The 125,611-nt window shown below is 43.8% G+C and overlaps 1 protein-coding gene across 1 annotated transcript; it reads left to right on the top strand.

Moving 5' to 3' along the window:
- The first annotated feature begins 42,434 nt into the window (after positions 1-42,434).
- On the top strand, positions 42,435-102,678 carry Vtcn1 (V-set domain containing T cell activation inhibitor 1). Its single transcript, XM_051199210.1, has 5 exons — positions 42,435-42,496; positions 84,946-85,010; positions 92,834-93,181; positions 97,757-98,035; positions 102,512-102,678. The coding sequence occupies exons 1-5, from the start codon at positions 42,465-42,467 to the stop codon at positions 102,634-102,636; spliced, it is 849 nt and encodes a 282-aa protein (XP_051055167.1). The 5' UTR covers positions 42,435-42,464; the 3' UTR covers positions 102,637-102,678.
- The last annotated feature ends 22,933 nt before the right edge of the window (positions 102,679-125,611 follow it).

Here is a 125,611-nt window from a genome sequence, read left to right on the forward strand (position 1 = left end):
GAAAATCAGATCCACACCTGCAAAGGATTGAAGCTTTTCCCTTATCTAGCAGCCTAAAAAAAAAAAAAAAAAAAAAAAAAAAAAAAAACCCATAAAGTGGAATAAGGCCTTAATGTGCTCTGAAACCACTGGAAGAAAATGTAGGGAAATCATTTCAAGACACTACTATCAACAATGGTTTTCCGGATTTGACTCCAAAAGCACAGGAAACAACAGTAAAAATTGACAAACTAAATTCTGTACCACAGAGGAAACTGAGTTAAGAGAAAGGCTACAGAAGAGAGAAAGTGTGTGCTATGTCAACTCGACACAGGCTAGAGTCATCTGAGGGGAAGGAACCCCAGTTGAGAAGATGCCTGGGGAACTGAAGGGTATTTCAGTTAGTGATTGATGTGGAAGTGACCAGTTCCTTGTGGGTGGGGCCTGGGATGTCAGTCCTGGGTTCTATAAGAAAACAAGCTGAGCAAGCCAGTAAGCAGCACCCCTCCATGACTTCTGCATCAGCTCCTGCTACATCTGATTTCCTGTCTTAAGTTCCTTCAAAATGGACCATGACATGGCAGTGTAATCCAAATAAACCCTTTCCTCCCAAGTTGCTTTTGGTTATGATGTTTCATTATAACAATAATAACCTTACCTAAGAAAATGTGCCAGAAGGTTAATATCTAGAATGTAAAAGCTTGAAAAAAAATAATCTGATTTAAAACTGGGATTTGAATAGACAGTTCTCAAAAAAAAAAAAAAAAAAAAAAAAAGACATGCAAAGGAAAGTAAATGCATGAGAATATATGGTATCATTAGCTACCATGGAATGGCTAGTATCAAAAATAAGAAACAAACAAAAGTAACAAATGCTGGCAAGGATGAAAGAAAAAGGCACCTTCCTACTGTTGGCAGAAAACGAGTTGGTTCATCAACTCTAGGAAATCCTATAAGGTTTTAAAAACCCAATATTAGAACTATTATGAGATCCAGTCATTCCATCTGTGGGAATAGACCCTGGAAATAGAGGAAATGAAGTCACTCTACAAATGAAAGTCTTCGAGGCCTGTGCTTATTGTGGCACTGTTCCCAGTAGCTAAAGCATGGAATCTGCCAAGTGTGATTACCAACGGATGAGCAGATAAAAAAAATATACAACATGTATATACACGATGGATTATTTTTCAGCCACAAAGATACAGGAATACATATGAAGATACACATCTTGCTACTCACAGAAAAAAAGAGTGGGACCAGAGGACACCATATTAAGTAAAGTAAGGCTGATAAAGAATGACAAATATGTATGCATGTCTCTCTCCCATATGGAAACGTAAAACAAAATAAGTCAGCCTGAAAACCGGATGATTATGGCTTTGGAAGGCTTCTGAAGTCAAGAAAGCTTGAGCAGAACAGTGGCTGTGTGAATGAATGGACATACCAAAATGAGGGCCACAAATATATACAATTCATATAGTATAATTAATTACTAAGTAACTAATAGAGTCCTTCTCAAAGTCTTTTTTGTTTTGTTTTTATTTTTTAATATTTTTTTCATTTTTTATTTATTTATTTTATATAACCAAGTCCATTTAAATGAAAACAAACATTTATAGACAACATTTGGGAATTTGGGCATCGTTCTTTCCAAACTACTTCCTGCTGGTAAGGGGCGCTGTCATGGGGGATTCAAAGAAGATGCAGAAATCCTGGCTGTAGTCTGTAAGGCTGCTTTGTCCAGCTGTTTTGAATGTAGGATCACCTGGTACTCTGTTTCAGGTGGTCTGGCGTGATCAAACCACATTAGTCTGGAAGGAATCCACATCTTTTCATTTTCTGTGGAAACAAAAATAGAAATCTTTTTCCCCAGTAACTTGTCCTTGAACTTAAATTTTGGAGTCAAAGCATTTTTTTTTTTAATTTATTATTTTACATGTCTATCCCAGTTCCCTCTCCTTCCCTTCCCCCTCCCTTCCTCCCTCCCTTCTTTCCTCCTTCCCACCCTTTTACCCTCTCTGCCCTCTTACATGTACTCTAAACACCCTCCCCTCCCATCCCCCCAACCCAATTCCATATGTAGGGGAATGCCATCCAGTTGGGGTCATGTAGATCTGACAGGTCATGTGAAGTAGGGACTAGGGCTTCTCGCCTGTCTCTAGATTAAGGCAGTTATTCCTCCATGGGGGATGTGTTCCCAAGGTCCTTTTGTGCACCAGGGATACATCCTGGCTCCACTGTCTGAGTTCCCTTAGACTGCTCAGTCCTTCTGGCTGAGACCCACATTCAGGGGGGCCTGAGTCAGTTCCATGCTGGCTTCCCAGCTGTCAGTCTGGTGGCCTGTTAGCTCCTCCTTGTTCAGGTAAGCTGTCTCTATGTGTTTCTGCCACCTGGTCTTGTCCTCTCCATCTGCATCTGGGTTCTACTTTGACTCAGTGTTTATGTATGGGTGTTTGCTCCTATTTTCAACAGGCATTAGTTGAAGGCTCCATGGAGAAGTTAGTTGTTTATCTCACTCTCCAGGAAGGGCATTTATGATAGCTTTTCCACGGAAGCTCAAATTGTTAGTTGGCAGCAGTCTTGTAGTTCTCTAGACCTTTCTTTGTGTTCAATTTTATCTTCAAACCAATATTGGCTCCCTCTTGTATGTTCTCTCTCTCTCTCTCTCTCTCTCTCTCTTTTTCCTGTCTTCTATTCCTAATCAGGTTCAATCTTCTTGGTCGCACATGTTTTCCTTTCCTCCCCATCATTTTCTCCTACTTCTCTCTCCATTTGCTGCCCCCCCCACTTCCCCTGAGCTCTGGGGGACTTGTCCCTTCCCAGTTCTGTGAGGGACTTTATATGAATCTCTTAGAATACATCTTGTATCCTAGTTCCTTTTATTAGAGTTGGACGTGGTGGTTGGTACATGACTGTAATCCCAGCACTCAGTAGGCAGGCAGCTGGATATCTGTGAGTTCCAGGCCAGTCCAGTCTATATAGAAAGTACCAATAGGGACTACATATAAAGACCCTGTCTCAACAAAACAAAACAAAAATCTATTCGTGGAAAACCATGAAAGTCTAAATAAACTCTCTAGCTCAGTTGGGAATATTGTAGGAATGTGCACTTCTTTATTCCTCTTACTATACCACAGGTATATGTGGTTTTAGCATTAAGGGAAATTGAATGGAAGCCATTTGAAATTATGTCACCATTCCTCTAGATTTACCATGTCAAAATATAGAAAAAGCCTTCTAGAAAACAAACATACTTATGTGTATTTTTATATGCCTAGGAAAGTAATATGAAAAGAGATTCATGAAATTATTAACATGATCACCTTTGGTTAGCTGAAGTAGAAGTGAGGCAGGTTTTCATATTTCCCCTATATAATTCTATATGTTTTATTTTTATGATTATGTTCCCTGTGTGTAGACTAGAGGAAGCGAATAGTAGTAGCAATAGCAATGTATCATCCTACTGTATGCTGGGCATCTCCTGTCAACCCTGCATGTGAATCTATAAAGACTGTTGTCTCCATTTCATACCTAAGGAAACAATCCAGAGCATTGTTTAAAGGGTTTTACAAGTTATCTTTCCTTGCAAGGTAATGGGTTGTTTACACACAGTGCCTTCCAAATGCTGAAGCGACACTGATTTTAACAGTTGTTGATGAGTGACTTGGAATAGCTGAACATTTTCATTTAAAGCAAGTGAAAGAATTAATTACCAGCAAATAAAAAAGAGTCATCTGCTGTTTCTCTGCCTCCTTCCTTGCCTGCCTTTCACCCAGAATAGTAACAAGGGTGTGGCGAGCTCAGCCACAGCCATCCACTTGTGCCTTTCCAAGCCACCTGGGTTAGCAGCTTGCGAAATGATTGCTGGGGATTGGAGATATGAGAAAGATGTCTGCAGGTCACAGCCAGCTCTGCCCCAAGGAATGAAGGAACTCCTTCTCAGAGCAAAGAGTCCTGAGATAGAATAACTAGATGCCATTCTGTTTCCTTGGCACAGGGTAGAGAGTGTTTGTCACATAGTAGGAGTTTTACATGAAACAGATTCTTTTTTTTTGTCACCTCCTCTTCCCATCCTCCACATCTCCTTTCTTTTCTTTCTTTCTTTCTTTCTTTCTTTCTTTTTTTTTTTTTTTTTTTTTTTTTTTTTTGTACTGGGAATTGAGCTCTGGGTGAGCACACCTTCTACCTGCTGAGTCACACCCCCTAGATGGTTTAGAGTGAGTCCTACAAAACATAAATACACTTTGATGATTAAAATGAGGCAGAGTCCGAGAAGTAAACACACCCATGTCAGCACTATGATTTTAGAATAAGGATTTTGCAAGTCTGAAGTGAAGGGAACATAACAGCTCTCTTTTCTCCCATTCTCTAATCATAAAAGTACAACTAAGGATTAGTTTTATGGGCAAGTGAAATTTGTCCATGTGCTTAAATCACATTTTTGTGGTTCGTGGGGAAATAGGTAGTGTAAACTGAATGTGGCTTCCTGGCAGTGGGGCTGGTTTCTCCACGCACAGTTGAGTTCGGAGCATATCCACATGTAAACATCTCTCCATGGGAGGTAAGAAGAAAATCCCTGCAGGAAAAATACACAGCAGCCTGTTTGATGAAACAGACAACACACTCGGAGGCTCAGGAAAGGAGAAGCATGTTTAATGACAGTGCCATCTGCCTGGTCCTTGATGGCGTTAACAGGGAAAGTATAGACCACCAAGCAATTCTGGAGTGGATCTATACCAGCACTAAAGTTCTCTAACCTCTCACAGAATGGAGACTTCATCATTCTCAGTTTGTATCTAGGCATAAGTATTAATGTACCCTTAAATATTCCTCATGGGTCTTTGAAACTTGGTAAAATAGCAATTAACAGTTTAAATCTGAAAGGTCTCCTCAGTGTAATGTTTTGAATACTTGTCCAACTGGCAGGTACCCTCCTAGGAAATGTGAAGCCTACAGGAAGTGGTAGAAGTAGGCCACTATGGTTGCAATAACACAAAGCACCCCACTCCTGGTATCAAGTCTCTGCATGATGCTTCCCGACTGTTGTAACTACAGTTTCTGACGGAAACAACTTAAGGGAGGAAAGGCTTCTTCTGTCTGCTGGTTTCAGTCAGGTGGGTGGGGGGAAGGGGTGGTGGGAAGGTGTCCTAGAGTCTGCTCCTATCATGGCAGACCAGGAAGCAAAGAGTAAGAAGTAGGAATCAAGGTCTGTGCATCACCTTCACAGACCTGTTCCTAATGACATGCTTCTACTAAGTAGGCTCCTAAAGGTTCCCTCCTCTTCCCAAATATGATCACAAGGAACAAATGGGCAAATGTGAACCTATGGGGGACATTTAGGCTCAGACCATAAAATCAGCATGTAATTTAGTCATAAGTAGGGCAGGTTTTGGTGTTACCCTGGAAAAGAAAATATTCTGTCAACAGTAATATATTCAGCTAATTAAGGCTAAGTAAGATTTTATATATATATATATATATATATATATATATATATATATATACACACATATATATGTATGTATGTGTGTATGTGTGTATATATACATAATGTGTATATATGCACCACTTTGCAACATAACATAAGTATTAATAACTTCTAGCTTTTAACATCAATGGCTATAAAAAGTAAATAATATGTGCAGAACATAGAGATAACTGGATAGGCTTAGAGAGAAAAAGAGGCCAAGTACATAGTGACTGGAAGCTAATGCAACCCTCACAGCTGTATTTATGTGACTACTCAAACACTAGAGACACAGGTCACCCAAACTAGTGTGGCACCAAGATTGCTATTAGGTATACTTTACTTCATTAAAATGGCATTACTGTACTGTATCTGACATATGAAATAAATATCTGGTAAACCCAATATAAGGCTAGAAAAAGGAAAATAAACCATGCTCTCTGAAAATCCTGGCCCATTTCTGGAATTCCCCACCTTCCCCTCCCTTTACTCAGAAATATGCACCCTCACCATTGAAGTTTCCCGTTCCAGGAGACTGCACTTTCTTTCCTTTGCTTAAGCCTCCTCTCTCTCTCTCTCTCTCTCTCTCTCTCTCTCTCTCTCTCTCTCTCTCTCTCTCTCTCTCTCTCTCACACACACACACACACACACACCACACAAACACACACACATGCACATTTAACTATTAGAGTGTATTCTCTTAATAAACACTAGTTTTGCTTCATATTGGCTTTTATTTTCAGTAAGTCAAGATGCTGGCTTGAACAGAGGGCAATGCAAAGAACTCAAGCTGAAGACATTGCAGCATGAGCTGAGTCCCCTGCTCCCCCTGCTGGGTGTCATTAACACAAAGTCTTTCCATGTCTGTGTTTGGGGGAGTATTGTGCTCAAGACTCAAGTCTGTGGGATCAAACTGGGCTGAGTTAAGATGCTGGCTCCTTCTCACCGGGCTTGTGACACGGGCTGATCAACTCTGAGGTCCCATTTCTTCCTCTGCAAAGTGAGGCCGCAGCCTTAAGTTGCCTAAGGAAGTGATGGAGATCAAATTAAATAATACAAACACTGCTTAAAATATGCTATGGAGCTAACAAATGCAGTAACTGTTTATCCTCCTGTGTGCCACCTAAGCTCTTCAGAGCTCTCTTCTGAGGAACCTAAGGCTCCGGAAGCATACTGGAGCAGGACAGAAGTCAAAGTCTGCTGCCTGAGGAGCACTTGGGGGAGACCATTTTCCAGTCATGGCATAAGGCAGGTAGGGACCTTAATATTTAAGATAACTAATGTATTTTATGATGAAAATTAATAGAATATTTATACGCTTTCCATGTTTTATGCTTTCTCCTTTGCTGTCTTTGTATTTAGTTCTTGCTTTCTCAAGCGTATAACTGTGAAGTATTTTCCACGTTTTTCTTTTCTGAAATGGGGTTTCTCTGAGTAGCTTTAGAGTCTGTCCCAGAACTAGCTCTTGTAGACCAGGCTGGTCTCAAACTCTCAGTGTCTACCATCACTGCCCAGCTTCATTGTCCATACATTTAAACTACAAAAGTGTTATATTTTGAGTCCTTCCTTCCTACACACAAAAAAGTACAGCACACCATGAATATTATCCACATCTTACTTCTTTTCACTTAATTACCTATCTTGGCAATGTTTCAATATCAATTCCAAGAGAAGTACTCTAATTCACTTTTTTTACAGTTGCATAGTATTCCACTGTATGGATGTTCCACAGCCTAATAATTCCCCACTGACTGGCATTTATGGTTGCCAATTTCCTGATACAGCAAAATGAATACAATGAGTAACCAAACTGATGGTCAAATTACCCACCTACAGACTACAATGGCACAAAATCACACCCACTAGCATCCATTCCCCTTTCTTGCTACATGTATACATTACACTTACAGATTTGCTAATCTAATCTAATCTAATAGTAAGGATGGGATCGTGTTGTAGTTTGAATTTGTGCTTATTTTCACTACAGGGAGACTGATTGTTCCTCATTAAGAGCTGCTTAGCTTTACTTCTGTGAATTTTTTACATTCCCTACCAGTTTGCTCCTTAAAAATGACGTCTTCCTTATTGATCTTATTGATCTGGATGTTAAAGATGTTAAAGACATTAGCTGTGATCTGTGAAATGAGTTACAGTCTGCACCCAATTTTCACTTGCTTTTGCTGGACTTGGTTCTGCCAAGCAGGGATTGTAGGAACTTAATCTTACAACTTCTTTCTTAGTGCTTATAGATGAGGTATCCCTTAGAGAAGCCCTTCCTACTCTTGATTCATGCAGGACCTATTGATAATTGATCCACTGGGAAAAGATCCTGTGTATGTGTGAGGAACGATTCAATTTTCTTTTCTTTTTTCCACCACAGGCCCACAGTTGCTCCTGCACTGTTTATTGAATGCTTGATCATTTTCCCTACTGTCTTGAGTCGGCATGTCTAGCCCATGCCAAGTCTAGGGCATGTCTAGCCCATGAGTCTACTTCTAAATTTTTTATTCTGTTTCATTGATCTGTTAAAAAAAAAAAAAAAAGGAAGTTGAAACTGTGTAAGTCACTGAGATAGTAGCCAAGAAAAGGTAGAGAAATTTGGAAGATGAAAGTAGTATTGAACGGATATTTTCTGCAAGAATATTTTTTCACCGTTTCAGTGTGAGCCTGAAAAGCAGAGCACAGGAGGTCAAAAGATGCTGGCTCACATCAGAGGAGTCTAACACATCTGAGCTCTGCCTCATCACTCATGTGGCCCTGCCTGTCCAGCCACAGACCTTGAGTTCCGGAGTAACTGATGAACATGGTGACAGTTTGAACCCTTCTTTGGAATGCCAGAACTTGACACACACACACACAAAAAGAGAATGAGGCAGTTGTTGATAAAGGTGGCCATTAATTGTGACACTCAGGACTTCCATCTGGGCAGGCTTCTTAGCCTAGCAGCAGAGGTAGAGTAAAGGGAACTCCAGAAAAAGCAGCCTGTGAAGCTCAGCAGTGAAAGGATGAATTGTAAAACTGTCAGTCTGAGCAAAAGATGGAAGAGTCCCATTCGGACAAAAGCCTTGAGGGTGAAGACTTATGTAACAGACATCAGATCAGTGGCTGCAGAAATAGCTGTAGCTGAGTGCTTGCTTAGTATGCTCAGGGCTCTGGGTTCCATATCTGCACTGGAGGAGGAGAAAAGAAAGAAAGAGAGGGGGAAAAGAAGAGGAAGAAGAGAAAGGAAAAAGGAAGGAGGGAGGGAGAAGCTGGAGAGATGCTTGTCTAAGAGCACTTGCTACTCATGCAGAGGTTCACAGAACCCACACTGGGCTTCTCACAACTCCAGCTCCAGGGGTCCCACCCATCTCTCAGCTTCTGTGGGCACCATACACATCTTAAAAAGAAAAACACTATCCATCACATATGATGGCACATGCTTGTAAATAATGGTATTTAGGATGCAGAAGTAAGGGGACAGTCAATTTGAAGACATCCTGGGGTAACACAGCAAGTCACAGGCTGATCTGGGTTGCATGGTAAGACCCTGTGTCCAAAAATAATAAACAATAAAACAAACAATAAGAACAATTAAAATCAAACCAGGTAGTCCCTTCCAAGAAAGACCCCTTCTTTCTTACATCTTACATTCAGTTTATCATCAGTGTCAGGTCCAAATGGCACTCCAAAAAGGCAGTCCAAATATCCAGAAATGAGCTCAAGCTGGACTAAAGGATTTCTGGTGGTTAGATAAAAGCCCGCATTCCTCAGGAACTTGTGACTCTGGTTCCCAACTGCCAAAAGAAGTCATTTCCCTTATATGGGGCAAAAGAGACTAATGGCTATCTGTGGCTTCATGTCAAAGCCTATGCTGGCCTCCAGCTCCCTGAGTATCACAAATACCTGTTACACACTTCAAAGTTCAGGCTAACACCCTCATCCTTCTCACTTTCCCAGGCTTCCCTCCTCCCAGATACCCCTTTGTTCTCTTTCTAAAGGCAGAGATTTCTCCCTTGCCCTCACTCTTCACACTAGGCTCTCTCTCTTACTCTCTATCCCTTGCCATCTTCTTGCTCTCCTAAGCTCTACTCTCTATATATTGCTATTTCAGTATCTCCACTATTCTCTCCTGCTGTGGTGTTTTGAATAGGAATGCCCCCATAGACTCGGGTGTTTGAATGCCTATAGGGAGTGGCGCTATTAGAGTGTGTGGCCTTGTTGGAGGAAGTGTGTCACTGTGGGAATGGGTTCTGAGGTCTCACATATGTTCAAGCTGTGACCAGTGTAGGACTGTTCACTTCCTGTTACCTGTGGACCAAGATGTAGAGCTTTCAGCTCCTTCTCAGCACCGTGTCTGCCTGGATGCTGCCTTGCTTCCGGCCATGATGATAATGGACTAAACTTCTGAACTGTAAGCCAGCCCCAATTAAATGTTTTCCTTTATAAGAGTTGCCATGGTCACGATGTCTCTTAACAGCAATAGAAACACTGACTAAGATACCCAGTCTCCTTCCCTAGCCCTGGCCATGTCCAGTCAACTTCTTTTTCTCTCTGCTTTCTCTCATATCAACATTTAACCATACCATGGAGAGTGTCCGCAGTTTCTTTACTGTGTGCGCTCAAGTACAATCAGACACAACCAACGTTACTTCCAGCATTTCTTCTATGTTTCTTTTCTTCCATTCAGACCTTCGGAGCCTAGACTCTTGTCATCATCACCTCATACTCCTTTTAAACCTTACAGCTGGGCTCTCCTCTTCTTTCTCTCCACGTTATCCCCACAGTTAGATATTTAAAGCTTAGAACTGATCCTTTTTTTCCTTTTACAAGAACTCTGTCATCCACAGTGATGACTTAACTTGGTGTTGACTCATTGCTGGCCTGGCTCCATCATCCCTCTCTGGGACACCAATAGCAGACTTGCCTGGAAACAAATTATCTAAAGAGACACCTTGTGTCTCTCCATCTGACACACTGTTGAAACAATGGACCCCAAAGAAATAGGAATTTCCCTTCAGGGAATTTTGTGTTGGGAGAAGGAAAAGGCTTCAGCAAAAAGGGGGGGGGCTTTAGCTCCTGAAAAAATGATTTTACACAGTTCTCATCTTACAAGATGAGTCTGAAGGATAGACAATGATGAATCAGTGCTGGGCGGGGCCATCCCTTGATGGGACTTCTTATTTGTGCATGTTCTGAGCCTTCTATTTAACTTTTAACCTCGAAGACAGACTCAGAGTCAGCTGGATTTCTGTGTCCCTCTTCCCAACTGAATTAATCTCCTTTTTCATCTCTTCAAATTGGCTGATTGAAGATGGGTGGCCAGACCTGACTTGAGGCACAGGTTGTGACCCTCCCCTCCAAGTTCTTAACACCATCACTTCAGCTAGCATTGTCACATGATGCCCTGCCAGTCATTTTTGTCCCTCATCCCTCCTACCCTATGCATCTGCCTGTTAAAGGTCCAAATGTTGCCTCCGGTTGTCTATGGGGCTCTTTCAGCTAAACAAATTGCCCCTGGTCTGGATCCTGTAGCTGAAGTTGTCTCTGCTGTGTGATTAAAGATAAAACAGGGGACAGAAAGTGTGACTCACTCTTCTCTCTATGCCTAGAGACCAGCATGGCTCACAAAATAGCAGGAGTCCAAGAGCATGCTCACATGGAACCAACCTAGTCATAAAACAGATTAAGCAAATTTGATGCTGGCTGTTTTGTCTTTTGAGTTCATACCATTTTCTTCCACCTGTTCCAGCGTCATGAGGGATTTACTTCTCTGTCACATCCTCTATCATCTCTACCCTTCCAATGATGACTATCCCCTTCTCTCAAAGTACCTGCTACCTCCTCTATTTTTACAAGCTATTCCTGTAAACAACATTCCTATGTGACCATGTACCTCTGTTCTCAGTTTTCCTGTGTTGTAAAAAAAAAAAATGGTATTTATGCAAAAAGAAGTTTTTGAACAATTATCTGTAACCACAGAGATGGACAGTCATCAAAAAGACGATTCTAGCAAAATTCTCCAAAAACGTTAGGTGCAAGACTCAGTCTGCTTCCAAGGTTCTGAGATAGCCTAGTGTCTGTCTCAGTGCTTCCCCGTGTTGTCCTCACATGGAGAGTCATTTAAAAGTGGGCGCTTTACTGTTTTTCCATCAGCTTAGTGACCGAACACGAATCTACTTATATTTTAATTATCGTCTGTGGCCCCACGCCCTGCAGTCAGCACCCTGCCAGTCATTCAGGCCATGGCCTGGCAGGGTTTTCAGTCCTGTGGCTACGGCAGAGCCTGGGCGGCCACGATATATATGTTTAAATTAAGTCTATCATTCTATTTATCAATAAGACTTGGGAGTCAAAGGCTGGGGTGAAAGCCTGCTAGTTCAGAGAAGTTGAGTAGCAACTAGCTGACCTTGCATTTTGGCCAGAGACACCTCTTCCCTCAGAGCCAAGAGGAAGCACCAAACTCAAGTCCCTGCCCTTTCCTTCCTGTGCACTTCTCTATCCAAATTGCTGGCCTCTCCACGGCCAGTTCTGGTCAGCTAACCACTGGCTCTGCCCCTGATTCAAGGATTAACTTCACTGGCAGTCTTGGGAGTGTCTGAGTGAGATCAAAATATCCCACAACAGGGCTTGGTCTGCGATTTCGAGGTCACCACACCATAGACATTGTTTTCTTCCTCACATTGTCCACAGGGGCTCCTATGTTAATTCCTCCTACAGTTTATAAACAGTGCTGGTTCAGTATGGAACTCAGCAGAATGCAGTTAGACCCTACACAGAACTTTCAGGATGCCCATAGCATGTAACATGTCTGACAAAGTAGAAGCTGAAGCAATTTCATTGTTTGTAGGTGAAACAGAACACTGGACCAGAAGATCTCCAAGGGCTTGTCTAACTCTGAAAGTATACGGTTTCTGGGCAGATATGGTTTCTGGGCAGATGAGAACAATTTCAGGTGGATTATGGGAGAAAAAAGTTGAGGGTGTTTTGTTGTTGTCCCACACACACATGCACAAATAATAGAGAAACATAGTAGCAAAGTTTAAATAGAAATCTCAAAGCCTATCCCTGAAGCTAGAACATTCATAGTCTCATTTTTCTTGAAAGGCCACAGAAAATGGACTCTTCCATCCCTTCAGGACAGAGGCCACAGCACTGACAGCTGTTCTGTACAGTCAGTAGGACCAAAGGAGGAAAGAAAAAAAAAATATTCCCCAGATGCCAAACTTGTCCAGCATGAAAGCTGTGCTGGTTAGTTTTTTGAGTTTTTTTTTTTTGTTGTTGTTGTTGTTTTGGTTTTTTTTTTGTTGTTGTTGTTGTTTTTTGGGGTTTTTTTTTGTATTTTGGTTTTTTGTTTGTTTTTTATTTTTTGTTTTGTTTTGTTTTGTTTTTTTGTCAGCCTGACACAAGTGAGAGCTATCTGGGAAGAATAAATGCCAACTGAGAAAAATGCCCCCATCATATTGGCCTGTAGGACATTTTCTTAATTAATGATCAATGTGGGACAGCCTAGCCCACTGTGGGCAGGTAGGTGGTCCTGGGTTGTATAAGAAAGCCTGATGAGAAGCCATGGAAAGATGCCAGAAAGCAGCATCCCTCAATGGCTTTTGCTTCAGTTCCTGCCTTGAGGTTCCTGCTATGAATTCTTGCCCTGACTTCCCTCAGTAACAGTGTGACCTGAGAGTTATAAGCTGAAATAAACTCTTTCCTCCACAAGCTGCTTTTGATCATGGTGTCTAGCACAGCAACAGAAAGGTAACTAGTTTCCTGGACTTAGCTATCTGTGAGCTGGAATTAAAAGATGTGTATGCTTAAACCATCAAGAGATGCAAGGTTAGATTATCAGGCTAGATTCCAAGAGCCTGCTTTACGGTGATTACCAAAGGGTCATTCAATATTAATTTACAATGTCTTGATAGAAATCTATTCCCCATTCCCTTGTAGATATGGATCTGTCTCCTGCAGACCAGCAGTAGAGGCTGACATGCATGTGGTGAAGTTTGTGGCTGGAGATCCAATCAAATGGCTGCAATCATAGGCTGTTCACCAAAGTTGGTATCTCCATAGAAAGACAAAATTGAATCAAACTGGAGAACAAGGAAGATTCTCTAGAAGATGGAGTTCTTCTTTTTTTTTTTTCCCCTTTGAAGATGGAGCTCTAAGAGCCAGCTCTCACCACCTGTTTCAAAAGTGCTATAAATTGATTATTCACAAGAAGCTACTTGTCTATGCATTTATTTAGAATGTTTTGAGACCCTGATTGAGGACTCAAAGGCTTTGTTTTGTTCTTTGTTATGATTAGTAGATGGTTTTATGTTCCTTGATTATGATAAATCTGTTTTTGAAACTCATTATAATATCTAAATTGATCATTATCACAAATGGGTGTCAGTGCTTAGCTGTCAGTATTTTTTTTGGGCAGGGATGAATACACTAAAATTTTAAAATTAATATCTTCTGGATTTCTGTTTTAACTACAGCAAGAGGAAAAGAAACAGAGAATGATAAAGTATATTTTGAACCAAATGTGAACTCAATCATTTATTCAATAAATTTTTGTTGAGTATCAGCCATTGGGTTAAGTGCTTTGAAGGTGTGATGGGAAATAAATCACATTCTCTGCCTTTGTGGAAGTCATAGATTTGAGGAAATAAGACAGATGAATAAATAACTATAATAAATGCAAAATGAACAAAATGCTGTAAGAGATGACAGAGTACTTCGGGCATGAAAGGGGATGGATACAAGTTCAGCTGAGAAAGAGAAGATTCCAGAGAAGCTGGCACATCACCTATGTCAAGAGGGGGGAGTCCAGATCTAGGAAGTGATGAAAGGTGCTCCGGAAGGGAAGGAAAGAGGCATGGCATGGGTGAACTATGATATGGGTTACCCATGTGATGGAGAAAGCATGATTCAGCTTGGTAGCTGCTGCAATGGCTCACATGAAGTCTTACAACTGACCCAGTTACAAGTCTACACAAGTATGCAGAGCCCCAGGTTCAGAAGTTGTTTGGGAGGCAGGATCAGCCAGCCTTGGGGATGGGTGGAAACAAGGTGTGAAGGCACAGATTTGTAAATCAGTAAACAAAATACTTGAGTTGGGCATTGGTGGCCCATGCCTTTAATCTCAGCACTCAGGAGGCAGAGGCAGGCAGATCTCTGTGAGTTCGAGGCCAGCCTGGTCTACAGAGCTAGTTCCAGGACAGGATCCAAAGAAATACAGAGAAACCCTGCCTCAAATCTGCCCTCCCCCCCAAAAGAAATACTTGAAACCAAAGAAGAGCCCAGGAACTTGGACTCACTGTGAGGAGAGTGCCAGTTAGACTCGGAACTGGGCACTGGAATCTGTACTTTTAAGTGTCACTCGAAGGTCTGGGCACAGATTTTATCCTGTGACCATAGACATTTGCTGTGCCTTGGGAACCCAGCAGTGGAAACAGAGGCTACCAAGACAGTAGAAATAAAATGCAAGGTGCCTGAGCTTGACCCTTTCTGAATCTTCTACAGCCAGGGATCAGGAAGGGAATCCCACTGTAAAGCTCCTACTTTGCGCTATGATGGTCTCTGCTCTCCCAGCAAAGACCTTGTCTTCTTGCCACCTACAAACTAGTGCAAAATTATACCTACAATAGACAAATAAACACAGGAATAAATGCTATGGGTTTTTTTTAAGCCATGGTGAAAATAAAACAGGATAAATCTAGACAGCAAATGGGACATGGGATGTTGTAGGTGAAAAGAACGATTAAATAAAAGCCTCTAAATTAAAATAGAGGAAAAGAAAATCTCCCAGGACAGGACATTTGATTAGACACTGGAAGGAGATAGTTCTAGAAATGCCCAGAGGAAGAAGGCAGCAGGCACCGGAAAGGTGTGTATAGATTCTGAGAGGAGAAACAGCTTGTGTTTGGGGAAAAGACAGGGCCAGGCCTGATGAGAGAGATAGAGAAGAGGTCAGAAAGCTGGCAGGCCTGGGTGCTGAAGAAAACTTCTTCACGGTGGTGTTGAAGGCCACAGTAAGGGTCTTGGTGCATTAGGAAACTCATCCTAAGATGTGTTAGGAAACTCACGGGGGACTTTAAGTAGGAGAGTGAAATGAAAGGATCCCTGGGCCTGCAAACCTAAGCAGAAGAGGAGGCCAGTTGGTAGCTACTGAACTAGCCCAGAGCGAGTAGCATGGGGGCATGTCTATAAAGAAGAAGTGACATTGACAACTAATGACAGTGCTTGTGGAGGGTGAGGGAGGTTCCTAGGCTATCGTCTGGAAGAAGGGACAGCTGGGCATGTAAGAGGTGAGCTGCACAGTGGGATCGAAGCTGGAGGAAAAGCAGAGGACTTCACTGTCTTGGCATTACTAACACCTCTCACAATGGTGCTTGGGAAGCCTGAGTATTCAGTTCATCTTTCCTTCTCTTTATTTGTTTTGTCTTGCTATTTCACCCTTGCTGGTCTCCAACATCTGGGCACAAATGACTTGTCCACCTCAGTCTCTGGAAGAGCTGGAAGAACCGTTGTGAACTACTGAATGAGGCAGGCACCTTAAGGCAAATTCTTGGATGAATGCACCTTCAAAGTATCTTTGCATTTATTTCCAGCTAAAACTTGATGGTGCAAGTATAGCATAGACTGTTTAACTGAGCATGCACAGGCATTCCTATGTCTCTATGAACAGACTCCTTAAAGGAAGTCTCCATGGTTTTGTTTGCAGAAGGCCTTGATTTGAAAACAGCTCCAGTGAACTTTTCCCCTACTGCAGGAAACAAATCTCTCTAGACTTTTATGTCTTAGCCTTGCTGGTTTTGACTTTGTGATCCTGAAAAGGCAAGGTTCTTGTATGCACCACTGTACTTAGCAACAAATACTTCTTGAATGAATTATCAGATGATTCATTACTTCAGCCAAGTCAAGGACATGTGGATTAGAAAGGGTCTCTAGTGGATGTGAGTAGGTTTGTTAGGAGATGGGTAGAGAGTTAACTAGATGGCACTAGAAGAAACTATGGTTTGGGAACAAAAAGATGGTATATAGTACATAGTACTTAGCATATAACATATAGAGGGTGTTGGAAAAGTCAGCAGTAGAGAACAGACTGTGGTAGGGGTTATTTAATATAGGTGAAGGAAGGGAGCAGGGCTCTGTGCCTAGGGCAATAACATAATCATGGCCAGGGGAAAATATCTGACAGCCTAGAGCAGTGGTTCTCAACCTGTGGTGGGTCTCTACTCTTTAGAGGGCCACATATCAGATATCCTGCATATCAGATATTTACAATTCATAACAGTAGCAGAATTACAGTTATGAAGTAGCAATGAAAATAACTTTATGATTGGGGGTCACTACAACTTCAGGGGTCACAGTATTAGGGAGGTTGATAACCTAGGGAAAGCATGATTCTTTTTACTTTTGTTGCACGTGCGTGCGTGTGCGTGCATGCGTGCATGTGTGTGTGTGTGTGTGTGTGTGTGTGTGTGTGTGTGTGTGTGAGTTCTCCATGAGAACAGTGTTTGTCAAGAGCAGAAAGTAGAGTATTATATTTATGGAGACACATTTCTGTCAACAAATTGCAAAATTGCAGGGGGTTTGAGTAATTTTGTCCCATCCATTTGCTTCTTCCTCTCACCCACCTTTCTTCCTGGCATCCTTCCCATGCAAATTCCTTCATTACTAATTTTTATATCAAGTGTGCATTGAAAAGATACTACTTTGAATACATTTGACTAGAAGCGCATCATTTGTTTCTTTTTACTTTGTTGTTGTTGAGGCAAACTCTCATTCTGCTGCTCCAGCTCCTCCCTCATTCTCCCAGCAGCTGTATCAGTGGCTTTTGCCAGCGGTGTCCAGCATGTGATTCTCTTTACTTATTTATATGGAGGGCCTCATACTCCATCTGTAGCAATGATCCTGTCTGATTTTAAAGACCATCAATAAATGAGTGAAAAGAATCCTACGGAGGGAGGTTCTAATTCAAATATCTCCTTAATCAAGGGGAATGTAGGAGTTCTGGCCAACGTCTGACTTTTAACACGGCCAAGGGTCCCATGAGATGTTGTTTTAGGCTGCATTGGCAATGTGAAGTGCTTCCCAAGAGCCCGAGGCTACTGTGTGATTGATTAACAGGGCACTGGAAGTATATTAAATGTAAGTGAATGCCTTTGAACCGTTTCTATCAGAAGAAATGCTTTCTAAAGATCATCCGTGTCAATCAACATCATCCGTCATTGTGGGGAGGCCAGGGTTCTGGAGAAGCAGTTCATTTACCTAACTGCTGGGTCACTAGCGGGTACCAGAACCTCAAGCAGAGAGAGGAGGGCCACCCTAAAAGTCAGCGGCTTGTGAGGTAGCCTGAAATTGCAGGAGCTACGTGTTGCATTCTTAGAGGACCAGCTAGCTCCCTGGTCCCTCTTCTACACTAGCACGGACATTGGAGCAAGAGGAGCTTCATTTCAGTCGGGACTTAGGGGAGTGGGGTTGCACTGTTCATCTCAAAGAAAGTTTCCACCACTTTCCAAAGGAAAGGTTTGAGACTACATAGGGGTTGGGTTAAGGTCCCCAGACTGTGCAGAGTTCTTTGTCCAACATGTGTTCTTTGACCTGCAGATCTGGAGGCCTGAGGCTTGCTCTGCGTTCTTCTTGAAAATCAGTTCCCTGTCCTTGTATTGAGACTAGACTATGGGGAGGAGGAGGGGACACAAAACCAAATCCAAAAAGTTGGGAGGTGGCTGGGCACATCTTTGATCCCAGCACTCAGGAGGCAGAGGTTGGTAGATCTCTGTGAGCTCCAGGCCAACCTGGTTAACAGAGTGAGTTCTAGGACAGCCAGGGCCACACAGAGAAACCCTGTTTCAAAAACAAAACAAAACAGAGGCCAGATTAGGCTCTGCTCTAAGTTACTTGACATTGTATAAATCAGTGTTCTTCAGGTTTACCCTGAGTGACTTTTTTACAAGCAAACTTTGGCCCATTTCAAGTGTAGACACAGAAGCAGGAGGACTCTCTGTACCTTGGCGGGCATGTAAATAGCTCTGACTATCCAGTAGGACCTAGAAGACACAAACTGATAGTTTACCCCTAGGAGTAAAATGGGTGCCATCCCATAAATGTATCAAAGAAATGGAGTCATATACCATGGATATATTAAAGTCATATGAGGAAACCCAGGCCTGAGAACTTATCACGTACCAGACCAAGGAAAGGGTGCAGCATCTTCACCAGGATCCATGAGGAGAAGGACTCCTAACACTGTGGTGATGGTGGTCCCACTGACCTGTCATCCGGCCATCTAGTGTGTGCTTCAAGGGACCAGCAGTCAGAAAATGCTCAACTTTTCCAGGGGCCCCAGCTCGGGTCTGTTGCTACTACAGATGTAGCCTAATCAGCTACTGCCTGTGTGTCTATGCATGCATCCATCTGGAGCTAGCTTTACCTGTTTGGCTTCCACATCTTACACTTTGCTCCTGCTGCCACACTTAGTGAAAGGCTCAGCTCAGCTCCCACCTTGTATCTTGATTGTGTAGCAGTACAACTGGCCTTTGCACCCCTATCAGATTCCTGCTTCTGCCTCTCAATTAAGCCTCTTGGGCTCTCTTCTGACTATGCTGTGCCCTGTTAACCCTTTGTAGCACTCTTTAACCTGCATTTTTCAAATTACTATGTGATGGGTAATGAACATGTGACCTTAGAGTTAAATTTAGTATCTCCTATTGGAATAAAAGAACCTGTGTTTTCCTTGGCCAGATATGAAGGGAACTGGGACTACTTGGCAAATTGCAGCCAATGAACCAAGATAGCTTGTTAACTTACTGCTAGTCAGTAAACTCTGATATGGAGAGAGAAAATGTGTCACATTTATCCATGCTCCTGAAGTAACTCACTCACAATACCTGGCAGCATGCTCATTTTTCAAGTGGAAACAATGATAGGTAAATGAAGGGGAAGTGTAACAGTTGCCTTTCCTTAGAGTTTGAAATAGCAGAGGAAGGAGGGAAGACTGCATCACCTTTGCCTCTCTTCATATGCTGAAATGCTACATCCTCTGACTCAGCATCTCTCTGCTGCCGATGGAGGTCATTACAGGAAATCACAGCTAGTCAAAGCGCAGAGAGTAAGTGAAGTTCCCATGCCCAAATGGGACATCTATATTACAGTCTCTAAACCCTCAGAGAACATCATGGGGTAGTGGTGTGGGGGATGGGGAGGCAGGATGACTGTAGGAACCAATGGACTGGCAGGACCACTGTGAAATAGTGTCTTCTGGGCATAACAGGTTGTTGTTCTCAACAATATGGCTGCCTACCCAAGACCTTCTATACTAGTTAGCATCAAAGCAGGGATTGGGGGGGAGGGAAGCTTACAAGGCCCCACCCCTAGGTGAAGAGCTATGAGCAGTCAGTGAGAGCAGAGACAGAAAGACAGTTTTGTTCAGGGATGAGCCCATACCCAAGTGGTCAGCCCTACATCTATGTACATATCCACAACACTAACTGAACTCAATAGCTCTGCGTGAAAGTATAGAAGAAGAGAACATGAATTTGAGATGGGTTGTGGGGTGATGCAGGAGGAGTTAGAGGAGGAATGAGTGGGTGTGACAAAAAAAAAAAAACTCTTGTACTCATGTATGATATTCTCAAAAAGTTTAAAAATCTCAGATTTAATGATAGCTATAGTTAAAACAAAAGGGAGGGTGGAGACCCATCAAGGGAAAGCTATTTTCTCCTGACAAAGCATGGCCATTTTTACAAATTCTAGTCTCTCTTTAATTCTTTTTCATCTGTTCTGTATATTATTTCTGATCAAAAGACTGAGTCTGTCGATCATCAGGACAATAAAAAACACCCCCTCCCCCCACCCCAGGGACGCTATCTATCTTTAGATTGAGAGACTTTAGAGATAGAGTCAGCCCAAGCCCCTCTTTACCTTGTAATGCCCTACCTAGCTTCTACACTGTACTCGGTGTCTTGTCTAAGTTGTTTCCACAGGATCACAGGGATCAGAGAACTGAGGAGAGACCAGATTGAGAGTCTGGAACATTGCATTTAATCTTTGCCTAGGTGGAGCGCTGAACTGGTTTTTTAAGTATCTTGTAAAATGAAGCCGCCTGCTGGGTTTGTGTTGCTGTAAATTTTAATAATACAGCAGTGTTGGAAGATTAAGATTAAGTTAATATGAAAAGGGAAGGCGGTCCCTCACTCTGGATCTAATTTGCCTTTTCTAATGACTGATAATTTAAAAAAAAAATCTTCATCACAATTAATAAAGCCAAAATAGCCTACAAAGATAATGTTTTCCTAAAGGCATCTCAATCAAGAATGTCAAAAATGACAAGCAAATTCTGATGATGGGAACCTTAGGGTCCCCTCTTGTGGTTCTTAGCCTCATTAATAAAGTAAGTTAAGAATGAACTCAATAGTTTAAAAGAACAGCTCCAGGGCAAGCCAATTGGAAGTCTCCGCAGCTGCCTTTAGGAGGGGTGGGGAGGGGAAGCAGGCAAAGGTGACACTGTTTGAGTTAGTAGGCCCTGGAGGCCTGTCATGTGGTAGTGGGCAGGGAAGTGGGGCTGGAGGGGGCAGGGAGAGGGGAAAGGGAGAGAGGGAGGGGGAGAGGGAGGGGGAGAGGGAGGGGGAGAGGGAGGGGGAGGGGAGAAGAGAAAGACCAAAGTATCAGGAAAAGGCCAGCATCCAAGAGGAAGAGACAAACACAAAAAGGAAGTTGCTGAATTCTGACTCAGGTGGGCAGACCCAGTGGAATATACTGGAAGATACTGTACCTGGGAGGGAGTGGATGCGGGCAAGGAGAAGGATAGTTTCTCATTAAAGGAATGATGATTCCACTTTTCTTTAACACGACCTAAGGTGATCCTTCTTTCCTAGGGCCAGCCCTTCCACCTGAGTGGTGGTCCCTTGGCCACGTGATTAGCTCACCCAGCTGGAATGTTAGGTCTTCACCAGGCCAGGACTTTCCCGTGACGGGCCTTCATTGCTGTGCTAACACTTGCGTAGGCCATATTTATACCCTCGAGTTAGATCACATTAGCCCTCTTCTCTCTTCCCGAAACCTAAACAGTACATCTCACACAACCCTTTAACAAGAAAATTCTTTAAGGTAAGTAGCCTGCAGTGGTGGCTCACACCTTCAATCCCAGCACTTGGGAAGCAGAGTGGTTTATGGATCTAGTTCCAGGATGGCCAAGACTACACAGGGAAACCCTGCCTCAAACAAAACAAACAAACAACAAACAAACCCAAACAAAAACAGAAAAACAATAAGTAAACCAGCCTATATGTTTTTATTATCTTTTAAACATTACTTAAATTTTAATCTTTCATTTACCTTTTATTTTATTTTAAGGGATAGAGACTGTAGTTTTTAGACTATAAACTATATTTGTCAAATCCATCAACCAAGAGATTGCAACTAATGTGGGGGAATAGACTCATATAACATCTCAGAATTTCATTGCTGAGCAAGCCTGAGCTGCCAGGTTTCTGGCTGCCACACTGATGTCTAGAAATGCTGCATTTTATAACGCATGGATCTGCCTAGAGAGACTAGAATTTTTGGCAATCTTGCAAAATCACAAGAGTTTTAATTAAATTGCTTTCAACATAGCTTGACTTAATGAGTCGTAGGACAAAATGTTGTATTAACGCGAAGAATTTCCTAATGGAGCGAAAACAAATAGGAGGTGGCTTCCGTGAGCTTTCTATAATTGGAATCACCAATCAGAAGTGTCAGCTGAAGGCTCCCTGAAGAAATCTTTTGTTTCTGAGTCAGCATGCAAAAATCAAATGCTGAAAAGAGAAAAGAGTTGACTTTTCAAGTGCAAAATCGTTCAGGGTCAGACAGAGATGGATTGGGCTTTCCTGGCTTGCTGAGACCTCATAATCTAGACGTGGAGGTGAGATGTGGACACATGTAAGATGGCTATAAATTTCAGTCGAATGTAAGCGACCTAAATATAAACACTCGGTGGCTTAAGCAGAGTGGAGGGTCAAGGGGGCGTTCACTGCAAGGTTTGGTGGGGACCAAAGTGCTTCCTGAGCGGGTCCAGGAAGTAAGGGTAATTCCTTTGGGGTGGGCAGACAGGTCAGGGTTCCAGGCGAAAAGCATGGTCCTTGTCAAGCTGACACAAGGATGAAAGACCAACAAGTATACCAGGCTCAGTGGAGCAGGACTGTCCGGCAAGGACACATGCCTTCAGGAAGGGGCAGGCAGGGCCGGAGAAGGCTCAGCCATTAAGAACACTTGCTGCTCTTGTAGAGGACCTGAGTTCAGTTCTCACAGGCACATAGACACCTGCATATGCATAATTAAAATACAATGAATCTTATTTTAAAAAGAATGGCATGGGTAAATTGAGGATTAGACTGAGAAGAGGGCAGAGAATAAAAATAAATTGGACTTTTATCCTGTAGGAAGGGAGAGTAATACTTTTGCAGTTATGTTCACAGAAAAAGACACCTGACAAAGTTCTCTAGACTGCCTTACAGGGAGAAAATAGTAATAAAAGAATAGGACAAGACTATTGAAATAGTTCGGCTAAGACCAGAAAGCTCAAGCTGGCACAGTAGCAATAAAGATATTAAGGAAAGTGTAAGTGAGATGTGGGTTCAATAATAAATTTGGAGACTGGGCATATAGCTCAGTAGTAGAGCACTTATCTAGTGAATGTGGGCCCTGGATCCCTTCCAGGGCCAATCAATCAATGAATCAATGCAGCTGTGTTTTCTGAAGTTTGGCATAGATATCTCAGATTTTTATTTGGTTTGTGTGTGTTTGTGTGAGTGTGGTATGCCAAATGTGTGCATGGAGCAGGGGATGCTTACTAGTGTAAGTGCAGGTGGGTGCTCAGAATTGAACCCAGGTCCTCTGGAAGAGTAGGCAGTGCTCTTAGCCATTGACCCATCTTTCCAGCTCTCTCTCTATCACTCCTTATTGTTTTGAGGCAGGGTCTCTCTTAGAACCTGGTGCTCTATGTGGGTGCTAGGGTCCTAGGGGTCTTAGCTTAAGTCTCCATCTTCTGCAAGAAGCACCTTATCCACCAAATCATCTCCTCAGTTGAGTTTGGAATCAATGTGTTCTCCAAACGCTGCCTCACCAGTGACCCCAAGCAGCTGACATATACAAACTCAGTGTATGTATGACCACCCTCATTGTGGCTGTAAGCTGCAGTCTGCACTAGTCCTGAACCCTGTTGGCCACTTGAGCACATTTCTCCATGAATTCACAGAAGGGGGATTTAACACTGGCCTATGCCGAGTGTTAATGATGTGTGGCAGACAGCATGTGCAGTGACTGAGGTGTTCTTGGGATCAGCAGCTACAAAGGGAGAAGCTGGGGTGGGATACAGTCTTACAGGCTACAGCCCATTTCCCAGGAACCCCTGAAGCTGAAGGGGCTTGCAGAAGTTGAAGGGACTTATCTGGATCTCTATCAGCCACCGAAGACCCTAGGTTGCCAAAGGAAGGGAACATGACTTTGGTCAAGGGATGCCCTTTAAGGAAATTGTGTAGTGGACTGACAGCCAGAGTCTCTCCCACGTGTGGTAGAAGCTGTTAAGTGGATTCCTTCTTTTCTGAGGAGGGATCCAGGCAGCTTGTCACAGTGCTAGAACAAATTTATTGAATCCCCCAAAAGAGCAGATGGGGTGAGTGTTCTTGAGACACAAGAGACATATACACCATCACAAAGTCCTCCATCTGCATATTCACCCAATGTCTGCAAGCAAATGCTGGGCTCACTGAGGTTGGAGGCTCAACTGCACATCCCTCAGATGCCACAGCACCCGGGTACTCTAGTCAAACCCTGGAAAATCAAAGTGTTGCCTTTCAGCCTGCTGATTCTTCAGCCTCACAGGGTGAGTCACACAACTCTATACGACTTCTACTCTTAAAGTTCTAATCAGCCAGTAAATCCAGCCATCCAAACTGTAATGCAGGCCATTGCTTTAGGAAGCAGAGTGCATGTTATACTGAAAAGTGCTGCTGGCTTAGTTTGGTTTAAGGAGTTTAGAAGCAGATATAGGGAGAATACTCAGTGGGTAAAGTACCTGCTGGCAAGGCTGAGGATCTGAGTTCAGATCCCCAGCACCACCCAGATGAGCACAGTGATGCAAACCTATAACACTATTCTGGGAAGAGGGGCAGAGACAGAGATCCTTAGGGCTTGCTGGCAAAGCAGGCTAGTTGCAAAATGTGAGCTCCAGGTTCAGTGAGAGAGTGTCTCAAAAAATATGACAAATGATAGGAACAGGCACTGGATGTCAAACTCCAGCAAACACACACACACACACACACACACACACACAGAGAGAGAGAGAGAGAGAGAGAGAGAGAGAGAGAGACGCATACAGGTACCTGTACACATATACACACACCAAACATTTTTTTAGAAACCTTTAGAATCAAATAAGTAAGTACAAAGCTCTTCACTAGTGCAACCTTGCAGATGAAGAAACCGAGGCAGATGATAGTGAAAGGGCATCTTCAAGGTCACACAACACACTGGTATTAAAGGTGAAGCCTAACAATAAACACACAGTCTCCATGTCCTTCCAATGACCTCCCAAATCTTTGGCTAGGGCTCCCTTGTCAAGCTTGCTAGCCTCTTTCTTTAATTACTAGCAACAGGCACCACCAGCCAATACTCTTGCTGGGTCAAATGGCAGCCCTCATCTAAGTATAGTCCCTGCACAGTGGAATGACAGTTGCAAAATTAGTTTTGCAATCTGTTTTCCTGAAGCTCATGAATGGCAAAGTGAGAAATAATCTGTGTACTTTATTGTTGGGGTAAGACAATGATTTACAAGGCTCTGGCAGAGGTCATTAGCCTTGGCTCTGATGGGAAATAAAAAATTGCTCAAAGCCTGTATTTCCAGAGAGTGACAAACAGTGTAGTCACCTGAAACCATGGTTTCAGCTTGAGGTTCCCACTGGGCTTTGTGTTCATTAATTTGTTTGTTTAACTTCATCAACTTGGGCACCTACTTCCTGGTATGTTCTAAAACAGTCTCCCCCATCTCCTACTACAAATGACTGGCATTTCTAAAGGACGTCGATCTCTTTGATTGTTCAATGGCGACCTCATTTTAACTCAGGGTGTGTGGATACCTTGTGACCAGAAAGGAGCAAGATGGGGGCCGGTGCCAACCACGGTGACTATGGTGTGTGACCAACCTGAAATGAAACAATAGAAAGTCTGTTCCCAGGACTCCAGAAACTTGAAAACAGGTTAATGTTTATTGCTTGTCCCAAATGTGATGACTTCTGACTAATGAAGAAAATAAACACTGGCTTTTCTCAAGAGCAGTCCAGGTGGTCACAGATCCCTGGGTAGGAAGGAGCTGCTTGAGTCTTCTTGCTTGTTTTGTTTTGAAACAGTGTTTTTGCTGTGCAGTCAAGGCAGGCCTCAAACTCTTCATCCCTCTGCCTCGGCCTTCTGAGTACTGAGGCTATAAAATGGGTGCTACCGCATGAATCATTTATTCATAACGGTGGGAGTTCAAATGTTTTAAGCTTGACTCATTGGTTCTAGCAGGAACCAAACACATGTAGAGGCTTTGTTGATGCCTGTCATTCTGTCTGCAGTGGTCCTCCACAGTGCCAGTTTTAAAATGAGACTTGGGTAGAATAAAACTTTATAGAATTGCATTCAGCTTCAACCATCATCTCGTATAGATTTATCCAACATGTGTTAGACGGGACAGAAACCCTTACACAAATGTTCTGTTGTGCAATAGTAAGTTGCAGTTTGCTGCAAGGTGATTGGATGTATTAGTTAGTTTTCCATCACTGGGACAAAATACCTGAGGTAAACAGCTTAAAGGAGGAAAGATGTAGTTGGACTCGTGGTTTCAGTGTGTGGTCATTGGCTCTTTCGTTCCTTGACTGAGGACAAGGCAAATGATCATGGCAGGGAGCATATGGTGGAACCAAACTGCTGACCTTGTAGAGGTTGGGAATAGGGTTGGGACATGTGTGGGGACAGGAGAGGAGGGATGGGGAGTCCAGGACCTCCTGCCTCCAACTAGGTCCCATCATCTGAAATTTACACTAACTGTCAACAACCCACGAGTTTATAAATCTACAAATGGATTAATCTATCCATGAGGTCAGACCCTGAATGCCTCGATCGCCTCCCCAAAGTTCCACTTCTGAATACTTTGGGAACCAAATCTTTAACACAAGAGTTTGGATGTAAATTTAAAATCCAGACTGGACTGGAGAGATGGTTCTGATCTTTTAGAGGAGCCAAGTTTAGTTCCCAGCTCCCACATCTGGCATCTCATTACCACCTTTAACTCAGCTCCAACGAATCTGGCACCCACACACACATGTGCATTTTCTTCATGGACACACACACACACACACACACACACGATGATGATGATTATGATAAAACTAAAACAATTCCAAGCTGTAACATTAGATAATTAGTTTTTTTAAATGTTGTTTTACTAAGAAGGGATGACAATTTGTAAAGCCAAGGTCTCCAGACGATCACAACAAATAGAATGAATATATATTTGGGCTTACACAATACAGAGTAGTCCAACAATGGCTGCCGCACACCAGAGAAGCTGAGTACCTGGTAGCTGCTCAGATGATGAAACCAAATGCCTCCCCAGTCCCACTCTGATGTTGCAAGCCTGGAGAATTCCTGGAGAGCTTCTAGCCTTCAGTCCACTTTAGAAGCCCAAAGACACTGGCTACAATAGCAGCAGAGGAAGCAGCAGGGACAACAGCAGGGTAGATGAACTTGCCAGGAAGAGTGAAGGCCAATCCAGAAGGAAGTTCATTTGCTAGTCTCTCACATTCCCATCTCCCTGTCCATTCATTTCTTTATGCCCAACTTGTGCTGAGTTGTGGGAATCAAAATTGAACCGGGCCAGGAACCTACCCATTTTCATGTGCTAGTTACCTGCTTGCTTCTTTTAATCTCCACTTGACTAAAACCATGCTCGACTTAAAAATTTCTTAAGATTCAGATTTAACCAAGATGGGTGTGGTAGGACATGCCTGTAATCTCAGCACCCAGGAACTGGTACAAGAGTTCAAAGCCAGCCTCAGAACATCATGGGTTTAAAAGCATGATGTGCTATGTGACTCCCTGTCTGTCCCCTGTCACACAAAATTAAGATTTAACAAAATTAAGATATGTTGGGCTGGAGGGTAGCTCAATGACAGGGGCTTGTGTCCCATGCATAAGGCCCCAGGTTTGATCCCCAGCACTGTAAGAGAAACAACAAAGATGCGCCCTGATGTGGGCCACATGATGACGTGTGAGTCTATGTGAGACACAGACTGGCTCACTTCATCCTGCAAGCATCCATGTTCACCTGGCTCGGGCATGAGATATATTTGCATGAATAGTATGTGGGAAGAGACAGGAGAGAAACAAATAGGGGTTAAAAATTAGCTATGACAGGCATCTGGGAAGAGCACAGAAGAGGGAACATCAGAGGGTCCAAGTGTACCCAAGACTCTTATAACGCCACCATCCTGGGAAGAATGAGAGAGTTTGTGGCTCTGCTCTATGTTTTTGATCTTATAAAAGGCTTCCAAGCTACCATTGTAGCCTCTTTTCCTCCCCTACATCCTTCCCTCACCCCTCTTTCCTTCCCTCTGTCTCCTGGTTGGATGGCTTCTAATCTCCAGTCTAGCAGACTTTAGGATACTTTTTTTTGGTCTGTGTTTAAGCTATCTCTGCATTTCACTGAAACCTCTGGCAGCAGCAGTGGGTGATTATAGAAAAAACCCGAGGTGCTTGGCACTTAACAACCCAGTGATCCACTGTTCACTGGCTAGTCTGCATTAAGATTTCCTGTCTTTAAGGATCTTTCCAATCCCAAGGCTTGTTGGGAAGGTTTAATGAAATAAGTATGTGGGAATCTATGACACACAGTAGGACTCATTAGTCAAGTTTGTGAATCTGAACTCACAGGGGTCTTTGCACAGCTGTTGAGTTACACCTGCCATTATCTATTTAGGCTGGGTAGATGTGTCTTTAGTCACCCATCTGTAAGACTGTACATTGGAAAGTGGATATATTGCTAGCCATGGGAGGCTATCATAGAGTGGGGGTACCCCGTTTTTCCATTAGGTCATAAGCTGTGAGATTGATTACATTAGGCTAATTATTCTGCATCTGAATCCATGTAATTGCCAGCCTCTTTGGATGAAAGTCAGTTTCCCTCCCTATTTTGTCCCATGGTCCTTCAGGGCACCCACATTTTCAATAAGCTAGCATTGTTGCCCAGGACTCTGCTTGATGAGACTGAGGAAGTCCTGAAGACACACCATGTGCTGAGAGTTTTCAGTGCACCAATTATGAGCTTGCCTGTTTACCTCACTTACAAAGATGAACAAAGCAATTCCTGTCCGTAAAGAACATAAGGAAACAAAGTATATAGACACCAAAAGATGGCAAATTATTCCAAGCATATGACAAGTGCAAGTCAGATAATAAGAGCAATGAGAATTCAGAAAAGGTTAATGCTAAGGGGTGTGGTCATGGATGTTTTCAAAGGTGAAGGTGGACTTATTTTGGACGCTAAAGGGTGGAAAATATTTGGACTATAAGAGAGAAGGAAAGTAGAACACGTACCAAGAGCATGGGCAAACATAAAGACAGAAAGGAATCTCATGTATGCCTAGAAGACAGTGAAAAACACACACAAGCAAATGCAAAAGTGAGTGTGCCTCTGCAACTGGCTTCATCCACTAACATCTTGACTAGCTTTTCATATCAGTACACATCAGCTTCCTTATCATTTTACATGTATGCATAGCATCCTACAGTTTGGATGACTTTGGCTCACACTTCTCTCTCCCCTTGATGAGTGCTTAAGTTGCTCCCAAATTCTTCCTACTGGGAACCACTGGTGAAAATCACATAGGGCCTTAGGTTTGTTGGTCCATTTGTGGAATAAACCTCTAGGATGACAATTACTAGAGTAAACTACCTATGCATTTGTAATTGTCACTGGTATTACCAACTTGTCCTGTTGGTTACACTCCCATCTTTATCCCATGAGAGTGCCTGTATTCCTATGGCAATGCCAGTACAGCCTGCTGCTCAGTCTGGAACATTAAGATGCCTGTAGCTTTACTTGGCATTAATCTTTTGGCTGAAATTATGTTTTCATACATTTTGAATGCTATTTGTGATTTTTTTTAAATAACAAACAGTAAACTCATGTCCTTCAGCCATTTTTCTTTGGGATTACAGGGTACTATTATATGGGAAACAGCCCATCGGGGAATGAGCTGTAAGAGTGTCCTCCATTTGCCATTTGTCTTTTGATTCTCATTTTGGTAATTGCATCAATGACATTTCTTTTCTTCTGTGCCACAAACCCAGAGAAAGTTCAAGCAATGGCCATTTGTTTGGTCAAGATGGACTCAGCCGAGGCAATACCTTCGTGTTCCACCAGCTGTCCTTGTCCTTTGCTGTCACTGGAGGGGCTGGAAGTAGCCAGACACCTAGTGGCCTGGAAGACTTCTCAGGGTGCTCACAAGGCAGTTTTAAAAAATTTAAAAACAAAGTACCAGCAAGTGAGCCAGTACCAGTGCTCGTGTGTTTGAAGTCCCTGCCTCGTGTCTGCTCTTGATCCAGTGGTCACAAGAAGTAGAGGTTTGAGTCTGGACAGGAGACAACACAGGACAGCAAAGTAAGAGAAAGGAGTCTGAGGTCATCCAGCTAGACACCAGCCTAATTTATTTGCCTTATTAATTCTCCCAGGCTGCTTTTTGGTTTTGTGCAGTTTATCACTCTCTGTGGTCTTGGGTTCTGGGTTTTGAGCTGTATTTAGGAAGTTCTTCCCCGTTCTAAGACTACAAAGTTGATTACCACTTTTGTCCAGTAAATTTTTGTCATAAGTTGGGCTTGAATTTTGAATCATGTGGGATTTACCCTTGTGTTTGCTACACAGCTATAGACTTATGTTCTTTTTCTTGCAGTGCTAGGAATCAAGCCCAGGGTTTCCTCAGCAAGGCTTTACTACTGAGGTATAGCTACAGAACTACATTTACTGTTAAAGAGTAGTTCTTTTCTGTTTGAAAACGTGATATTAGCCAGGATTGGCGAAGCAAAGCCAAGAAAAAACAACTGTCAAATCTCAGTGGCTTTGGTACAAAAGGTGTTTTCCAAGCTCATGCTTCACATGTATCATGGGTGAACATATAAACTCCAGGCTTCAGCTTTGAGATCCAGACTTCTGAGCCACACCCATCCCATCCATAGAACAATGAGTCTTTTTTTTTTTTTTTTTTTTTTTTGCTTTTCATCTTTTTTTTTAATTTTACATATCAATCCCAGTTCCCTCTCCTTCCCGCTCTCCTTCCCTTCCTTCCACGCCCCCCACCACCCTCCCATTCCATTCCCTCCTCCCTGCTCCACAGGGAGTGTGCTGCCTTCCAGGAGGGATCAACAAAATCTGTCAAGTCATTTGGAGTAGGGACTAGGTCCTCCCTCCTTCCTCTAGGTTAAGGGAGTATCCTTCCATGGAGAATGTGCTCCCAAAGTCCTTTCATGCACCAGGGATACATCCTGGTTCCACTGTCAGAGGTCCCTTAGACTGCCCAGGCCTTCTAACTGAGACCCATGTTCAGGGGGTCTGAGTCGGTCCAATGCTGGTTTCCCAGCTATCAATCTGGGGGTCCATGAGCTCCCCCTTGTTCAGGTCAGCTGTCTCTGTAGCCTGGTCTTGTCCCCATTTTCTTATCACTCCTCCCTCTCTGCATCTGGATTCCAGGAGTTCAGCTCAGTGTTTAGCTGTGGGTGTCTGCTTCTGTTTCCATCAGCTCCTAGAGGAGAGCTTTATGATGGTAGATAAGCTACTCATCAATCTCATTATTAGGGAAGGGCATTTAAGGTAGCCTTTCCACTGTTGCTCAGATTGTTAGCTGCAGTCACTCTTGTAGGTCTCTGGACATTTCTCTAGAGTCAGTTTTCTCTTCAAACCTATACTGGCTCCCTCTTTTATGGTGGTCCCTCTCTCTCTCTCCCCTCCCTCTTTGCCCTTGTCTATTCCTCCCCTGACTCAATTTTTCTAGTCCCACATGCTCTCCTCTCCTCCCCTTCTCTTTCTCCTAGCTCCCTCTCCACTCACTGCCCCCCTCTCAATATGCTCAGGAGATCTTATTCCTTTCCCCTTCTGTGAGGGACCTTGTATGAATCTCTTAGGTTTCTCCTTGTAGCCTAGTTTCTCTGTGTGGTGGTGTGAATTGTAGGTTGGTGATCGTTTGCTCTATGTCTAAAATCCATATATGAGTGAGTACGTACCATGTTCCTCTTTTTGTGACTGGGTTACCTCACTCAGGATGGTTTCTTCAAGTTCTATCCATTTGCCTGTGAATTTCAAGATTCCATCCCCCCCCCCCCCCGATGAGTAGTAGATGTGCCACATCTTTATCCATTCTTCAGTTGAGGGGCATCTAGGTTCCTTCCAGGTTCTTGCTATTACAAATAATGTTGCTATGAACATAGTTGAACACATGTCCTTGTTGCATGCATATGGATTATATGGGTATATGCCTTAAGAGCAGAATTGCCCTATGGTAGACTGATTTTCATTTTCCTGAGGAATCACCATACTGATCTCCAAAATGGCTGTAGAAATTTGCACTCCCACCAGATGTGGAGGAGTGTTCCCCTTTCTCCACATCCTCTCCAGCATAAGTTGTCATTGGTGTTTCTAATTTTAGCCATTCTGGCAGGAGTAAGATGGTATCTCAGAGTTGTTTTGATTTGCATTTCCCTGATAGCTCAGGATATTGAGCACTTTCTTAAGTGTCTTCAGCCTTTTTGATTTCCTCTATTGAGAATTTTCTCTTCAGTTCTGTACCCCATTTTTCAATAGGGTTATTTGGTGTTTTGGTGACTAGTTTCTTGAGTACTTTGTATATTTTGGAGATCAGCCCTCTGTCAGATGTAGGGTTGGTGAAAATTTTTTTCCCAGTCAGTGGGCTGCCATTTGGTCTTGTCAACTGTGCCTTACAGAAGTTTCTAAGTTTGAGGAGGTCCCATTTACTAATTGTGGATCTCAGTGTTTGTGTTGCTGAGTTATGTTCAGGAACCAGTCTACTCTACCAGTTTGTTCAAGGGTGCCTCCCACTTTCTCTTCTAAGAGGTTCAGTGTGGCTGGATTTATGTTGAGGTCTTTGATCCATTTGAACTTGATTTTTGTGCATGGTGATAGACATGGGTCTATCTGCAGTCTTCTACACACCCTCATCCAATTGTGCCAGCAACTGCTTACCTCCTTCCATTGTATACTTTTAGCTGTTTTGTCAAAAAACAGGTGTTTGTAGGTGTGTGGGTTAATATCAGGATTTTCAATTTGATTCCATTGGTCTACCTGTCTATTTTTTGGGCCAATACCAAGCTGTTTTCAGGACTATAGCTCTATAGTAGAGCTTGAAGTTGGGGATAGTGATGCTTTCTGAAATTCCTTTTTGTACAGGATTGTTTTGGCTATCCTGGGTCTTTTGTTTTTCCATATAAAGTTGATTATTATCCTTTCAAGGTCAGTGAAGAATTGTGCTGAGATTTTAATGGGGATTTCATTGAATCTGTAGATTGCTTTTGGCAAGATTGCCATTTTTACTATGTTTATCCTACCTATCCAAGAGCATGGGAGATCTTTCCATTTTCTGGTATCTTCTTTAATTTCTTTCTTTAAAGACACAAAGTTCTTATTACATAGGTCTTTCACTTGTTTGGTAAGCATTACCCCAAGATACTTTATGTTGTTTGTGGCTATTGTAAAGGGTGGTGTTTCTCTGATTTCTTTCTCAGCCCCTTTGTCATCTGAGTAAAGTAGGTCTACTGATTTTTTTTAGTTTATCTTGTATCCTGCTAGTTTGCTGAAGGTGTTTATCAGCTGTAGGAGTTCCCTGGTAGAGTTTTTCTGGTCGCTTATGTAAACTATCATATCATCTGCAAATAGTGACAGTTTGACTTCTTCCTTTCCAATTTGTATTCCCTTGATCTCCTTTTGTTATCTTATTGCTTTAGCTAGAACTTCAAGTACAATATTGAAAAGATAGAGAGAGAGAGGGCAGCCTTGTCTTCCTGATTTTAGAGGAATCGCCTTCAGTTTGATGTTGGCTGTTGGTTTACTGCATATTGCTTTTATTATGTTTAGGTATGTTCCTGTTATCCCTGATCTCTCCAAGACCTTTATCATGAAAGGGTGTTGAATTTTGTCAAAGGCTTTTTCAGCATCTAGTGAGATGATCATGTGGCTTTTCTTTTTTAGTTTGTTTATATGGTGGATCACATTGAGTCTTACAAGGAGCAAAAGCAGCAGTCAAACCCAGTCTCCAGCTTCCGGTTGGGAGCCCAAGTCCCACCTACACACATTCCGTTGGCTAAGAAGGCACAGAACAGATGCTGTCAATAGGTTGAGGAAGACCTCCTCCCTTGAGTGACAGCAACAGTTCATTGCTCTGGGCTGTCCTTTCTGTGGATGTGCAGCTTTGAGAAAGACACATGCTGACCCAAAGCAGACTGAGGACCTGGTCTCCCCGATGAAGCCCTGTGGTTATGAATGTCAGAGCTGTCTCAGCCCCTTATCCAGCCTCTGGCCCACATGTCTTAGATGCTGCTGAGAAAAGAGGGTGTCCAAATAGACCGAGGCATGGGCATGCAGGAAAAGAAGAGAGAGGGCCTCAGCCAGGGGCTGCAAATGGGTTGAGTTCTGTCCCATCATTTTGAGTTGTCACCTTGGGCTGCCATAACAAAATCCCATATTCCAGGCAGTTAAACTACATTCATTTCTCAGAGTTTGAGGGATAGAAGTCCAGGACGATGGGGAACTATTCTAGGATAGAGACTGCTGACCTTTTGTAGTTTCTTCACACGGTGGAGAGAGAAGGGGGCAAGAGTATTCTCTGGGGTTCCACCTAGCAGGGCATTGATCTGATCATAAATCATCTTCCCAGACACCACCATTATCCTGAGGGTTCAGATTTCAGCATGTGGGGAGGGTTCTGAGGGTGTAGACCGAAGACTTTTCTAGAACATAGGAGTTCTGGGTTCAACCTATAGCTCTTCAAAGGGCTAAAACAAAAAATATTTCGTTCCAACACAGGAGTTAAAGAGGAGCAAAAAGATTTCAGTACCCTCCAAAAGAATATATTGAAGTCTTGATAACACCTCCCTCTTCAGGAGCCCCAAATGTGACCTTTGGAAAGAGTCTCTTTACAGAAGTAACTAACTGTGTTACAGCCTGGTCATCTGGATGAGTTACAAACAAATGCGACAAGGGGAATACCCAGGCATACGAGCAAAGAAGAAAACACGGAAAGACCCCCTATATAGGGTAAGGAGAGAAGCAGGGAAGATTCCTGTCCCACAGCCCTCAGAAGGAACAGAGTTGCCAGTCCCTTCATGCTTCAGACTGTGCCCCTCTGGGTCAGCCTCTTCATTACAGTGCCTGTCTGACTACCCCCACGTACCACAACGGCCACCTCCGGCTACTTGGTAGGAGATGGCTGCCAGCTGCTGTTTTAACGGCACTGTTCCCACTCCGATAGGAAAAGAGAACTATGGCCAGTTAGCACTGTCTTCCCAAGACTTGGGGGGGGGTGGCACTGAACTTGGAGACAGCTGAGCAGAGATTTCCCCCAGCCTCCAATGTACTCTGCCTTAGTGAGTATTGCAAGGATTGCATAAAACGATGAACTACTAAGCCCATAGGTGGGCTCCTAGGAGTCTACATCTGGGGGCTTGGACAGAAAAGGTGTCTGCCTCAGACACTGCTCCCCTCAGATGAAGTGATAGCTCCCTGATTTTTCCAGGGCTGTGGCTTGAAGCCAGGGCCTTGTGCATGCTAGACAAGTGGTCTATCGCAGGACTATATTTCCAGGACAGCTCTTTCATATTGACTAAATAGCAGCAACCCTTTCTGAACTCTTTGAGGCTTGCAGCAATAAGATTGCAAGGTCTGTCCTTGCTAGTTCTGCTGGGCATTAAGATTGTTCCTCTAAATATGCTTGACAGTGATCACTGGTGTGTTTCAAAATAGCTGGTAGAGATAATCTTGAATCTTCCTCGACACAAAGCAAGGACATATGACTGAGATGACAGATATATTAGTGTCCCTGATCTGACCAGTTAAAACTGCACACAACTATATTTAATACTCCATCCTCCATAAAGATAGGTACAATAATTACTGTGCATCAGCGACAAATAAAAGTATATTTTAAAAAGCTGACCCGGTTGAAAGGGGTGCAAGTGAGATAGCCCTGAGGGTATGAGAGTGGGATCCATGGCCACACCCCTTGTCTACCATGTGGTGGTAAGGGCAAGGGAAAGACGCCCTCCCTCCCCTTTACCACCCACATCCCACCGCCACTTACCAGCAGCAGTCTTAGGAAAGTGGACCCTGTCTGTACCTTGCCTGGGCAGCACAGTAGAGCTGACCCTGTTCGCAGAGGTGTGGGTGAGCCATCCCTGATGTGAGCATGGTAGGGCTGTCCCCATTACTCATGTGTCAGCATAGGTGAGGGAGAGATTCCCCACCCCAACTCTCTTCGCCTCCCATGTCCCTCCATCCCCTCAACCCCCGTCCATCAATGCCTGAGGGAGGTAGGAGAGCTGACCCTGAGGTCATAAGAGCGGGAGAGCTGTCCGTGCCCCTCATCAGCTTCAGCACTTGAGTGGCCCCTACACCTTGCCGGAGCAACACAGTAGAGCTGTGTAGTGTGGGAGAGCCAACCCTAAGGATGTGAAAGCCAGAGAACTGGTCCTTGCTGTAAGGGGTGAACTAGCCAGGGCAATGCTGGAGAGCTCACCCTGGTGGTGAAGGCAGGAACTGACCGACCCTGCAACTACCAGGCCCAGAACCAGGGTTATGTGTTGGCCCATCCTAAAGTCACCCCATCTGTGATCTGCTGGAGCGTGGGTGTGGGGGTGGGGGTTGGTCCTGCGGGCGCAGAGCTGCGGATCTCAGTGACACTGGGCAGCCACAGGATGACCAGAAAGAGGTCCAGTGAGGGCCTAGTGTTAATGGGGTAGCAGAGACCCAGTGGTCTCAAACCAGACCAGTGATTCTTGCAATGAATACCTGCGTGTTAAACTGTATAGCTAAGGGTTTACAGCGTGACTCACTGTCGCACTGCAGCTTCCATGAGGAGATTTTCCCCCTTCATTTCTTCCCCCTGACCTTTATTTTCTCTTAGATTTTGTTTGGTTTTATTTTGGGGAAGGATAGGGAGATGGGCGGGACTGGGAGGCATGGTGTGAAAGACACAAAGAAGAAATACAAAGACAGTTTAAAAGGGGGGGGTACATTTTAAAAATCTCCTCTAGCAAACTTTTAAAATAACAGAACTTTGTGTACTACTCACTTTTCTGTGGCTGTGATAAAACATCATGACCAAGGCAATCTATAGAACGAAAGGTTTACTTGAGCTGCCAGTTCCAGAGGCTATAAGAGTCCAGTATGGTGGAGAGGCGTGGTCCAGGTGTAGTGGCAGAATCAGGAAGCTGAGAGCGCCCATCTCTAAACGCAGGCAACAAAGCAGAGAGAACACACTGGAAGTAGGGTGTGCCGGTGTAATCTCCCTGCCTGTCCCCAGCGATGTGCTTGCACCAGCAAGACTGCACTACCTAAGCCTCCCCAAACAAGCAAAGCACCTACTGTTCAAACACCCAAGCCTGTAGGGAACATTTCTCATTTAAACTACCACACCTTACTAACCACAAAGGTATTATTTTTAGAGCTGGTCTTGAATTACACTGGTATATAGAAGGCTGGAAAGTGTCTTAAGAGCTATGGCTCTTGCTTTGGACCATTGAGGGTCCTATTAGGGTTGGTGTATTGAGTCCTCCTGAAGGTTTGTGTGTTGGAAGCTTGCTGATGTCTCTACCTTCACTGAGGGCTGTAGGTGAGTTCAGAGAGTGAACTGTAGGGGGAATGGCCTGGCTGGAGGAAGTAGGTCACTAAGCATGTCTAGGAAGGGTCTGCCATGCCTTGGTATTCCTGTCTTACACTCTCTTCTCCTTCCTGGTTGCCACGAGGCTAGCCTCTCTGTGCCACCACATCTGAAAGCCATGATGTCCCCTTGCCTCAGGGTGAAAGCAGGGGAGATAGCCAATCTTGGACTGGAACCAAGAAGACATGAGCCAAGACAGAGCTTTCCTGTTTTACAGTTTTTCTCAGCTGTTTGTCACAAAAACAAAATCTAACTAAGTGCATTCAGACTTAATAACGTTTTGTAAGACCCTGTTGTAAATGGACATGTTTAAGTAACATTGTATGAAGATGGTTCCAGTTAGAAGCATTTCTTTTTTTTTATCTTTTTGTACAGATGTTGGAGTTGACTGTGTCCTGTGAAATGCCACAGGAACTAACTCCAGGAAACTTCAGAGAGAAATGTGGAGCAGAGTCAGGTGAGAGAACAGTGTGTCACCTCTTGCTTATGGAACAAACCACCCTCAGCAGGGTACCTTGAGACCACAGCCCTTTATTTGCTCACCTCTATGTGATTCAGGCCGAGCTTTGTGTTTATCTGTGTGGCTGAAATCAGCTGCTGGGGGTCTCAGCTGGAATGGCTGATGGCCAGAAAAGACATCCCAAAAGCTTATGTGTCCCCAACCTCCACCCCATGTCATGTCTGCTAATGTCACAGAGGCTGAGCGTCAGTGTAGGCCTGGATTACTCAATGGCACCTTTATAGGAAAGCATGTTCCTAGGGTCCTTGATAGGTGAATCCTTGACAGTCTTTCTGAGAAACTTTAGGCAAAGCCCTGACTCCATGAAAGGTAAAGTTCATAGATGAGCTGAGGTTTGGACTCAGGATGCAATTTCAGGGACTTTGAAATCTGTCACTTTTGTTAGAATGATCTCATTTATAGACATTAGCAATAAGACCTAGGGAAATTCAAATTGGTTGGCTTTAAACAGCTCTCTCATCTCTGAGGCTTAGTCTCCCCCAGTTGCAAAACTCCTCCCCAGGTTTATTTGTGGTAAGGGCCATGTGAACTCAGGGTCTTTCGCTGAGAAGTGTAGAAGCCTCAGACAGTTGTGAATGCTCTTCATGTCCTCTCCAGGATGCACTGTCTTGGGAGATGTTTAGCGTTGTGCACAGGAAGATGTATGATACTCAGTGAGAATTCTGAAGCCCAGCTGTGTAAATCACCTTAAAAATTCATGAAAGGACTTTTTTATTTCTTATGCATCAATTTTGTCTCTGTCACTTTCTTTCCCTATAATCAATAAAAAGGAAACTGATTTTATTTCGAAGAACAAATCACTTCTGGTTTCCCTTTTGTGCTCAAACCAAACTGGCTCCTTCTTTTCAGATGCAGCGTGTCCTCTCTTTTGCCTCTTACTGTGCCAATCCAACTCAGCAGTCAGCTCCAGGAAGTGCTTGACTGATCACAACCCAAGCCGCCCCCTGTTCCCCATCATCAAGTGTTACCCAGTCCTTTTTATGTCTGGGTTGGTGCTAGGACCCTGTGACAAAGAAAAAAATGGTTTCTATCCTCCAGGAGCTCACAGGCCAGCCATGAGACAGATGTAGAAACAGGAAACTGTGCCTTGGCTGTGTGCTTTGAAAGTAGCAGATGTGTTTATTCAACAGACACCTAATGATTGCTTGTTCTGTGCATGCCTCAAGTTAGTGTGGAATACAAAGACGGTTAAGATACCTTTCCTATTTTTATGGTGTGACTGCTAGAGGAGACAGACAAGTCAACAGTCACAATTCAGAACCTCAGAAGTTAGCACCAGTGTCCTGTGGGGGCAGGGAGGACAGAACCTGCCAGGGGGGAGTGGGTTGGGAAGGTTTCCCACAGATTTTCATAAAGCAAGAAAAAGGGAGGGATAGATTCCAGGGAGAGAGATGAACTTATAGCCAGGTTGAGCGGCCTGGAAAGTATGACCCTTGAGAGAAAGCAGTGGATCATGCCTGGCCCACAGAGTGAGAAGGGGGAAGGGGGAATCTGGAGAGCTAGGCAGAGGTCAAGCACAGGAGGAAAATAGCCTCGTTGACTGCATTTTAAGGTCATTGCAGAAGTGGGTCAGATGCTCCCTAGGGGCTGCCTCGGGGAACGATGGCACTTGTAAACTAAACTTTGATATTTATTTCATGTGTGTATGTGTACCAGAGTGTATGTATATGCACCGCATGTGAGCATGAATGCACAGACATCAGAAGAGGTCTTTGGATCTGAAGTCACAGATGGTTGTGAGCTGCCAGTGAAAGAGCTCTGCGGAGGAAGACTGGAAAGATGGGAAAGACCCCAAGCCAGCCGAGGCGATGGGTAGGCTTCAGGAGACATGGAGCCTGCCCAGCACATCACTCACAGACCTAAAACCCACCATGCTGCACTTTGTTCTGACCATCCTAGCAAGTAACCGAGGAGGAAGAGTCAGGCGATGGGTGGAGAGGGTAGGGACATTCGGACCAAGGAAGAGGGGGGATGGGAGCCGATGAAGTTCCTGACTTGTGGGACCTCATGTTGAGCCTTAGAGAAGGCTACCACCCAAATGTTTGGAGACATATGAAGCACTTGACCTAATGGGAAAGCTTGCTTCTGCCCACCTATGTCTGAGCAGAAGGAAACTCTGGAATTTCCCATCTCTGTTAATAGTGCACTGCCCTCCACCCTACCGTGAAGCCCCATCAAGGTCAGTAAGACTGAAAAGATGATGTCCCTCCCTTGTGCACATTGGAATTCCAAGGAAGCTTCTTGGAAACCTCATGGTCCACTAATAAGCACCTGTGAGCCTCTGAAATTGTCATTATGGCAAACAGGGTACCATGGTTTTAATAATGTGAAGTGAGTGACTATATCACTCCTGTGATTCCCGTGTGTGTGCCTTTCTCCTTTTGGATGCCAATCAATTGCATCCCTTTTCTTTTTTAATCTTGCTTGGTCAGCGTATTCCCTTGGCCTTTCAGAGGGCAGAGGGCACGTTTTACATTGCCTGTACAATAGCACACAGGGTGAGGCCACAGATACAGATGATGTTGCCTGCACACTGAGGGACTGTGCAGTGGAGACTAGCAGCTGGCTATATGGGGCCAGAGCTCAAGGGGCATGAGCCGAGGGCTGCTGAAGCAGAGCAATGGTTGAGGACACTCTAAGGACATCGTGCTGTGCGAAGAATGGGCAGAGAACTTACATACAGATAAGCCCAAAACCTACAAGAGAGTGAAGGAAGATGACATGGGCAGAGTAGGGACATCAGCAGAGTCATGGTGAACAGTGCCATGTTCCTCAGGTGCTGAAGAGGAATCAAAGCTTCTGTCTGTCTGTCTTTCTCTGTGTGTTTACATACACACACACACACACACACACACACACACACACACACACACCAATGCCCGTCTCCATTTCTTTATTGTGCTTACTGTTCCAGTTTCCCAGCCATAACTGGAGTGATGTCAGCTTGCTTCTCCAGAAATGGCAGAATGTTTTTCACCTTTCTGTCCCTGCTGTGGTAATGTTCACTGTGCGATCTATGTCCTCTTTCAAGAAGCTACTGCCCCCCCCCCAGTGACTTCATCTCTCAGAGGGCTATCTACTGGGTTGCATGCTTTCTTCCAGGGCCTTCCTTAGATCTTCCCTTGGCGATGGCATGTGGTGGCTGGAGGTGTGCGGGAGGCGGGGCCACTCTTTTTAGGGCTCTGTGTCTTTGGTCAGAATATACTGTAGGGAAACTATGGCCTCCTGTGATGTCAGCTTTCCAATCCCTAGAAGGACCCATCTTCATGGACACTTCGTAGGTTCCAGGTCATTGCTCTTAGCTTACTTTAGGGGGAGGGAAGGTACGTGAACTGTCTCTTAAACCTACCAAGCCTGTAAGAGATGCGCTAGAGAAGGTGAAGTGTTCATCTTTAAACTACGCAGGAAACTGACCTGCCCGTGCTTTACCATAGTCCACAGAGAAATGGTCTCTCTTGAGTCCTCTCCTCTTTGCACTCAGTTCTTCCTCCTCATACCTACTCTTTGGTGATTCCAAAAGCCCCTGGTCCAATCTGGCATGACCACGGAAGGCCTGGGGACCTCTCCTCTAAAGTCACTTTGCCATCAAAGGATAGAGGAGACAGTACGTAAGAAGCAAGCTCTGTTCCTTTGGAGGCATCCTAGGCTGTAATCCCCTTGTTCAGGGGCTGAAGCAGGAAGAGTGGTCGAAGTATGAGGCAGCCTGAGCTACATGGAGAGTTTAGTGAGTTTCAAGCCAGCCAGCTAGGGCTAGTGTGAGATCCATCTCAGATACAGGACACACACACACACACAGAGAGAGAGAGAGAGAGGGAGAGAGAGAGAGAGAGAGAGAGAGAGAGAGAGAGAGAGAGAGAGAGAGAGATCTGTCTTGCAGTGAAAAATCAAAATGCTAATCTACTCACCTTGAACAATTTTCCCCGCAGTGTATCTACAATATCTTTGGAATCTTAGAACAGCAACAAGAAATGGGGGGGGGGTTGAGGGGCTAGGGAGAGGTCCCCTCACCCTCTCACTAAAAGAAAACCAGGAGAGATTTGCTCACGGTAGCTGGGCCTTGTCAGAGATCTTCAGTAAGGTAATAAGGTCTTTCTCCCTTCACCTCACCTCTCTGAGGTGCCCCAGCATGCATCAGATGTGTGAGAATGGCTGTGGGGGGAGGGGCAGTCTACTGTCAGAGGTCAGCACCAGCCTCCACCAGAAGCATGAGAGAGAGACTCTGTGGCATGACCCAGCCTATATCTGAGGTCAGGACCAGCAGGAATAGGCACTGCCATCCCACCTGCAGCCTCCTGGAACTCCTCCAACCAACCATGAGCTTGGATCCCCTTATGCAGTTGGAAGCTAAAACATGTCTGAATTCAAGCCCTGAGGTCGGGGCTGGGAAGGCATCCCTGGGCCTGGGCTTCGTGGAGCTGTTTCCTCATACCTGAGCCATCCAGGGCTGCATACACCCCTGCCAGCCTGCACTATTTAAAGCCAGCACACAGGTACTCCTTGTGAGTCACAACACCCAGGAGGGCAGTGCAGGCAGCTCCGCTCACCAGCCCCACTGTGGGAAGGAACTCTTCCCACCATGGCTTCCTTGGGGCAGATCATCTTCTGGAGGTAATGCTCGCTCTCTCTCTCTCCCTCTCTCTCTCTCTTTCTCTCTCCAGATTAAGAACGGGCATGGGGTCTTTGGAAGGTGCTGAGATCTCCTGGGCTGGGCTCCAGGGCCACTTGTACCCTGATCTGATCCAGCATTGAGTCAAGAAGAGATTAATCAAATTCAACAGCACGCAGCCTCTCAGGCACCTGCTCAGACTCAGGGAAGGTTCTGGTTGGTGGTTTGTCATGGGAGGTTTTATCATCCCTACTAGGGAAGCTGTGGCTGAAAACTATGTGTACCCATGCTGGGTACCTCACAGAGACGTTCAGGCAAGTAAAACCCAGTGTCAGAGAGCTGCAAGAAAGGATGGAGAGTGGGGACTGGTCATGGGTTTAACACAGGACATCCTCTGCTGCTCCAGGAGGATGCAGGAAAGCGTGCTTTGACTCTTTTCTGTGGGTATAATTTCTCTGTACCATTCAGTAACTCACACCAACACCCCTACCCCAGACCTGGCTGGAAGATGGGGTCCCTTGCTTCCCCAGGAGAACCTCCAGGGGAGACCTGTGGTTATCAATGCTTAAAGCCCCAGAAATGAAAACAAAATATAGTAAAAAGAGGCAAGCTCACCCATCACTTTTTGCTCCTCAACTGTATTCCAGCTGCCTTTTCCTTCAAGACTTCACTTGCCTTTCTGAAAACTTTTGTTTTCCTTGAAATAGGTGGTGATTCAGTGTCAGTCCCAACTCACTACACTTTTCAGGAAGACGTGCATGCTGGCTCTAGGGTTGTTTGAAGGACCAGTCCTCCAATTTTTATGTATCTTTTCCAGATTAAAAAAAAAGGGGGGGGGGAGAAAGGAAAAGAAGGGTGGGGTAGAGAGGAAAGCGATTGACAATGAAAAATCTATAAAAAGACCAAAGAACATCACTTCCCACAGAGAGCCTAGAAAATTCTTTTCTGTGAAGCAGAACTCCCCCTCACTCGTGTTCAGCAATAAGTGGGGACAGGGGCATCACTAGGTCAGCAGAGGGTCTGGGTAGTGCCTCCTCACTGTGCTGGGCACTTCTCAGTGCCCTGGGGAGGCAACAGATGGCAGTCATCTCCATCCAGACATCCCAGCCTGTGGGAATGTCTTCAAGAAGAGCCTGAGCCAGGGGTGAGCATTTTGCAATCACAAGTACCCCTCCTCCCGACTTACACTCATGCTTTGTAGTGGCATCTGGAATCTCACTACCCCTTGTGAAGGTTCATTGTTACTTTGGAGAAATCTGTCATTTGTTCGAGGCCCTGGAGCTATGTGTATAAGGGGGCGGGGCAGCTCTAAACCCACTCTCACTCTGAAAAGCCTATGAGGTGCTGGGTTCTGCTCCCACCATCGCCCTCTGGCCCCCCAGGATGGGAAACATGAAACAAGTCTCCCTGTTGTTCCAAGGACCAGTGTGTGGGCTTTCTATAATACATTACAACCGGCCTGACTGGTTTTGCTGGTGGATCAGCCAGAGGTGGGTGTTCAAAATGTGGGTCCTCCACCCTCTAAGGTTTAGAGACCCATTAGGATAAACAGAGGCTCCTCTTGATTCACCATTTAAATGTTGCATGTGCAAAAACAGAGGCAAACCATGAGGGTGACAGCCTGGGAAGGTGACACTTGGTCATCCCAGTGGAAAGTGGGATCAGGTGCTTTCCTCTAGACACAAAAAGAAGCCACTTGGGAAAACTCAGTAACCCCCTCAGTCTCAACCAATTCCCTTCTTTTGCCATAATCCTCTTTATTCTTAATAGTTCCTCTCATTAATAATAGATCCACTACACGGAGGGCCTGCCATCTTCTGCAGACCTAAGAGATTGCTCCCTTATTAGAAAGTTTAATCCCTTCAAACCTCTGTCTCAGAATGTATGCTCCCAGGGGTAGAGTGCCCTGGTACATGAGGAGCTGTGTGATCCAGACTCTCCTACCATCGTGGCTGTCCATGACACCAGCATTCACTCATGAAACTTTTGTTAAGTGCTGCATGATGTTCAAGGATGGCAAAGCTAGATTACCTTTTGTTGCTGTTGTTGTTTGTTTTGTTTTGTTTTCAAGACAGGGTTTCTCTGTATTGCTTTGGAGCCTGTCTTGGAACTAGCTCTGTTGACCAGGCTGGCCTAGAACTCACAGAGATCTGCCTGCCTCTGCCTCCCAAGTGCCAGGACTAAAGGCGTGCGCCACCAATGCCCAGCTTAGATTCCCTTCTCTGAAGGTGTTCTGTTCTAGTGAACAACAAATCAGGGTATCTATTCCCTGTAGGGCACTGCATGAGACACTGAGAAAAAGAAGATCAAGATGCTAACAAATAATAGTAAGATTTCCAAAGATGGCATTACTGTGTTATGGGGTGATAGGCTCAGGATGCCAATGGGAGCCCTTTCTTGCCCAGTTTCTTGGGGGAAGGTTTCCTGGGCCAGATGTCTGGGTTCCTTCTTTAAAAAATGAGTTAGTAGGGGCCCAGTTACAAAGAGTGAGAAAGGCAGTCTACATGGAAGAAGATGGGAAATGAAAACTCATGCCAGCACAGAAAGCTGCTTGCTTCTCTGTCACACCATCTCATGGTGAATTCCAAGAAGTGCTGAGAAATGGGGCAGGGAGGTGACACCAGGTCACAGGTCACATGAGGCCTTATTTAGCAGACTGGGAGGTAGGGATTGGTCATTGGTGATGATGGGCCCTTGAAGAGTCTCAAGCAGAGAATTTTCAATTTTCAGTTCAGAGGAATCTGAATTTTTACCTTAGGTGGGCAGGATGTCTGGAGGCAATGAGGGCAGATGGAAGGCAGTTGCTATCAGAATAAGGACAAGGAAGAGAGAAAGATAGTAGAGACCCGGGAAAGGGAAATAGCATCAAGAAGCATGAAGAGATGGGTAGTGTTAAAGAACAGAGGATGAGATGAAGGGCAGATCCTGGAATGAGTCCCCCGGCCCTGGATGGAGCAGAGTGTGGTGAAGGAGAGGGATATGATACAGGAGTCCTTAAATTTGGTGCATATTGAGTTTGAGAATTCCCCTAGGACCATCAGATGAAGATATTAAGAAAAACAGAAAGCGTGGGGTAAGAAACTAGAAGGGGTCATGGACAGGGTTGAAATGTGGCACACACCTTTAGTCCCAGCACTCTGGAGGCAGAGGCAGGTGGATCTCTGTGAGTTCGAGGCCAGCCTGATCTACAGAGCTAGTTCCAGGACAGGCCCCAAAGCAATACAGAGAAACCCCCCCCCCTCAATAAATAAATAAATAAATGTCAACAGTTCTCAGACAGGGAAAGCACATGGGGGTGTCTCTTAAGGAAATCCCATAATAGGACAAAGGGGCCAGAGATAGAGAGGTGAAGAACACTGACAGATAGTGTAGGTGGAGAAGGGAAGTGGAGAAAGACTAGCTGTCCAGAGAGGTAGAGATAACAGAACTGAGACACCATCAATAGCAGCAGAGTAGATTTCCACTGTTCATCAACGCCTGGGGTTCCATGAAACTATCTGACAAGACCATAGGACTGATGAAGGCATCCAAAGAAGGAAACTACTTGACAGAAAAAGGACGGAAGGACGGGTATCTCTCTATCACATGAAGGTGGCTAAAATAGATGATGGAAGCTTCAGCAAAGATGAATCACAGAGCTTTGCTCAGAGTCCTGGTCCTTCATTTCCCCCACAGATTCAAGCTAGACAACTAGACAGAATGCTTGGCAGCACTGTGCGAGCTTGCTTGGTGAGAGAGCTCAGCGCTGATGAGGTTAACACTTCGAACCCCACAGAGACAATACGAGACGAGTCCAGCTTTTATCTCTGGGAGCCTGTTAGACTGAAGGCTCCGGGGTCTCAGGTTTTCATAAATACTTGTGTGTCATCTGAACACACACTTGTCCCCATCTCTACCCACTGCGGTGACTCACTTTTTCAGCAGCCAGATCCCATGTCTCTTCGGTTTTGAAGTCCCTTTGGCTTTTTTTAGGTACCTTAATTGCCTCTTCTATGTTCCCAGCCAGACTTGCTTATGAATATATGTTCCTGATGCTTCTACTTTCGCCACTAAGGATCTGACATGATCAGTTTTGTTGAGGAGAGGGGAACAGTTATTCCTGTAGATACATATCTGGGCTTTGGCTTCAGCCTGCCTGGGCTGATAGCGTGCACAGTTGTGAATGCTTACCCTTTGTAACTGTCAGTTTCCCTACCTGTAAAACAGGGCTGATGGCGGTAAACAACTACTCAGGTTGTGTGGATGGCATGTAATAATTATGTACCTGACACATCCTAATGTTCTAAAGATATCATCCATTACTATATTCATTTTATGCAAGTTCCTCTATAATGTCCATTATGTGGCTGGCTAGCTATAAAAACCTATCTTCAACTCTGTGGCTGTTGGTTTTTTTTTTTTTTTTTTTTTTGTCCTTGAACAGATCTTGTAATGATGACATTGAGGATTTTTAAAGAGCAGTGTGTTTGTGTGTGTGTGTGTGCATACATGCAAATGCACACACATGAGCATGCAGAGACCAAAGGACATTTTCCTCTATTACCTTTGTTCTTAGTTTTTACACTTGGTCTTAACCAAAAGGCTGAGAAATGGTATTGTTTGTTTGTCAACTTGACACACTAGAGTCATCCAGGAAGAGGGAATCTCAGTTATGGGATTGCCTTTATTAAATTGGCTCTAAGCAAGTCTATGGAACATCTTGATTAATGATTATATGGGAGGCTCCAGCCTACTCCTGAACAAATGGTCCTGAGTTGTATAAGAAAGCAAACAGAGCAAGCCACAAGAGCAAGCCAGTAAACAGTGTTCCTCTACGGTTCCACTTCAGTTCCTGCCCCCAGGTTCCTGCCCTGGCTTCCCTTTAAGGCAGACTGTAAGATGTAGTGTGTAATCCCACGATAGTCTGCCAAATTGTTTTTGGTCAAGATGTTTATCCACAGCAATAGACAGCAAACTAGGACAGTCTCTTACTGAGCTCAAGGCTCATGTTTTCCTGCTAGGCGGGCTGGCCAGGGGTCTCCTAGGAGATCTGCCTGTCTCTGCCCCCCAGTTCTTGAACTACGGGCACACCTGGCAATGCCTTGCTTTTACATAGGTGTTTTGGAGGTTTGAACTCAGGCCCTTTGGTTTTCATAGCAAGTGCTCTTATCCACTGAGCCATCTCTCCACTCCCTAAGACAGTCCATTTTAACAATACTCTGTCCACAGAGGATTTTTTTGTTTTATTTGTTTTTTTTTTTTTAAGAAAAAAAAAAAAACAAACAAAAGTCACACCTTTCACTCCTGTTTGTGAATAGGAGGCTGTCATTTGAGAAAAACATGTCTGACTGCACCATTGAGCAGCCAGACACTGTGGTGAGGGGCTTCCAGGTGAGTTTGAAAGGTCCCACTGTGTGCACAGCTCAGCATCTGCATCTTCTCATGATACAGTGCAGATGAGTGTCAACCCACCCTGCAGCCGGGAAGGCTAAGTCTCCAAGGCTCGAAGGACATTCCAAAGATGTGATGTATGGGGACAAGCTCTAAGCGTGAGGAGTGCAAATCCTTTTTATTATTAAAGCAAGCAAAACATGAGGTGATGTTTACAGTTTGCTTAAGCAAAGACATGTACAGTGAGGGAATAGCCATGGTCTTATATGACTTATTATCTTTGGTCATGTGAAAAGAACCAAGAATGTTTTTCCTGGGCCTTTGTCTTTTCCACACAGGTAATGTAGACATGTCAAGGCATTTTTTAAATGTCCTTGTTTTTAAATGTACATACTTACCGTAGTTTATGTAACTTTTTAAAAAGAAGGCTGCCATGTGAGAAGAACATCATGTACTCTGTCCCACCCATAGAGTATAATAAGTTCATAGCTTCCTTATACAGGCTCCCACAACCAAAGCAACACCCACCAGAACACAATTAGAGCTATGGGCCGATGACCAAGTGTTCAGTAATGGTCACTTAGTTTAACTGCCTCGCTATCCTAATTATCTCCATTGCATAGCTGCAGATACTGAGGCACAATGATTGCCTCTGTAAGCCCATGCTGGGAACCCACATGTTTCTAGCTTACACTTTACTGAATTATAAAGATAGTTCTCCTTCTAACCAGTATCTTCATTTCCTGCCACTAAGGCAGAGCCCAACTCAGTGCTGGCAAAAACTCACTTCCTCAGTGACCAATGACTGCCACAGCAAAAGACTCCCCAGCTAGACTGAAACCCCAGAATTGGAGTCTCCATGATGATGTCTCAGTTAGGGTTTCTATTGCTGAGAAGAATCACCATGACCATGGCGACTCTTATCAAGAAAACATCTCATTGGGGTGGCCCACTTACAGTTCAGAGCTTCAGTCCATTATCATCATGATGGGCACATGTCAGGATGCAGGCAGACATGATGCTAGAGAAGTAGTTGAGAGTCCTTCATCTGTTAGGCACCAGGAAGCAGCTTGAGACACTGGGTGGTACCCTGAGCATAGGAAACCTCAAATCCTGCTCCCATGGTAACACAACAAGGCCATACCCACTCCAACACAGCCAGACCTCTTAATAGCCCCACTATCTGTGAGATTATGAGGGTCAATTATATCCCAACTACCACAGATAGTAATCATGGCAAAAGAAGCTCATGCTTGGAGCTTGGTCTTTGCACCCCTCAGACAACAGCGAAAATAAAGTTATGTAGCTTCTCCGAGGTCATGCAGTTAAAGAATCATAGAAGAGGACATTTTAAGGTCCCATAATACTAGTGGCCTTAGTATTATGGCTGTGCTATCCTAAGAAGACTGTTTTAATCAAGCATCAGGGATCTTTGAATGTGAACATCCAAAGCATCATGTCATCGATGTTTACCACTGATGTATGAGGGAAAAAAAAGTAAAAATACGGAGTTAGTTGGACCAGCCTGGCTCTCCATTTCCTTGCTATGTAACCTAAGCAAGCTATTCAATCTCTTTGTTCTTATCCCTCATCAGTAAATTGAGTGTCAATAGCTTCCTAGCTTTTAGGGTTGTTGTGAGAGTTAACTGAAGTGATAACAGCCAGACTTCTAAATCTTGTAGAATTGGTACTCAGTGGGTGTGTCTCTGCTCTTACTGAATGGTCCCCTCCCCATGTTTTTTGAAGAAAAACTGTGACTTGGATGGAGGGAGGGTCTGACCATCCCAAGAAGAACCAAGAATGTGTCTAGAATGTTCTAGATTTCTCTGCATCAGAGCTGCCTTCTTTTTAGTCATTGCTCTGTGAGACACAGGGGAACTCTCTGCCCCTAGAGATGTTGAACTGGGTGAACTTGAAACCACACACCCTGTCAAGTCACCCCAACATTCCAAGTGTGACCTAGCAGCAGTACCTTGGAGTTGATGGACAAGCACATTTTCAGTCCCTTCCAGGTTTACTGAACTGAAATGGGCATAGTGATCCCCATTCAATAGTCCCTCTGGGTGCCTCTGATATCCACTCAGGCTCACAGAGCCATTCAAAACAGTTCCACTCAAGTCTGTGATGCCCCAGCAAAATGGCAGAGGTTTAGTCCAGATGGACATAAACTTCACTGAGATCAGTTATGCCACATTCCTCTTTACCAAATGTTTAAAAGAGCAATAGATGCCCTTGATAAAAACAGAGGCAAATTTATGGGTTTCCACAGGTACGAAGCCTGTGCTCTATTTGCCTTTATATTCACCTCTTGAAATCCCAAGCCTAGGATGCTTCAAGATTGACGATGGCACTGTTTCCACCACGTATCCGCTAGTCCCCGCATGACCTTAACGGGAGAAAAGTTTCCTTTCTCTTTCTGTAGGTTTAAAATGAAAAATAACATGTAATAAAATCCAAAGAAAACTTTAGGAACAGCATCAGTAATACCTAGGGGCATCAAATGGTGCCTTTTATCTAGATATCCTGATTTCTTCTTGTGTTTCCTTCTCATTCCTGCTCCCAGAATGGCTGTTGCACACATCTCATCTCTTGTCTCTCTTCAGTCCTCTGACAAACCCATGCCTTCTCATCACCTTGGTCTCAGATCATCATCTGACTTCATCCTTCGCTGAGAAAATGGCAATGGCAGACAGGTATTCCTTCACCTCTTCGTTTCCCAGCTGCCACATTCACAGATGTCCTTTCTCTGACCTCAGACTAGACATCTGGGTGTAGATTTGCCTGGCACTATCAAAGGTCATTTTCACATGCTCCCATCTGTCTCATCTCCCAGATAATGCACACTTCCTCTAGCTGTCACCATCCATTTCCCCGCACCTCTATTCCCGAATCAGCACACAGACCAGGCATCAGGATTTTCCATCTTCAAGACAAAAACTGTCTTTCAGCCTCATACCGGCTCTGGCTGCCCACCCCATCTTGCTCTTTCTCTCCTCAGCAAACTTATTGCAAGGCTGTTCTGCCAGGGTTGATCTGATTGGTATCTGGGGATTCTGAACAGAGTGGAACTGGCCTGCCTATCCATTGCTAGGTAAACTACTTTCTTGTTATATGGCCTTAGATGAGCTCTTTGTGCCTGGGCTCTTGATCTTGGAGGCATCTCAAAGTCTATACTATAGGAATGTGTGGGCATTATGCAAGTTGAGCTTGATAAAGCACTCACCAAACCCTCACTGACCACTACCTGTTCCGTTGTGATGTTCCCAGTTGGATTTTTCATCCACACTGGGCCTAAATATTTTATCTGTCAGTGCCTCTCTTTCCTTCTCTTGCTTGCCTCTATAACAGCTCTCAACACAGATGCCCTATGACCTCCTGGAAATACTCCTTCTTCGGTTTCCATGACAGCACAGTCTCCTTTTCTGCCCCTGCCTTCTTCACCATGACATAGGCCCCAGCTCTTGGAGCCAGCCTCTGTTTCTCTACACCCGTGATAGCAGTTAACATTCTGTAGCCAGGGAACTAGCCTCTGGCACAAGGACCAGCACATCATTCCTGTCCTGTGTTTGATGATGGGTTATTTTCTTTGTCAGAAGGCTTCAGGCTCCAGAAGCACAGGGACCATCACTCTTTACAGAACATAACAGCATAGGGACCATCACTCTTTGCAGTGGCTGGCATATCCTTCATAAAGTACTGAATGTGTGTGGGGGTGGGGTAAGTAAAGTAAATAGCAATTGGGACTAGGCATGGTGGCTCGTGCCTGTAATCACAGTATTGGAGAGGCCAAAGCAGGGTCTACCATGAATCTAATGCCAGCCTGAACCCTATTTCAAAAAAATTTTTTTATTCTTTTAAAGCATGCCCTATGTGGTGTTGAAAGGAGCATCCTGTAGACCTCAGAACAACTTCTGTCAAATGCCCTTAAAGTTTGGGACGTTTCTAGACAGGTCCTGGTGGAAAACTCTGTGGAGGGAGTCGGGTGAGGAATCACTCCAAGCAATGAGCTGGTCTTTGATCTTAGCTTCTGCCTGTCCAGAGAATCCGTTTCCCATCCCCTCCTTCTTCCTTCCTTTGAAGACAGAACATGTGTAGGTGACTGTCTTTTCAGTTGAGGAGAAGCCACACTCAATGGGAATGCCTTGCTGTCCACCTATTGGCTTTGGGCCAGGTGACCTTCATCTGATATCTTTAATGTAAGCCTGTGGAAATTTAGCAAAAGCCACAGACACCTTCCCCTTGGGGCCAGCTCTGTGGGACTCCCCTGCAGAGGCGCCCTACCTGGTGCTTTCTAGGCCAGTCCTCTCACAAGGACAGTGTACAAGTATGGGAGACATGCTTGCCAGTCACTGCTGGCCTGGAGCTTGTGACCTAGGTTGCATCTGGGAGCAGGCCAATGTGGAGAGAAGGAAATCAGGCCTCTATAACAACCTTTATGCAGAGAAATTCTCCACTGAGCTCTGAGGAGAAAAGCTGTTCTGCAGTTAGCTGGGCCTTTCTGAACAGCCCCATGGAGCTACTGTATTGAGGCTGTCATGCAGGCCAGGCTTTGCCTGAAGGTCTGAGCAGAGAAACTCTTGTACACATGACAAGTTCATCCACCAGCAGTGTCCAACTGCTACATCAGTGTCCTAAGTACGAATAAGAAGACATTTCCCAAGGCAACAGCTTTACGAATGCCAGCCAGGTGCCAAATGAGCCACAAAACTATTCTGAGTGCTCGCTGTAACCGTGCATTTATGTCACTAACGCTCTCTGCTGTCACTTCCCCTTATAAATGTACAGTCTTTTGAAGCATTAAGATTCAGTGTTTGAGGCCTTGCTGAGGCAGTTAGTCATCATATGTAAAGAGTGTGGCTGTTTCAAAGAAAAGACTTACAGGCATTAGGAACGGTATTTGGCAGCCGAGGAAGAAACTCTGACAGAAAAGTCACAAGGACCTGAGCTCAGATACCCAACACCCACATAAAAGGCTAAGCAAGGCTGTGCATGCCCGTAATCCTAGCACTGAGGAGGAGGTGGAGATGGGACACTCTCTATAGCTGCTAGTCATGCCCAAGCTGTGAGCTCCAGCTTTTGTGAGAGAGTCTGCCTCAAAGCATCAGGTGAACGACAACAGAGGAAGACACCCAACATCAGCTTCAGCCTTGCATACTAGCATGAGCATGTGTGCACAATCCTACACAAATATGTGTACACACACCTTAATGCACACACATGAGCCATTGTGCTGGGAATGTCTGTGGGCTTTGGAATCTATGTGGGTAGGCTTCTTCTGGGTGAGAAGAGAGGGGAGCTGCACGAAGGGTAACACTTCACCTTTAGGTCTTTTACCAGTGACTTTTCTCATCTTTGTGACCTGATATTTAACAAGCAGCAGCTTAGGAGGCAGGATTAATTCTGGCTCATAGCTCCAGGGAACAGAATCCATTGCAGTGAGAGCTGCACTTATCTGTGGGTGTAAGGACAGGTATTTAGACTGCAGTTAGAAATTATGTTGAATGATTTAGGGAAATGGAAGTCATAGGCTCTTCTCTAGAATCAATGACTTTGTTAGCCGTGGGTGATTTGTTAGGTTAGTCAACACGGTCAGGAAGGCATGGTGGCAGGTAGCTCCATGACTGCAGGAACACACGTGGGGGCTTGCTCACATCTCAGTACACCAGTGGGTAGGGAGAGAAGGATACTGGTACTCATCCAGCTTTCTCCTTTTTAATTCAGTCTAAGGCCCCAACCCATGGGATGATACCATCCACATTAAAAGCTGGTCTTAACCCTTTCAATTAATCCTCTCTGCAAACACACACATAAATACTTCCAAAAATGTGCTTTATTAGTATCATTGGTGTTCTTAACCCAATCTCATGGGCAAATTAACCATCACAGGTTTTCAACTCCCCAGATCAGTAAGGAGACTGGGAGGTCTTAACATGGTCATGCCTGGCAGACTTCTCTTTGACATTTCTCTCCCAGTTGGAAAGATGGAAACAGGTGCATTGGGATTGTCTCAGAGGATAGTCTGGTATGGACTCAAACACTGAGTGAATAATGTATCCTATGCATTTTGACCATCTGTGGATCTCTGAAGTAGTCTCCGCCTATTGCAAAAAAAAAAAAATCTTTGATGAGTAAGAGCTACATTTATCTGAGAGTATAAGGATAAATATTTAGAATACAGTTAGAAATTATATTTAATGGTTTAGGGAAATGGAATAGGCTCTTGCCTAGGATCTGTGACTTTTAGCTATTGATGGTTAGGTTTATAATATCACACATTAATTCCTTCCTATTGAGTGGGCTGTAAGTCCACTTAGATAGCCGTTGACTACCCTCAAGATAAAGGTGTCATGATTGCACTATTGGAGATATATTGCTGGATTGATGGGTGGGCCACTGTTGTAGCTCATAGGCTTTATATCTGCATAGGACTACTGATTGCTTTTCTCCTTTGGAAGCTTGCATAACACCTTCTGATGCCATGAGAGCTAATCCTCAAGGAGGAAACTCCCAGGCTAGCTCCTGCTTGATTCCTCCAAGTCCTGTGTCCTAAGAATGTGGTATCTTCAGCAATAGGATCTCACATTCTTTTCTGGAAGGCATCAAGGGCAATGAAAACTGACTACATATATATATATATATATGTGTGTGTGTGTGTGTGTGTGTGTGTGTGTGTGTGTGTGTGTGTATATATATATATATATATATATATATATATATATATGTCCCTTAGACTTGCATGACCAAGAATCAAAGGGAGGTTTCCCATGTCTAGCACTAGGGTTTTTGTTAGTCTATGCTTTGGAGTGTTATTACCCCATGTGTATAACTCCTTTGTGTGTGTGTTTAAGTCAGCTTATAAAACAATGTTTCTCTAAGTGGCTTTAAAAAAAATACCCTTAGTATTATTTAACTCTCCTTCCTCTCTCTCTCTCTCTCTCTCTCTCTCTCTCTCTCTCTGTTCGTATTACCCTCCCTCCTCCTCCCCATTTAAAGTGCTCCCCCATCTTTCCCATTTCCCCCTTCATAGCACCTGTGTTTTACCATTCCCTGTAATGTGCGATTTTATTTCACTGTGAAATACAATTGCAACATTTAAGGAAATGTTGAAAAGAAAAAGCCCAAAGTCTACATGGGTTAATCATTGGGACTATTTTCGTTTCCTTTTTGTTTCTTAAAGCCATCTACAAATAATTTAAACAGTTGTTAATACTGGGGAACCCTTTAATAGTCTTCCTATTGAATGTTTGCATTATTAAAACTAAACTTGAAAGCAGTTGTACAATTAAAGGATTGTTGCTTAACGCTGCAGCAGTCATAACCCTATACGGCAGTACGTCTTTGCACTCCTACCCAGTTAGAAAATGCTATAGTAGGCCACTTGTATTAGTTACTTTTGACATCACTCTGACAAAGCTCTTGATGGAAGCAACTTAAAGAAGATGTTTATTTTTGGTTCATGGTTCCATCATGGCATGGAAGACATGATGGCTGGCACAGCCTGGTCCATGGCGGTGGCATGTTCCCCAGTGAGCCACCAGCCAGGCCTCACAGCCTTCCCAAACAGAAGACCAACTGTGGACCACATGTTGAGACACATGACCCTGCAGAGGACACTTAGATCCAAACCATAATGACACTGCTCCTCCTGAAAGCTTCGTCTCGAGATCTGGTGGGATTCCCCCTTCTGCTTTTAAGAAACTTTTCAATTCTACTCAGCCCAGTGTCTAATTGAATGTGAGCATCGTGTGGGTCCATGTAACACACATGACTTGGGTTCTTAGTAGTGTTTGTATGTAGTACCCAAAACAGTACTTGCCAACATGACTCCTAGGCTTTTCCTTAAGAGATCTGTAGTCAAGCCAGTTTGGAAAAGCTGAATGACATTATGATTAGCCATGTGAAACTGCCAAGAGCTAGGAGTTCTTCTTTGAGTTTCCGTTGTTATTTTGTTTGAGACAGGGCTTGCTGTGTAGCTTATCCCACCCTTGAACTTGCAATCCTTCCTGCACCGGTCTCTCAGGTGCTAGGATTACAGCTGTGTGCCTCCATACCTAGCTTCTCAACTGTTTTCTTTTTTCTTTTTCTTTTTTTACAAGTACAGCAATGAATCCAGTTGGTTGAGTCTAGCACAAATGGCTCTGTGGCATTCTTTATGAATATAGTGCTAAAGGATTGAAGAGTTCTACAGAGGTAAAGAAACCATTGTGATGAGCCTAATGTTTGAAAATGCAGTCCTTTAAAATTATACTGACTAGTATCCATCAGGACTCCTAGAGTTACTAAGGCATAGGAAAGAAAAGTCGCCATTGTTACATATGCAAGCATGGTAGGTATAGAAGGGAAGCTGGGGTATGTTTACCCTAGATATGAGTTTTATTGGCAGAGTTACAGCATCCTGGCCTGGAGTGGGAGAGCAGGTCTTTGGGTTTCAGGAAGAGCTTCATTAGCAGAGATAGCCATCAGAGGTAACATGGCAGGGTCCTGAAGAGAAGATGCTTTCAATGCCCCTCGGTTTCCCTCAGATTAGAAAACTTAGAGCTTTGAACCACTCCCTGGAAAGGAGAGTTGGCCCTTCATTTCTAGGGAATCAGAAACGTTGCTTGTTCTTGTAGGCTTTTGGGGGAGGGAGGAAGTTCCATACCATGTGACCCCCATCTACATAATAGAAGTTAGGAAGGGACCGGTAAAAGTCTAGCTATGGCTGGACATGGTAGTACAAACCTTAAATCCTAGCACTTGAGAGGCAGAAGCAAAAACGTCTCCATGAGTTCCAGGCTATCCCGGTTTCTATAGTGAGCTCCAGGACAGCCAGGACTACATAGAGAGACCCTGTCTCAACAACAACAAAAATCTAGCTATAACTCCAGGCCATCTTGGCTCTGAGCCATATGGAGGTAGGCAAGCTTTACTTGCAGCAGCAAAGGGGGAGGAGGAGATGACCCAGTTCAGTGAGAGCTGCAGGGTCACAGCACCCATTGCTTTCAGCTCTCTGGAGACAGCTGTAGAGGTGTGTGGTTCAATTTCTAGAAGAAAGGAAGGACCAGCCAAAAAGTCTTCAACCTAACAATCATTAGAAAAATAAAAAGCTTATTACTGTGGAAATCCCAGAGCAGAATCCAGGGCCGTAGTCAGACATCCAATGACATGGGCACTGGCTATGCAGGTGCCTGGAGGCCATGGAGGTTGGTACTTCCCTTCCAGGAGGCCCCACACATTTCATACCCAAAGCAATCTCTCTTTTTAGATCTCTCCTTCTCTAGCAAGTCTTTGTTGCTGAGCCCTGTTTGCAGTGGGTGACAAACCTGTGGCTTTCTTTCCTCATTAAACCAGAAGGAGAATCCTCAGGTGGCATCAGTGGCTCACCTCAAATGATTTACTAGGTAAACATGGGTGTTATTTGGACTGTTCTCTCGTTATTATAATTGCTAATTAGTTCCTCTCTACAGGAAGTAGTTATCACCCAAGTTCATGGGTGTTCATGTGATTTGCCTGAAACTTGAAGTTAAATTATTCAGTCTAGATGCAGGGAGGGTGCTCAGGACAGGCTACTGCTGCTTGTGTGGACACTGCACACACACACACACACACACACACACACACACACACACACACACAGAGCCAGAACTTGAGTTTGGGTTTTGACAGCCCCTGGAACAAAATGTCCAAGACATGTTGGACAGGAGTAGCTTCAGATCACAGTGACAGCAGTTAGCCAGGACTAAATCAGGACCTCTAGGGAGTCCCCTTCCTTCCTACTCTTCCTCCCTTCCGTCTCCATTTTGCTATCCCACTGTCTGGAATTCTTTCCCCTGAGAACCTTTAACATTGCTGTCTGGTTCTCATGCTACCTAATGCTCATCAGTGTGACCCACACTCTACAGTAGCTGTGCATTTTCAGTGTCTGTCAGATACATCTAGGAATAGCTGTGGTACTCTTGCGGAGAAGATAGAAAGTAGATGTTACCCTATGATAACACAGAATTAATTTAATAGGAGTTAACTATAGCTTGGTTAAATCACATGAAATAGGGACCTGGCCATTTTGTGCCCTTACAGAGGGTGGCACTACCCAGAGAGGGCGTGCCTATGACAGGCATTTTCTGACTTTCAGGTGCGCTGCTATAAATAGTCAGTTACCAGGAAAAAACCTGGCACAAATGGATAAAGGCACATTCTGCCAAGCTTGGTGACCCAGGTTCAATGCCCAGGACCAACACAGTGGAAAGAGAGAACTAATGTCCACAAATTGTCCTCTGACCACTGCCTAGGAATGTGTGTGTGCACACACAAGCATATACAAATAAATATGATTTTTAAAATTAACAAAGAAACAAGCCTTTTTTATTTTTCATGAAGTAAAAAGAAAGCCTTTAATAGCCACCACCCCCCCCCAGAAGCAAATGCTGGTGAAATTTGACCATGCCGTGTCATATTTCAGAGCCTCACAACTCACTAGTCCTCAAAATGTAGACGTCAACTCATCTGGACAGTGTGCATGGAGTGCTCTGGGAGCAGTGGGAAGGGGAGGGTGTGGGAGCGATGAGGGGAGGGCATGGACATCGCTGTAGCATGCACGAAGTGCTCTAAGAGCGACAGGAGAGGGACACATAGACACTGCTATTTCTCATCGGAGTGCTGTGCGTAATCCCATGCTGGTCAGTTTCTCCAGGCCTCATAATTTCATCTGTCAGAAAGACAGTGAGTGGCCCTCACTGTGTGCGGGCTTTCTCTGTGAGAGCTCTACGGAGTGCAAACCACTGACCCGGGCATCTGCGCTGACAGCTTCATGGGAGCATGAGATTGAGAGCTGGTGGCTTACACCCTATGTAAGAGAGATGGAATGTCAGGTAACTTGAGGCAGAGGCATGTAGGATGGTGAATGAGGGATGTGGGGCTAGCCCTGGAAAGTGCAAAAGATGACCATAGCAATAGTGCTGATGGCTACGCATAGCTCTCGTGCAGGACAAGGCATATTTACGTCTTGTCCTTTGGAGAAAAAAGAACTTAGAAAGACACCAAGACCCCTTTACCATGAACTTTAAGATAAGCAGAAATTTGGACAACAATATCCTGAATGCCCACTGTTTTTTTTTTGTTTTTTTTTTTTTTTTGTTTTGTTTTGTTTTGATTTTGTTTTTACCATAGATTCCAATTTCAGTCACATCAGAGACGCAGCATGATACTTTGAATCTTGTGATCAATTGTTCAGGTCACCTCTGGAGGTGGCCTTTTGATGCCCTCCCACCCCACAATCACAACCCTTAATGTTAAGCTTCTCCCATGTGTTTGGGTTCTTCTCAGAGCACCACATACATCATTGATTCAACAAATGTTTGTTGAGCAGCTTCTAGGAGTTTTACATGCATTATTTATTTAGCAAACATTCACTGAACATTTATTATTGTACCTGGCACCACAGATCCTAGGGAAGTAATCATGACTGAAGAATAAGGCCTCGATATTTAGGAACAGACTAGGAAAAGGAGACAGACAAACAAACACACAATTACTATACACTGTTGGTTGCCGCCACAGGCTGCTCTCAGAATGTCTCAGGGTCTTCTTGGTTATGGCAGTAGTACAGTGTGGTTAGAGGCTGTTTAGCAGAGATAGCTTCTAATTTGAATGTGGATTGCCAAGCAAGGAGTGGGAAGAACATCCAGGCAAAAGGAAAAGCCTGTGGGGAGGAGTAAAGATAGGAGGAAGAGAGTGGAAATCTATGTGTGTGTGTGAGAGAGAGAGAGAGTGTGTGCGTGTGTGTGTGTGTGAGAGAGAGAGAGAGAGAGTGTGTGTGTGTGTGTGTGTGAGAGAGAGAGAGAGAGAGAGTGTGTGTGTGTGTGTGAGAGAGAGAGAGAGAGAGAGAGAGTGTGTGTGTGCGTGTGTGTGAGCAGTCATGGAGGTCACCCCAAGCCAGATATGATCAGTTAGAGAGGCCAGGATAAGACTTAAAACTTTGAACAAAAGCAAAACAAAACAAAAACTGGCTATGCTTTCTTGTATGTACCCGTGAGTAAATGAGTGAACCCTTCCACTTTCACAGGTGTAACATACACATTATTACCCGATGCCAATATATGTCACTTACTCTTTTTCCCTATGCTGCCACACCCAGCTAAGCAAGCCAAGTGTCCCTCCTGTGAGCTGTACCCCCGGGAATCCACTTACCTTAATAAACCCGTTGAAGAAAAGCACTCATTTCCCAAGGCAGAGAGCATGAGCCCTACATTTAACACATGTGGCCTATCCACCAGCTTCACGGTTTTCTACCCTCAAGGCTAAAACACTTGTGAGGAACAAAATTGCAAGATGGTGGCTTTCATGACTCCCTAAAGGTGTCACAATGTGAAGCACTCAGCTTGTTGGAATCCCAGAGTGCCTGGCGCTGCACACCTGGGCTCAGGGACAAGGCTGATGTCTAATCACTGCCTGGGGCAGCAGGCAACAGCACCCGTGTGCTGTTGGGGAGAACATGTGTGCTCATTTAAGGGGGAAAAACAACTTCCATGTAATTTATAGCACACATTTACTCGGCTCTTGCAGTGAGAATTCTATTGAGTGCAAACCGCTGACATGGCAGTCTGGAGTCTGAGTTCGAGAGGTGTTGCCTCCCATCCAGTCTGAGATATCAAACCTGGAGTAACTTACATGGGAGGTGTGTAGGATGGGGAGGGCAACATTTTGAAAGATGAAACACATTTTACATCTGATGTTCCCATATTTTGCAACATTAGAGATTTTCCTGCTTGCTCCTTAACCTTCTTCCCCTCCTCCCCTCTGAAGGCAAGCTCCGTTGAGTTGTTACAATGAGGACAGAGCCTGAGTTTAAGATGTGTGCGATTATTTGATATTCACTGTGAAATGACTGTCATGTAGAGTTAATGAGTATGTTTTTCACTCCAGTTAGCATTTTTGTATGTGTGCATGTTTGTGTAGACATGTAAATATGTATATCTGTGTGTGTGTGCATGCATGTGTATCTGTATGCTGTGTGTGAGTGTGTGTGTGTGTGTGTGCGCGCGCGCGCGTGCGTGTGTGTATCTATATGCTTTCTGTGTGTGTGCATGTGTGTATCTGTATGCTGTGTGTGTGTATCTATATGCTCTCTGTGTGTGCATGTGTGTATCTGTATGCTGTGTGTGTGCACACGTGTGTGTATCTATATGCTCTGTGTGTGTGCATGTGTGTATCTGTATTCTGTGTGTGTGTGAGTGTGTGTGTGTATTCAGTAGGCTAAGACAAGAGAAATGAGTCAAGGCCAGCATATGCTACAAGACAGATCTTGTCTCAAGAGTCGGGGGATGAGGTGGGGTAGTCCCTCCTTGAGGATTAGTGGTTGGACACCCTTCTATACACCTGTCGGTTGATCATTCGGCTTCTTTACCTACCAAAAATAGGTTATTTGGGGCTTGCTACTGACTTGTGTAAGTTCCTTCTGTATTTTGGACATTAACCTCTATCAGATATATACTTCTTCCTTTCTGTGGGTTTTCCCTTTATTTTATTGGTTACTTCCTTCATGATATAGCAATTTTCTTTAGTTTGAGCTAGTCCCGTTTGTTTAGTTTTGCTTTTAGTATCACATGTTTAATAACTATCACCAAACATTTGGGATATTTTTCCTCTGTATTGTTTTCTAGTCATTTTAGGCTTTTGGGTTTTGCATTAAGATGTAAACCTCTTTCAAGTTCATTTTGCATGCATGAGATGGGTATTTCTGGATTGTAGTGGGACCAGCCCTCACCCTGATAGTTGCAGTCTTTTGTTTTCCTACTTAGGTCAAAATGCCTGTAGAGGCATTGGTAGTTGAAGTTTTCTTTGGGTCACCAACCAACTCCCAAAGAAAGACATGGAGAGTTATTATTAATTATGACAGCTCAGCCTGAGCTTAGGCTTGTCCCACTAGCTCTTTTAACGTAATTTAGCCTGTTTATATTCATCTACATTTTTGCCTTGGGTCTTTTTAACCTTTCTTTCATTCTGTATGTCCTACTTTCCTGTTCCATGTCTGTCTAGCTGACCCCAACTGTCTCCCTGTCATCTCCATTTCTTTCTTCTTTGAGCCTAAATTCCTCCTGCTGCTTACTCTCCCCATCTAGAAGTTCCACTTGTACCTCCTCCCTCACTATTGGCTGTTCAGATTTTTATTAGACCAATCAGGTGCCTTAGGCAGACAAGGTAAAATAGCAACACATCTTTACATAATTAAACAAATATTCTGCAACATAAACAAATGCAACACATCTTTACACAGTTAAACAAATGCAATACATCTTTACACAGTTAAACAAATGCAATACATCTTTGCATAAACAAATATTCCACAAAAGGTCCTGTTGTCCCCAATGGCTGCCACGTTAGTGTTGCTGTTGGAGAATATGAGGACCTTCCCATTCCAAAACTTTGCTGATATCAATTCCTCAGGCTCCTTTCTCTAGTTTACCTCCCCACCATGCTCTCAGCAAGGTATTCCTCATCCATCTGGGTATCGGTGACTAATGAGATAAATACTTTAATTGGGGACAAAACCAAAGACAGCTATTTCTTCTCGTTTTCTTCATTATCGAGCAAAGAATAAAAGCTACTACAATATGGAAAAAGACTTGAAGGGCCTCAGAACCATTGACTTCACCAACATCAGATGCTCCCTTAGCCAGGTCTGGGGTGACAGTAGAAAACAGATACCCACAGCTTCTTCTTTCTGCTGACTCCCCATGCTCTGACTCACAGTGATGAGCCCAAAGGAGAAAGCCACACTGAGAAGTCTAAATAGGCTGTGAGAGATAGAACAGAAAATAGACAGTAGGGGGTGCTAAAAAAGAAAAAGACCAGAAAGAGTCTTCAGGGAGTTGAGGAGGGGGCTTCAGGGAGGAAAAAATGTTGCAGAGATAGAGATTGAGATAGAATTGTTTAAATGAAGATTTGCTGTGCTTTGCCCATATAATGCATTTTAGTATTTTCCTAGCTGTTCACTGGCTTCATGTAAAGTTTTCTGCTGTGTTGACATTTATTCTTTTTTGCTTTGCTTTTGAGATGGGGTCTTGTTTAGTAAGAGCCTGGCCTGAAACTCTTATGTCTCCCAGGCTGGTCTTGAACTTGTAACTCTACATTAGCTTTCAAAGTGCTGGGGTCACAAGCACAGGCTGCCACACTTGGTGCTTAATGCTCACTTGACAGACTCAGTGTCAACAACCTGGTCACAGACATCTGAAGTTTATGTGGCTACAATAAGATAAGTAATGTAGACACAGAAAAACATCTCCATGAGGGGCCAGTACTAGAGCGCAAACTCATGACCTACACATATGCGAGGCTAGCATCTACCATCGAGCTATAGTTCTAGCACAAAAGCTTTTATTTAGTTAGTAATTCATATCCTGTCCAAGGTGGATTTTTTTCCTCTTATCATTTTCTTTTATTTTATTTTATTTTTTTGAGGAGCCATTACCTGAAATAAAAGGCTAGAGTGTCATTGAGTTTAGCTATCCCATGATTATAAGTGGCAATATCATTTCAGTTCCGCATTTTCAGATGTCTGAGTGAGTCAGGCCACTTACGAAAATTTGTCTTCTTGGTTGCCTGCTGTCGCCCCAGTCCCTGATTCCTTACAATGTCCACCTCAGCATGACTCACTTCTTCAGCCCCCTTTGCCAGGTGCCCTATTGGTGAGCGGGCTGCACAGTTCTAGGATGTCTGACCTGCCAGGAAAACCCATGTGCCTTGCTTCTTAAGACAGCATTGACTTCACAGGCAGAAGTCTCCGTTCTCTTCAGCTGTCTCTGTCTGTCTGTCTGACTGTCTGTCTGTCTGTCTATGTCCCTTCTGTCATTTGTTCTAGATCACATTGGCTTTATAAAACATGGTTTATGCTCTCATTCATGCTTTCTCCCAGCTTGCCCATCAGGAAATATCTAACAAGCTCTTTACAGCACATATTTGTATGTTTGGGAGAGAAAAGGGTGTTCTTACATCACAGAAAAGAAAAAAATTCTCTAAAAGGATGTATTCACTAACCTCTCCCTGCTCTGAGGCCTTTTCACGTGCTTTGTCTGAGGGATATAGCTGAGCGTTATGGAAGTGAGTCAAAGATTCCCTTTTAAGCTCTGTGCAACGAGCCTGTGCCTCTCTTCAGCATGCAGCATCTATTGTATGTTAGACCTTGGGTTCAAAATTTAAATGTAACACCTATTGCACAAAAATAAAAAGATACAGTTCTTATTCCTGAAAACAAAAATCCCTGAGACCAGAGGAGACGCCAATGTAGAAACAAATCATGTTAGCACTGTGATAAAGTCCATCTAGAGAAGTATCCTGGGACTTCCACGCGGACACAGAGGTGCTACCACCAGTTCCTCTCAGAAATTGCCCAGAGGGAGGAAACGTGCAAAAGAGAAAGGAGGCTGAGGCTTAGCTGTGGGTGCTACTGGGAGCAAAGGGTTACCAAATGCCAAAACTCCCTAAAAAAAGACTTATTTTAGTTTAATTATTAGTATATGCCTGTGTCTGTGTGCGGTCTGCTGGTACACGTGGAATCCAGAAAAGGGCATCCAGATCCCCTGGAGCTGGGATGTCAGGAGGCTGAGAGCTGCTCACCATGGATGATGGGGACCAAACCTGGGTCCTGTTCAACAGCACCACATACTTTAACTACTGAGCTCCAGCTCCTAAGGCTCCTTTGTAAGAGATCCTAGCATCTAAATGTGAAAATAGTAAATGCTCTGTGTCTACCCTAAAACAGTGCCCGTGTGGGTCTAGATAGTTTAGACATGCCCCACTATGCGGCTGTCAACTTCATAAGCGTTGGTGAATGTATGAAGGATATCCATGATGAGGAGAGGCCATGGCCACAACACGTCTGTCCTCATTTCCCCACACTGTTTTCTACCCAATCTCCACTCCCCATGCTTTATAATAAATAGTCCATTTCATCTAAAAAAGGAAACCATGACCTATAGTGAAGGCATTGGTTGAAACTGCTACTGGGCCCCGGAGTCCTGGAGCTGTCATTCATCTGTCCAAGCAGGCACAATGTCCACTACACACTGAGTGCTCAGGCTGGGTGTTTATGTGGCCCATGTTTAACAAGCTTTTTCTCATTTCAGCTACCTTTTTGTCCCTCCATTGACACAGCCCAGAAATCAAAACAGAACGAGTCCAGGCCATGCCTTTCTTGACGACTTATACATCAAAGCCTACTCTCTTCAGTTTGGGGGACAGGCAGTACCTTTAATTGGGGACCACTGTCCAGAGCTATGAAGCCAAATTCCAAGCAGGTGATGCTGCTTTGGCCGTGGTGTTGGAATTCCTAACCCAAGTAGATTTCGATTTTGACAGAAGTCTGTGAAAACTTCTGCCAGAAGGCTGAGATTGACTTTCATGAGCTATTGGAGGGTTGCCTGGACAGAAAAGGACCCACAGCTCAGACATTCCAGCCTCTTTTTTCCTGAAGCCCTGGTCTGCTCCAGACACAGAGTTGTCCTGAGTGTGATAGGCTCAATGTCTGCCCTAACTGTTGCATGGTACTGAAAGATGAAAGTATCGTTTTGTCCTTGTTTCAAGTAGGGTAGAGTAGGGAAGAAGCTAAGAAGCAACACAAATGTAAAACTACTGGAGCTAACTCATTTCTAATCTATGTCTGGGTTGTGAGTGGCAAAGCTAATTGGCTTCTAGACTAAGGGAAATTTGGAGAAGCCATGTTTCCAAGCCCCAGTTCTCTGGCCCTGGTGGAACCTGCCTCTCAGTATCTCTCCATGATTACTTCCTCCTCTCATCGTCCCCCTCCACCACTTCGGCCTTGAAGTACGTGGACTTCCGAGCCATAGCCATCCTAATTCTTTAGCCTCCTGTCAGATCTTAAGTGTCTTAATCAGTTACTAGGGCAGTGATGAAACACGGTGGCCAAAGCAACTTGGGGAGGAAAGGGTTTATTCACCTTATACTTCCACATCATTGTCCATCACCAAAGTAAGGACAGGAACTCAAACAGGACAGGAGCCTCAAAGCAGGAGCTGATGCAGAGGCCATGGAGGAGGGCTTGCTCAACCCGCTTTCTTATAGGACCTATGACAACCTGCCCAGGAGTGGCCCCGCCCACAATGGGCAGGGCTAGCCCCCATCCATCAATAATTGAGAAAAATGCACTATAGCCCGGTATTATGGAGGCACTTTCTCGATTAAGGTTCCCTTCTTTCAGGTGACTCTAGCCTGTCTCAAGCTAACATAAAACTAGTCTGTGCTAGTAGTGTTGGTATTGTTTGTTTGGTTTTGGTTTTTGGTTTTTCAAGACAGGATTTCTCTGTGTGGCTCAGGCTGTCCTGAGACACATTTTGTAGACTAGACTGGCCTCAAACTCACAGAGATCCAGCTAATTATTTGTTTTTTTATTATCAGCATCATTATTATTATTGTATATCTGCTAATATTTTCTCCTAAATCTACCTGGCAGTTGGTGTTTGTTTGTTTATTTTAACATGTTGCACAGGCTAATTTTATATTCCTTACCTAATGATTTCTGTACCCAAAGTCTTTTGATTTAAATTTTGACCCTTGTTGCTACAAACTCCTATCATGGTAGTGTCTTCCTTGTGTATTTTCTGATTTAAAAAAAATATTATGGCTGGCTGGTGGTGGCTCACACCTTTAATCCCAGCACTCAGGAGGCAGAGGCAGGCAGATCTCTGTGAGTTCGAGGCCAGCCTGGTCTACAGAGTGAGTTCCAGGACAGGTGCCAAAGCTACAGGGAAACCCTGTCTTGAAACACACACACACACATACACACACACACACACACACACACACACACACACACACACACACACGAGAATTTTATCAGATGAAATTCTTCAAGGTCTGAGCTAAAAAGTACATTTCTTCAAATAACATTTACTTTTGCTACTGTTAATCATTGGAGCACTGACAATCAGGCCCTTTACAGCTAATTGTTGATTTAGAATTCTGTGGAACCAGAGGCACCACAGATGGGTCTCAAATAGGGTCGCTGCATTTGGGGACAGGGTTCTCAATCATGAAAGTCTCCAGTCAGGGTCCTGGACTTTTGATCCTTAGCTTTGTCTCTGGCATTCTGTATGTTTCCAACATGCTGGACACATGGGCAGTCACCATGTTCAGTACCCTCTCTCTGGTCTGAATTCATGCTTTTGCTTCACTCTTAGCCTCTTCATCTTCTTCTTTTTCAGGCAAAATCAAGAACCCAAATTTATGCACATTGGTTTAGGTTGATTTTTCAATTCAGTATTCTGAATGCATTTGAGTTAAGTGGTTGATTTTTTTTTAAGGGCTTCTCCTTACTGTTGTAAAACTTGACTTACATCTCCTACAATGTTCCTTTTCTCTTAAAGGGGGAACTTTATTTGGGGCCTCATTTTTAGAGGGAAATGTCCAAGAAGACTCAGTTTTAACAAGTAGTCCGTCACCCACCACTATTATTAATTCCTTCTCCAGGATCCATTCTTGATCATAGCCAACCTGGGTTCTATTATCCCAACATTCCACAACATTTTGTGATAATTCATAGCACCTGCAAGATTCCACATTGCAATTTTAAAAAAACCACAGCTTTCCTTTGTAGAGAAAGACAAGAGATAATTTCTACCATAAATGGCTCCAAAAGAGTTCAGAATGGGTTTGTTTCCCATAGTAGCACAGTATGAATATTTATTAACCCAATGTACTTAAGAAACCATGTGTTAGACACTCTAAGAAACAGTCTGCGAGGCAGAACCTTTATTTAACAAGCATTATAAAATCACATTTAAATTATTAAATGCTGTGCTCCACGAACCTGTGCATCAACACCAACAAGGGCGTAGGGGCAAGAAACAGCTGGGCCCAAAGTTATTTAGAAAGGTTGGGAAATAGACATAGAGAGGTCAAAATGGTAGGAAATGGAATAAAGTATCCACAATCTATGTGAACTTTTTAAACATTTCGGATCAATATATAGTCTCCCCTTTCTGTAGTCAAATCAATGTTTTTATATTTAAGTCACATTCTTTTTAAAGATATTTAAAAGTACAAACATTTTAAACAGGAAAAGTAAATTTTAATTTCATGATGGCTGGCGGCAGTAGATCAGGGTGGCCCCAAAAACTCAGAAGTGAAATTTGGAGGTAGATATGGGAGGAATATAGATGATACAGGTACTTCTGGCTTACGGTATTGGGCCTGGAGTTCCTACCAGGAGGATTTTGTAGGAGAAAGCTAAGCCCCAGAAGTTAGCTTGGACAAGAAGAAAATAACCAAGTGGCAAAAACTAAAGTCATAAGATAGGCTACGGGTCAATAAGACCCTAATAAAGAGGGAGAGACAAGATCCCATGCTGGAGGCTCACAGGAGCTTCTATGTGTTGTTACAGATGACGGACAGGCCCACAGAACGGGTCAACTGTATTTAGGATGACTGCTGCTCCTGGGGCAGGAAGTGTCTCCCTGTCTTAGGTCTCAGAACAGATCTTGATGTGATCAAGCAAAAGTCAAAAGGGAAGTCCCAGTATACATAGGGGGCAACCCAAGGACCCAGGGTCTGGGCCACCCGTGGTGACTGTGGCTCCAGTAGGCCAGACATTCATGGGATGGGCCTGGAAGCCTGGTTGCACACCTGAACCCCACAAGCTGTACGAGGCCGTATCTGCAGGAGTGCCCAACTCTCAAATTTGAGAATGTAGGGAAGGTTGGGCACTGGGAAGACTTCCTTTGAGAAGAATGGACAATATATGCCCTGTTGACTTCCCACATGTAAGTGTCTGTTTTCAAGGGAGACACTCTGGTATGTCTGAGAGAAGAAATAACAGAAACCTCAGAGCCCATAGAACCTGACTCTACGCCCCATTTCAGAGCACAGAGGAGCTGCGCCTCTAAGATGGGGTGTGACCTGGCAGAGCAAAGCTCCCAGGACACAGATGGACTTTGTTGCTAGCTTTATTAACAAGCAGACAACAAAGTGACCCCGGGGCCAGGCTCTCTGAGAGGTGACCTGCCCTAGTGCTTCTGTGTCTCTTCCAGTGACAGGCGGGAGGTTCCCAGGAAGCAAGAAGAGGGGCGAGATGTCAACAGAGCCACTGTGGCTTTTGGGTGCTGGCAAAGGTAACCTCAGTTATAGTTCACCGGCTCTGCCAGGCTGTGTATGTCAGCCGGAGACCCAGGTCACAGGGACTTACAGCCTCAACGAGTGATGGAGTAGGTGGGCTTCCCCTCTCCTACCCCCACCCCCGTGCACTGGCGGTGCCCTCGGACCTGCCCTGTGGTCCACAGGTCTAGGCTTCTGAGGCCCACCTCTCCTTCCCCCTTCATGAAGAAATGAGCAGGGAGGGCAGCCTGGGGCCGGCCACCACCCCACTCCTCACCCCTGCAGGCAGGTGCCTGAGGCTGAGACAGACTTCCAGAGGACAGAAGGAGACAGTGAGCAAACCAAAGTGGTGAGAACCCGCGGTTCCAACGGTGAGAAAACTAGTTCGGGGCATTTTAGGATGGACTCACACTCTAGCCAACAGCTAATATTTAAACTTTAGAAAGCTTAAGCTGTTTATTTGGCCACTCAAAACAATCCTGTGGCTGGAGCATTGAATGATTGAATGTAGACGTGGGTGTAGGATGACATCAGTGTGGCTCTGCTCTCATGGTTAAAGAAAACTGGCTTCTCTTGAAGAGCTGATGTGTGTGTGTGTGGGGGGGTGGCTGCACCCTCTAATTTCAATTCCAGCCGTGATATCCCTGACTGAGCTGTGCTCCTGCCTGATCCGTGGCTGAGCCAGAGGGATGAGATGAGGTGGGATGGGGTAACATGAGGAGGGGCTGTGAGTGAATAGAAGACCCTCCAGGACTACAGTCAGTCAGCAGAAGGGGTGTTTGTTCACAGGCAAACCTTAACTGTTTGGGGGTGTGGTGTGAGCTCCTCTCTCTAACCCCCAGTCTGGAGAACTTACAATTAAAAGGCTGTTTTTGCTTAAGTGCTGTAGATTGTTTGTGGTCTACCTGGCCTTCCTAACAGTACAGGTCCTTCTTCAAGGGAGAGTTATAAAACATTTGGAATGTTTGTTTTTAAATACAATGGAATCAGTTATATTGCTGAAGCAATCTTCTGGAATTTCTTTCTTCTCCACTTTGAGAACAAGAAATACAGGAAGGACTAGTAATCAACCTTGCGCTGCCTTTTGTCTGGCTCTGGTTGCACTGTAGAAACTACCAGGACAATGACATGTGTGCTAATATGGGCTTCACGGCAATCAAGGGACAGTTGAAAATAGAACCGGCTTACCAATGAAAAGAATGGCTCCACTGCCAATTCAAATAGTGTCTAGGGACAGGTATCTGTTTATTAATATTCTAGAATTTTCCATTTGATACTCCCTTTTCAGCTTTCCTTCCACAGTCTCAAGACAAAAGATAACCTGCCAAGGGAGATGAACGTTGTTTTTCAATCTGTGTATAACCGTGCATTACAGCTGTGCAGAGAGCTCAAGGCTGGCAAGTGTTAACAGAACACTAGATTTATATAAAATAACAATACGATAATTAAGAATAATGGTGATGGTATCTTCGACCAAAGTCTAACCTTGCTCTGATTTCCCAAGGAAGAATCCCCAGAGAGTTACTGCACATTCAGCCTCAGCATGCATCCTGTCTCACACAGTCGTGGGGTCTGAATGAAGTATCAGTTATCACTGTTGTAACAGAAACAAAGGCCTGGGGAGGTACATACAGAATACATGACTGTGGCAAAGACAAGGTCAGGACAAATTCCAGGGGCTATCAACATTCACATAACGGCTCTAAAAGGACATTGACATTTTCCCCTTTTATCTGATGTCACAAACACTTTGTCATCTGTGTCTGTACCCGGCTTACTCTACCCCATCTCTGCACGTCTGGTGCTGAAGGAGCTGGCATCTCAGGCCACCCCAGAGAGCTCTGAATAATGAGTCTAAATCTAGCCCCCAGAATTTTCACCTAGGGCTGCATTTCTTCCAGGGTCAGGGAGAATGAGCCCATATGGCAACTTTCAAATATTAAAATGACCACCACCTGTGTTTACTCTCCTTTGAATTAAATCAGTTTGATTCCTTCAATGGGTCTTCAAAATACGTGTTCTAATGGGGTCACATGTGCGAAAGGTTTCCAACTACCAGGAGGGTAAAGGTTTGTAATGAGCCTTTTTCTGTCCTACCAGTCAGCTCCCAAATAAAGACCCAGAGACTCTTTATTAATTATGAAAGCTGGGCCTTTAGCTTAGGATTGTTCCTAACTAGCTCTTATAAATTAACCCTTTTTTATTATTAATCTACGCTCTAACATGTGGCTTTTACCTCTCTGTGTGTCCAACTTGCTCCATGTCTCCATGGCATCTTTCATCTCCTACTTCTCTCTCTGCCTGGAAGTCCTGTCTCTACCCCCTGCCTAGCTATTGACCATTCAGCTCTTTATTAAACCAATCACAGCAATATATCTTCACATAGTGTACAAATATCCCACAGCATAGGTTAAGGACTTAAAGGGAGAAGCCAGGGAAGGTGGCTCCAAATACTCTACAACTCACAGGACTGTTGCTCTCAGCAACAGAAACTCATCCAGCCCAAGTAACCCATAATGTCAAGGTTGGGAAGCCCCATTTTAACTGCAGGTGCCAATCAGAGTTCTCAGTCTATACCCAAAATGTGCACAAAGACTGTCAACTGGCATTGCCTTCACACCAGTGCTACATTTATTTTAAATTAGCCTAAGATTCTAGCAGCTTTTACTTGCTGCCAGTTAAGGCACTGTTTATATTGTTGCTGGCCCACAGCTGACAGCCATAGGGCCTGCATGTTCACATTTATCATGGCTGGAGCCCTTCCTTGGGATCCCCGAGGCTACCTTAAAATCTTTTCTGGCACAATATTCTGGGCCACCACTATCCATCATTCAGATAGTTGTTGGAAATCTGTTTCCTGGCCTCGTCTCCCTCCCTAGATCTGTGATGTTGGTAGGCAAGTCACAATGTCATCATAGGGTCTATGCACGAGCACCCCCATGATACCATGCTGTGATTGTTGGAGGAAGCTAGAGAGAACAGAGAGCACATAAATACACAGCAGTCAAAAGTCATGAATGCTAGTCCCTAACATCACCTAGCTAAACATTACAGCCATGTGGACAGAATAGAATAGAATGTCCCTCATCTTCCATGCACACTCAAGTCCCACGTAACAGTGTCTGCTCTCTCCCAAGTGCGTGCATGACCCTTTACTCAACTGCTCTCAGCCCTCCTGTTCTGTTTCCTGAGCCAAATACCTGCTCCCAGTGAAGGCACAGGAATCAGCAGAGATCGGGTCCCTTACAGAAAATGGCATAGGGTTTGTGTATTGCGTACCTATCCTCTCAGATACCTTAAACACATTTCTAGATTATGTGTGCTGCCTAACACAATGTGACTGCTCTAAGTAGTTGCTACACTCTGCGTTTCAGTAACAGACACATGCTCCCTGGTATGTAGATGCTTAGGTAGTTCCATGCTGGGCTTCAGGACTCATGATTATGGAAGGATGCCTGCTATTCCTTCTCCCTGCTAATGAGAAAATCAGAGTAATGTCCTCAACTGTATTTATTTATTTTAAAGTAGAGTTGTTCAGATTGATTTCATTCGCTAACCTAACCTAGCTTTCAGAACTTTAATGCTTTCAATTACATAAGTAGAGCTAAGCGATGACCTGTCAGGTGTAGCAGGGTCTATGTGTGCTGGAACAAAACAAAGAACCTTATGTTTTCTAGACCAGGGGCTCTACACAAGAGGCCGCAGCTCCAAAAAGCCCTTGTTTGCACAGAAGGAGCTAACTGAGAGGTGCAGCGGTGGTGACAAGGGAGCCTTCCAACCTGCGGCCACCTTCCATATGGGTTGTTTTCTAGACTTACAGAGGCTAGCCAAGGGCACAGGCTCCTAAGCCAGAGTCCCCAGACCTGAAACCTAACACAGTCACAGCGGTGAACATCTGGCCTGACACTTAACCTGAGACTCGGTTTCCTCACATGAAAAGGGTCATGGAGCGTTGCTTACTACATAGGGTTATTGTTAGGACTGCACAACCTACCGTGCATAGAGCATTGCAACACAGAACACGCCAAAGAGCTTTGGCCTTTTAGCAGCACATGCAGGGATATGGGCTAAGGGGAGCCCCTAGTCACTGCTGGTGGGGATAAGAACTAGTGCAGTTACCATGGAAACCGGCATGAGGGCTTCTAAAAAAAAAAAAAAAAAAAAAAAACCTGAAAACAGAACTGCCATTTGACCCAGCTGTACCAGTCCTAGGGATACACCCAAACGGTATTAAGTTCTATACATATCAACACGTATGTCACACTGTCCCTGTTAGCTAAGGCCTGGAACCAGCTTAGATGTCTGTCAACAAATGTTTGAGGGCAATGTGGTTTATATACACAAAGAAATTTTGTTCAGCCATAAAGGAAATGACATACCAAGGAAAATATATGGAAATTTATTTTGTGTTAAGCACAGCATCCCAGAATCTGGGGCAATTACTGCGTGCTTCTCTGGATTTTAAGTTTCGTGTGTGTGTGTGTGTGTGTGTGTGTGTGTGTGTGTGTGTGTGTGTGTGTGAATCTGGGGCAATTACTGCGTGCTTCTCTGGATTTTAAGTTTCGTGTGTGTGTGTGTGTGTGTGTGTGTGTGTGTGAATCTGGGGCAATTACTGGGTGCTTCTCTGGATTTTAAGTTTCGTGTGTGTGTGTGTGTGTGTGTGTGTGTGTGTGTGTGTGTGTGAATCTGGGGCAATTACTGGGTGCTTCTCTGGATTTTAAGTTTCGTGTGTGTGTGTGTGTGTGTGTGTGTGTGTGTGTGTGTGTGTGTGTCTAGGTCATGGAACTAAAAAGAGGCCCAAGAGAGAGGGGTGGAAGAGGTGTAACGGTGTGGGGGAGGGTGACAGAGTATGTGTGAAAGGAAAGCAGAAAGGGTCAATAAGAAAAAAGGGCAGTAGCCACAAGGAGGCAAGTGGGGGCAGGAAGGGAGCAGGGCAGGTGAGAAATGGCAGTGTTTGTGTCTCGGTTCTTTTTCAGTTGCTGTGATCAAATAACAATAACCCTGGGGGAGGGGACTGGGGTGGGTGGTGGGTGGGAAACACATCTTAAAAAGAAAGGTTTGTTTTGGGCTCTCAGTGGGGAAGCAAAAATGGCTAGAGACTGAAACCACAGTCTCACCCTCAGGAAGCAGAGGGCAGGGCTAGGCACTTTCCATTCCAGCCCAGGGAATGGCGCTACCCACTGCGGGCAGCTCTTCCTACTCTAATTATCTGAATCAAGACAATGCTCCGATAGCATGCCCAGAGGCCACCTCCCAGGTGACTCTAGACCTCATCAAGTTGACAACTGAGATTAACTGTAATGGTATGGCAATGCCATAATGAAGCCCATTTGTTTATATGCTAATTTAGAAACCAATTTTAAGAACAAGGGCTCTGATGTAATGAAATTTTATCCTTCAGAGATAAGGGTCTCTCTCCTAGTTCACATCTTAATATTTGCAGCAATGTCGTCTGCCACAAAATGTGTTTCTAGAACATGAGTAAGCTCTTTTGTAATTAGAAAGCAGGGGATTGGTGACAGTATTATGTGGAAGCTGTGTTGCTTTGCACAGATTTATTCCCAATGCAAGAAAAGCTGAAATAGAAAAAAAACAGCATCCTCAGTGGGAAAGGCTCCGCATGCTTTCCATTTCCTTTTCTCTTTAATTTTGAGTGAATGCCTACAACTGAAACCATTTCCCTGGAGCGGTGCACCCCAGGCTTGCATATTGAGGGATCTCTTCTTCTGTGTACTTTTCTTCTCAACAGGTCCACTGGCTCACGGTGCCAAAAGCCAGGATACCCATTTTATTATTCTGTGTTTATCTAATATTTTCTGGAGCACTGTCTTGTCCTAATGGGCTGCCTGCCTTGCCTTCCAACTTACTGACCTGGGCATGGGTTACTACTTCTGATGATGGGCCAATTACAAAGTTGCATGGATTTTGAGTGGTCTGTTTGCCCTACTTTTCTTCCCCTTAAACCTCATTACCTGTATTGCAAAATGTGAGATTTTTCAGGAACTCATACAAGATACTTTAACAGATGCCCAGTTCCTTTCAAGTCCTACAGAAGGCAGCAACAGTAGGATCAAGGACACTCAAAGCAACTAAACATGGCACCCTGGGGCAGGAGGGTGTTTCCGTGGCAGAGCTGGCCCCTCAGCTGGAACGTCTCAGCTCTGTACCTCTGAAAGCAACTTGCAGCCAGGCACTGACGCCAAGGTCCTGGCCCCACCCTGTGTGGTCAAAACACACCCTTTCTTTGTGTTTCTGACTCAGACAGACTCTGAACATGGCTCTGTTAAATATATTTCTGAGTGAAATCTCTTTTCACTCTCTAGAAACGTACTGGTAAATGCCTTTTGATTGTCCTTGTTTCCCCCTGGCTTAAACAGCTCCTATCTCCCAGAAGTCCTGTGGAAATTTGATTCTTTCTTTACCAAAGCCTTAATCACATTCTGCATCCTATTAAAAAAAAAAAAAAAAAAAAACCTGCATGTGTGTGCATGTGTGCATGAGAAGTGTGTGTGTGTGTGTGTGTGTGTGTGTGTGTGTGTGTATGATCCAACTCAGTGTCATGTGAAAAGGCATGTGAAGGAGGTAAAAGATTTTACCCAGCACATGAAAAGACAGATAGAAAAGCTATTGAAATATACTGCAAAGAGGCAGTCAGTGAGCTCCTGGGGAGAAAGGATAGATGCAGAAATGGGGTGAAGCTATTTGGTCTTAATCTTATGTGGCATTCCTGCTGGGTGGTTAGTCAGGCTGGCTTCTCACTATCTTGTTAAGTGGCAAGTTTTATAGTGTGCTGTGGTTTTCATGACACTGGCCACCCAAGGCTTCATGGGTCATTAGGAATTAGGAAGTGGGTGTCTGTATAAGACAGCACAAATCAATAAGGTAAGGCTTCAAATAATGAAGGCCGGGTTGTTAAAGTTCAGCTTTAGATTTTCCTTTTGGCCTTTTGTCTTTATATCTAGTTTAACCATGAGTGTGCCTTGAAGACAGGGACTTTACCAACTATGTGTTTTAGCTGTATTTCTTAACATCATATCTTTTACATAAAGGTTGCATGTAATAAATATTTAATAATTAGCAAATCTGCCCAAAACATTGGTTTTCATTTGGGCCCGTTTTAAAAGAGTATCTAACAAAAATGCACAGCAAATTTTAGAGCGGAGGTTACAAGACAATTTTGTTTGTCTTAATATATTTTATGTGTATAGTGCTTTGCCTGCATGTAGGTCTGTGCACCATATGCATGTGTTGCCCTCAGAAGTCAGAAGGGGGCATAAGATCCTCCAGAACTGGATGGTTGTGAGCAGCGTGTGCGCGCGCATGTGTGTGTGTGTGTGTGTGTGCACACACGCGCGTGTGCGCTGGACACAGAGTGAGGGTCTTCCGCAAGCATAACAGTAGCCATCTCTCCAGTCCCTAGAACGCAGTTTTACATTAGCAATTTTCCTTAGTATCATTTCTGGAAACTATTTTGAGAAAGTAAAACTCAGAAAACAGGGTAAGAACACCTCTCATAAAACTTTTTGTTTGCACTTTTTTTAGGCCCACTTGTTTCTAATTTTACATACTAAGAACACACTGTCCCCAGAAAGTGTTCCCCGGACAGTTTAGGTAAAACCACTACTAAAATCCTATTGAACTAGAATAAACAGTGGAGGCTAGCATGGAGGCTTTGATACGTACCACAGGTTAGCATGGACTTTGATATGCACCACAGGTATACACCAATGGAGAACTAGAAGCCCATTTCACAGGTTCCTGAGGAATTTTACATGGCAGCTTCTATCTATCTACCAGTAATCCTTCTGTGTCTACCTTGAGCTGGGCCCAGGCTGTCACTCCTGGACACCACTGCCTTTTGAGGGGGCTGGGCTCTCTCTTTGGACTTAACACCTTTCTCCACCAGTAACACAGTGTGAGACTTGACGCCAAAGTCTTCTACTTTCACCATCGGTTTAATTAAGCAGAGAGTGGATGCTGAGCGTGTGTGCAGCTCTTTCAAATATCTTGTGTGCATCGATACATATTGTAGGATACACAGAATTACCTGCAGAACGACTGACAGATTAATGGACCATAAGACAGTGGACTTCATTCATTACAAAATGGGTGGCCTAAGAAGAAATGCATTTTTTTTAATTAACAAGCAACAGACAGGAATTATTTAACTTGGCTGCTCTGACAGTTCCTGCTTCCCTTTCCAAGACTCTGGAGGCTGACTGATTTCCCAAGAGAATACACATTTAGAAAAAACCTCCAGCTGGTGCCTTAGGCGGAGCACTTGCTTGCAGACAGATGGCAATGTTCTGTGGTGATGTCCAGGGACACATGTAGGCCTGGGGGTGATGGGAATGGCTCAGCTCCTTTAACTGAAATACACAACCTCCACTGCCCTCCTCCTCTCGGTGAGTGTTCTGGTTCCAATCTGTTGCTGTGATAAAGCGCTCTGATAAATAGCAACTCAAGGGAGAAAAGCATTTATTTCATCTGACTGGTCATAGTACATCACTGAGGGATGGCAGGGTAGGAACTCAAGCAGGAACTTGGATTAGAAACCACGGTAGAGTGTTGCTTGCTAGCAGGCTCACTCAGGTTCATGCTTAGCTAGCTTACTTATGTAGCCCAGGGAATAGTACTGCCCACAGTGCCCTAGCCCCCTCCCCCTTCATCGATTACTCAGTGCAGTCCCTCACAGACATGTCTATAGGCCAGTCTGATCTGGGAAATTCCTCGATTGAGATTCCAGGTCATGTGAAGCTAACAGTCAAAGCTAACTAGGACAGTGAGTGTGCAGGACTCCATTCATTGACTGCTGTCCAGCCACTGCTAAAAATTTTAAGAATGAACAAATTAAAATCTTAAGAATGAACTTACAGCACTGCAGAGATGGCTCAGAAGGTACATGTGTGTGCGCTGCTCTTGCAGAAGGTCCAAGTTCAGTTCCCAGGTCCTACATCAGGTGGCTCACAGTGATCTGTAACTCCACTCCAGTTCCAGGGGATCCAACACCCTCGTTCTGCCTCCTGGAGCTGACTGTACTCACACAGTCATACACAAACGTGTGTGTGTGTGTGTGTGTGTGTGTGTGTGCACAATTTAGTAAGTAATAAAATAACAAAACAGACTTATAGCAAGTAGCCACAAGTAAAAATTATTTATAGCAAAAAGTAATGTATGGATAGCCCTTTGGGGATTATGAACTATCAACTCTTTGGGCCCCAAATAATGTTTTCGTTAGTTTGTTGGAGGAAGTCACAGCAAAGTGACACAAAGTGGATGGCTTATTCAACAGTAAGTAAGTCTAGACTGCAAGATTAGTTACATCTGAGAGCTGAGAGAGAATGTGTCCTAGCCCTCTGCCCTGGACCCTGAGGATTGCCAACCCGAATTCCTTAGCTCACACATCTCTGCTCTCCTCTTCACCTGGCACTCTCTCCCTGTGCCTTTATGTGCGCATGTGTTCTTGCATTTTTTGTATTTTTAACTTAATTTCCTTTTCGAAACTGTCTCATTATGTTGCCTACACTGCCTTGAGTCCCTGGGCAAAAAGGACCCTCGTGCTTCAGCCTCTGTTGGAGCTGGGATAGCAGGTGCACACCATGCTGCCACTCCTTGTGGCACCCACTCCTCTGTACTCATTAGGTCGGCAATGGCCCCGTCGTAAGTGAAGTCACATTTATGCTACTAAACCAAGGATTTGGGGGTAAGGGATACATGCTCACTGTGACATGTTTGCCGTAAGTAGAGAATTGCTCATGTCCCATTTTACAAAAGAATGAGCCTCATAAGGTTATCGTATATTCAAGGAGAGTGAAACCCCTGTCATAAATACAAGTGGCTGCGGTGAGGGCGAGCCACAAGGTGCGGTCAGTTTGTTGAGCTATTCTGAGGCTAAGACCTAAGAATAGCTGAGGAGAGGCGAAGTGGTCACCATGGTCTTTAGGAAGCAGGTTAGCAAATGCGCCACTTGGTGCCCCGCCCGGTGGCTGAACTTAATTCAGCAGGGCTTTACACCCCAAGGAAACTGTTCTCCCAGGTTTTCCCTTGCAAGTCAGCTCTCGGTGATGCTGAGCCAAAGGGAGGTGGGAACAATGAGCTGGTTCAGGACAGAATGTGAAATGCTGTATGCCTCCTTTCTTACTCCATAGCATCATTCTTTGCTTCCCAGTGCCTCTCTTTTGTCCTGCCTGTTGAGTAACCACAGTGTGGGTGTCAGGAGCGTGTGAGCGGCCCTCAGCTGAGTCCACTCCCGATGACGTACATGGCAGGGCAGGCCGCAGAAGGGGAGCTTCTCAGAAATGGCTTTGCCAATGCACCCTTTGACCTGTGTCTCCTTCTCTGCCTGAGTCACTCTTGTCAGGTAAATCCCTCCTGGAGCACGGATTCCCCTAAGCAGAAAGAAAGCGCATCCCACATGATCCCCCTCCCCCGCCCACTGTGCACCCACCCACCAGCCTCCACTCTGAGGAGCACTAGACAAAGTTGCTAGGTGACTTTAGGGAAGATGCTTAACCCCCCCACATCATTCATAATGTGGAGGCGATGCGCTTGCTCGCCTCATAAAGTTATGGAATGGGTAGATGCTGTAAGCTACAAATAGCTGTGGGACAACATGTCAATCTGACGATTCAAGCCGTCAGGTAGTGTAAACAACACTCTTATTTAGTTAGCTATTTTCTTTCTTAAGTGTCATTTGTTAATCTGTTAATTAACAGCTGTCAGGATACATGTCAAAATCGAACAGTGTTTGGGTCTGGATGATGGAATTGTGGATAATTTTATTGTCCTATTTTTGATTGATGATTTAAGTTTCTAAGCTTAATCGTTTTATATATACATACATACATACATGTATGTATGTATATATATATACATATATATATATATATATATATATATCTTATAAAATTTTGAGTGTTGGGGGTAGAACCTAGGGTCTTGAGCATGCTAAACATATGGATTTTTTAATTGAATAACTTTTTTCATACAATATATTTTGATCATGTTTCTCCTCCCATAATTCCTCCAAGATCCTCCCCATTCTACTTTATGTTCTTTCTCTCTCCTTTAAAAAATAAATATAAAACAAAACACACACACACACACACACAGAACCCACAACTCCCCAAACATCAGAACAAAGGACTAGTAAGAACAAAAACTGCCAAAGCAACAAAATAACAAGTCCACAAAAATACCAGTTTGTTTGTTTGTTTGTTTTCTCTCTTGTCCATCTACTGCTGGGCATGGAGCCTGCCCTTAAGTATGGTTTATATACCCAGTGAGACTCCAAAGGGAAAACTGATTTTCCCTTTGCCATCAGATATCAATCGCAGATAACATATTGGTCAGGATGGGGCCCAGTGTTCAATTCCCCCTCAGTGCAGGGAACCCATCCATCTGGCTTAGACCTGTGCCCATCTTGTGTGTGATTCAGTAGTCTCGAAATTTGCTGTGATGCCCCATTTTCATCTCTAATTTTTATTAATTTGGATCTCTGTTTTTTTGGTTAATTTGCCTAAGGGTTTCTCAATCTTGCTGATTTTCTAACATAATTAACTCTTAGTTTCATTGATTCTTTATGTTGTTTTTGTGTTTGTTTCTCTTTCTTCCATTGTTTCTCTCTCTCTCTCCTCTCTCTCTCTCTCTCTCTCTCTCTCTCTCTCTCTCTCTCTCTCTCTCTGTCTTGTTTTTTCTGAGACAGAAAGCTACACAGTGGTTCACTGTGTAGCTTTGGCTATCCAGGAACTCTCTCTGTACATCAGGCTGGTCTTGACCTCACAGGGATCTGCCTGCCTCTGCTTCCCCAGTGCTAAGATCAAAGGTGTGCACCACCACTACCTGGATGTTTGCTTGTTTCTATTTATTTCATTGATTTCATCCCTGAGTTTGATTATTTCTTTACCTCTACTCTTTTGGGTGTTATTTCTTCCTGTTTTCAAGTATGTCACTATGTTGTTAATATGAGATCTCTCTGTATTTCTGATGTAGGCACTTAGTGCTATGAGCTTGCCTTTTAGAGCCACTTTCATTGTGTCCTATAAGTTTGGGGGTGTTGTGTTTTTATTTTCATTCAGTCTTAAAAGGGTTTAAATTTCCTTCATTTCTGCATTGACCTGTTTTTCATTCACTAGTAAGTTGTATAATTCTCATGAATTTACATCTTTTCTGCTGTTTCTTTTGTTGATATCCAGCTTTAATCCATGGTGGTCAGATAGGATGCAGTGTGTTATTTCAATTTTCTTATTTCTGTTGAGACTCCCTTTGTGTCCTAGTATGTCATGTGGTCAGTTTTAGAGAAAGTTCCATGAGCTTCTGAGAAGAAAGTAAATTTATTAGTGTTTGTGTGCAATGTTCTGTAGATGTCTGCTAGGTCCATTTGATCCATGGTATAGGTTTATTCCAGCATTTCTCTGCTTAGTTTTTGTGTGGATGATCTGCCTATTGGCAAGAGTGTGGGTGGTGCTGAAGTCACACACTATCACTGGGTGAGGGTCAATATGTGATTTTAGCTGTAGTCATGTTTCTTTATGAATTTCACTACTTAAGCTTTTCTATATTTCCTTTTCACAAATCAGAAGCTTATCTAGGTGGGACCTTGCCAGAGGTCACCTTTCCCTTTATTCTACTTAGTATTGAGTGTGTCCTCTCCTTGAACACTAGACTTAGCTCCCACACTTCCTGGTGCTCCTTTTCTCCTTAAACTGTACATTTTGTATTTTACTTTCTCGGCTTCATACTGTTAATTATAAATCCGGATGAGTTGCTGCTAATAACCATATGACATGGCCACTACTAGGCTGTCTTGAAATTTCCTCTGCCAATGCCATTAATCCATAACTCTCTCACATAACCTCAGGCAGATTTTTTGGACAAGGGCAGAAAGCAGCCACATTCTTTTTCAAATGTCACAATAACAGTCTACTAATATTCTTCCCCTCTGAATCCTCTTTAGCCAGGCCTCCACAGTTCAAATCACCCCCAGTACCACTGTATTCCATGCTCTTACTATGATGGCCCATTAAACCCTGCTTATAGCATTCAACTGTTTTTCTAATCTAAAGTACCGATACCACACTCCTGGTACCAACTTCTGCCTTAGTCACGGTTCTGTTGCTGTGAAGAGGCATTATGACCAAGACAACTATAACTGAAGAAAACATTTAATTGAGAGGCTTGCTTACAGTTCCAGAGATTTAGTCTATTATCATCATGGTAGGGAGCATGGTGGTGCTGGAGAAGTAGCTGAGAGTTCTACATCTGGATCCACAGAGAGCAGGAAGAGAGAGAGAGAGAGAGAGAGAGAGAGAGAGAGAGAGAGATTGGGCCAGGCTTAGGCTTCTGAAACCTCTAAGCCCACCTTCAGTGGCACACATCTTCCAAGGCCATCCTTCCTTTTCAAGTAGTGCCACTTCCTGATGACTAAGTATCCAAATATATGAGCCTATGGTGGCCATTCTCATTCAAACCACCACAGTGCCCTTGTGTTTAGGATTTCAATATCCTCTTACTTTTTTCTCTTTAATGTATATGCAGTGTCCTTTCCATCTCTTCTGATTGTTTTGGTTTTGAAGTCTATTTTGTCAAATATTAAATAGCTTCTTCTGCTTGCTTCTTGGATCCATTTTCTTGGAATACCTTTTCCATCCATTTACCCTGAAATGATGTCTATCCTTAATGGTAAGATGTGTTCCTTGAATACAGCAGAAAGGTGGACTCTGTTTTCTAATTCAATATATTAGTCTGTGCCTTTTTACTAGGAAATTGAGACCACTTATATTGAGAGTTATCAATGAGCAGTATTCACTGATTCCTGTTATTTTGTTGTGGTATGGGTCCTTCACCTTTTTTTGATGCACTGTTCTATAAGTATTTATTCCTGTGTTTCCTTGCATTTGCTTAGCCTCTACAGACTGAAGTTTTCCTTTTAGGGTCTTCTATAGAGCTGGATTTATAGTTAGATATTGTCTAAATTTGTTTATATTATGGAGTATTTTTCCCCATTTATTGTAATTGATAGTTTACTGGGTATAGTCATCTAAGCTGGCATCTGTTATTTCTCAGTTTGTAGAACATCTGCCCACGCCTTTCTGACTTACAGAGTCTCCACTGAATGTTAACCTAATGGGTCTTTTTCCACTTACGGCTTTTAATATCATCTCTTTGTTCTGAACATTCAGTGTTTTGATTATTACATTTTGTGGGAAATTTCTTTTCTGGTCTAGTCTATCTGTTACTCTGTATGCTTCTTGTACCTTGAAATGTATCTAAAAATATTTTATGTGCCTTTAATCTGGGCTTCTTCTCCTTATTCTATTCCTACTATTTATCAGTTTGGTCTCTTCCTAATTTCCTGGATGTTTCGTGCCTAGGTGTTTTTAGATTTAACATCTTCTTTGACTGAACCATCCATTTCTTCTACCTTGTCTTCAAGACCTGAAACTCTCTTTCTCATGCCTTGTAATATGCTAGGAAGCTGTATCTCTGTGGGTTTTGTTTGGTTTCTTAAGTTTTCAATTTTCATTTCTAGTTTTATTTTAACTTGGGTTTTATTTAGTAATTATATTCCAACTTTCATAACCTGAAGTCTTAAAATGTTTTCATTATTTCATTTAACTGTGTTTTCACAGTCTTCATTAGGGTATTGGTTTATACCATCTTTAAGGTGTTTGAACATATTCATAATTGCTACTTTGAAGTCCTTGTTTTATGCTTTAGCTAAACTGCAATTCTCAAGGCTTTTTGAAATAGTCTTACCAGCTTTCAGAGGAGGCATATTGTCTTAGCTGTTCATGTTTGTAATTTTTCATGGGGATCTATGTATCTGTAGTTATGATATTTGAGGTGTTTCTTGGCATAGATATCTGGTCTTTTTTGGGTGGGTAGTTCTGTTCTTTGGTTGTTATTGCCCACTCTAGATACTAGGAGAGTATTGTGGCTGAGTGATCTCAGGCAGAGATTGCTTCTGTCCGTTGGAAGATAACACAAAGAAATGGAAATGGTCTAAGAGGAAAGGCAAGGATGGGCAGAAGAAAATAGCTATGGAAACAGAGTGTTCACATCACGAGTAAGAGTCACCAAGGAGTGGAGGCAGGGTGGGTAGAGGGACTCCTTCAAGTATGCTAAGAGTAAGCCTAGAGAGGTTGGAATGGGGGACAGGAAGGATGCGGAGTCCCTACCATTGTGGCTTCTCTGGTAGAAAGTGTTTCCGCAGATCAGCAGCTGACACAGAGGAATGGAGGTGGGCTAGAAGGGAAAGCATGAGTGAGTTAATAGGGAAGAGCTAAGGGGACCTGGGTCTGCACCAAGAGGTGGCGTCCCCAGGGGATGGAGCTAAGAAGGAAGCTGGGCTCCTGCAGCCAGGCTGCAGTAGGATAAAGAGTAATCTAGAGGAAACAGGAATTAAAGGGCTAGGGAGAAACTGGGTTTGCACCTTGATGTACAGTTCTAAGCATGTGATTTATTGCAACATCTCCAGCCCACTTGTTTAAAAATAAGGGGTAGAAGATAGTCACTGAGAACCCGCAGGTCATGGTAGACCAGGTATGAGTGAGTGCATACAATGTGGAGAAGGCATGACCAGGAGAAAGTGAAGGTCTACAGAGAGAGTCAAGAAAGGAAAACAAACAATACAAGGAGGTGGGCAAAGTTGCTAAAGGTCATGCTGAATGGGACATAGGTTCTCCTCAAGTGCCATCGAGCAGTACAGAGAGATATTACCATTGGTTTTCCTTCAACAGGGTTTATGGTCTTCTCTGATCTGGCAATAGGAAAGTGAGATGACACCATCAGATAAAAGGGAAGCTTCTTCATCTGTCCCTAGACTCCAGTGGGTTGGGGATGGGACTTGTAAGGTACCTATTTATAGGAATGGTTTATGTGGGAGAAAAGCTTGTGAGGTGTGCTTGATAGACATAGCACATCTTACATGGGATGGTTGTGAGGCAGTGTGTCAGATAGAGCAAAGAGTAACTTCCTGTTTCTCCATCTCTGTCCATAGTGTTATTAACATCATCATTATCCTGGCTGGAGCAATTGCACTCATCATTGGCTTTGGTATTTCAGGTATGTGCTATCCAATCACAGTCTATGCTCTGCCCATCTCTGTTAAACCTCTCCTCACTCATTGTGACATGTGGGAAGAACAGGAATTCTCCCCAGAGAACTTCAAAGTAGAGCATTTGCTCTATGTACTGTGTTGTCCTCTTTGCCTGAGACAATTGTCTCCTTAGACTTTAACCCTTTCTAAACAGGGACCTTAGGTAAAGGGATAACTGGCCATGACTACTGCACCATGTAGGAAACATGCCGCCTCGATACCCACTCTTCAAAGACAGTTAGCTTGTGCCAGTCACAGGAAGCCATCTCATCCTTCTTCTGATAGGCCACCTCTCAAGAATATCTATTATGGATGCTATTAATTATGATGGAAGCCATATGAAGAAGGCAGCCTTGTCTTCTGAGTTGTTGGCTGTTTCCCATAAACCACCTGAACAGGGCCAACATAATTATTTTAACTGGGTCTGTGACCAAGCTGTCACTTCATGATTTCAGTCTTTATAATTTTTTCCAGCCGCCTATTTCCTCCATCATCACTCTCCTCCAGGGTATGGTTGGTTATTAAACAGTAGCTACAAGGCCTGAACTAAAAAAGACTTGCTATATGTGTATTAGTTTACACAAGGCATCAGCACCCTTACCCACTTTCCTTATCATCAAATGTATATTCTACTTATTTTAAAATTGAGTTCCTCTCTTATTTAAGATTTTAGTTTTACTTTTAATTATATGGATGTGTGTCCAAGAGCAGGTTTGTGCATATGAGTGCAGTGCCCAGGGAGGCCAGCAGGGGGCATTAGACCCCCCCCCCCCATAGAACTGGCTTATACTCAGTTGTGACCTGTCCAACTTAGTTGGGTAGCCAAACTCAGGTCCTCTGAAAGAGCAGTGTGCACTCTTAACCTCTGAGCCACCTCTCCAATCCCTTGTTTTTCTTTTTTTAACCTATATTTCTTTATATGTTCTGGTTGCAAACTAGCTAAGTGTGTTACCAGATCTCTCCTGATGCACGGTTTACCTTCTCATTCCTTTCATATATTCTAATGAACAAGTGGTCTTTGTTTTAACATAGCTAAATTCATCAATCTTTTCCTTCATATGTGGAACTTAATCTAATCAATTTAATAATGTTTGCCTTCCCTGAGGTCATGAAGATCTTCTAAGTTTTTAGAAGCTTTATTTCAATGTGCCTGTCCAGTAGACCAAGCACCATTTATTGAAAACACACTCTTCTCTTTAATACCACCATCATCGTAACCTAACCATTCATGTGTACGTTGAAATATTTCTGAATTTGCTAATCTGTTTCACTCTAATACAGATGGTCCTTCATAATGCAGAAACATTCCAATGTACCTGTTGTGTGTTGGAAACATTGTAAGTGCAGGGCATTTAATACAGCCAACCTCTCAAACACCATCTTTGGCACACAGCACACTGTAGAGGGAGGCCGCTGGCTCTGTGATCATGTAACCAATGGGAGCTACATTGACCACTGGGGTCCAGCAACACCACACATCACAAGCACGGGAGCATGTAAAAGGTCAAAACTTGGAGTGTACTTTTTACTATACGTATGTCGTTTTGTATCATCATTAAGTCTAATAATCACAAACTGAGACGCCGTAAGTAGAGAACCAACTGTATTCCTTCTCATTTACTTGCTTTTGATTTATGTCATTTCATCTCTTTCCCTCTAACTAAATCTCAGGTGCTCTCTTCTCTTCTCCCTTCAGGGGGATTTGTATGCAATAACAATATCTAGGGGTGAGAAGCTCATGAGCCCTTCCCTTTCCACAAAGAGCTAGTGGCAGTTAATGGTGGCTGGGGTGGTGGTAGGGAGAGATTCCTCAGTGGTGTAGCCACTGCTGCATCACCTATGTTCTTTAGATAACCTCTCACTCCTGCTCATATGAGAAACCCTAGTTAAGCCTACCGAATCACGGGAAAGATAAAAAGACAGAGTAGAAAGGAGACTTAGATGAAGGGAATCCACAGGGGTGGTAGAAGGACAAGAAGGGGATAATGGGGTAAACATGACCAAAATTATGAAAATCATAATGAAACCCATTATCCTGTATCATTAATTAATATATGCTCATAAATAAAAGGGAAAAACAAAAACAAAACCAAGGGCTGAGCATGGATCTCAGTAGCAGAACACTTACACAATGTGCAATAGCCTGGGTACCACCCAACATTGCAAAACTAAGCAATCAAATAAATAAATAAACATTTTCTAAATGTGGCCCCATACAACACAAACTGCATTTAAGGTGCAGTGTTTGGAAGAGAGGTCGAGAGACCCTCATCAACCCCTAGTGAAAGGTCCCGGCCCCTGCAATAGTTCCACACAGGGGGAGAGTTTAAGGATCAGAGATACGTAGGTCTCAAGTTAAACAACTTCATGCCCTTTGGGAGGTAACGTCACCTTCCAGAATCAGTTTTCTTCCTGTTAAAATGAGATCAATGGGAGAACCTAGAGGCTTCACACACATGTGTAACATAAATGGCTGACACAGCTGGACACGACAAATACTATTAATACCCATTTCCTGCTGTCAATGAATTTATTTAGCACCTCTTGAGAACTACAGAATTTTCTGACCTCCCCAAAGAAGACCTCTTTTGAAGCTAGGGTGGTGACGACAGCCAGCCAGAAGATATCATCTAATAATGCTCAGCTTTATATCAGGACCCTGGATATGCCTCTGTGTTCTTATCGGAAGAGTTATATAAGTTGTTTGGAAAACATTTGATATTTCCAAATATTACAGTCATTTGTAAAATTAGTTCTTCATGTTTCTTATATCTACAACCTTTAGTTATTTCATTTTAATTTTTTTACACTTGTATGTTTCAGTGTTGGACTGAATCAAGCCTGGGTTTTACATATGCCAGACAAGTACTCTGTCACTGAGCTGCATTCCCCAGCTCTTTTGCTTTTACTCTTAAAGTGGTGATATCGTTATAATGGGTTAACTCTTGACTTATTTCAATCTGGCTTTAGTTATCAGGAAAATATGCTACAAGACGCCCGCTATAGGACTGGGTTGGCCCTGGCCCCCCCTACTTGCAAGGCAGGGGGCACTAAGCAAGCCACTAACCTTGGAGCTTCTTTATCTAACCTTGGAGCTTCTTTATTCTCATTCATAGAACAAGTCTGGTGCTCATTCTTACTTCTTATGGCTTAAAATGACCCACCAAGGGTAAAGCAGTTAGTACGATGTTCCTTTCTTACCTCCCAGGGCCCCAATCCACTGTCTTTTCCAAAGTGTTGAAGTTAATGTTTTCAATTGCCACAATTTAAGGCTCAGCATGACAAATTGGGTACAGTAGGAAGCACTTTATTTGCTTTATTTGCACTGTATCATTTAGTCCTTTTAGGGACCCCATGAGGGCACAGCCTCATTTTACACATAAGAGCACTAATAAAGATCTTGGAAACATTGCCCAGTGTCACATATCCAGAAAGTGACGGAACCAGGACACAAACAGTGTGATGTCTTTGCCAGTCCCCCACACACCATCTTCTGCCACTTCCCTACGTCTCCCCTTTATCTCCTGACCCAGTATCTTTCTGAATTTTGTCTCATAAAAGCAACACACTCACTTTTCCTCTTTGGCTAGCACGGTACCCATAGGTGCCACCCCAGCCTGAAGCAGGCTGTGTGTTTCCATCACTAAGCCATGTGCTTTGGTGAATTCTGCACAGCTGTCCATCAGTAGATACTACAGGATCCTCTGTTAACAGTGTCTAGTGTGTTCTACGCCAATGGAATGTATAGAACCTGGACTGCATTGTGTCAAAGGACAGTTCATTTTCTAAGTTTTATCCAGCACCTCTCCCATCACAACATCTAGGAAATGCTCACCTCGTGTTTCCTGTACTCTAATCCCAAATATCCCTGCCCCTACAGGGGACAGCCAATTAAGCAATACTCACCTGTGCAAAAACTGAGACATTGAGACATGAGCAGCTTGCTCACCTCTGAGGCCTACCACGCTTTTCCTCACGTGACCAGAGCTGTGGTAGGAATTGCCCCTATGTCATAGCTTTAGCTGTCAATTTTACATAATCCTAGAGTCACCTAGAAAGAGGGAACGTCAACTGAAGAATTGCCTGGTCAGATTAGTGTGAAGCACTTATCTGTCAGGCATTTCCTTAATCACTACTTGATTTAAGAGGGCTCAGCCCACTGTGGCTGGTGCTATCCAGCGGCAGGTGAGCGTGGGCTGTATAATAAAGGTAGCCGAGGGATGTGGCTCAGCAGTTAAGAGCACTTGCTTGTCTTGCAGAGGGTCTGACTTTGGTTGCCAGAACCCACATAGTGCATCGCAACCACCTGGAACTCTAGCTCCAGGGGATCTGATGCCTTCTTCTGGCCTCCTGGGGTACCAGGCATACATATGGTACACATACATACACACAGGCAGGCACTCACATACATGAAAAATAAATATTTTCAATTAGAAAAGCAGCTGAGCAAGAACAGGAGATCCAGTTAGCAGTGTAACTCTATGGTCTCTGCCTCAGTTCTTGCCTCCAGGTTCCTGCCTTGGGCTTTTGCTCTGGCCTCCTTCAATGATAGAATATGACATGGAAGGAAAGCCCTATGGCTGCTCCCTCCTCCAAGTTGCTTCCAGACACTGTTTTATTATAGCAACAGAAACCAAATTAGGATACCCTCATGAGCTGTTTATTTTCAGTAAATGCCTTGTCTTCCAGTTTCTGAGGAGTTGGGGCAACCTTAGAGGCTAATGAAATGGTTTAAATCTCTGGTTTAAATAAGAATTCTCAGTCCATAGACAGTGGCTTCTAACCCGTCTCCATGGGACTCTCGTCACCCAGGAGCCTCTCTGATGCTCAGAATGCCTGGAGAGTGCATCAGGCCAGGGTGGGGACATGATGTTCTTTGAGCCAGGATGTGTTTGAACATTTGAATACAGATGCTGGTTTCTGCAAACTAACTTCCACATAATCACCTTGAATCTTCATTTATGCATGTAACAAACAAGAATTTACTGACTGCTGGCTAGATGCAAAGCAAGCCTACCTCTCTGATTTCCGAAGTCCTCACTGGCTTTTACTTCTCCCCTTTACTTCCTATGGATGAGAATTCAAGTGGTGTTAGGCTCATCCCATTGGCCACATCATGAACAGGAACTCAAATGACCTGAAGCTGCAGCAGGTCCCCAGGCATGATGAAGCTGCCTATTTTTAATTACCAAGTTCTCTAGGAGATGTGTCAGTGGATTCCCTACCTGTGGGCTCAAGGCCAACACATTAAAATTAATCCCCATAACACAATTACCAAACTAAGATATGTCATTATCATTTCATTTCCTCTATAATTGTGCTAATGATGTGGGGTTTTTTCTGCAAAAGTAATTTTCCAGATTAACTTCAATGACACTTTATAAAGTATAGTCACCTTCACTGTGGCTCTGACTGAGTCCCACTTGTTGTGTGGTATCACTGAGGATCTATATGTATCTTTATTGCCGTCTTTTTAAGGCTGTTTCTCTCACATTTAAATGTGGTGACCTTGGCTCTTTACTCTTGCAATAGAGTATATGAGCAGTGCTTGATATGTGTTCATTACCATATACTTGGGAACTCATAGAACAGACCAGTAAACACTATCAGACCTGTAATTACCACTGGAACTGTTCCCTGCTTGGACAAAACTTACTGGGTGCATAGTTCAGATGTGAGGCAAGGAAGGAGGCAGTTTCCATGGTAAAGGGAAAGAAGAGCTACGGGCAGGGACATATCTACTGGTTCTACCTTGGCAGAGTAAAAAAAAAGGGATTTCTGGAAAGGACTGCCATCCTCACTGAGTCCAATATGAGTGGCATGTGGGTAAGCAAGGTACAGGAGAGCCAGAATGCTGGACAGGAGAAAGACTGACAGGATTGGGAAGGCACAGATGTGACCACTCAGCCCATGCAAGCCTGGACCTTCATATAAACAAAGACAATAGGAAATAAGCCTGAACTTTAAAGCTGTGTTCAAGAAAATACAAGGCAGGAGACAGGGTGCTGTGTTATCACACAGTCAAATCTCCCTTTGCTGTCTTTCCTAGTTTTCCAGATCTCTCACACAAAAGGCCATCCAGGGCAGCTGCTACCCAAATCCCTTTCTTCCACGCCACCAAGCCTCAAAAAAACGTCTTCCAGCCCAGCCTATGTGTGCGTGCCTATTTCCACGGCCTCTGTTCTCTGGACATACTTATTCCTCTCTCCATAGCCCTCTGCTCTTTTTTTATGCAGATCTATCTAGCTCAGTGTCTTTGGCTGCACTTCCCATTCGTTACCCTCATCTCTTCTACAAAAGACTTGGAGTCAATTAGACAACCCTGAGCCTTAATGAGCTAGAAGTGTCAAGGACACCCTTATGGCTAGAATGTTTGCTTCTGTGTTTGAAAAAGAACATGTACTATTTGTTCATGAATCTTTAAATTGAAGAAAGAAAAATCAACAAACCACTGGACACAGACAAACAGACGATGGAGACAGTGGGAGGAGGAAACTGCCAGGCAGAAACAAGAGGCATTCACTGTGTGCCAGGCAGTGCTTGGCATCGAAGGCCAGGCTGCGGAGCTGGCAACTCATTCCAGAGCCCATAGTAACCATAGTGGCGGGTGTCTTCGGATTGTAGTTTCAGAAAGCTACTGCAAGACCAATGCGTTTAAAACAGTGGGAGGGAGGCAGGCAGACACGGTGGGGAGACCAATACGGAAGCTGCAAAGTGCAGTTGAAAAGTGTCCAAGACCCATCATGGTGATGTCTGTGGGTGTCAGAAAGTCTTGGGAGGAGCATCTTAAACGCTTCAACCAGGCTTTTGTGTGAAGAATATGCAGAGGTTGGGCAGCCCCTCCTGCAGCCTTGACTATCCTCAGCAGCCGACAAGGCTCTTAGGATGAAGTCTCTCCATGGTCTCTTCCCCACACAGTTCCTTGTATCTGACCCACGATCCTCTTGGGCTCCATGGCCCTCACCTTAGCTTCATATCCATGTCACAGGAGACTCTAAAACTAATCATCCTAGGGTGCCCTCCGTCAGAACAGCTGGCACAAAGAACCCCCAGTCTGTGTGGGCTGTAGGCTGGACAACAGAAGGAGAGGGGGTAGAATGGAGATCCCACCACAGTCAATGTTCCCCCAAGTGTAGGATCGAAGAGGTGAAGAGGGTGGCTTCTCACTTGGACCAAATATCACTAAGTGTCATCTTCATTGTGATGTGGATAACACCATCACTTCCCTTGTCCCTTGTCGATGCCAGAGTTTCTTTATCATTCCAAAAAAAGATAAAGTCCCAGCACATTAGAATTTAACTTTCTTCAGAATTACTATTATTAATTAACAGGGAGCTTAGCTTTGTGTTACTATTGGTTAGTACTTGTGTAATTGCCATTTGCAAATCAAGTTTACACCCGTTTGATTTGATCCTCATACTAACTTCTCAGAGGCTGTTACCTCCGTGTTCCTGGGAGTCAGACGAGTCATGTGATTTATTTAAGGTCACACGGTGGTTAAGGAACAAAGCCAGGACTTGAATACTTGTGTCCAAACCCTCAACTCCCAGGTGTTTTCCTCTTGCTGCCTCTCGGGGTGTGGGTAGATTGTTCTTGCAAAAGCCATTGTGCACAGCAGGTCTGCTGTAGATGTCAACATGGCTTCCTGCTCTTTCTAGTCGTGTCTTTTTAAAAATGCTTTTTTTGTCCTTCTGATTGATTGGACATCTCTGTCTGGCTTGCATTAAAGAAGAGCCTGGCTGTTAAAGTACCAGGGCTTCACTGGCATTGGCCCTTCTTTGAATCGCAGGCAAACACTTCATCACAGTCAGGACGTTTACCTCGGCTGGAAACATTGGAGAGGATGGCATCCTAAGCTGCACTTTTGAACCCGACATCAAACTCAATGGCATTGTCATCCAGTGGCTGAAAGAAGGGACCATGGGTTTGGTCCACGAGTTTAAAGCAGGCAAAGATGATTTCTCTCAGCAGCATGAAATGTTTAGAGGCCGGACAGCAGTGTTTGCTGATCAAGTGGTGGTTGGCAATGCTTCCCTGAGACTGAAAAACGTGCAGCTCGCAGATGCTGGCACCTATACGTGTTACATCCACACCTCAAAAGGCAAGGGGAATGCAAACCTTGAGTACAAGACTGGAGGTGAGTTGCTTCTGCAGGGCGGGGGGAGAGAACCCAAAGATATCTGAGAATAAAGGGCATGCGCTGCTGATGAAATATCATGGTGAGTTCATAAATGACCATAGATGGCCAATATTGGACCGAAATTCTCTCAGTTCTGTTAGTAGCCATCTTGTTGTTATGCCAAGACCATACCAACTTTCAAAGTGACCTGCTATAATATTAGGGCTTAAAATACTTTCTTCTAGCCTCTCATCTTTGGATTTCTAGGTGTATTCTGAAAGACAGTCTCTCCCCATCTCTCCAGAGTCTCACTCTGTAGCCCTAGCTCTCCCGGAACTCACTCTTAGACCAGGCTGGCTTTGAAATCACAGAGATCTGCCTGCCTCTGCCTCTGCCTCCCAACTACCAGGATTAAAGGTAAAGACCACCTGCCATTGCTAATAAGAGAAACCTACCATCTGTGCTGGGATATTTCTATACTAATCAGGCCCAGTGAAACCCACATTTCCTTGCCAAACTGGTCTAATAGATATTTCCTGAAGTTATCTACAAGGGATTCAGATGGATGCAATGAAGAATATGAAGATGATTAATAAACATGGTTATTTCACAGTGCTTCCAGTATAGATCTTACAGAAGTGAAAGTCTGTGCGACGAACAACACCTTTGGAGAAGTAGAAATAGAATGACTGAGGGGTCAAAGGAAGGGAGAGAGCACACCCAAATGCACACGAGGGAAGGGATAAGAAGCCCCCATGGAGAAGCTGAAAGGGGTCTCAAGGATGGGCATAAAGTAGCCTGTGCACTGTAGCCTAAACTAGTCTTTGTAGACCCTTCTTGAACACCTCCCATGTATATGTAACACTACAATGCATGGCCCTAGGGTCAGACCTGGATGGGGAGAGTGCACACAACCTATCTGAGCCTCAGCCTCTTCCTCTGAAGAGGAAGACTATGTCAAATAGTAAGAGCAACTGCACAAACTTCAGTGAAAAGCCTAAAACAGCGAGACGAGAAGCCATAGTACTGAATTATGACTTGGGGTCTAAAACATGCATGTTTTTAAATGTTTACTATGAGGGAGATGAAACAAATTCTGTTCAGACAGAAACTCCAAATAATTGACTTCCCTCTCCCCTTCTCCAGGAGGTGGAGGTGCCATTTAATAGTCCTTCCACTTAGTTCAGTCAGTGTATGTTGCAGGAGTGAAGCCAACTTTCAAAGATACCTGACACACATTCCCTCATGTTGACAATTGGGTGTGGAGAGCTTGCGCCTTCTAGCATGCCATGTTGATGGGAGACCTTTACCCTACCATGGTCTTCCTCTCCAAAACCCACAACCCGACTCTAACCATGGGAAGAGCATCCCATAAATTCCAGCAGAACAACACTCTACACAATAACTGACCACTAGTAAAGCTGTTAGAGCCATAAAAAGCATGAGAAGATTGAGAAAATGCCAGAGCCCATAAGAATCTGAAGTGACTCAATGACTAAAAACATGATGGCATGCTAAATGAGATTCTGGGGCAACAACAGGAAAAAAACCCAATATTAATTGGAATATGGGTAAAATACAAATAAAGCCAGAAGTTTAATTAAGAATAATGCTGGTTTCTCAATTTTGACAGAAGGACAATGTCTATGTAAGATGCTATTAGAGGAAACTGAGTGGGAGATTTACAGGCGTTATCTTTTACCAAATACTGCTTTTGAAACCTCTATGTAAATCTAAAGTTGTTCACATAACGAAACCTATTTGCAAGCTACTCTTAAAAATTAGTATATTAGGACAGCCTGGGAAGATGGCTCAGCGGTTAAGAGCACTGGCTATTTTTCCAGAGGATTTGGATTTAGTTCCCAACGTGCACATGCAATGCTCACTGCAGCTCACAACCATTTGTAGTTCTGGCTCCAGGGGATCTGATGCCCTCGACATGCACTGTATGCACATGGTATACACACACACACATACACACACACATACACACACACACACACACATACACACACACACACACAGAGAGAGAGAGAGAGAGAGAGGCAAACACTCAAATATATCAAATAGAAATAAATACAACTTTTTAAAAAATTAGAATCAGGCAGTGGTGACACACGCCTTTAATCCAAGCACTCGGGAAATGGAGGCAGGAGAATCTGAGTTCCAGGGCAGTCTGGTCTACAGAGTGCAGAGTGTGTTCCAGGATAGCTAGAGTTGCTAAAAGAAACCCTGTCTTGGAAAGAAACAAAAACAAACAAACAAACAAGAACAAGAGAAAAAGGAAGAAAGAAAAAGAATTAGTAAAATAAAGTAATTACAAAATTTAAAGTTTTATCATGGGTATAATAACAGATAACCATTAGAATTATTTTGAAAATTAAATAAAGTAATATCTGGAATACATCTCTAGCACAAATTATACTCTCAAGACTCAGTTTCCCCCATCATCTCCTAGGCATGTGTTGCCTACCTGCTCTAAGCATGTACATTTCATCCCCCTCACTATGGAACAGGCTCACTGGGGTGGGAGAAAAGTGCAGGGTGTGGTAGCACATGCCTGTATTCTCAGTGTGCGGCACTGAAGGCCAGAGGATCGGGAGTTCCATGTCATCCCCAGCTCCATGGTGAGTTCAAGGCCAGCATACATAAGGCTGTCCCAGACATAAACAAACAACAGCAAGGGAAAGGTTTACCTTTTGTTCTCACACAGCATCACCCTAACCGTGAGCAAAGAAACAGCTAAGAGCCTTTATGAACTACTGGCTGCCTGGGGGTCTGGTGTGATGGTTCAGCAGGTAACGGTGCTCAGTGTTCAAGCCTGTTAACCTGGGTTTGAGCCCTGGAGACCATGTGTCTTGGTTACTTTTCAACTGTTCTGAATAGACACCATGACCACGGCAACTTTAGGAGAAGTTTATTGGGGCTTTGTTTCAGAGGGCGAGTCTATGACCATCATGGTGTAGAGCATGACAGCGGGCAGGCAGACAGGGCACTGGAGCAGTAGCTGAGAGCTCACATCTGATTCACAAGCACGAGGCAGGGAGGCAGCTCTAAGTAGGAATGGTGTGAGCATGTGAAACCTCAAAACCCACCTCCAATGACACTCCTCCTCCTACAGGGCCACCTTCTAGTCCCTCTCAAACAGTTCCACCAACTGGGATCACGTATTCAAACATGAGCTTGTGGCAGCCATGCTCATTCAAATGACCACATCATGTAAAGATGGGAGAGGAAAGCCAGCTCTACAAAACTATCGTCCAAGCTCCACAGGTGTGCTGTGGCAGTGTACCCTCAAAGTCTTCGTCATCACCATCATCACAACAATTCTTAAAAGTATTAATTGTGGACTGCCATTTGGATTTAATAATAAGCCCATACCCCTAACACTTCCTCCCTTCTTTCCTTCCTTCCTTCATTTATGTATTCATTTATTCTTCTCTCATGTATTACATCTAGCCCACAGTTTCCTCTCCATCCTCTCTTCTTAGCCAGTCCCTCCCTGCCACCTCCTCTCTCTCCCAGATCAACTCTTCCTCTGTTTCCCTCAGAAAAGAGAAGGCCTCTCAGTGGTATCAACCAAACATAACAAGTTACAATAGACTAGGCATACCATCCCCTCACATCAAGGCTGGACGAGGTGACCCAGTAGGAGGAAAGGGTCCCAAAAGCAGGCAACAGCCTCACTCCATCTGTTAGGACTCCTACAGAACACCAAGTTACACAACCATAACATATTGTGTTACTCTGCCAAGTTGGAGGAGAAGGAACATCTTAATTTCCAGATGTCACTCTAATGAGTAGCATTTCTTAGAATAAAACAGACAGCTGCCACTCTATTCCTAGATGTCAGAGCTAGAGTATCTACCCAAGCAAAGTCCAAATCCCCATGGCGACAAGACCTGTGAGTAGGCTTGCTGTGGTGATAGGTAAATGCTGTCATGTTGTTTGTTTCTTTCTTCTTCCCCTTCCCTCTTTTACCCGAAAACATGAAATTCAGAAACTGTCCGAGGCTTGGCCCTGTTGTTCTAAGGAAATAGACTTTTGTCTTTCTTCCTTCCTTCCTTCTTTCCTTCCTTCCTTCCTTCCTTCCCTCCTTCCCTCCTCCTCCTCCTTCTTCTTTTTTAATGATCCTTGTACCTGGAGAACATTATCTATCATAACACTGATATACATGAAACTCAGGCCCCTGAGTTTGTGGTCTTGACCAAAGGGATACAATGCACAGGGATGCTCTGAGCAAATCATTATTCATTTATTCCCACAACATAACTGGCCACACACAGACCTTACAGTGGGGAGCACTGACTGAGTCACTTGAGTGATAGAAGTGATTCTGGTTGGTGTTTTGTTTTTAGTTTTGGTTTATCAAGACAGGATTTCTCTGTGTAACAGTGCTGGCTATCCTAGAACTCACTTTGTAGACCAGGCTGGCCTTGAACTCACAGAGATCTGTCCCCTGAGTGCTGGGATTAAAGGTGAGTGCCACCACAACCCAGCTGATTGTGTTTTGAAGACCTAGTACTTTAAGGCTTTTTTGTGTGTAATCTGTTTTTCCTTGACATTTGTCCTTTCTGACTTCTGACCCTGCAGCCTTCAGTGTACCAGAGATAAATGTGGACTATAATGCCAGTTCAGAGAGTTTGCGCTGTGAGGCTCCTCGGTGGTTCCCCCAGCCCACAGTGGCCTGGGCATCTCAAATTGACAAAGGAGCCAACTTCTCAGAAGTCTCCAACACCAGTTTCGAGTTGAACTCTGAGAATGTGACCATGAAGGTTGTGTCTGTGCTCTACAATGTCACAATCAACAACACATACTCTTGTATGATTGAAAACAGCATTGCCAAAGCCACAGGGGACATCAAAGTGACAGGTGGGTTTCCTGAGGCTTCCCACTCCCCTCCTTCCGGTGCTTCTGGAGATGAAACCCAGGATCTGGGGCTGCTAGCCAAGCACTATATTCCCAAACACACCTGCAGACCTCCCTGTGTTTTTCACATGTATTATTAGAGAGAAAGCAATATGTCAATTAAAATTGAATTTATCTAATATGTACCAGGTCACCAAAATCTCTAGTCTCACAGATGCTCTAGAGCAGGGGTTAACCTGTGGGTCATGACCCCTTGAATGACCCTTTCACAGGGGTCACCTAAGACCATTGGAAAACACAGGTATTTATATTACAATTCTAATAGCAGCAAAATTACAGTTATGAAGTAGCAATGAAAATAATTTCATAGTTGGGGACCCCCACAACATGAGGGGCTCAAAACATTAGAAAGGTTGAGAACCACTGCTCTAGAGATTTTGATCATAATTCCATTTGACACTGATTTATGTAATTGAAAGCCTAACACAGCACAGTAATTATAGAATATTGGTTGAAGGTGGTGACTGAACCTGTCATGGTGATGCATGCCTTTATTCCCAGCCTTTGGAAGGCAGGTGGATCTCTGTGAATTTGAGGCTAGCCTCATCTACAAAGTGAGCTTCAGACCAGGCAGAGGTACACAGTGAGATTGTCTCAATCTCCTCCCTCCAAAAGTGCGTTGACTAACTTCATCTCATATGCCTTCTTCTCTGTTTTCTGGAGAGCTTTAGCACTCCGACAGTCTTTGTAAGTCAGTGGGAATGTTGACTATTTGTCATGTATTTAACTGATCTACTACATCCTAAATTCCCCCCCCCCAACTTGCGAGATCCCATTCTGTCCTTAAGGAGGAATTGAATCTGAAGATCAGAGGTCGACCCACTGACTCAGTTTTAGTCAGCCATTGTGGGATTGAGTGACATCTCACCAAGACTGACTAGTATTGACCACTATTGAGGAAAATCTGGAAACCTTAGACTGAAGTGGATCTCTGGGCAGCCTGTCTGAGACTCCCCCTCACCTGTCTGTGGTGCTTTAGTGCATGCCAAGCCTAGGAGGAAGCAGTTCAAGAAAAACCAGACTCAGCTGGAACTTATGAGGCTGTGGCTCCTTGTGCTTTGCTGAAGCCTTCCTTCAGACAACAGAGTTCGCTGAAAGAGTTTCCATCTTTATCAAGTGTAGAACAATGCAACAAATATCTTGTATGCCCAGGATGAATATAATTGAATATAACTGAGTAAATCATAGGAGTTTACATTTTTATTAGAATTATATTTATGGAAGTTAATCTATGGAATGGCAGAAAATAGTCGCAAATCATTGATCTAATAAGGTGTTACTACCCAAGATATTTAAAGAACTCTTGTAACTTAACAACAATTAAATAGCAAAAATTTAAAGGTTTATTTTTTTCAGTGCTAGACTGGCAGACACAGGGCCTTGTGCAGGCTAGGCAAGCAGTGTAGCACTGAAGTACATCTCCACTTCACATGTGTGTGTGCTTTTCATTTGGTGTACATGTGTATGGTTTTTTTTTTCATGTGTTTGCAAACATGAACTGAAACAGGGGCTCTCAGTCAAACCCAGACATAGTCTCCATAGCCAGCCTGATCAGGGGATTGATCCCCAGTTTCTACCCTTTGAGACTGGAATTATGGGAGCTGCAATGCTCACCCACATTTATGTAGGCTTTTTGGGATCTCAAGTCCACTCCTCATGCTATTGTGGCAAGCATCTTTAACCACTGATCCATTTCTCCAGCCTGAGAATTGAATTTGAAAATAAGCATATGAGAAAAGGGGCAGTTTTCCGATTATGTTATTCAAATGACCAAAAAGCATATCAAAATGTGCTTCATGACATCAACCATGAGAGGAAAGCTAAGCGAAACAGCAGTAAACTAATCTCCTCAGACCCCAGGCCCATTGAGATGGTCGCCATAAAGACAATGTACAGGATTAACAAGGGTTGGTGAGGAGTAGAGGAACTGGACCACTCATGCACTGACCCTCTGCAATCATCAGAAATGACGTGTTCTTCTAAAACTAGCCTAGCCATATGATCTGACAATCATATTTTTAGGTATAGTAAAAAAAAAAAAAGGAAATCAAAGAAAAGTCTTAATATTTTTATGGTCATGGAAATAGTAATACTATGTAATACTATTTATAATAGTCAAGAAAATTAAAGCCTGAAACATCCATTGATGACATAGATGGCAATGTACAAAATAAAATGAAATACTAGTCGGCCTGGACAGTTTTTCAACAGCTTTATATTTTGTGCTAAGTATGTTCATAGCACTTTTAAACCCCAGTAGATACCTAAATAAATGCTACAAATATCATTAAAAAGCTAACCCCAGCATTAATATGGGACCTCTAAGAAAGAGCTATTAATTGTGACTAGAGTGGACCAGTAAGTAAGCAGAATTCAAGTTAGATTTTAAAGGAGAAAATAAACAGTTTTGAGAGATTAAGAGGCCTTGAAGTCAGGAGCCTGTGGCAGTGGTCCAAGGGAGGAATTGGGAGGAAAAGGAAAGAGAAAAAAATCAAAAGTTGCTTGAACAAAAACCAACAAACAAATCTATAGGCCTTGATAAAGCAAATATGAACATCAAGAGAAATAGAAGTCAAAATGGGTTTGATATCACTACCCAGGATGTCTAGGAACCTGGCAATGCTACCAACCAAGCAGGGAAACAGAAACAATGAGAGGGAGGGGACGATGGTTTAGCGATGTGGCTCTTCAGATATCCATGGGGGATGCAGGCAGAGATGTCCAGTGCTTGACACATCAGCCATCACATGTGGGCTTAGGAGGCTACATTCCCATTCCACGTATTTCATTCTGTGAGGCGGGATCCCTGTGTGTGTGTGTGTGTGTGTGTGTGTGTGTGTGTGTGTGTGTGTGTGTGTGTGTGACCTTTTAGTGTCTATCTTCCTTCCTCTTACACCCTTCCCCAGAGGAGCACATCAGAAGCTGGACTACATAGCTTAGCTCCCCTTACCCTTCCTCCTCTGCCATTACCATGAAGTGCATACTCCGCTCTGTTCTCTAAGCCAACAATATTCTAGGGGCAGGATCTGTCCCAGAAGATGGAAGCCTGCACACTCTGGCTCTGTCTGCCCCAGGGCAGGAGTCTGGGCTGCAGACTACCTGCTTCCTACAAAGTGTCACCCTTTATGACTAGATTTTTGAGCAATATAGATGTCATTTGTGTCTTCTGCTTGCCTTGCCTTTATCCTTCTTTTCCTTGGCTCAGCACTAAGCTGGGGAGAGAGTATTATTTACTGGACTCCTCTGAAACATGACAAAGAGATGGCTCAGCGGTTAGGAATACCTACTACACTCTCTCTAAGGGCACCCAAATTCAGACCCAGCAGCACCCAAATGGGGCAGCTCACAAGAACCTACAACTCCAGCTCCAGGGGATCCAACACCCAACTCTGGACCCTTCAGGAACCGCACTCACATGCATATACCCACAGCAGATACACACACATAAAAATAAATCTCTAAACAAATGAAACCCAATAGTTGGTATGAAAAAGTATTTACTGACAGGTGGTGGAGGCAGCGGCACATGACTTTAATCCCAGCACTTGGGAGACAGATGGATCTCTGTGTGTATGAGTCCAGTCTGGCCTACAGACTGAGTTTCAGGACAGCCAAAGCTGTTACACAAAGAAACTCTGTCTCCAAAAAACAATTACTGGATAATTACATTTTTAACTGACATATTTAGTAACAACAATAAATCCAGATGTGAAACTTAAGACAGAATTAAGCTAAAGAAATACATTTGTAAGTGAGAGTCATGGCAGAAATGGCTATTAGGCTAAGTGTGTCTACTATATTTGTTGTGTTTGCAGCTAATACTCGAGTGACCATACACCAGGTACCATTCTAAGTCACTCAGGAATCCTTGTAATAACCCTGTGAAGTAAGTAGGCCATTCTTATTTTAGCTTTCTTTGTAGAGGAAGAAACTGGAACAAATGAGTATTGAATTACTGAACTTACACACATAATGAGTGACAAAACTGTAACAGCCACATGAAATTGGACTGTCTAGGAAGAAAAGAGTAGAAGATGAAATTGATAATTCCTTATCATTTTATAGAGGTTTGATAGAATCTGATGACATAAAACCTTCAAAGGCCACAGCCTAGGGAAAAGTAGGGCCAAAATCAAGGCCCTAGCTCGGGCCCTGTGGTTAGCTGCCTTTCATGTAGTAACCTTTGTTGGTGCCATTTTTTCATTTGGCTGCATGCATTCTCACTGAATTAGAGCACAGAATGGACCTTGTTCCATAGGAAGGGAAACTTGAGTTGATTCTAGAAGTGTGGATAGAGGAAGACAGAACTGCCCTTGTTAGAAACAAATGGCCCCATTTTCCAGAAGTTCTCCCTTCGTCATGTGAAGGGGACAGCTAGCTTCTCCTCTGCAACTTTTGACTTTTTCTCTCTTTTTACAGATTCGGAGGTCAAAAGGCGGAGTCAGCTGCAGCTGCTGAACTCAGGGCCTTCCCCACATGTTTCTTCGGTCCTTTTGGTCGTCTGGGCGCTCCTATCTCTCTGCACTTGCCTGATGCTAAGATGAGGGGGCTTGGCCACACAAAGGCAGACAAAGTTACTGGGACAGCAGGTGAGATAAGCTCAGTGTGTGCTGGACAGGACAGGTGTAGCCCATGCCCTCAACAGCGGAGCCATTTCTCCAGCTGTAGACTATTTGTTAGGAGGCAGGAGTCAGACAGCCAGCATCATCAACCACAGAAAGGAATACCCATTGACAGGGACTTTCTCCCAGCATTGTGAAAAGCAAAGGTTTGTTGGTGTCTGGCACCAAAGAGCAGAGTCCTGAACGACAGATACAAAAACAATTATTTGTGTAAATTCAAACACCTGTTCATTTGCTGAGTCACTAGTGGACGCAAAAATACCTTTTCAAGGAGCAAGAGCTGTTCAGCCCTGACTAATTATCCCAGGCTTCCCTGATATTCACAAAGCACAGTGAAAGGCATGTTAATCACTGGGTAAGCGACCCCCTCCCACCCTCAGCCTGTCCACCTTGGGCCCAGCTGACTCACCAGTTAGCCTCCTGCTGAGATGTGTTCTCTGGCTCCAATTGCTGATAGCACATTTCCATCTAAATGTTCTACCAAAAGTAAAATTTGCTCAACACTGAGCTGAAGTTCCAGTCAGCACACCCACATGAACTCTGAGACATTCCCATGAGGCCTGACACTCAGTCCCAGGGGTTTTTCCAACTGTCCTGTCCTTCATGTCACTGTGTTCCATGGACCCTGCCTACAGTGTTTCCTCTGGGTTGTCTCTCACACTGATCCCAATCCATTTTTTTATCATCTTATATCCAAGTTAATGCTAATTTATTTCATTATTGTATGTACATGGGTGTTTTGGCCATATGTATGTCTATGCACCCTGTATGGCCCACAGAAATCAGAAGGGTGTATCAGATTCCCTGGAATCAGAGTTACAGACAGTTGTGAACTGCCATATGGGTGCTGGGAATTGAACCTCGATCCTCTGGAATATCAACCAGTGCTCTTAACCACTAAGCCATCTCTCCAGCCCTAGGCTAAGTATCTTCCTGTTACAGGTGATAGAAAACTAGGTACCAGATGAAAATATTCAGATATGATTTCACCATGGTGTCTTTTTGTACAGAAACCCAGAACAAGTCTGAGCACAACTGTATCAGAGCTATTGTCTTCAGCTGAGCAACCAGAGTCCTCTAATTTCTCTCAAATGTCCCTTTGCCCCAAACACACACACACACACACACACACACACACACACACCACGCCATACCATACACACCACACCACACACACTACATACACACCACACCACACACACAGACACACATACACACCACACACACAGACACACATATACACCACATACACACCACACCACACACACAGACACACATATACACCACATACACACCACACCACACACACACACCACATACATACACACACACCACGCCACACCACATACACACACCACACACAGACACACCACACAAACAGACACACCACATACACACACCACACACACACACATACCACATACATACACACACACACACACACCACGCCACACCACACCACACACACAGACACACAGACACACATACACACCACACACACAGACACACATATACACCACATACACACCACACCACACACACAGACACACATATACACCACATACACACCACACCACACACACACACACCACATACATACACACACACACACACACACACACACACCTTTTGCTCTCTCCCTCCCTGCCCCTTCTGGGAAATTTATTCTACAGCAATTCATGTCCATGACTTCCTGTATCCACTTCAGGGAAGAGCTTTTCAAGCGAAGGCCCCTTTCCTGAGAGCCCTTGAATCTCACATTCACCCCACCCTCTCTGAGGAACATGTATGCCTTGTGTAGGGAGTTAAGATCTGGAGACAGGCAGAGATCTGTTCATTTGTTTCTTCTCTTCCCTCTCTTGTTCTCTAAGCTCTTCAGACAGTGCAGTGTAAAAAGTGGGTTCTTCATCAGGAACCCTGCCAGCTCCCATCACCTCTGACCCCATGGTTTTCTGCAGAGGGAGACTCCCCCCAAGTCCCTTAGGGACGTCACAGGTGGAATGAAGGACTCTATCTTCCTTCCTTGGTGCCTGCTTCCTTCCACTCTAAATGAGTTTTTAAATAAGCAGCAACTAGATAATATGGCCTATAGAGTAAGGCTTATCTATCCTTTCCTTATATTCCCTTAGAGCAATAATTTTCAGCTTTTAAAAAAGTCATGCCATACATGTAAAAGACGGTGTTCATACATAGAGTTACATGCTCAGTTACCACTTTGCTCTCTATAGAAAATAACTTTATAGAAGAATAACTTTAAACCAAACAAATTTTTTTTTCTTGAGGAGATTTGGGGTCTGGTTTTGTTTTTCTCTAGGAAGATTTCTAAAATAAAGGGACAGATCATTGTTTGAGACACAAGTTATTATAGGCCATGGTATTTTAGGTCACACACTCTCTAGCTAGGAATAGACTCAGACAGTACAGGATCTTCCAGATTCACCCCAGGAACCTGTCCATCCTTCATCTCTTGGGTTCTATTTGTTCTGAGGACCTACTTCTTTCCTGAGACTATAACTGAATGTCCTCCTTTAGTATAAAATTTAAGCCATCACCTTCCCTCATCAGCCCATAGACCATGGATCATGGCAGAACAGAATACAGAAAAATAAGCCTGTTTCAAAACAGGAAATACGCTCACACAGAGGCCAAGGGAAGGAGACTCAGGATGCTCAGTAAACGTTAGCTGAGGGCCTCTTGTGATGTCTCACTGCTGTTCTTTTCAGAATCCCAGGAATCTACAGAAATGTTTTCCACAAGATATGACCTCCTTTTGTATTTCTGGGAGAAAAAGAATTCGTGTCTAGAAGTCTGGAGTGAACAGACAGGAGTAAGATGCAAAACAAGAAAACAAGAGCAACCTATAGACACCTCCAATAGGAACAAGATGAACCTTGAAAATAATTCAACCAAACTAGAGTGTAGTAAGAGTTATTACAATGTGTATAGGGGTGGTGCTTACCCATGTCTCAGGGACCTCCCCTTACCCACCAGCTCCTGGGGAGTGAGAGGATGGGCTGTTATAATGTTGCTCTGAAGGTTCCTGGATGGTTTTGATCATCATATACTCGTTTTGTATTCAGCACATTAAACGTAGTGTACACTGTGAAAAGCAGCTAATCAGCCGCCACTTCACAACTGAGAGGTGGCAGCATTTGAGTGACAGGCCCAGGGATCCATTTCTCATTAGGATGCTTTCAAAAGTGCTTTGGCTTCTCCTCCCACCTGACAAATGCCAAAGATGTAGGGAGGGCGATCATAATTTCAGGGCAAACAAAATAGTTGAGTGATGCTGATTTTCCAAATAATCTGAATAACTTCTCTCTTGCAAACAAATGCAACTTATTTCTCAGATAATGTAGATTTGTGAATAGCCCAGGATGGATGCCGTTCCCATCCTGCTTTGTGGCCTTATGTCATCATAAGGTTTGAAGTTTCTACTTTCCATCCTGCATGGGTAGCTGTGACCTCAGCTTCCAACCTCTAGAGCACCGGGAGTAAAGTGGAGTGATGATTCCCCCCTTCTCATTTTTCACATGACATTTGGCAGTGTAGAAAGACTAACTGGCACAGCGAAAGGAAGAAGGAAAGCAGGGTTGCTGGTGTCTGGAGGAAAGCGCTCAGATTATGTTCAATATTTTGCAATAGACAGGACATGTCCCACTGACAAAGAATTGGTCCAGTTCCAAATGCCAACCACCTCAAGGTTAGGAAACCCTGGATTGGAATAGAAAAGATCCAGGAAAAGGTGAGTGTAAGAAAGCCCATTTGCTTCCTGACAGTGGGCATCAGCTTCTGTCTCTGGCTACTGTTCAGAGAGCCAGATCTCTGCATTTTGTGACATCCTTCAGTGAACACTTGGCAAGTGACAAGGGAAATCCTCCACGGGATTATCTTCTGCTCCATGAACTGTTGCAGCCCTCTCCCTTCATCCTGTACCACACAGGAAGCTGGTTTAAATGCTGCCTGATTTTCATTTCCAGTGTTCTGGCTCTGGATTTTAGATCTCAAGACTGGGCCTGAACAAAACACAAGTTAAGGCAACAAAAGTGGACCTTCCTGGAAACACTTACAGACTTCTAGGTTGGGGGGGGGGGTTTCTGTTTGTTTTTAGGGTGCCACTGAGCTAAAAGAAAATATGGCAGTGCTCTTTGAAATAAAGACTTGAGTGAAGGGTGTATGGACAGAGAACACTCTTCACCAAAACCTTTCCCACGCTCATGTGTGGATCACTGTTTCCCTGGACTTTGGATCACAATATCCGTATTACATTTTGTTACAGAAAGGTTGAGACCATTCGGAAAAATTATTAAATACACATTCCCTCCACTGTTGTCTGCCTGGTCTGTCACAGAAGGTGAAAGCAGAAAGATGGATGAAAAAGCTGTAAGACATGGTCAAAAGATTATTAGCACCTCCCACAGATAACAGGCCTTCCACAAACATTAGTTGGTTAATGAGAAAGGATGGGACTCTGTATGGGTTGAGTGTCCAGGGTTGTTAAGGAAATTCCTACAGGCTTGTACCAGCCTAACCTGTTTCCATCAGAGAAAACACTCATGGCTCTTGATTTAAGACAGATAAATTCAGGGACAGACACCAATTGCACTAGTGTCATAAAAGACAACTCTTTTTTTTTTTTTTTTTTTTTTTTTTTTTTTGAGATGGGGTCTCTCTATGAAGCTCTGCCTCTCTGCCTCTCCTAGAACTCACTATATAGACCAGGCTGGCCTCAAATTCAGAGATCTGCCTGCCTCTGCCCCTCAGTTGCTGGGATTAAAGGCACGCATCACCATTCCAAGCAAAACAACTTTTGCTTGGAATTGCCAAGTTTTAGATCTGAAAGAACCTCAAAAATCATCTTTTTTAGCCTCTTTATTATTCATATAAAAATCTGTGGACCTACGGTGAAGTTCAGGTCACTGGCCAGCCTCAGGTTGCATATTTCCTACTGGTAATTGGTGGAAAATAATCTCTATGGATGGCAAATTTCCAAGGGAATCTTAGGCCTGCTCCCTTTTTTTTGTTCCCAAATGGGTCCCAACATACCTTATGAAGAAAAGGACTGCGACAAAACAGCTAAGATGAGTTAGGAAAACACATACTGTTCAGTTTTGGTACATGGTTGGTTGGCGCCATTGCTTTGGGCCCATGGGAATATGAGTTTGTTGCAGGGAGCACACAGCAAGGCAAAGTAACCCTCACAACAATGACTGTGAAGCAGAGAAAGGCACGGCAAGTGACACTTCAAGGTCACATTTACAAGGCCTAAATTCCTCTTTTGGTCCTACCTCCTAAGGCTTCACTCTCTCTACTGACTCCAAAGACTGGAGACTCAGCTTTTATTTACCATATGGACCTTTGATTACACTTCAGAATCAGCGGGCAGAGGTGAATCAAACTGTGAAGGCATAAACACTCCTCCCTTAGGCCTTGTCCACAGGCACACAGAAGATGCAGCAGAAGACAGATGTATGCCTTTGCAGAGAGAGGCTTGCTAACTTATGGACACTGACGCACAGCCGTTGGGTCACAGCCTAGAAAGGGAGGTCTGCAGCTGTTACTCCAGGAGTCCTGCCCACCAGATGATAGGAATGCCTGATTGTTTCTTTCAAAACAATTTTTCTTTCAAGATGGGCAGTGGCGGTGCACATCTTTAATCCCAGCACTCTGGAGGCAGAGGCAGGCAGATCTCTGTGAGTTTGAGGCTAGCCTGACCTACAGAATGAGTTCCAAGACAGCGAGGGCTGTTACACAGAGAACCCCTGTCTCGAAGAATTCTTTTTGTTTTGTTTTGCCTTTCTCTATTAGCTGGGGTTGGGGGAAGCATATGCACCACTAATGTACAGAGGTCAGAGGACAATTCATAGGCATGAGTTTTGTCCTTCCACTATGTGGGTTCCAGGCATCAAACTTAAGTTACAAGGCTTGAAGGTATGAACCTTTACCCACCGAGCCATCCCACAAGTTGTTTGCCTGACTGTCTCAAAATCATAATTTGGGGGCCTGGGGAGATACCCCTGAGGTTCATAGCACCTGTTGCTTTTGCAAAAGACCAGAGTTTGGTTCCAGCTGCCTGTAACTCCAGCTGCAGCGGATCTGACAGCCTCTTTTGAGCCTTCAGATGCAGGCACTGGAGCATGTACCTACACACACCTGAAAGTTTGATCGCTTCAATTTCAGTTCAAATCTGATTGCCTAAGTCTGAGCATTACTCTTGGTACTTTCAATCACAATGTCCTTTACTCAGCACTGTAAACATGGCCATTTCATGGACACTTTGGTCCCCTACAACTTTCTCTGAACAAGAGAAAAGTGCTTTTCAATGAACCTAGTCTGTAAGTATTCAAGGCACACCAAGACCGTGTCCTTTCTCAGTGGTCCTTCTTCTTTTTTTCTTCTTTTTCTTCGTCTTCTCCTCCTCCTTTTTCGTCTTCTTCTTTGAGACAGGGTTTCTCTGTGTAGCTTTGGAGCCTGTCATGGAACTGGCACTGTAGACCAAACTGACCACAAACTCACTGAGATCTGCCTGCCTCTGCCTCCTGAGCGCTGGGATTAAAGGCATGAGCCACCACCCGGCTCTCTTTGGTCTTTTACACTGACAATTACCCAACTTCCTTTCTATCCTAACCCTCTGCATCCACAGTGTAGGGAGAAACTATTTCATTTTTGACAGATAAATATCTAGAACTTCATGGCATTTAGTATGACCAATGAGATAAGTCAGGTGGCCATCTATGTCTGGTGGGAGGAGCCAGGACCCTTGGGTAGGTGAGACTGAGCTTGTGTAAGAGATGGAGCAGAAAGACAGCAATTTCTAGTAGAGAGGCAGCATGTGTTCCCAGGGGATCCGGTCACATCCTGCTTAAAAAAAAAAAAAAAAAAAGGCTCTACGAGAAATGACAACTGTATTCAGCTTCTCCCACCTTCCCTCTACCGCCCTCTGGGACCTGCCTACTGTGTCTTTCCACTGCTCTTTCTATTATCCCCTTTCCCAGAACCAAAAGATGCTCCCCGATTCCCAGCTACATATAAGAAGGCATTGGGACACTGTTTTTGTAGCTTAGTTCACGGCACTCCCTCAGACATTGTTTCTCTTCATTGAGTGATGAGGATGAATGATAGGACATCACACATCTTTCAGCCAGTCAGAGATGCTTGAGGGCATCACTGCTGTAGATCTGTGATTCTCGGGGAGCAGCTGTGAAATGCTTTCAACCATGCTTCTGTGCATCACTGAGTTAAGAGCCACTGGGTAACATGAGACACACTCAAAGAGACCATGCCTCCTGCATAAACATGGAGTTGTTATGGAAACCAGACACAAATAACCAACCGTCTTTACAGGAAGGAAGGAAAGCGACTACCTGCTACCCATCAGCATCCTACTAGTTATTGCTCCCATTCCATCTTTATCATTTGGTGCTGGAAAATAGATCTAGAAAATATATTAAGTGAAATGACCCAGGCTAAGAAAGGCAAACACTGCATGTTCTTTTCATATGTTGTATATATGTAGATAAGGGGTGTGAGAGTGAATATAGACTCTGAGACTGAATTAGAGGCCACGAGAAGGAGAAAGCACTATTAATAGAGGTGGGAAGAGCAAAAGGACACACACAACATGAAAGTAGAAAAGAGACTATTGGGGGAGTAGGTGTGAGGGTATGGGGTGCAGCATATGGGGAAGAGGAAGGGCGAAGAACCAATAGAAACAGATTCTGAGTTACTGTCTTTTATTTAAATGGTGTGTGTGTGTGTGTGTGTGTGTGTGTGTGTGCCTGTGGAGGCCAGAAGGAATCCTATTGGATTCCCTGAGCTGCTGTGAGTCTGTTGTGGTTACTAGAAACCAAATACTGTCCTCTGCAAGAGCAGCCTATGCTCTTAACTACAAGGCCCCAAACAGATTCGATTTGGAAAATACCATAATGAAACCTAAAACTGTGCATGTTATTTTTCTTTTTAATTGAGAGAAAGGAAAAAAAAAGGGGGGGAGGGCTTCTCTCCCTGAAAGAGGTTGCCCTAGTTCCCAAATCACGCCCAGTGCTCGGTGCTTCACAAAGGGGCTCCCAGTAAACCTGCAAGACTCTCCTGACTCCCCCTAAGGCAGTGGTTCTCAAACTTCCTGATGCTGCCACCCTTTAATACAGTTCCGCATGTTGTGGTGACACCAACCATACAAATATTTTGTTGCCACTTTGTAGCTGTAAGTTTGCTACTGCTAGGAATCCTGATGTAAAGATCTGTGCTTCCTGCTGGTCTTAGGCGACCCCCCCCAAAAGGGTCCTTTACCCTCCAAAGAGGGGACCACACGCAGGTTGAGAAGCACTGCCTTAACTGCCTTAAGGACTCGACTACATTCTCCTCCTGCCTGTAATGTGTAAGGATACACACAGCTAGGCATGTCTGTGTAAGGATCCTTTGCCTCATTGAATCGGTTTTGCTTAGTCTGCCAAGCAGAGTATGATCACCTTGGTGGTTTAAATAACAAAACTGTGTTTTCCCACAGTTTCAGAAGCTAGAAGTTCAAGATCGGGGTATGGGAAGGTCTCTCTTTGTCTTGCTGTCATCTGTATCCTCAGATGGCATTTTCTCTGTGTGTTTTGTTTGAAGACTGTGTGTTGTGATTTAGCCCAGGCTGGCCTTAAACTCAAGACCCTTCTGGTTCAGCCTCCCCTGTGTGGGAATTACAGGCGTGTGCTTCCCTACCTAGATCTCACTCTTCTTATGAAAATGTTAGACACCCTGGACTAGAGTCTGCACACATGTCACCATTTAACATAGTTAGCTGTTTAAAGGCTTTAATCCAAGCCAGTCACATACTGAGGTATGGAGCTGAGAAGCCAACATATTAATTTGGGAAAACAATTTAGTCAGTAACATTCGTGTGTGTGTGTGTGTGTATGTGTGTGTGTGTACACTAATAAAATCACACAATAAATTGTATAAACTAAGCAAGATAAATGAGTATTAGGAATTATACCAGCAAGCATATGAACAACTAACTTTGCCATATTTCTTCTGTTTAACAAAGAATAAACAATTAGTGTTTGAACAGTTGGGCAACAACAGAGAGCCCGGTCCATCAGCCGCCAATTCAAAGAGGAAGAGAGCACTTGGCTCAGCAGGTAGTTGCTGCTAAGGGAGCCAAGTTGATCAATGGCCTCCCCAAACTCCTTTTCCTATTTTCAATGCTACAACAGACCACTGGTCATGAAAAAATGAAAATACAGCTTGTGTGCCTCCAATTCCAGTCTCAGGAGCCGTTGGGTACCATGTGAGCAAACCAAATTGTAGTATTAGGGCTATCTTTGGATCACAATGTTTCTTCCTTGGACTCTCAGAAAAGAAACTGGTTTTTGTTCTTGCTGCTGTTAGGTTTGTTGTTGTTGCTGTTTTATCTTTTTAGCCTTTGTTTTCTCACTAAGTTCTTGAAGATGAAGAACATACCAGGTCAAAGCCATACAAATGGGACACAAACACACCAGAGTGTGAGACATGGTAAAACTATATTTTTTGGTTTGTGGCTGTGTGTGTGTGTGTTCACATGTGTATACGGTTCTGCATGCATATGATTTGGGAATTCAAGACCATGTACTTGAGGTATAGTAGGAACATAGGCATCTTGTTTTAAGATGGGGGAAGCAAGCATTCACTAGACTTAACTCAAAATATAGAAATGAAGAGTTCTCAGTATGGCACAGTGCTTAGTTTGATCCAGTAATTATGCCAGGTCCTCTGCATGCTCCCAAGAGGAAACAGGAAGGAGAGTGTCCTGTTTAGTTTTTATTGCCAACTTGATACAACCTGGAGTCACCTGGGAAGAGGGAGCCTCATTGGAAGAACTGTCCCCACCAGATAAACCTATGGACATGTCTGTGACAGATTGTCTTCACTGATTGTTAATATGGGAGGTTCCAGCCCACTGTGGGAGGCACCATCCCTAGGCAAGTGGGCCTGGGCTATATAAGAAAGCTAGGTGAACACAAGCAAATATGCATTATTCCTCCCAGGTTTTTGCTTGAGTTCCTACCCTGACTTCGCTCCATGATGAATTGTGACCAGGGGGTATAAACCTGTATTAACCCTTCTGCCCCTAAGTTGTCTTTGGTCAGAGTATTTTATCACAGCAACAGAAAAACAAATTATCAGAGAGATATTCCTAACTGCAACCAGGAAATTGGAAAAATCATTACTCTATTAGGTGACCAAGAAATCTATTAGGGCTCAAGACAGGTGAACCTCAACGTTTTGGTGTGCAAAGAAACTTGAGTATGTATTTTGGCAATTTATGTCATAGAGAAAAATATGATTCTTCAATTTACCTCCCTAACCATGGTTACCTTGTTTTGTTCTACTCCTCATCCATTCACACTCATGGTTTATTCAGCATCCATTGGAGCCTTTGTCTTGAGTAAATATATAGAATTATGGACCTGAAGTATATTAGAAAAGCAACTGACTTCACCTCAGTTGAGTGGAATCCTGCTGGTGAAAAATGAAATTGCAGACGAAGTTCTACCTGTCTTTCTATACAGGGCATGGGATTTGGGGAGAAGCTACATAGACTCAACTTTTGTAGGCTCTAGATAGGGTGGATATATCTAAAAACCTAGACAACAGAAAACTCTTAACTTTATCAATGCATTCAGGCTTTTATTTACATTGTTCTGATGGTTCACTATTGTGGTTTGGATTGTAAATGTCCCCCAAAGGCCCTCATGTCTGGTTACCTGCTTGCTATGTGTGCTATACTAGAAGGTGATGAGACCTTTCCAGGCTGCAGCACAGATGCTGTGGGCTTGATGGACACTGGCTCTATAGCTCCTCCCTCTTCATCCTGCTTCCCAGTTATCACCAGGTAAAAAGACTTCCTCTGCCACACTCCTGACATGTTGCATTGCACACACCACAGGTCAAAGGAGAACAGGCCAGAGATCAGACTGAAACCTCTGAACAGGAGAAGCCAAAGAAGCCATCCTCCCTGACCATCTCAGGCCTTTTGTGGGGCTCATATCTACCTTGGAGTAACTGCGACTATGTGTGCATATGTCTTCATAGTTATGTATCTTTTCTGGCTTCACACGAGTGTCTCTTTCATCGCCTCCCAGGTCCTGAGAAAGAACTCCCTAATGATCTGTCTTTGCAGCCTCCACACTCCACTTCCCCTCCTTCCCATCAAGCGGCTTCCCCTGCCGCTCCTGCCGAGGCTGCAGTTACAGAGGCCTAAGCGGCGCTTTGCCAGAGCTGAAGCAGCCAGGTCTTCGTGGCATTGTCAGGGATATTTCAAAGAGACTTTTACAGGGACAATAATGGGGAACTGGGAGCTATTTTAAATATTTTATAAAAGCCAATGTGAAATGCTGTTATCAGCAATAAACTTTACGAAGCAAATAAAACAGGTTTTCCTTATTTTGTCCTTAGGGATGGAATTATATAAAACAAGTATGCATTTTGCAGAGAAATTATTGTGTTCTTTTAAGTAGGATAAATTTTGTTATGAAGCCCTGTGGTGAGCTGCTAAGGTCAGAGATGAATAAACCATAACCTCTGCCTTAAAGACACTCACGGCGCAGTGCAGGTAGACAAACTTAATGTGTAAGCGTGGTGATGTGTGAGGATAATTGCAATAACTGAAATATATTTGGGAGCTTAATCTAGACATGAGTGGGGTTAGGTGGTTATGGAAGACTTCCTGGAAGAAGGGGAACTAAAAGATTTCTGGGAAATATCCAGGCAAAGGGTGTGCAAATGCTACAGAGGAAGGTCAGATGGATGTTCCATATAAACGGAAGGGTAGTAAGTGCATGATAATAGACATCAGAGAAGTTGTGTTCCATGGGGCCCAGAACAGACCAATGCAGAGGTGGGTAGAAGTATGTATGCGATAGCATGTTACCTCAACTTTATTTTAGAAGCCACCTGACAATGGGTACGGTATTGCCCTCAAAAGGCTGAGGCAGGAGGATGGCAAGTTTGAGGCCAGCCTGTTTACATGATGAAAAAAAAAAACCCTGTTTCAAAGTAAACAAATAAAACAAGAAAACATTTGGGGAAAAGGTACAATAAAAATCTATATATTCTTTACCAAGCTACTACAGGAGAGAGAGAGAGAGCGGGGGGGGGGGGGGGGAGGAGGAGAAAATATAAATGACTTAGCAGTGATAACTATGTTTGGTGAGAGTTTGAACACCCATCAGCTGCTCCCTCTTGCCCATGGTGGCTCCAACAAGGACCCAGAGCAGAACTGCAGGATGGAGTTAAGAGAGAAAGGGTGCAATACAAATGTAAATATCTCAATATGCTTTCTCTAGTTTATGCTCCTTACTCTCCTTGGGAATTTGGGGTTTTAGCTGATTTAAATTACAGAGTGCAGCTGTTCTGTGCACAGCCTAGGAGGAATGTCTGTGTGGAGCACAGGGAGCTGTGCCTGCTGCCATGTCGTGATCAACCCCTGAGGAACACACTTACCTCACCGCAGCAAAGTTTATTCAAGACACTTTGTATCTGTATTTGTACTGTGTATAGATAAACAGAAATATATATATATATATATATATATATACTTTATGCATTGAGAGGAGAGACTTTTCTCCCCCACCACCTGCAAGAACCCAGCTTTTGCTCACTGGGGGACAATGTTGTTCCCAATGAGAGCATAGGAGATACACAGATTGAAGGCAAAAAAAAAAAAAAAAAGAATGGATCAGATTATAACAGAATGAACTCCTATTTGAATAATTTTAGACACAATATTAATATAAACTACATAAGATGTATTCGGAGAGTTCTAACACATCTGTATCTGCTAACAGTGTCTCATCCCTTCCCCTAACTGCTCTGTTGAACACAAGCCACATGGACACAGTTCTGCGTTATCCCCAAAGGCCTATTGCAAAGGCAAGAGATAGGATCAGTCACCTACACCCAAGGCTACTTAACTGCCTTCAGTATCACCTAGGAGGTGGGAGCAGGAGGATGAGTAAACAGGCTAATCAGTTAGGGGCACCGGAAGAAACAAAGCACGCTGGGTGCTAGAACAATGCCCTGTTCAGGGCACAACTGAGTCCAGGAGGGCGTTAACATGGAAGGTTGTTTTGAAGCTAACTCTACTGATTATGTGGTTTTGCCAAGGCCCAGGGCAGAACCCCAAAGAGGAATTCATTGTAGGTCTGCTTTAGTAGCCACCTTAAAAATGTATCAGAACAAACGGAAACTATTTAAATATTGATATTTACTCAAGTATTGATAATAAATATCGATAAATATTATTTAGTAGAATTTTATTAAAATCTTCCATTTTTTGCATGAAAAAAACGGCAATGCACCCACACAATGAAATATCCCTTGGAGTAAGACAAAAAGAAAGGGCCTGGTGTGGTGCATTTCTAATCCCAGCTCTTGGGGGTCATGTAGTGAGATATTCACTTTGTCTCCTTCTGTGGCACTGACCACGCCCTTTGGGGGTGGAGCCAGGGGTGGAGTGACCTGTGGAACTAGGTCTGGCAGGGGGGCACTCTCTTGCTTGCAGCACCTGGGCAGGAGGACTTCCCGAGGCATCCTTGGGACCAGGAACCTGCTGGTGTTCACCTGTCTATGTTGTAAGTTATTTCTCCCTGAATAAACATCTGTTCGGCTTAATTGTTTATCCAGATCCTTATTAAACCGCAATAGGGTCATGAGGCAGGTGGATCTCATCCAGGCCAGCCTGGTCTACATAGTGAGTTCCAGATCAACGTGATCTATGAAAACTACAGAGGGGGCTGGGAGAGAGAAATGGAGAGTGGGGATGAATGGAGAAGGAAGAACAGAAAGAAGGAAGAGGTAGCCATCAAGCCATGAAATTACCAAACTGAAACGACATGAAGGAAACTTGGACATGAGGGACAATGTGAAAGGCTTGTCTATTTGATTCCAATTGCGTAACACTGAAGAAAAAAAAAAAAAGGAAATCAGTAGACACGCTTAAAGAGACCAGTGGTTATAGCACAGGGGTCTTCAGCTGATACACGCTGTGCATTTGTCAAAGCCTATAGCACATACAACACCCTAATGCAAATTGTGAAGTTTAAGTAACAACACAGTGACTTCAGTTCAGAGACAGTAACTAACACACCACCATGGTGCAGGATGTTGATAGGGGATGGGGTGTTCTTATGTAGGGAGAAATATATAATCTGCTCAGTTTTGCTATGAACCTAAAACTGCTCTTTTAAAACATTATTTCTACTATGATTCAGGAGATGGCTCCTTGGATAAAGTGCTTACTGTGAGAATGTGAGGCCCAGAGTTTGGATCCCCGGCACCCACATAAATGCTGGGTGGATGTGATAGCCTGCTTGGCCAGCTCCACTAGCAGAACGGATGAGCTTTTGGGTTCAAGCGAGAGTTGTTGCCTCTATACATAAGACGGAAAGAGAGTGAAGACAATATGGGCGCACCCTAACGCTTGTACACACACATGCAATCATGCACACACAGACAAGTTTATACTTAAAAATTATGAAAATAAACATAAATATGTATCATTTCAACATGCAATCAATGATATATTTCACATCCTTTTTTGCCATTATAAATCTTTGAAAGTCAGCACTTACTTTATACAGCGTATCTGAATTTGGACTAACCATATTTCAAGTGATTAACAGCTGCACCAGGCAACTGTTCCCCACATGTTCACACATCCGAAAGCATAAGCCTGGATTGCGGCTGTGTGGAGATGCTGCAAGGATTCCCTGCTACTCTGCCTAGCTCTCAGACTCTAACAGTATTGCTCCAGGCCATGCACAAAATAAGGAGAATAAAGGGAAAGTGCTGTTTGCTCAACAAAAGCAGCTTCCAAACCAGCCTGTGAGCCTTTCCACCGAGAGTGCTGCCTCTCAGCCCTTAAATGCAAATATCTGGCAGTGCCGCCTGGTATCTATCTCATCACAGTTCAATACTATCACAGTCTCCAGCATTTTCTTAGGGGATTTTAACAGAGCAGCACGGAACGCTGAAGGAGAGAAGGGCTTTGTCGCATCAGAATTTATGGGAAATGACATGCACTGCTCATTAAACAAGAGAAGAAAATAAGAGATGTTGGCTCCGTACAAAAGATAGAAAGTCCTTCCGGGTCCTACATACTGAGCAAATAAATGAGCATTTTATTAAAGTGCGGCGCTGATTTAAATGCTTCCTAGGAAATAGGTACTTAAGAAAAAATAGCTGCTGTCAATCTAGAATACATAACTAGGCTTTGCCTCAGTAGGCAAAGGGGATTTATATTTTCTTGCAGCTGGGAACATTATTTATACTTCCTACCAACATCTCTGGAACTAATGTATAAATGTCTTTCTATACCATGATGTACTGTAATCTACTCATGCTGTAAATGCCATTACTAAGCTGTGGGCGACTTGTGCTCCGAAAAGTTAGCTGTCATTTGAATGAGAAGAGAGACTGCACTCAATCACAGCCTGCCCTTCTATAGTCATTCTCCGGTTTCATGGCTCAGAGAAATGAGGGGGAAGGGCATGCATTTGTTAACCATTTTAATAACTCTTCCAAAGGAAGGTGAAAAACCAGAAGGGGGTTCAAGTGTTAAATCAAAGGCAGTACAGCCCCACAAATCCTGCAGAGAAAGCAGCATGGTGTGGGCCCTTGTGTGCATGTGTAGGCATGCATGTACATTTTACTTGCAGTCACAAAATCATTATTAGATGCCCAACCCTCACCTGAGCCCTCTTTCAAATGAGGGACATTTTAAACATTAAACAAAATGTTATGTGTAAGGTATGTTTAAGTGAAGAAGTCATCATGGAAATTTCAAAAATATTTTCCATCTAACCTTTACAAATATAATATTGCTATATGTTACTTAATATAATGTTGATATAATTAAATAAAATGACATATCTTGGATTTGCTTTAAAATGTTGTTAGCAAAGAAGGAAAATGTATGCTAAGGAGGAGTGATAGAATTTTGTTAGCCAGCAAAGCTGATTATTGGGAATTTTATTTAGAGTTCATTATGCTTTTCCTTATGAAAATTTAGAAACCATTCATGGTAAGTTTTATAATATCTGAATTTTGTTTTGTTTTGTTTTTTCAAGACAGGGTTTTTTCTGTGTAGTTCTGTCTGTCCTGAAACTTACTCTGTAGAGCAGGCTGGCCTCAAACTCAGAGATCCACCTGCCTCTGCCTCCTGAGTGCTAGGATTAAAGGCTTTTGAGAACATTGCCTGGCTAATATATGCATATTTTTAACAACAAAAAAAGTTAAGTAGTTTCACAGATTTCAAACTTGGCATTAGAAGTATGTTACTCACATATATATGTATGTATGTATTTAAGTTGTTGGCTTATTTAGCAACCACACATTTCTCAATAAAAAAATGTATATTATACACATACACAGGCACACACACACACACCTTTTGGTAAGGCAGCCATTTTAACGATATTGATTCTGCCAACTTATGAGCATGGGAGGATTCTCTGTTAGTCCTTGCCATATTGACTTGCTCTCCTGGCAAGGAGCAAGCCATAACACTAGCCAGGGCATGGGCTGGAGAGATGACTCAGTGGTTAAGAGCACTGGCTGCTCTTCAGAGGTCCTGAGTTCAATTCCCAACAAGCACATGGTGGCTCACAACCATCTATAATGGGATCTGATGCCCTCTTCTGGCAGAAAGTCATACATGCAGATAGATCACTCATACATAAAGTAAGTAAATTAATCTTTAAAAAATCATACATGCCAGTCACTATTTTAATTATCCCTTGGCACATCTCTTAAAAATCCTAGGAGGTAGAGGCCATATAATATTCATCTCGGCCCAGAGCTTATTGTACAACATTCCTAGGTAAATGTGTGTTGGGGACCATTGTCCATTAAGTAAGAAATGTCTAATTGCATTATTTTCCCATTGTTTGCATTATTCTCAACTACGAAGTATATATAAATGCTTTAAGAAATGGTAAGGCTATGGAGAACTGAACACTTGGATCTAACAGGAATTGAAAGATTTTAATCACCTGGTACCTAGGTAATTGTACCCAAAGTCCAGATAGATTTTTATTAGTTCAGCAAAAGCTGTGGCAGATCTGATATTTATTTAATATAATTATCACAATCTTACAATAAATAGAATGACTACATTGGTGTGAATATGACATTCTGGTGCTTAATAAATTTTTTTTTTTAGATTTATTTTTATTATGTATACAGACTGCAGGCCAGAAGAGGGCACCAGAACTCATTGCAGATGGTTGTGAGCCACCATGTAGTTGCTGGGAATTGAACTCAGGACCATCTGGAAGAGCAGTCACTGCTCTTAACCTCTAAGCCATCTCTCCAGCCCCTGGTGCTTAATAAATTTAACTGAAGAAAAACTAACTTGGGCAAATGTGTACCACACCAAAGGTCCAGTTTAAAGCAGCATTTTCAAAACTAACCTTGAAAGTTGGCACATCTGTTAAAGCTGAGAGCTGATGGAACCGTAAAAGGGGCAGCTGTGTTGAGTTAGAATGCTGTGTTTACTGGGAGCACACGGCAAGCTTCTGTGGCCAGTTCTCTACACGACAGCCTATGCACTCCACAACGACTTCTCCAATCTTAATGGCAAGCATTATCACCACGTGCAGCATGAGACCTGGCTTCTACATGCGGCGTTTTCTCTACACCATCCATTTTAGTCGATTATATGTGTCCTGCATGTACGGCAAAGCATGTGCAACTAATGTAATAAAAGAGCATTCGCTAATGTTAAAAGTACATAATGTACCAGATACCGTCTAAAAGCATTTATTTCCAAGAAAGGTGGCTAGTGAGCCCCAGTGTGTGATAAACATATAAAGTGCAGTTCAGAGAAAGATGTGGACACAGTTTAAGGATTGGGGGCCACGGCAGACACTTGTCAGTCAACCGGAGTCGAGCACAAAGGATGAAGCATCATACACCAGACAGTAGAGACTTTCTTTAAGGGCAGGTGGTAAGGAATATGGAGTTGATGTCTTGTGTGGTTTAGTCCAATCCTCTTCTCTGTGGAGAGCTTCAAAGCTGACATCATTCTATCTCATCGTCACCTTCTCAAAGTGGAATAGCTGCCCATTTATCACCAAGTGTCAGTAACGGGGAACTGTTTATACTTGCTGTCTCTCATAATTACATCACCTCATCTTCTATTCCTTCCTTCGTTTCTTCCCTCTTTCCTTCCCTTCTTCAATGACCTTGAACTCCTGGCATTCCTGCCTCCACCTCCCAGTGCTGGGAGGATTGTCGAATGCCTTACCTGGCTCAGCACAGTGAATTTTTAAGTAAAAGCCAAAACATCTAGAACTCACTATGTCCTTGAGCCTATTCAAGCCATACCTTCTCTCAGTTAAATAAATAAAAAGTTTGTTTTAAAATAAAGAACCAAGCATGCACTATCCAAACTTCTTGGTGCTTTTATCTTGACAGGCACTACTACCACTAGATGGCAGTTAAGACTCACACACTAGGAATTGGGTCACAACTTCAGAAAGCCCAAAAAAGGATCTACCTGAAATAAGCAATACATGGCAGACGGCAGCATCAGGTAGTGTATAGGAAATGTGACGCGGCTGGTAGTGGCAGTGTGCACCATTAATCCCAGCAAGAGATAGATACCTGAGAATTCAAGGCCAGTCTGGTCTACATATCAAGTTCCAGGACATAGTTCCAGGTGCATAGTGTTCTAATGTGGCTTTCTGTTTCTGTGATAACACACACACACACACACACACACACACACACACACACACACACACACACACACACACCTAGAGCAGAAAAGGGTTTCCTTGGCTTATATGTCCTGACACTATATCACTGGGGGAGGTCAGGGCAGGAACTGGATGGGCACAAACAGGAGCCATGGAGGAACAATGCTCACATGCAGACATTTCTGATACATCCCAGGACCACCTGCCCAGAAGTAGCACCACCTACAGAGGTCTGGGAGCTCCCAAATCAATCACTAATCACGCTCACAGACTCACCTCCAGGCCAGTCTGATGGAGGTATGTTCTCAATAGAGATTCTCTCTTCCCAGATGACCCAGTCTGTGTCACACCAACAAAAATCTCTCCAGCATGTGTGGGTAGCACACACTTGGGAAATGGAAGATTCCTGGAGAAGTAGATGTCTAAACAGAGGGCATGGGAAAGCTACATTAACCAGAGCAAGGAGATCGATCGGTACAGTTATTATAAAAAGCTGAAGCTCAGATACACGCTGTGTAGTGTATGCAAGAAATGAAGCTGGCTGCCAAGGTAAGGTCATGTCAAAATCCCTACTCTGTCCCTCCACTAGTGCTCATGCTGCCCCGGTACTCTGGCGTTCTGCTGTTGCAGAAGGCACGAGGTATGTACCTCTCGGTGAGCAGACGCTTCCCTTGTCTGAGTTAGTCTCCTTCCAGCCACCTGTCCACATCACTCCCTCACTGCCCAGTCTCTGAATTCAGAAGTCTCATGAAGGGGATGGTGGTACCAGTAAAATAATCCCCAGCCCACGTGAAACAAGTAGACTGATGCTTTTTCTACACATCACCCCAAGTGTCACCTCCACAACAATCAAGGGAGAACGAGGAAGCTTTGGGCTGGGAAGCAGGGGGATGAGGGCTAAGAACTCGAGTAACATTTAAGAGATAAGCAGAAGAAACTCAACTGTGGGTTAAGAGAGGATGGTCAGAGAGCAAGGGAGGGTTAGGGACAGATTCAGAAAGTTGTGTTTTAATCGACAGCAGTCAGTTAAACCCGAAATGAAAAGCAGCATGTGGCATGCTGCTGGTGCCATTTGTAGAAGAGCAGTTTCTGGGGAAGGTTGACAGCAAATGCCAGACTGTGCAGCCTTAGGGGGTCAAGTGAAGGAAAAGAACGTGAGAAGCAAGCATAGACTATTTTTATGTTACTTTTCTCATGGTGGCAAGCACACAGGAAGGAAGCATTTGCTTTGGCTCACAGTTTGAGATACAGTCCTTCGTGGTGTGGAAATATGGCAGCCTAGTGGCTCTCAGCATTGACAGGGATATGAGGCTGATTGCTCGCATCTGGGCAAATCAAGATGCAGAGAGCGTGGTGGAAGTAAGCCAGCTATAAAACCTCGAATTGCCCTACCCCAACCTAACTGACCCCACCACAGTGAGCCATTTCCTCCAGTGATATTCTACCAACTAAAAGTTGCCAAATGTCCCTGAACCACTCTACCAACTAGGACTGAGTGTTCAGACTTGAGCCTATGGGAAATACTTCATCTGAGCCACACTATACTTCTCCAGACCCTTAGCTAGGAAGAAGACAACGGGAGGCTAAGAAGCACAGACCTGAAGGAGAAACTGAAGCATGAGTGTGAGCCCATAGAAAGATCCACCAGGAATGAGGGGATGAAGGCAGAAGTGGGTGGGGCTGGACTTAGACGTCCTCGGGAGAAATCAGGAGGTAAAGGGATAGTGACTGATAGAGGCCAATGTAATGGTGAAAGGTGAGTCTGCCAGAACCTGTTTCCCCTTCTACATGTCCAGTCAATATCTGGATGAGCCAAGCATTCCTGATCTCCTGATAGGTCATCTTCTCTCCCTGGCCTTCCTGACTTCTGGACAGTCAACATGGCTTAACATGGTTTTACAATTAACCTGGGGGATCAAATTATTTTAAAAGAGGAAGTAAAAAATGATTCAGGAACTAATGTGGCAACTTGAAGTGAGAGTGCTTCAGTCTTTAAAAGTCTGTGCAGCAAGGTGTTGGCAAGGGGAATGGAAAGAAACTGATGCCTGCCTGGATCTCGAAAACGAGGAAGGAGGCCAAGAAGAGTATAAGATCTCAGGCTGGGAGAGTAAGCTCCCCCTAGGAGAATGACATCAGAAGATTCAGAGTGCAGAGTTTAATCATCAGAGAAGCTCAGAGACATTTAAGGTGGGCGTTAGGGGATGAGGTCATATTTTGGAGCAGAGTTCTAATAGACAATTATATCAAAAACTTGGGGGAAAGGTCAGTCAGTACTGGAATTATAGGTCTGGGACTCAACTCTTTAAGGGTAAATACAGCTGGGAAAGATGACAAAACAAAATGGAGGGTGGGGTGCTAGCAAAAGTGAGTATAAAAGCAGCCCAACTACACCACATGGCAAGTACTAAAAGGACTGAGGATTGGGAAAAGTCCAACAATACTGTCACTCATGGTCTACATACAAAAGAGACCAAATTAGTAGTGATGCGAAGACAGACACAAGGTTGTCCTTTCAGAAATGCAACGGTGAGAGCCACCAAAGTGAATTAGGCTGAGGGCAACTGGATCAAGGGAGGACTGGTTTGGCTTCAGGGCCCAATCATAGTCCTCAGTAGAAAGTGTAGAGGACTGACTGAAAAGTGTCAGCGAATAAGGAGAAGGCAGAAGAGGCCGGGATAACAACAGCAGCGTCTTAAGAAAGGAGGAGGAGATGCGTAGTCTTTTAAGTAGAAGGTGAAAACATCCTCCAGATAGCCCCATGTTCTCCCTCCATAGAGGGTAGGTGGGCACTCAGTGTGCATAAGAAGCTGAGAAAGGGAAGGGTAGAGGTGACTACAGCAGAATCTTAGACATGACATCATAAGACTGTGTTTCTGTCCCGGGTGTTAGCTCAGGTTGACCATTAGACCTCTTCCAGGCTCTTCTCTCAAACGCTGTTAGAAGATTAAATGAGATAATGTATATAAATTATGAAGCAGTTCTCAAAGAAGAGAAGTCAGAATACCCACTATGGGAAATGTAATATGGCATGAATAAGACATGAAACAAAGTATAGCTAAGCACTGAGGGTAAAGTTCAGAGCAAGAATATATAGCAAAGCCAAGTTCACAGTTTTTGTGATTTGCTTCAGTATACTGGAGTGCAGCAGGAGTCAGTCAGGGCAGAGCAGAGAACAAAAGGCTGGGAAGTCTAGGTAAGGACCATTTCCATTTCTAAGACCTTTGAAGGCATCTTACTTTGGGGAGTCACATGACTTTTATATAAAAGTAGCTTTTGAGTCATTTGCAGGTATTTTACTTATTGTAAAGTTGGAACCAGACCTCAATATCTTCACAATGAAGACCAAACCAGACCCTTTTTTGGAGTGTGAGTGTGTGTGTGTGTGAGTGTGTGTGTGTGTGTGTGTGTGTGTGTGTGTGTGTGTGTGTTTATATACACATGCTAGAGACAGAATACAGAACCTCATACATACTAAGTAAAGACTCATCAATAAGCTACATCTTCAACCCAACATATTTTAGAAATACCCAAATGATTCTTTTTTGTTTTTAAGTTCATATTTGCATAGTCTGGGGTCCTTTCTACCTAGAGTCCATACTTCATAAAAGCGTAGGTTCCGACTGTATGAATACAGTATGACATCTCTAATACAGTGGTCCCTGAAACAACTCTCCATCGATCAAAATCAAATAAAGAAGGCAGTAAACAAGGAAAACAGTGAGACAGGCAGAGGCTTAAGGTACTGAAGAACGAGAACAGCAGTAGCTAAGAAGGCATGTTATTACCATTCTTGGAATTCAGAGATCAAGGATTCAGATCCCTTGTTTAGGAAGCAGCTTCCATATGAATGAATCTGAAACTCCTGACAAAATTCTTCAAGGAGCAAAGAAATAATAATGCTCAGGGTACCATGTATGCCCACCTTCTTAACTAGTTGTCGGGCCTACAAAGGACTTGTCCCTCACTGACATCCTCCACTGTCCCATTGTGACTAGTCAGGAGACCCCCTTGATTGTAAAAGCAGCTGCCAAACTTGCTCTGCTTGTCGTCGTCCCACACCCTCTTCCGTTACTATAGAATTCTGGTTAAGAAGTATCTAAACTCTCAGGTCATGTTCCCTCCCACCTTAAGCTGGTGAATTAAAAGCTGCAAGCACTCCCAGAAACTCA

Source organism: Phodopus roborovskii, unplaced genomic scaffold, assembly GCF_943737965.1.
Source record: "Phodopus roborovskii unplaced genomic scaffold, PHOROB, whole genome shotgun sequence".
In the NCBI taxonomy this organism is placed as follows: domain Eukaryota; kingdom Metazoa; phylum Chordata; class Mammalia; order Rodentia; family Cricetidae; genus Phodopus; species Phodopus roborovskii.

Coding starts and splice junctions, on each gene's coding strand:
- Vtcn1 (XM_051199210.1), top strand. CDS start 42,465: ATGGCTTCCTTGGGGCAGATCATCTTCTGGAG. Junction 42,497..84,945: donor GGGCAGATCATCTTCTGGAG/GTAATGCTCGCT, acceptor CTCTGTCCATAG/TGTTATTAACATCATCATTA. Junction 98,036..102,511: donor AGGGGACATCAAAGTGACAG/GTGGGTTTCCTG, acceptor CTCTTTTTACAG/ATTCGGAGGTCAAAAGGCGG.